Source organism: Talpa europaea (assembly GCF_964194135.1).
Source record: "Talpa europaea genome assembly, chromosome: 7".
Taxonomy (NCBI): domain Eukaryota; kingdom Metazoa; phylum Chordata; class Mammalia; order Eulipotyphla; family Talpidae; genus Talpa; species Talpa europaea.
The window spans coordinates 91,284,266-91,427,992 of NC_140074.1; the positions used below are offsets into that span (position 1 = coordinate 91,284,266).

The following is a 143,727-nucleotide window of genomic DNA, read 5'->3' on the forward strand; positions in this document are numbered from 1 at the left end:
AGTCTTCGCTGAGTACTCTGGGAATTGCTTGGTAAGTGTAGAATTGGAGGTATTGACAGCATGGAGGCTACTTCTAACACTGGCCCTTTTACCATTTCCATTAACCTTTTGCTTCTTTCCCTCATGCCTATATTTCAGTGGCATGTTCTGACCAAAATCTCAAACTCTGTTGTTAAGTCCCAGTCTTGAACTCCGTAAGTATGTCTTTAGTTTTACGTAACAGGTAGCCTTAGCTAGAGGTTCCAATGCATACTCATGCGGTAGAGTCAGCTTCTGGGAATCCTGTTTCAGCACAAGGAATGATTTCTGGTTTTTCACTTATTCTTCCAGAGAGACGCTACTGTCTTAAGGAATGGGGTGCTATTGAGGCTGATAAACACCAATGTTGAAGTCTTCTGCTACCCATTATTTCACCAGAGAATTTTTTTATGCTTAGTGGTTCTAAGTTCATATGATAATGTATACATAGAGTACTGTTGAAACATTCTATTTGAGAGTATATATCCACTCCCTGAAAGCTATAAGGTTGATTTCAATGTAGCTGCATAAATTCCCTTTATCTTTTTTTTAAAGATGTATTTATTTATGCATACAAGAACTGGGGTATAGGTCTGTGGTATGTGTGGGGGCAGGTGAGAGAATTCACCAGAGACAGAGTGGGGAACAGAACAGGCAGACTGACTAAAGTACACTGCTAAGGGGAATAGTGGGCGAGTCAGGAGAGGTCTGATGCTCCATGTGGGTTGCTCCCTGGCCTGGGATCTAACTCGTGCTGCAGTGGCTGTGGATAGCTTCATAGGTTGCATCTTAACCCCTTGCGCTACCAAGGAGGCCCCAGATTCACCAGTTTTCTAATAGCACTTCCATGGACTTGGTGACGTTTATCTTTTTCAAAACTTAAAAGTTTCAGTCTGCAGTCAACTAGATGGCAAGGTTGGTAGCTGGTATTAATAAGGGAGAAATACTTCAGTGTGGAATAATTTTCTAAGCTGTCAGTTCACCATGAATATGTTTTTTTAAGATTTATTTTATTTATGCATACAAGAGCTGGGGTGTTGCCAGAGGTGTGGGGGGGGGTGTGAGAGAGAGGATTCACCAGAGACAGAGTGGGAGCAGAGCCAGTGGATTAACTGAAGTACACTGCTGAGGGAAGCAGTGGACGAGACAGGAGAGGTCTGCTGCGCCATGTGGGTTAACTCCCTGGCCAGGGACAGGCAATGGCTGCTGATAGCTTCATAGTGCTGAGACTTGCACCTTGCGCCACCAGGGAGGCCCACATCAATATTTTTTTGACTTTACACAAGCTAATAAGTTTGGGGAGTCAGAAAATAAATATGCAGACCATTTGAATTATTTATTGCTGCATTAAAATTATCTCAAAAGTCAGTGGCTTAGCACATCAAATATTTGTAGTCTCACACAGTTTCTGAGAGTCAGGTGGTTCTAGCTTAGGTCTCTCAGGAGTTTCAGTCTTGATGTTGATTGGGACTGGAGTTACCTGAAGGCATGACTGGATCTGGAGGAAATGCCTTCAAGGTGGCTTCCTCACATGGCTCAGTTCCACACTGACTTGTGACAGGAGGGCTCGGTTCTTTGTCCTTGTCTTGAGGACATCTCCATAGCGTTCTCAATTGTCTTTATGACACAGGAGCTGATTTCTCCCAGAAAAGCAATTGGAGAGAAGGGTGGGAGAGAGAAGAGAGGAGAGGAGATGATGACTTCTAGTTTTGAGCTTCAGGAGTCATATACCATCACTTCTGCCATATTCTATTCTGCCATATTCAGCCCTGATAAAATTTGGGAGAATATCCAAGGCCCTGAATATTATGTCGCATGGATCTCTGGGGGCAGTTCTGAGGACTAGCTACCCAATTTTCATATTCTTACCATATGCAAAATTCGCTCACCCCTTCTCAAGGCACCCCAAAAATCTAATCCTATTACAGCAAAGCTTGAAATTTAGAATTACATAACCTAAATCAGGCCCAAGTCTGGATGAATTTCTCAAGTGGATTTCCTTAAGGACAGCATCTCCAGCGAGATTCCTTTTTTTCCGAAGATTTTTTTTTTTAACTAAAGAGGTCACCTATCTCCCTCCTTCCAATATACAGTGGTGGAACAGGCGTAGGACAACCATTGTAGATATTCCTAGTCAAAAAAAAGGCGGGGAGGGCCTCCCCGGGTGGCGCAGCGGTTGATCGCTGGGCTGCGAAGCTGCCCACAGCCTCTGCAGCGCCGGTTCGATCCCCGGGTATCTCTGGCTCTGGTGAATTCTCTCACCCTCCCGCGCTTCTGACTGTACCCGGTGCTTGTATAAATAAATAATAAATAAATCTTTAAAAAAAAAAAAGAGGCGGGGAGGCTTGGGGTTTTACCTCTCAGGTCATAACTATATCATAATCTAAGCTCACTGAAATTCCTCATAAGTTACTTTGAATGGCTTTGGGGTGTCTTCCCAACTCCTCAACCACACTTTTAATCTATGAGAAAATGATTGGGTGTGTGCCATCTCTACAGATGATGCGTTTTATCCACTATGTTTTGACTTTCCTGAATTTCTCCTATAAAAGAAAACTTGAACTTCAGTTTTGAGACTTCCCTTTAGAGCCACACCTGATTATAGCTAACGTTTTTATGATAGCATTCATAGACTTGAATTTTGTTCAATATTAAATTTTTGAGATTACAAAAATAACTCATGCTTCTGTAAAAATGTTTTTAAATTACAAAATATGCCAAAAAAGAACATTCCTTCCACACTTTCTCCCACTCCCTAGAAATAATCATTGCTAGTACTTTGGTGTACACTCTTGCAGATGTTTTCCTGACTTATTGTTGGTAGAGTTTTGCCTATGGTCGAACTAGCTTTTAAATTTTGAGGATATTTTTGTCCATGGAGAGAAAGAATATGCCACAAATATTTTTCTTTTCTTTAATGTTCAATTTATGAAACATGTATCTGTAAACAAAATTTAGAAAAATAAATCTTTAATATTTAAACACCGATTGCCAACTTCGTTACATTTCCTTAAACAATTTAAACTGCAATAAGAAATTTAATATGATGGTTCTTTTGAATACACAACAAATAAACACAAACGCAAGACTTATTGTCATTATACTTAAATCTATTTTAAAACACTAACAACATGGATTTAATTCATCGTGTCACTGATTTTCACTTGTTCTTGTTTTTTCTTAGGAATAAGATACTTTCTTAAGGTTGCTAAAATACTTCTTTTGATTTTTTTTTCTTGGTGTTTTTGGAATTTTGACAACTTTCCCTTCCTTCTTTCCCTTCCCCAAAAGAAATTGTCTCTGACTGCAATTGCATTGAAATTATGGAACTGGCTTTCTCAGCCGATTGCTTCACGCTTGGAAGACTGAGGTTAGTTCTTCATCCCACTTAACTGTTACCACAGTAAGTCTTATAGTGTATCTTCCACGTAAGTGTTTAGTTTCTGCAATCCCACTTCCCTGAAATGATGCTTTCACTTAGTTTCCCTTGACCAAAGTTATGAAACCCCTTCTGTCATTATGATATATTGACTTGCTGTGTTAGTATTATGAAGAAATGATGCACATGTTATTAATGTTCATTATAGCTAAGGGGGCATCTAACAGATTCATCTCCTGGGAGAGAAGGATTGTGTTCACACATCAATGTTTCTCATTAGGACATTTGGCTCTTTCATCATCTCATGAGTGCCTTTCTCCTGGGTCATAAAGTATGAGCCCCAGTGCTGGTTAAGGGGTGGGCTGCCTTTTTACCTAGTTATCTTGTGCGACCACCGACCACCGTGTGCTGATCACTGCTTCCTGTTTTGGGAGTGATTACTCTTCCTGGGACTATTTTCCTCAGGCCCAGTTCCTGTTTTGATCCTTTTCTGTTTACCAATGGAAATGAGCATTTATTTGTTCATTATAAATAGATGCATACTTAGAAAAAACAGGCTCGTTTGCATATAGTAATACTCCCTTTCTTCTTGCAATCTGTAAAAACTTCAAAAGTTCTAAAAGAATCACTTTCTTGTTTGGTAACAGTTTACAGTAAATTTTCTTTTTCATACTACAGTGAATTTAGATTTTTTTTTTTTTACAAGTTAATTGTTGTAGACACCCATGGGTGCTCATAGCCCATTCATTTTCCCTTCTTACTTATTGGTGGGGCCCCAAATAGGTTTGTGTGTCTCCTTCTTCTTGTAACTCAGGAGTGAATCCTGGCTAGGTTGAGATGACCGTGATGATTCCGTTTCTCTTGAAGGATTGAGGGATTTGGGTTTGGTGCCAAGTTTTGACCACAAGTAGAAAGGGAGGAAGCTGCTGGATATTTTCTGGGAAAGCTTCTCCTGCTTTTAAAAAGGGAGACACAGGAAGATGTGGTCTTACTTGATATTGTTATGTCACAAATCAAAGGAAAAGACCAAAATCCAATAGAAAGATGAACAACTTGTTCATAGAAAAGGAAATACAAATAGCTCCTACAATGTGAAAAGATGCTCAATCTTACTCCTAGTAAGACAAATGCAAATTCAAATCACACTAGGCTACTGTATTTTTTCCACCTATCAGATTGACTAAGGTAACAATGTTTATGAACACATCATGGCAAGAGTGGGGGAGAATGGGGATTCTCACATATAGTTCACTGGTCGGAGTGTAAATTGGTGGATATTTGAGGGAGGGAAACAGCAATTTCTGTGAACATTATTTGTTCAGTTAGACTGAGTTTTTTTTTTTTTTTAATTACTATTGTAGGGTAAGGAAAAAGTATCAGACTTTTCTGCCCTCTCACCATTAGGATAGATGAGGGAACCCTGTGGCCCTGAATGCATGCCTGATGGCAGGCACGCGAAGTGGGTACACCTGGGCTGAGAGACTGAGTTTATAAGGGCGGCCTCCTGGGGACGCCAGCAGAAGCCAGGAACGAACGGAAGCCGAGAGAAGAAGAGAAGCAGAGAGAACACCAAAGAGAGCCCAGATAGAGTGAGGATTTGCTGGGGGCTGGGAGGACTGCCAGCCTCCTGGCCCCCCAGCACCCCTGGCTGCCATATGCCTGCTAAATCTAAATAAAAGACCTGCAAAAGCCACTGAGGACTCTGACTCCTGCTTTACCTGGTCTGCTGGATCATAGAAAACCTGCTCCATGTCCCTTCCGGCCTCTACGACTGTTATCTCCATAAGACTATTATGATGTTAGTACTATTCGTGTTTTAAATTTTTTAAAAAAGATTATTTATGCATATAAGAGCTGGGGTGCAGGCCAGAGATGCAGGGTGTGGTGGTGGTGGTGAGAGGATTCACCAGAGATAGACGGGGAAACAGAACAGGCAGACTGATTGAAATACACTGCTGAGGGGAGCAGCGGGCTAGGCAGGAGAGGTCTGTTGCGCCATGAATGTCACCTCCCAGGGCGAGGATCCAACTGGTGCTGCAGAGGCTGTGGAGAGCTTCATAGTGCTGCGTCAACCCTTGCGAGACCACGGAGGCCCCTATTTTATAAATTATTTTTTGTTTTTGAGGTAAAGGTGGGCAGGCTAACTTGGCAAGGGCTTTGGATGCCAGAAAGTCTGGAATTTATCCTGCTGGCAACAGAGAGCAGAGGTTTTCAGAGCAGAAAGAAATGAGTCCCAGAGTCTGGCACAGGAAAGGCAAGAAGGCAAGCAAAGCGTTCCAGGTTGGTCAAATTAATTCCGGGGCCAAGAGCACTTTCCTTAAAGGTTGCAGCTGACCAGGTCTCCTAGTTCCTTTCAACCCCTCTCCATGATCCCTCGCTGGGATGAACCAAACTATGATGGGTGTGTGTTCCTCCGCGCGCGTGCAAGTGCTTGCACTTAGGAGAAAGGGGCATCACGGATACCTTCCTCCCGCAAGCTTTCTGCCCAAATCCTTATCTGCCTCCCCCTTCGATCCTCCTCCCACCAAAATAATCATTCGCACTCCCTGACCTGCACTGTGCCTCCGGCCCCACCTTCTTGGCCCCAAGCTGCGGGGAGCTGGGTGACCCAGCGCCTGGACAGGCGCGGTTGGTTGGAGATAAGCCATCCCACACCCCGACTTTCAGCAAGGCCTCCGAGGGGCGGGGCGGGGTGTGGGGCCCAGTTATTTATTGCGGCCACTCTTCTTACCCCTCAGGGGAGGCAAAACGTCCTTGGGCAAGATGGTTGTCTACCGAGTCCGCGTGTCCACAGGCTGCTCTCTCTTCGCGGGCTCCAAGAACAAGGTGCAGCTGTGGCTGGTCGGCCAGCACGGCGAGGCCAAGCTGGGGTCGTACCTGTGGCTGGCGCGGGGCAAGGTGAGCTGGCCAGTCCGGAGGGGGGGCTGCGCGCTGGGTCCCAAGGCTGTCAAATATCGGTGAAGAGACGCGCCGCTTGCGCAGAGAGCTCGGAGGCCGCCTGGTAAAGCTCTTCTGGGCGATGCGTGGTCCAGGCTGAGGCTCAGCGAGCGTTCCCGCCGCGCCGCCCCCAAGGAATGGAGAGGATCCTGTTGCGCGCCGGTGGCTCCACAGACACGGGGACTCCCTTTTTTTCTTGAAAGACAGCGGCTCCCCAAAGCGGTCGTTCGTCTCTGGTTTTCTCTATTCTTAAAAACTGTTATTTCAAACCTTTCCTGCTGTTGCTGGATCTCCGACCCTGGGTCTTATCAGCTGGGGGGGAGCGGGCTGGGGGAACCGCGGCAAGGGCGGGGCGGGGGCGGCGTGGGTGAGACGCCGAGGACAGAGAAATCTGAATTTCCCTCTCCCGTCACGTCTCCTAGGGGTTGGCTCCTGGTTCCTGTTACTTTTTCCCTCCGCCCACCCGCAAGTTCTCAGCGCCTGTCTAGCTCTCTCCAAGGACCCCAGACCCGATGTCTGTCCCCTGGGAGCGGCAAAGGAGCGTGGCAGAGTGAGGTCCGCTCCTCTCTCCAGCTCCCAGACCTCTCCTTTGGTCTCCCCCAGGCGTTGCGCAGGGCTCCGGCTCTCTAAGGCTCTGTCTAACCAAGACTCGAGCGCTGTCGATTTAATCTTCTGGACAGCTCTGGCGTCCGTGCCCTGATGTCCACCCTAGCGCCCGATCACCGGCACCTCGAACCAATTGCACCTGCGCCCTCTACCCACCTCCCCGCTTCCCCTCCCGCCTCCCTAGCACTTCTACAGCTGCAGCGATTTCCTCCAAACACACTCCCACCCTTAAGGTGACCCTGCCCTCCGCCCTCCCCGCCTTAAAACGTTGGACCGGCTTCCGCTTGTTCGAAGGACCAAATCCAAAGACGTAGCTTCGTCTTCCTTCGATACTCTCCGCATCAGGTCCTGCCCATCTGTCCACACTCGCGCTCTGGAGTCCAGGGGCACCGCGCTGTTCGCCCGCGCTCGGCCTCAGTGCCCTGTTCCCTCTATCCCGCACACCTTCCCCCTCTCCGTCTCCCTGGCGACACCCTTTCCATCCCCTACGAGGAGCTTCTCCTCATGGAGGGCGCAGTCTCCGGAAAGACTGGCCCTAGCGGGGCCCAGCCTTGGTGGTGCCTCAGTGGTAACCGCTGGTCTCCGGGCTCTGCTGCTCGCGCGCTCTCGGGTGCGCTGCCGCGAGCCCAACCCAGCGCCAGACCCCACCGGTGATCACAGGGAGGAAAAATGAAGGGAGGAGCGCACACCCCCATGTTCCCTCCCCCTCCTCACCCCGGACTGAGGAACCCCACGACCCCGAATGGGACGGTGGGGCCGCACCACCTTCCTCTTTCTGGCTGCTTTTGGCCACTTGCCCACAAGCCCAGCGGAAGGGCTCCAGAGAGAGCCGAGCTCAGTCCAAGCACCCTTTCGGCGAGCTCCACGGACAAGGAGCTTCTTCTGTTGCCTGCAGGACGCGGAATTCCAGGTGGACGTGAAGGAATACCTGGGGCGGTTGCTGTTCGTGAAAGTGCGCAAAACCTGCTTCCTTGGGGATGATGCATGGTTCTGCAACTGGATCTCCGTGCAGGGCCCGGGGGACAGTGGGGAAGTGCTCACGTTCCCGTGCTACCGATGGGTGGAGGGCGATGGCTTTTTGAACCTGCCGGAGGGCACTGGTGAGCAGAAGGGTGTGTGTGTGAAGAGGTCGGGGCTCAAGTTTTGCTGGGTGGCAGACTAGGAGGAGCGAGGTGGGGGTGAGGGTGGAAGCTGGGGGTGGGGTCTGTCAGGCTTGTCAGAAAAGCAGGTTGCAGGAGCTGTCATAGAGAGGCAAGGGTGTGGATTGGCAGCGGGGCTGAGAGGGGACTCTTGGCAGGGACAAGGGATTACCTATGTGCTCACTCCACTTCTAGGCTGCACAATGGTAGAGGACCCTGAAGGTCTGTTCAGGAAACACAGGGAGAAGGAGCTGGAGGAGAGAAGGGCGCTCTACAGGTTAGCTCTACTCCCTTGCCCCTGAGTCCTCACCCCACAGCAAGTTGCTCACCCTCCCCAGCACCAATGCCTCATTTCACTTCTACACCACAGGTGGGGTAACTGGAAGGATGGGCTAATCCTGAATATGAGTGGGGCCACAAAGGAAGACCTTCCAGTAGATGAAAGGTTTCTGGAGGACAAGAAAATTGACTTTGAGGCTTCCCTAGCCAAGGGGTGAGAACAAGAGGCTTGGGTGAGAGGGAGGTGTCCTGGTTTAATGGAAGCCAATGGTTATGACCTGAGCTCAAGGTGGCTCAGTGGCTGGTTTTAACATTTCTTTCTGAGAATAACTTGAGTTGATCTCCTTTCCTATAGGCTGGCAGAACTAGCTATCAAAGACTCTTTAAATGTTCTGGCTCATTGGAATGATCTGGATGACTTCAAGAGGATTTTCTGGTGTGGCCAGAGCAAGTTGGCTGGTCAGTACACCCAATACCTCTTCCAAGACTCTTACCCGCAAGATCCCACCCAATTAAAGGACCATAAGCCTGGGTTCCTCTGATAGGCTAGAGTCAAGTGGAGATGGTTTGGTGGGGACAGGAAAGACCAGGAACTCAGATCTCATAACACGCTCTAAACTGCCATCCCCAGTGCGGGTTCGTGACTCCTGGAAGGATGATGCCTTTTTTGGGTACCAGTTTCTCAACGGTGCCAACCCCATGTTGGTAAGACGTTCCAGTCAACTTCCTGCCCGCCTAGTGTTCCCTCCAGGCATGGAGGAGCTGCAGGCCCAGCTGCAGAAGGAGCTCCAGGTATGGACACAAGAGCCCTACGCTGGTCATTCAGTGAAATGGAGGTGGGGTGGATGTTTGTGTTTCTGTGGTGACCACTCTGACCCAGCTTGCTGCAGACAGCAACAAGGGGTTCCACTGGAGAAATCTTGAGTGATCACCGAGAAGTTCCCTGACATCCTTCCCTACATGTTTATACTGCATTATGGAGGAAGCGTGTGAGGTGGTTCATAGAAGCAGAGTCAAAATGAAGGAATATCACTGGGCTTTGGTGCTAGGACTCTCAGGTGGGTGTGGAGTAAGAAAATCAGCCCCAGGGGTGGGGTTATTCATTGGGACATCGACATGGATCAGTTGGGAGAGAAAACTCATGAGATTAGAGGGTGAAGCAAACTTGGGTCTGGATCCTGACTTTGCTGTTTATAAACTGTGTGGCGTCAGGCAAGATACCTAACCTGTCTAATCACATAAAACATCAAACCTGGGGCTAATTCAAGGACATATAGGAATGATAGCAGGCGATAAGCACATGATCCACTATTTGCTACAAGTAGGTGAGTTTCCTTCTCTTTGTCCTTTCTGTGGGGCGTCAGGGTGGGAGAAGCACCTTATGCTGATAGTGGCCCCACCCTCTACCCTCATGCAGGCAGGCACACTGTTTGAAGCCGATTTTGCCCTGCTGGATGGGATCAAGGCCAATGTCATCCTGTGTTCTCAGCAGTACCTGGCTGCCCCTCTGGTCATGCTGAAGCTCCAGCCCGATGGGAAACTCTTGCCCATGGTCATCCAGGTGAGAGGACCTGGGACTTCTCCTCCCCGGTGGGTGGCCCCCTCAGTTCAGTCAGCTTTGTTTGTTTGTATTTATTTACCTAGAAACTGACATCAGACAGGAGGGCATATGCCTGGTCCCGAGACCCGCCCCCTAGACCCCTGTACCCTCCCTCCCTGTACCCTTGTGATTCTACCTAGGCCCTCCTCTGCCTGCAGGCCCCCTCTCTGTAGATTCCACCCCCCCCCCCATTTTGCCTGGGTCCTCCCTTTCTCATTGGTGATTCAGGTCCTGGGGACAGACCTTTCTCCTCTGCTGGGACCTCCCCACCACCTCTAGGACTAAGGGCCTGCCTTTCTTCTACTAATGAACATCCCATGAGAATTGTGAAAAATCTAGAAGCCCTACACATGTTTTAGTTGATATCTAAGATTTTTATTTTAAATCCAAAGATAGTGTTGCTAAGGCTGCAGTTTCTAGTGTGTTGTAAATATTGACATATTTTTCTCATTGTTTAAGTTTGTTTGATAAGTGGCTGCTGTGATTTGCCGCCAAAGTGCTGTAACTCAATGAAAAGGAAAACTTCCCTAATTTGAACAGATGGAAGGTAGAAACTAGAGATAATACAAGACTGTTTGGCAGATAGGAGTCAACTTGGCTGGTTTAACAACCAGCTCGCTGAGCACCCGTTGTGTGCAAAGGCCCTGGGGGAGGCATCACAGAAGGAAAGGGACCAAGGAAGAAGGTTGTAGTCTAGCTGGAGAGACTGACAGGGCAGGTGTGAAAAAGCTCCAGGACTAAGAAGTCCCTGAGGGTAGAGATGGTCAGGGAGGGGTCATTGGAGATGGGGTGGGCACTAGCCCTAGAGGAGGGTAAAGACTTAGATTTAGATCTTCAAGCTGGAAGGAGGGGCAGACCTTCCCCACAGGGGCAAGACAGGCCAAGGAATGACTGAGCATGCTGGAGTCAGAAGATTCCAGATAGTTAGATGGCGTGTTGGGGAATGAGGTGAGCTGAGAGGGGAGGGCCAGGCTGGTGGGTCATGGACGTCAAGCTAAGTCCTATGAACTTGGAGGCTGGTGGAGGCTGTTGTGCAAGATGCTGTAATCGTGTTACTGGGCACCTGTGTTTAAGATGGTTGGAGGTAGTTGTAGACATCAAGATTAGGGTGACCTGTTAGGGCAGCTGACCAAGGTAGAGGTGATAGGAGGGAGGGGGTGGACAGGAAAGGTAGATGGGGCTGCAGAGGAAAATGAATCTGGTCTGGATTTAAGGAGAGAGGCAGGGAGCAGTCACACAGGCACTTACAGAAATAGGACAAATAAAGAGGAAAAAAGTTCAGCCAAGGTTTGGTCTGACCAATTTTGAGGGAATGGGGAGATGGTCCACTTGTAGGGCTGGCTGGTGGTGTCACAGGCAGGGAGAACTGCAGACTTCACTGTGTGTGTGCCTGAAAGAATGGAGAGGCTGAGATTTCTGAAGAGGAGTGTGGGCTCTGAATCTTGCGCACACTGAGCAGACTCTCAGGGGAAGTGGAGGAGCCGTTTCTGCAGAAGGCAGAGGGCAGAGCCACTTGCAGGCTGTCAAGGGACTGAGTAGGAAGGAGAGGGAGGGGAGGAAGGCGGATGTAGAGAAGTCGCCTCAACAAGGCGGGGTGAATCTGGAGGGAGAAGCGAGAGGTCAAACATGCCAGCCGGACCTTGGTGCCCAGGGTGCCTGGCGTTTATCCGTCTCTTCCCTGAACTCTTCCTGCTACAGCTCCAACTGCCACACATAGGGTCCGCCCCACCACCGCTTTTCCTGCCCACCGATCCCCCGATGGTCTGGCTCCTGGCCAAATGCTGGGTCCGTAGCTCCGACTTCCAGCTTCATGAGCTGCAGTCTCATCTGCTGAGGGGACACCTGATGGCTGAGGTCTTCGCTGTAGCCACGATGAGGTGCCTTCCATCCTTACACCCTGTCTTCAAGGTAACTCCTTATTCCCTTCTCTCCTGCCTGCCCCTCTATCTGCCCCAGGGCACAGTCCCACAACTGGAAGCACCCTCTCTGTGGAGTCTCAGGATGTGGGGAGAGCCACCCAATGAGCAAGGGAGTGGGGATATGGCTTGCTGTGCATTTTCAGTGGGGTGATATTACTTCCCAAGGAAGTGAAAATGACTCAGTGGTATGAGTGTGAGGGAGCCTTATTTTTTTTAATGTATAAAGCTCAGATATACATATATATGTGTGTATATATATATATATATATACAGTATGTACACCATCCACAAAAATGACCAAGGATTCCATCCAACATGGGGGAGGGGACATAACATAAAAGACGTCCTCTCCATTTTTGAAGAGTTCTAACATAGTAACCCATGGGTCAAGAACCACTCTAGATGCCAGTGCTCACTCAGCAAGACAGGCAAGGTCCTGCTCTATGGGAAATTCCATTTCTATTAAGGGATATCAGACCATGGAGATAGTATGGTCACATCAGCTCTGACAATGCAATGCAGCAAATCAACACAAGGGATGTGATGAGAAACTTAGACTGGTGGTCAGGAAAGACTCCCTTGAAGAGATGACAGAGGGAATGAGATGCCAAGAACCAACCTAGAGCTGATCATAGGCCATGTTGTCCTAAGAGGGAACAGCTAGTGTGAAGGTCCTGGGGCAGGAATAAGCTTGGCTTGTTTGAAGAACACGAAGAAGGTGAGTGTAATGGACAAAGGGGTGCAGGTTGGAGAGAAGGTTCCAAGGCGGGCAGGTTAGCCTGTTCTCGTTGGGAAGATTATGCCCCAAGGGGGTGAAAGTGGTGGGGGGAGGGCAAAAAACCATGTTTATTATAAATCACATAGATACAGCTTGTATATAACAGATATAAAGTATAACTGTAGCATTAAAATTTCTGGGAGGGAGGTGAGAATAGGAAAAAATATCTGAAAAGGCTCCTTAGGGGAGTGATAATGAAAAAAATCCGAGAATTATTGAGTTAGACCTTTAACAAGTCTTATATGAAAAGGAGAATGATTTCTTTCAGTTATCCTGGAACAATAAGGCAGTGGTTTGTTGAAGGAATTACAAACCCACTGAGCACCCCCGGTGTTGAAGGGGTCACTGAACTGTATGTCTATTCGTGTCCTGAAGACCTGGTGTCACTTTTGCTTTCCACCCCTCATCTCCTGCGGGAACCTGCCACAGGCCTCTGCTGACTCTGCCCTGCTCTGCTCTCTTCCTTCCAGCTTATAATTCCCCACCTGCGATACACCATGGAAATTAATGCCCGGGCCAGGAATGGGCTGGTCTCTGACATGGGAGTTTTCGACCAGGTATGAGGAGAGAAAATTCTGGAGACTGCTCTTCCTCCAGCTCTAGCCCTGGGGCAGGTCCATAAGCCTGACCCTCCTCTCCTGGCCCCTTAGGTGGTGAGCACAGGTGGGGGAGGCCACGTGGAGCTGCTGCTGCGAGCTGGAGCCTTTCTAACCTACAAATCATTGTGCCCCCCTGACGATCTGGCTGACAGGGGGCTTCTGGATGTCAAGTCTTGCTACTATGCCCAAGATGCCTTGCGACTCTGGAAAATCATCTTCAGGTGAGGCAAGGGGGAAGGCAGGGCTGGGCAGGCTGGCTGTAGAGGAGGGGGCTAGGTGAGCAGGAGGTCTGTGTGTGTGTTGGGAGGCTGGGGCAAAGAGAAGAGGGCCTGGGGGCTCCCTGTCAGTTTCAGCTCTCTTCTCTGACCCTTTGGCGGATAGCTATGTGGAGGGAATCCTGACTCTCTACTACAAGACAGATAAAGCGGTGAAAGAGGATGTTGAGCTGCAGAACTGGTGTCAAGAGATCACTGAAGTTGGACTGCGAGGGGCCCAGGACCGAGGTAAGTTGAGCCCCTGCCCTTAGACCACCAGTGTAAGTTTCCTCCTTGGAAAATGCCCGGAATCCCCTTTATCACTATGGAAACTTCTAGAAGCATTCCAACCCCTGTGAAAATGCCCAAAGTTTATCCTAGATTGCTTTTCTTCTAGCTGGAGACAGATCCCTATCCTACGTACAGAAAATCCATCCTGGTCCCAGATGTAGTGAGGCCAGTGTTTGCTCATAAATGCTCAACAACCAACTCTGAAAACAAAAACATAAAGCTCTGATGATTTATAGCACTTGCCTTTCTCCATGTTATAGTCCTACCACGGGAACAAGTTTGCTGAATATCTGAAAAGTTAACATAATTGACCTTGTGAGTTTGTTATGAGCCATGCCGGTGTCCCCCTGAGTCACCCTCCCAGCAGATCTCCCCTTTCCTCACCTAAGCCACTCTCAGATCTCACAGTAGTTACTGAGAGTTCTTGGCCAGCCTTCTCCAACCCTTTGACCCTTGCTTCTCATCTCTCTGAGCGCTGCTTCTATTCCGGGACTCACAGCTTTGAACTCTCCCTGCCCATTGCAGGCTTCCCCGTCTCCTTACAGTCCCAGGAACAGCTTTGCCACTTTGTCACCATGTGCATCTTTACCTGCACCGGCCAGCACTCCTCCATCCACCTGGGCCAGGTACTTCCCATTGTGGGCACAGCTGGGCATTTGCACTTAGAATTGGGGGGAGTGCAGGTGAGCTAAGGCACACTTAGCAGATGCTAACTCTAGCTGTCTGCCCTCCTTAGCTGGACTGGTTCACTTGGGTGCCTAACGCACCCTGCACCATGCGTTTGCCTCCACCGACCACCAAGGATGCGACACTGGAGACAGTGATGGCGACGCTGCCCAACTTTCATCAGGCTTCTCTCCAGATGTCCATCACTTGGCAACTGGGCAGACGCCAGCCCGTTATGGTGAGAACCGGGTGCCTGAGTTCCTGAGGAAGGCGGCAAACGTGGGGAGGTGTGGCACTCCATACTGAGGATTATAAGGCTCTCAGCTGTCATTTTTCTCTCCATCCAGGTGGCTCTGGGCCAGCATGAGGAGGAGTACTTTTCAGGTCCTGAGCCCAAGGCTATACTGATGAAGTTCAGGGAGGAGCTGGCTGCCATGGAGAAAGAAATTGAGACCAGGAACGCAAAGCTGGACATACCATATGAGTACCTGCGACCTAGCCTGGTAGAAAACAGCGTGGCCATATGAATGCCCTGAGCCTCTGATTGTCTCAGCTGGCTCCCATCCAAGCTGTAACCCCACCATGCAGTGCTTTCAGCTTCCCCCCCACCTCCACAAAAGCCTACTCTCTTCTATTCCCTGCCCTAAATGAGTTATCTTTTCATTATACCCAAAGTGAACAAATTTTATTCTGAGCATACTTCCTAGGGGACTTGCTCCCCTTCTGCCTTCCTCTTTTCCTTTCCTATGCTCCTCCCTCATCATTTACCTCTGCCTTTTATATAAACTGTCTCTAGAGTAAAATAAGGGGGGCCTCCCTGGTAGCGCAATGGGTTAAGTCATAGCACTATGAGCTGTCACTAGCCACTGCGGCATGAGTTCGATTCCCTAGCCAGGGAGCTACCCACATGGCGCAGCAGACCTCTCCTGTCTTGCCCGCTGCTCCCCTCAGCAGTGTATTTCAGTCGATCTGCCTGTTCTGTTCCCCACTCTGTCTCTGGTGAATCCTCTCACTCTCCCGCACCTCTGGCCTGTACCCCAGTTCTTGAATGCATAAATAAAATAAATCTTTAAAAAAAAAGATTTTCATTTCATGGCTCACTGAAAAATGATAAATGGGATTAAACTGATGAAACTGAAGAAGCTGCTCCCATCTAGAGGTGTTTTGTCTCAGTTTTATGTGAGGAATCCACAACTATAACCCATTTGTAATAGTGAAGCTCCAAATTACAATAATGAACTGAAAAATAACACACACACACCCCCTCCTTATTTTAGCTAGTGACAACAAAAGAACTAGAAAGAATTCAGTTTCTGTATTTGGTTAAAATTTTGGAAAGAAAACTTGGAAGATTTGTTTTTCAGTATGCTTATCTGTGGATGTTTTAAAACAGAAATGAACAGTACAATAAGGCAAAATTGTTTTCTTTGAACTATGAACAAAGTCGGACCTCCCCGGTGGCATAAAGGGTTAAGTACAGCACTGTGAAGCTATCACCAGCCTCTAAAGCACTGAGTTTTATCCCCAGCTGGCCAGGTTGCTAACCCATATGGCACAGCAGACCTCTCCTGTCTCACCTGCTGCTCCCCTGAGCAGTGTATTTCATTCAGTCTGCCTGTTCTGCTCCCTACTCTCTCTGGTGAGTCCTCTCACTTCCCACAACTTCGGCTTACCCTCCAGTTCTTATATGCATAAATAAATAAAAAATAAATCTTAAAAAAAAGCAGCTTTATTGCAAATCAATTGGTAAGGAGGCAGTTTTAGTTAGGGTGCTAAAATCTTTACTTTTTAAAGGATACATCTTTCAGGGCCTCCCTAGTGGCGCAGGGGTTAAAGACACAGCGCTATGAAGCTATAGCGAGCCACTGCCAATACCAGTTTGATCCCCAGCCAGGGAGGTGACCCACATGGCGCAGCAGACCTCTCCTGGCTCGCCCGCTGCTCCCCTCAGCAGTGTATTTCAGTCAGTCTGCCTGTTCTGTTCCCCACTCTGTCTCTGGTGAATTCTCTTACCCCCTGCACCTCTGGCCTACAACCCAGATCTTGTACACATAAATAAATAAATCTTAAAAAAAATAACAGTTATGTCTTTCATTAAAGTTTTAGTTCATCACTATTGTTCTCTGATAGCCTTGTAAGATCCACTTGAAAATGTTTGTCCACAGTATTTCTAAATTAGTGTGAAAATCTACATTCAGTATGGCTTCTCAAAAATTTCCAGCCTTGGGGACCTCCCTGGTGGTACGAGGGGATAGGAAACAACCTATGAAGCTATCCACAGCCACTGCAGCGCGAGTTCAATCCCTGGCCGGCCAAGGAGCAACCCACATGGCGCAGCAGACCTCTCCTGACTCAGCCGCTGCTTCCGTCAGCAGTGTACTTGGGTCAATCTGCCTGTTCTTCTTCCCACTCTGTCTCTGGCGAATCTTTTCATTCCCCCCCACCCCACACCTCTGGCCTGTACCCCAGCTCTTGTATGCACAAATAAATAAATAAATAAATAAATCTTTGAAAAACAATTTCCAGTCTCCAGAATTGATAAGAATTCTTGATGGAGTGGAAATTTTGTGTATTAATTATAGACACTGATAGCCTATTTGAGCAAATATTGAGCGTGGTTGGAAGGGGGTTTGGTTTACTCTGCTTTGATATGTGCAGACTGTTCCCTAAAAAAATAATGTTACAATTTGAAACTAGTACTTTTTTATTAAAGATTATTTATGCATACAAGAGCTGGGGTACAGGCCAGAGGTGTGGGGGGTGAGAGGATTCACCAGAAACAGAGCGGGGAGCAGAACAGGCAGACTGACTGAAATACACTGCTGAGGGGAGCAGCGGGCCAAGCAGGAGAGGTCTGCTGTGCCATGTGGGTAGCTCCCTGGCTGCCGGGGATCGAACTTGAGCTGCAGTGGCTGGCGATAGCTTGATAGCGCTATCTCTAACCCGGGCGCCACCAGGGAAGCCCAAAACAGAAGTATTTTAATTACTGTAGTAGAGAATGCTGGATGGAATAACCAAACTGATGAATGTTCTGCAGGTTGATATTCCTATAATCTTTGGGGTTGTCTTTTCTCCTGGTTGGAAACCATTTGTGTCTTTAATGGACAAACTTAATTGCATCATTATTGAAGAAGAATCACAGGTAATACTTTGTTTTCTATACAAATTACAAGATTTTGATAAAATGGTTTTGATGGAAATGGGGTTTTACAACTACAAAGAGCATTAGGTTTCAATATTAAGAGGAAACTTCAAGAGAGTCAATAAAATAAATTAATCCTTATTCAGTTTCTTCATTTGAAAGTTTCAATTTGTCACAAAATTTGTATTTGCATGCTACAGCAGCCCCTGCTGGAGAAAAAAAAAATTCCCAAGAATGTTTTTAACAAACATTACCTTAAACTCATTTTGATAATATGAAGATCCCAGAGTCAGATTCCCTTCATTTCCTAATTGATTAAAAAGCTATTAAAATAATATTCTTGGGCCTCCCCGGTGGCGCAGCGGTTGAGCGCTGGATTGCGAAGCTGCCTGCAGCTTCTGCAGCGCCGGTTCGATCCCCGCCTGCTCCCCAGCCACCTGAGGAGGGTCCCACATGGTGCGAAGACCTCTCCTGCCGCCCGCTTCTCCCCTCAGCAGTGTGCTTCTCTCACTCTCCCGCTCTTCTGACTATCTAGTGCTTGTATAAATAAATAAAAATAAATCTTAAAAAAAAGTCTTAAAAAAAAAAAAATCCCTAGAAGCACTCACTGAAAAAAAAAAAAAATAAAAAAAATAAAATAATATTCTTTTAGATTAATGAACTTTATTATATTCTTTCTGATTCTTAGATAATTAGATTTGTTGAAGGGTTTATCTAGTCTTTCTTTTGTGCCTCATTTCTTCCTGTATTTCCCCTCTCCCCATTTTATTGGGATATAATTGACATGTGACATTTTATAGCTTTAAGATGTACAGCATGTTGATTTGATACACACTCATTGCAATACGATTACCAGCAATAGTGTTAACCTACACCTCCACTGTGTTACACAATTATCAGTTCTGCCAGCTGTGAACAGTCTACCTCTTCTCTATGGGCACCTTTTGAGTGTGGAGGGGACAGTAGAGAGTTCTCCGGAGCCAGATTAGAGATAACCAAGTCCAATAATACTGATTTGACATGTTATAACTTATTTATTGAAAAGGCTCTGTTTAAAGCTGGGGGGTGGGGAGGGAGAGAGACAAAGAGGAGATGGTGGCAGGGCAAGCCAGTGCCTCTTCTCTTCTGCTAGCTCCTTCCCCCTTCATTTTGAGAAACTCCCCTTTTGCTCATCCTCCATTTGAATGACCTTGTCTACCCAAAATGTAATCTACCCATGTAACTTATGTTAAAATAACTGAGCATAGGAAAGGAAAAGAGGAAGGTAGAAGGGGAGCAAGTCCCCTAGGAAGTATGCTCAGAATAAAATTTGTTCACTATGGGCATAATGAAAAGATAACTCATTTTAGGGCAGGGAATAGAAGAGAATAGGCTTTTGTGTTTATCTTTTTTGATTGCCAAGTAATGTTCCATTGTGTATATGTACCACATCTTCTTGATCCAGTCATCTATTTTTGGGCATTTGGGTTGCTTCCATAGCTTGGCTATTGTAAATAGTGCTGCTATAAACATAGGGGTGCAGGTGCCCTTTGGAATTACTGTTTCTGTGTCATTTGGGTAAATACCTAGGAGTGAAATTGTGGATCATATGGAAGCTCTATGTTTAGTAGGTCAAGAAATCTCCACAAAAACCAACTCAAAATGGATTGAAGAACTAGACATAAGACCTGAAACCATAAAATACATAGAAGGAAATATAGGCAAAACGCTACATGACATGCACCTCAAAGACATCTTTACAGACACATCACCCAAAGCAGTGATAGTGAAGGCAAAGATAAACAGCTGGGACTACATCAAATTAAAGAGCTTCTGCACAGCAAAAGAGACAATAACAAAAACAAAGAGAAACCCCTCTGACTGGGAGAACATTTTTGCACACAACACTAACGATAAAGGACTGATCACAAGAATCTACAAAGAGCTAATGAGACTCAACAAAAACAAAGAAAATAATCCAGTCAAAAAATGGGCAGAAGAGCTAAAAAGAAACTTCTCTGAAGAGGAAATGCAAATGGCCAACAGGCATATGAAAAAAATGTTCAACATCACTTTTAATCAGAGAAATGTACATAAAAAGCACAATGAGATACCATCTTACACCAGTGAGAATGGCACATATTAAAAAAACTAGCAACAACAAATGTTGGCGAGGTTGTGGAGAAAAAGAAACTCTCCTGCACTGCTGGTGGGAGTGCAAACTGGTCCAACCACTAAGGCTCCTTTTTCAGGCTGGGATTAGAGCTCCGGGGCAGCGCTCTCTGCTTCCTTGGCATTGGGCAGGCTTTGCTTATCTTTGGCTGCAAGGACTGCTCAAAGGCAACATGTTGGGAGTTATAGCAATGGCGATAGCACCTGGATTAGCACACCTGGCTGTATCACGTGAAGACCATTAATCCACTTCCCTTAGCAGTTCAGATAAGGAGATAAAGGATTGTCCAAAATACACAGCATTCACCGATGGAAGCAGGGTGCCCAGAGGAAAAGCTGGGCCTCTTGGGAGCACCAGTGGCTCCCTAGGGTGGGAAACAGTCAAGGCAGTGGCAGAGTATTCAAATATTTTTTCCTCCAACCAGGATTCGCCCTCTTGACGGACACTGCTGCAGCCTACATTAAAGACCCAGGCACAGGCTGTCACCCACTGGCCAGGGTAGTCCAGCTCCAAGGGTAGCTCCAGAGGGGATGCTGAGAGTCAAATTAAGAAACAGAAAGTGTTGGAGTGGGGAGTATATGGGGAGGTGCTAGTCAAAGACACAAATATCCAGTTAGGGGATGACTAAGTGTTGGGGATCTAATGGACTGTGATTATAGTTAATACCGTTATATACTTAAAAGTGCTAAGATAATAGATCTTAAATGTGCTCACTCCAAAAAAGAAATAGTGAGAAAAGGGGGCAGGGGACTTGATTTGTGTTGTTGCCACAGAATCAGTCAGTCTTGCTGTGGTCACACCTCTTCTAGCCACCTGATTATTATCAGACAGACTGAGGGGCACCCCAAAGACCACAAACTTCATATCCTCTAATTAGGTTCTACCAACTGCCGCATAAAAACAAAACATAGCATGAAAGACCTTCAATAGAAAAGAATTTTAATACAACTAGTGTGCAATAGAAAGAAAAGAAAGAATATAGTAGTTTCCCAATGAAACATCTAAAGTTACCCATCCCCTTGTGGGTAAATGTCCAGCCAAGCAGATTTGGCCCAAAGCAGAACCATGAGGCCCCAAAGTTTGTCACAGTCTAAGGCACCCTCTGGTGGGGACCCATAGGAAAAGGGCAGAAGTGGCCAGGCAAGTCTGGAAGGAAAGGAGCAAAATCAAATTACAAGTCGATATAAGGGCTGCCGGGCCTCCCTGGTAGTGCAGGGGGTTAAGACAGAATACTATGAAGCTATCCACAGCCACTGAAGCAAGAGTTTGATCCCAGGCCAGGAAGCTGACCCACGTGGCACAGCAGACCTCTCCTGACTCGCCCGCTGCTCCCCTCAGCAGTGCATTTCAGTCAATCTGCCTGTTCTGCTCCCCGCTCCTGTCTTGCAGGGGAAGAACAAGCAGAATCTTCTCACTCTGACATCTCTGGCCTGTACCCCAGCTCTTGTATGCATAAAAAAATAAATCCCTAAAAAAAAAAAAGAACTGGGTACAGGTCAGAGGTGGGGTGTGTGTGAGAGGATTCACCAGAGACAGAGTGGGGAGAAGAACAGGAAGATTGATTGAAATACACTGCTGAGGGGAGCAGGGGGCAAGCCAGGGGAGGTCTGCTGTGCCATGTGGGTAGCTCCCTGGCTGAGGATAGAACTCATGCTGCAGTGACTGCGGATAGCTTCCTAGTGCTGCGTCTTAATTCCTTGCACCATCAGGGAGGCCCCTAGACGTGTCTTTCACCAACTTCTCTTCCTTCCCTGTCCCCCAAGTCCCTGATGCAAGTCCAAGGTTGGTCATCACATCACTGAAGTTGGCAGCACAACAAGACAGACACAGGTTCCACTTTGTCCTCACAAGTTCCAGCCTGCCCTTTTTCTCCTCCATTTCAAGTCTAGATTTCCCTTCCTGGATGAACTTTAGAGACTTTAAGTCCAACCCTAGCCATGGAGGCAACAAATATGCACAGACTCCTCCACCAGGCTATAGTTATGGAAGGTCTAATCTCTGACCTGAAAACTTTCCACTCCGGCGCCCCAAACATGAGGTGAAGTGGAGCCATAAAGTAAGAGGCTGTTTTCTTCACAGAATTTCTTAAGTTTCATTCCATATATCTTCCTTTCTCTTGTCTGTGGGGCTGCCTATCTGTTTTGGAAAAGGACTGAACACCTGTCAGCATCTGCTGAGGGAAAGAGAAGACCTCGGAAATGCGTGTGACCTGCCAAGTGACTAATGCCACAGTTTACTGAGCTTGAGAAGCTGGAAGCACAGGCCACCCATTTTCAAATAGTTCCAGTAAATCTCAAATCCAGGATTACTCAAACTCTGTTGAGGCATTTTACTAACCTCATTTCCTTTTTGGCCTGTAAGATGCTTCAGAATGAGATCAGGTTAGTCAGTAATATCAAAGCTTTCTCTCTTTTTTTTTAAGATTTATTTTTATTTATTTATGCATACAAGAACTGGGGTGTAGGCTAGATGCTCGGGGTGAGAGGATTCACCAGAGACAGAGTGGGGAGCAGAACAGGTAGATCTATAGAAACACATTGTTGAGGGGAGCAACAGTCAAGACAGGAAAGGTCTGCTGTGCCATGTGGTTCAGCTCCCTGGCCTGGGATCAAATTTGTGCTGCAGTGGCTGTGGATGGCTTCATGGTGCTATGCTTAACCTCTTGCACTGCCAGGGAGGCCCTAGTTTTTTTGTTTCAAAACTAAAATTTTAGGACCAAATTACTAGAATGCATCACGATTACCAATTATTTCTAACAGATTTTATTGGATTTCTGAACACATAGCATGATCCCAAAGGACACTGTTATATGTTCTCTATATAAATAATCACTGTTAATGATATTGTTGCAGAAATAAATTCTAGCCTTTTACCCAGGCAGGGGAAGAACAAGCAGTACTTCAGGAATGGCAAGGTCAGGAGAAGCTTTATTACTTATGCTTTATATACTTTATTACTTATGGGGTCTCAGACCTGGGTAGCCCCGTAAGGTCTGAGCACCTGTCTAGAGCCAAAAGGTTTCCTTTATACACAACCGTCTTACATTGATAACATGGGTTAGCAAGCACAACTATTTGCTGTAAAACTCCTAAACAAAGGGGGAAAGATGCAGACATTCGGGGATGGCGTTTGAGAGATAAATTAGCTTGGCTGTATGTCTGACCTTGTTAAAATGTAACCTTGTTTAGATAAGCTAAAACTTAGATAGAAAACTCTCTAAGAAAGATTTATTAAGTGAGGAAACTTATTATTTACAAATGCATTGGATTATTTACTGCACCAGCCCTATGACCCTTTAGGAAGGAGATGGAAAAATTTATTTGCTTAGCAGTTCCCTTTCAATATGGACATTACTGTTGAATATTTAGAGACTCCTTGTCAATTTTAAAACTAGTGATTTATTAATTAAATAAAAGTGCATCAGGGCCTCCCTGGTGGCACAAGGGGTTAAGAGCAGCGCTATGAAGCTGTCCACAGTCTCTGCAGCACGAGTTCCATCCCTGGACAGAGAGGTGACCCACATGGCGCAGCAGACCTCTCCTGTCTCACCCACTGCTCCCCTCAGCAGTGTATTTCAGTGGATCCACCTGTTCTGCTTCCCACTCTGTCTCTGGTGAATCCTCTCAGACCCTGCACTTCTGGCCTGTACCCCAGCTCTTGTATGCATAAATAAATAAATAAATCTTAAAAAAAAAAAAAAAAACTACCACCACCAAGACACCTGTGGACCTGTTGCAGAAATAAATTCTAGGCTTTTACCCAGGCAGGGGAAGAACAGCGGTACTTCAGGAATGGTGAGGTCAGGAGACGCTTTATTACTCACGCATGAGGTCCCAGACCTGGGTAGCCCCGTAAGGTCTGAGCACCAGTCTAGGGACAAAGGGTTTCTTTTATACATAACCATCTCACATTGATAACATCTAACATCTGTCACTAAGCACAAAAGTTTGTGACAAAAGACAGGTATTCAAGGATGCCCAGGGATATCAATCAGCCTGACGGCTGTCTGGCTTTGGTAAAATGTAACCTCCGTTAGGTAATCTCATCTAGATAGGCTTTAGAGAAGCAAAATTTGTTGTCTACATTTACTTTGCACTATTTACTGCACCAGACTTGTGACTCTTTTAGCAGGAAACAGAAAGATTTCATTTGCTTAGTATTTCCCTTTCAGACGGTCACCATAGACTCTTGTGCTCTTTCCTCCTGGTTTTTTTTTAAAGATTTATTTATGAATACAGGAGCTGGGTTTTTTGTTTTGTTTTGTTTTTAGTGAGAAACCCAGGCTTAGACAGATTAATCTGCACATGAAACTGGAATGGGTTTTTATGAGCTTGTGGAGATGGCAGGGAGCCAATGCTGGCTTCCAAGAAATGGGAGTGTCATGATCAGATCAAAAAGTTTAACTTGGCAGACATTTAGTGATTGAAGGATAGTGGAGTGGGAAGACCCATTATGACAGTGGTTGGGCCTTCCAAATGAGGTGATAATGAATGAGAGGGAGTAGGAGAGAAGGCGGGCTGAGAAATGTGAAAAACACAAAGGAGGCTGAATGAAGTGACCTGGTGGTGAGGGCAGCCCCCTTTTGCAAAGAGAAGAGAAAAATTCCCAGGATGAATGTCCAGGGCACTGGCATCACCCCAAACAGCAGCTTAGACGGAGATGATAGTGACATCTCAGTGACAGGGAAAGGGAGGGAGTTGAGGAAGAAGAGTGATTTTTTGGAAAATTTGTGTTTGATGACTTAGGGGTCATCAAGGTAGAGATGTTGTGTGTGGATGTATGGTGCTTGGCAAGGACCCACGCTGGACATGTGGATTTGGGGATCATCTGCAGAGTGCACCGAGGAAAAGACATAACAAATGGCACTAAAAAATATTCACAGCAGTCCTCCCTGGTGGCACAGCAGGTTGAGCGCAGTGCTGTAAGCTGTCCGCAGCCTCTGCAGCACGGGATTGAGTCTGGCCGGCCAGGGAGATTCCCACATGGTGCAGCAGACCTCTCCTGTCTCACTCGCTGTTAACCCTCAGCAGTGTATTTCAGTCAGTCTGCCTGTTCTGTTCCCCACTCTGTCTCTGATGAATCCTCTCACCCCCTGTATCTCTGGCCTGTGCCCCAGCTCTTGTATGCATAAATAAATAATCTTAAAAAAATAAATTGTATGCATAAATAAAAATAAATCTTTAAAAAATATTCACAAAAAACTCAAAAAAAACTATTCCTGAAATGAAGGAAGATTGCCTTTGCTCACTGGAAACGTTTGTGGTATTTCAATGTAACAATTATTAAAGGATCAAAGCCAAGAATGAATCTTAAGAAAATATTAGCTATAAAAAGAAAGAGCAAAAGCTTTACGTGAATAGGAAGCTTTCTCTTTGAGTAGTCTTGATGTAGGTTAACAGTAGAAAAATTGGAAAGGAGGCACCACAAGACCAGAAACCTGGCTCCAGCAATGCCGGGAGCTGGAGGTGGGGGAAGAATTGATTAACATAGTGGTTAAACCAGCTGTAGAAATCAAAAATCCCTGGGTGCTGACTCCTGTATCTATCAAGTGTCAGACTGCTGTAGAGAGCCCGGTGAGGCGCAGACCAGAGGTGGGGATATGGAGATGGAGGGGCCCTTGTCTCGAACACCAGGCCTTACAAATCAACCTAGCCACACCCTAAAAGTAATTAGGTTAACAAAAGTTAACTCCACAAAGGCGCAAGCCCCTCTCAAAGAGAAGACAACGTCAGTGCAATTTCTGCACCTGCAAGGGGCAGCAGCCCTTCCGCCCACCTCCTCCTGTGACTGACATCCCCACTGACGTCCCTTTGCAAAGCAGCAGAGGCAGCTCCTCCCAAGGCTGCCCGCCTGTGACCACGCAGGCCTCTCTTTTAGCAAACCTGTCCCTTTTGGGGTAGCTCTTTCTGCAAGTGTCATTTATTCTTCTCTTCCTTTTTTAGTAATAAACCTCCCCTTTTGGATATAACTAACGCCTCTGTCTCATGGAGAAAAGCACCAGTGCCGCTGAAAGGGGAGTTCTGGTGTAACTTTCCCCAGAGTTACCAGGACCCTGCTCTCCAAACCCAGCACATGTCCCAAACTGACTTCAGTCTGATGGTGATGCATCCCCACATGGCAAGATTTGGAGATATTTTCTCTGGAGTCCTCTAGTTTCTCCATAAGAGAATCTTCCAAATTCAGGGCACACACCAGGTTCCTGGTATTCAGGAGCAGGGTGAGGGGAAAGGATGGGGCTCCACCATCGGTTGTGTGTTCACATTAACCCCCCCCCCCCCCCCCCCGCACGTTCTAAGCCTTGTGCCCTAACTTAACTAGTCTCTGTCCTAGTGTCCCATATTCAGATCCTCTTGTCAGGGGGAAAAGGATGTCCTAAAGCTAATTCCATACAGGCTTTGTGGACTCCACCCCCACCCCAGGCCAAAGCCAAAGACACTGGGAACTCCAAATCCCATCACCACCAAAGGGAAGGTGGCTGGGACCTGAGGGTGGGGTTAAGCAGCCAGGTTGGCATAAAGCCAGACACGTGGGCTTTGGAGGGGTCCCCCATTTTTGACTCTCCACCAGCTCGCAGCGTCCGGCCAGCTCGGAGAGTGCTTTTTGGGTTTCCAGGTCGGCGGATGGGGTAGGACGCATTCAAGACTTTATTTCCCTATTTTCTCCCTGAGTTGTACATTTTCCTTATTTCCTTTTCCCTTGTAAATAAACCTTTTATTAACCTTTTGTGTGTGCCTGTAGTGGAGTATTAATAAGTCCCTTGTAAGCGTGCGGGTGAGGACCCACAGCCAGGCAACCCGTTCAATATCAGGGCTGCCCTGTAACACTCTTAATTTCAATTTTCCCATGGAATGAAACCTTAACAGAGATGATACTGAACGCCAGCTTCAGTTTCCCTCAGCCAATAAGGAAACAGAGTTGGAGAAAAATGAAAGTGATTTAATTTGCCGACAAATGAAGAGGGCAGCTCACTCGTGTCTGAAAGAACACCATCCTGCTCTCTGGCAGAGTGCAGGGGTATTTATACAAAGGGGGAAAAAGAGGAGGGAAGTGGGCAAGGATCTGCAAAAGGCAAAGGGGAGGGGTCGGCATGGAGACAGGTGGGTGCCAGCTTGGTTTTTTCAACAACTGCTGTTTCACTCCCTTTTCCTTGGAAGGCAAGAAGACAAACCTGTCAAACAAGGGGAAATTGCAAGAAATACAGGAAAGACAAACTTGTTGATGCTTATCTGAGAGCTCCATCATTTGTAACTGCATCAGGGGTGCATGCTGCCTGCAAGGTGAGGTGTGTTGTCTAGGGATTGTTGCAGCCAAGACTTTGTATTTCTCATTTATATGTATTCAAGGTATACCTGGTCCCCACACCCCAGTCATGGACCTCTGAGAGGTTCTCTGCAAGGCTATTTACCTTTGTACTTAGTGTTCCCTTCTTAATGTGCTTTAATCCGTAGTGTTTACATTGTAAAATTGGCATCCATTTCTTCATCTGCTTTCAAAGATGTGTTAAAATCTCTTTGAAGTCTCTCTCACCACCGCCCCTTTTGTCCTTGTATTTTAGATCTCTCAGTCTGGAAAAAGGGGACAGTTGTCATGACGACTCAATGTAGGGGGTGGTAACAGGTCTAGCAGACGGCTCAGCCAGAACTTCAGGAGTGATCTCTTCTATAAGGAAGTTGGGGTTTTCGAACCCAGTTCTGGCTACAAGTGTTCTGTTATGAGCCTCAGATTCAAGCCAGTAGTCCTCACTCTGTAGCTCTCTAGCAATGCACCCTCTATATTAGGTGTCTGCTCATGCACCCCCTTATCCAGTACAGCACTGGACCTCAGGAGCCCTGATGTGGGTAAGTGCCCAGGTCCATAGCCTTAGGGGGCGCTGCCCGGAAATGCCTCCTTCATCCAGTGGGTTGTAGCTCTGCCCCACAGTGCCTCCTCCCATTAGTGGGTTGTACTGATTATTGCTTAGTTTTTCCTGACCCTTTCAGTCAGGCTGCTGTTTTCTATTTGTATGCTGATGCTCAGATTTTCCCTCAGGAGATCATGTTTGCTTTTTTTTTTTTTTAGATTTATTTATTTATTTAGACACGCACTGGGTACAGTCAGAAGCGCTGGAGGGTAAGAGAATTCACCAGAGTCAGGAACAGAACAGGCAGACCGATGAAATACGCTGCTGAGGGGAGCAGCGGGCTCAGCAGGAGAGGTCTGCCCGCCATGTGGGACCCTCGTTGGTGACTGGGTATCCAACCGGTGCTGCAGAGGCTGCGGGCAGCTTCACAGCCCAGCGCTCAACTTATGCTCCACCAGGGGAGGCCCAGATCATGTTTGCTTTGTCTCAGCTTTGTTGTGTGTGACCTGAGGAAAGCTTGCTGCCATCTTGCCAGACTCCATTAATTTTCCATAAACAACCAGTTTTCTTTTGTAAAGATATAAAAGATCATTTATCATTTTAGAAATCTTCATTCCTTCAGGTGATTACAATTTTTCATCCTATATTATTTCATTTTGCCAGAAGAGCTTCCTTTAATATTTTGCAGTGCAAGTTCTTTTTTTTTTTCTGTGATGAATTTTCCTGGTTTGTGTCTGTCAGAAAATGTCTTTATTGATTTTACTTTTGAATAATGTCTTACAAGTGTTAGAATTCTAGGTTTATAGATTTCTTTCTTTGGGTACTTTAAGGATGTCACCCCATTGTTCTTTAGCTGACCCACTGTTCTCCAGAGTCTAACAAGAAAACAAATGCAGCTCATCTCTGCACATCTGTACTCAAGGTCTACTTTTTTGCTGTCTGTAGATTTATATATTTTTAAATCTATTTAACTTTGTTTCCAAGCCATACAATATCCAGCTTTATTAAAGATAATCATAGTACTTCCAGCAGGAAATGGGCAGTCATTAACAGTATACAGCAACTTTCAAACTCCCTTCTCCAATGGACTGTCCAAATCAGAAAACTACCAAGAAATCCAGTGAAGTCTTTATCTGATGGTCTGAACAGAGAAAGTTCACAGTGAAGGTTGAATTTTACATTTAGCAAGTTGTTTAACAACTGTTCATAAGTGAAATCTGACTTTCAGGGAATGCGATGAAAATAGGAAAATTGGGCCTGAAGCTATCCACAGCCTTTGCAGCACGAGTTCGATCCCTGGCTGACCAGGGAACTACCACATGGCGCAGTAGACATTTCCTGCCTCACCTGCTGCAGCAGTGTATTTCAGTCAATCTGCCTGTTCTATTCCCCACTCTGTCTCTTGTGAATCCTCTCACCCCTACACCTCTGGCCTACACCCCAGTTCTTTTTTTCTTTTCTTTTTTAAAGATATTTGTGGGTTTTTTTTTACATTTTATTATTTATTTATTTTTTAAGATTTATTTATTTTTATGTAAGAGCTGGGGTACAGGCCAGAGGCATGGGAGGGTGAGAGGATTAAACAGAGACAGAGCAGGAGCAGAACAGGCAGATGACCGAAATACACTGCTGAGGGGAGCAGCGGGCACGACAGGAGAGGTCTGCCGCGCCATGTAGGAATCTGCCTGGCCGGCCAGGAATCAAACCCGCACCGCAGAGGCTGCGGACAGCTTCACAGTGCTGCGATCAACCCATTGCGCCACAGGGGAGGCCCCTACACCCCAGTTCTTGTATACATAAATAAATAAATCTTTAAAAAAAGGAAAATGGGGAAATTGTCAGTCTGAAGATTTACATTCTACGAAAGGAATTGCTGCCTTTTTGAGGAATGCCAACTCTTTCATTTTAATTGAGGTAACATTGGTTTACAACGATGTATGTGACTCAAGTATAGGATTGTGCCTCTCCAGATGTATATCTGGAGACATACACCACCCCAAAGCACCCACAGCCCTCCACCATAGTCTACAGCCCTCCCCCCTTGGCTCTCCCCCATACCCCACACACACATTACCTTAAATCTACAGGACTTAAAAACAAATTTTCGTTTTTTTACACTATGGGGTTTCTGTGCCAAGGTGCCTAATATGTGTCAACATCAAAGAATCTCTCCTCCTGGGAACCAAGAGGAAGTCTCTCAAAACTGAAAGGGGAGGGTGTCTTTTTTCCATGTCCATCCAGTTTTGGAGACATTATATTAGTGACATATGCCCTCCCCCCGAAAAAACAACAAATGTTCTGTAGCGTTCAAAAAAGTAAAACAAAATTCTGCATTTTTATGGAAGTTGATAAAAACAATATTCCAAACTGCACAGTCACGGAAAGTACACGTTTCACTCTCCATCACAGACCGTTGCTTTCTGAGTGTTTCCTGGGGCTGGTCTGCTTGGTATTCCCGTGTTCTGCAGGGCTAGCTCCGTCCTGGCCTGCAGCAGTTTGACCCTTTCCCTTTGGGGTACCTTTGCTCCCTTCTTTGCAGAGTTCTTTTAGGGTTGGCTTTGGAGGAGCAAGTTAGCAGATAACCTGGCGGATCTTCTTTGTGATGAGACATTTACCTTGGCTTTATCGCCTCAGCATCCCCTTTGGCCTTTCTCTGCGCCTGGCAGCCACAATGCTAGGTGCAGGCTCTGGATGCTGCGATTCAGCAGTGCAGGGTTCTCATCCATCTGGGGGGTTCACCCATCAGGGGGGGTCTTTCTGGCCTCTCTTCACAAAACTCTAAATGGCTGTTTTATTTATTTATTTAAAAAAGATTTATTTATTTATGCATAAAAGAACTGGGGTGTAGGCCAGAGGTTGGGGGGGTGTGCGAGGATTCACCAGAGACAGAGTGGGGAACAGAACAAGCAGATCCACTGAAACACACTGCTGAGGGGAGCAGTGGGTGAGTCAGGAGAGTCAGCTGCGCCATGTGGGTCAGTTCCCTGGCTGGGATAGAACTTGCGCTGCAGTGGCTGCAGACAGCTTCATAACGCTATGTCTTTAACCCCTGCGCCACCAGGGAGGCTCTCTACTCCTTATTCTGTGTCCAACAAATGCATTTATGTATGTTTCCTAAAAGACATGCACTAGAATATTGACAGCAGTACTGTTTACAATATCCCCAAACTGGAAGCTACCCAAAACAGCTATCGACAATGGAATGGATATGTTAGTTGTGGAATATTTGCACAAAAGAACTTTATGCAGTCATGAGAATGAAGGAACAACCAGTAAGCAACCACAAGCACAATGTTGAACAAAAGATGACAAACCCAAAAGAATATGTGTACTGAGATTTCATTTATATACAAAACTGGGCAAAAGAATTGATGGAGGCCTCCCCTGGTGGCGCAGCGGTTGAGAACTGGGCTGCAAAGTTACCCTCGGAGCCTTTGCAGCACCTGTTTGATCCCTGGCCACTGGCACGCAGACCTCTCCTGCCACGCCCGCTGCTCCCCTCAGCAGTGTATTTCGACAGTCTGCCTGTTCTGTTCCGTTCTGGCTCTGGTGAATCCACTCACCCTCCCGCGCTTCTGACTGTACCCAGTGCTTGTATAAATAAATAAATAAATAAATCTTTAAAAAAAAAAAAAAGAATTGATGGTGCTAGAGATCAGAATTGTGTGGAGGAGGGTAATGACTGGAAGGAGTCATGAAAGAGGCTTCTGGGTGTTACTGTTTTTTTTTTAATCTGGGTGTTGATTACAAGGGTGTGTTCAGTTTGAGAAAGTCAAGTTGTATATTTATTACATTTCAGGAAATAAAAAGAATTTGCCATATTGGAACAATATAGATCTTTAAAGGATTGCCTAGTGCCCAATACAATACAATTAAAAAAAAAAAGACCCATTTGCCAATATCCCATTCAATAAAAATAGATCCAGGCTTAAGCAAGTCTATTGCAGATTACTGCAATAGGGAGAACACTTTGACCACAAGATTTCCAAGTGTCTTCAAAATCAGGCAGATAGAAATTTTCTTTAATAGGGGATGTAAACAAACTAGAAAGAAGCCAGTGTGGCAGTGTGATTGAACCTTGGAGCAGGCAATATCTTTCCTTGAGGTTGGTTGGGAGGGGTTGTACCGAATTCTAGTGTGTATTTGCCCTGCTGGGTGAGTATAAGTTCAGGGTCTTGTGGGGAGGTGAAAAACTTAATTGAAGTTTGGTCAAGTTGACAATTATTTTGTTCCAGTTGACCAGGGAGAATGAACAGTTCAGATGCCCATTTATGAGGCAAAGAATGGGAACTTGGAGGTTTTGTGTCTGGCTTTAAATTCTGTGTTTGGAGGTGGACAAAGGGCTTATCCACTTAGCATTAACTAAGTTACATGCGGAAGGGAAATGGGTTTCATTCTATAGAACATAAAAGATGGGGCCTCCCTGGTGGTGCAAGGGTTAAGTCTCAGCATTATGAAGCTATCCCCAGCCATTGCAGCACTAGTTTGATGCCCAGCCAGGGAGGTGACTCACTTGGCACAGCAGACCTCTCCTGACTCACCCGCTGCTCCCCTCAGCAGTGTATTTCAGTACATCTGCCTGTTCTGCACCCTACTCTGTCTCTGGTGAATCCTCTCACTCCCCACACCTCTGGCCTGTACCCCAGTTCTTGTATGCATAAATAAATAAATCTTTAAAAAAACCACAAAAGGTGAGGGGGAATTTCTTTAGCCATCCCTACCTTCCAGCATCATAGGGTTTAGGTCAAGTTCAACATCATCAGTCCCCTATTTTGTTAAAGATAAAACTAATAGCATTTATTGTTGAACGACTTAGAGGCAATAAGCCTCATGAGTGAGACTAGGTAGGTATAAGCAATAATTTCCTGAGGCTCTTGTTGATGTTCCTCAAAATGTTGAGGAATGTTTGATGTTCAGCAAAATTAGCTGAACCATCTGGTGCACATGTCATCAGACTGACAGCTGTTGGAAGGGCTTAGAAATCAGGCACTTAATAAGAGGAATGCAAGAAAAATAACGGAGAATTTTTTTTACTAATTTTTTAATATATACTTTACATCATTCTTCATTTTTGTACCATGTATGCTTTCTCCTCTCAGGTGTAGTCCCTATGAAATTCCCACCACCAATTCACCCGTGCGCCATCACCAGAGTCCCTTGGGCTCTTCCCTCCCCTGTATGATCCTTCACCCTCCTCCTCCCCTGCAGAATGTCTCTGATTTATAGTTTCCTGTTGATTTTGATTTTTAATTTATTATGATTACTTTTTTCCCCCTGATCCCTTATTTGTTTCCTCTACATTCCTCCTGTAAGTGAAACCATCTGATGTTTTTCTTTTTCTTTCTGGCTTATTGCAGAGAGAATTTCTGAAAGTTGGATAATGGGTAAACCCAACTGCAGTTGTAAAGGGAACCAATCAAGGAGGCCCCAGGACCTTGGTGCTGAAATGTCCCTAGTGATGACCTGATGAATTTCCTGGTTTGTGACCTCAATATTTTTAGTAGTTGCACAGCCGTCAGAGAGGTTCAGGGAAACCTGTGCATAGCAGCTGTTACCTACCACTGCCACTACCTCCTTGAGAAGCCAGAATCATGTCCAGTGCCAGGGGGTGGTGAAAGACCAAGTGTTGGGGTTCTTTCACTTCTCGGTGATGATGTTAATTTTGATGAGACTGCCCTGGCCTGAGCAGGGCCAGAAGGGAGAGCGTGTGTGTAGTGCTGTTGGGAATGGGAATGGGGTTTTTTAGAACACTGGATGATGCTGATGGAAAGAGGTGTACAAGCAAGCCCTGGAAGCAAGGTTATGAGTTTGAGTTATGAATTAAGTTGAAAGAATGCCACATAATTTGGAGTCCTGAGAAGGATGGAGGAATTATCAGAGGGGGGAATAGCTTGGGTGAGGGAGAGAGTGAGAGAATAACACAAGTAGACTATCATGGAAAGCAGTGGTGTAGTGGAGGGACTTCAGTGGAAAGCAAGGATGATATTGGAGGGGTGGAGAAGGACAAGAATGCAGCAGAGGAGGGTAAAGAAAAGGGTGAGGATGGAAATAGGCTATGAAATCCTTGACAAGGGTGGCAGTGATTGTGAATGGAGAACTTATTTCAACATCCTTTATGGAAGCTGATAGCCAGTACCTGGTGATTTCATCTATGTGATGGAAAGTTTTGGGGAAGGTTGTCTGCTTCATGATGCCATCTGCTTCTGGGGAGTCTTTTTTAAAATTTATTATTATTATTTTTTAAATTTATACAAGAACCAGGGTACAGGCCAGATGCGCAGGAGGGTGAGAGGATTCACCAGAGACAGAGTGGGGAACAGAACAGGCAGACTGACGAAATACACTGCTGAGGGGAGCAGTGGGTGAGACAGGAGAGGTCTGCTCGCCACGTGGGTTGCTTCAAGGCCGACGGGGATGGAACCGGCACTGCAGAGGCTGTGGACAGCTTCACAGCGCTGCGTTTAACTGCCTGACCCACCAGGGAGGCCTGGGAGTCTTTTTTTTTTTTTTTAAGATTTATTTATTCATGCATATAAGAACTGGGGTGTAGGTGAGAGGATTTATCAGAGACAGAATGGGGAGCAGAACAGGCAGTTCTACTGAAATACACTGCAGAGGGGAGCAGCGGAGGAGACAGGAGAGGTCTGCTGTGCCATGTGGGTCACCTCCCTGGCTGGGTATCGAACTCATGCTGCATTAGCCATGGATAGCTTCACAGTGCTGATGCTCAACCCCTTGCAGTACCAGGGAGGCCCCTGCTTCTGGGGAGTCTTGAGAGCCTCTGTTTAAGATCTGCACCTGAGGAGATTTTCATTAAAAGACTCACTTGCACTTCTGTGATTGTGAGATGTGTCTCCAGGTCTGGGTCCCCTCAAGTTTATCTACAGTGTTGGCTACAGAGGACCGTAGTTCTTTGGTGGCCTCTTATATGAGATTGCTTCTAGCCAATGAGAGAACACGCTAATAACAGTAAGGGCGTATCCCAAACCATGAGATTTAAGGAGTCAAATAAAATGTAATTGCTTGTGGTGGCTTTTTTGCCCCACACTTACCATTTTGTCAGGATTATGTTTTGTGTCCATGAAGATGATGACTTTAGGTCCTTTGTATAAATGGGATCTGTTAAAAATAGAAAAGTGGGGGCCTTCCTGGTGGTGCAAGGGGTTAAGCTCAGCACTATGAAGCTATCCGTAGCCTCTGCAGCATGAGTTCGATCCCTGACCAGGGAGCTGACCCACATGGCACAGCACACCTCTCCTCCATTTTGTGTAAACTGTTGCAGTATCTAAACTCGATGCTGCCCCATTCATGAATGCTCTGAGTTAATTCTATCTCTTAACAGTTAATTTTAACAGATCTTACAGTTTGCCAATTTTTGCCCATTTTTAAGTTGAGTTGTTTGCTTTCTTATTGTCAAGTTGTAAGTGTTCTTTGTATATTTTGGATGCAAGCCTCTTAAGTGTTGCAAATGTTTTCTCCCCATCTGTGGCCTTTTTATCCTCTTCAAAGTGTCTTTAGCAGAGCATAAAGTTTAGGCTTTACCATAGAAAACAAGGGTGTGTCAAGAGATGCAGATTGGGATGAGGAACCCTCTCCAAAGTGTCCTTGAGGGGCTTCCCTGGTGGCACAAAGAGTTAAGGCGCAGCACTATGAAGCTATCTGCAGCCACCGTAGCATGAGTTCTATCCCCAGCCAAGGAGGTGACCCACATGGGGCAGCAGACCTCTCCTGACACCTGCTGCTCCCCTCAGCAGTGTGTTTCAGTCAGTCTGCCTGTTCTGCTCCCCACTCTGTCTCTGGTGAATCCTCTCACTGCCCTGCATCTCTGGCCTGCACCCAGGCTCTTGTGTGCATAAATTAATCTTTAAAACAAACAAAAAGCACAAAGGGTCCTTGAATAAAACTCTGAGATGTTCAGTAGCTTCAGGTTTTAAAGCATATTGGGGTCCTCCCCTGTGGCGCAGTGGGTGAGCGCTGGGTTGCAAAGCTGCCCACGGCCTCTGCGGCCACCACGCCAGTTTGATCCCCAGCTGCTCCCCCCGCCACCAGAGGAGGGTCCCACATGGACCTCTCCTGCCGCCCGCTGCTCCCCTCAGCAGTGTACTTCTCACCCTCCCGCGCTTCTGACTGTACCCAGTGCATGTATAAACAAGACAAACAAATAAATAAATAAAACATGCCTCTATAAAAAATAAATAAATAAATAAAGCATATTGGGGTAGTTCACGGAGGGGCATGGTAGAGATTTCCACTGTCAAGGCCTTTGCTTCCCAAATAAATCCTATGTATTGTTGGTCCTGTAGCCAAAAAGACCCCAGGAATGGGAGTGCAGGGTGTTCTAAATGAGAGCCCCCCACCCCTGCAAAGGCTTGGAAAAGTGGGAGGGGACAGGGAAACAGGGTGCCTATCAAATCTGTCAGGGGACAAAGGTGAGCGCAGGACCACAGTTTCAAGGGCTAATCCTCAGGATCACGTAAACTATTTACTTGCTGGTTAGAAAATAAGTCTTGGGCTCATAGATTAATAGGACTGCAGAACTTAACAAAAGGCTGTGTTGGGCATCATGGGGTCCAGGATATATGGGGAGGGGCTAAAGAGGGCCAAGTCATGTGATAAATTACCTAACTCCACTACTGAGGGATTATGGGGGGAACAGTGTTAGGGTGAGAAGGGGATTCTAGTGTCTATCAGAAAGGTTACCACCCATAGTTATGTGCTACAAGGCAGAATAAAGGGCACCCTAGAGCTCCCAAACCTGCCTGCTCTAAATAGGTTCTACCACCTGCTGCATCAAGGCAAAACATACGCTAGTGCACAAGGTTTTGAATAGAAAAGAACTTTAATACAATTAGTGTGTGACAGAAAAAAAAGGGAAAGGATATGGGTTCCAAATCAAGCACCCCAAGTTACCCATCTCATGGGTAAATGCCCAGTTAAACAGGGCTCACCCAAAGCAGGGCCACTGAGGCCCCAAAGTTTACCACAAGTCTAAGGCACCTCCCAGTGGGGACTCACAGGAAAGGGGCAGAAGGGACCAGGCAAGTCTGGAAGGAAAAGAATAAATCAAAACCCAAGTCAAGGCAAAGGCTGTCATTATCAGCCTCCCCACTGGTCTCTCATCCACATCTCTGCCTCTTTCCAATGTCTCCTTCCATGTCCCCCATGTTCTTGGTACAAGTCCAAGGCCAAGAAGCAAGTGCAGCTTCTTCTTATGTCTCTGCTCCATGGACCTCATCCAGATCTTCCTGGTCTCCAAGGAGCAGAAGCTTCTCCTCCTGCTACTCCCTTCAAGTCCTTTTCCCCAGTCCCTACTTCTTCACACTGTCACACTTCCTGGCTTCACCTTCCTGCCCAGCTCCATCCTTCCTTAGGGTGGGTCAGGGAACTTACACTGTTACATATGGGTGCCCATACATGGGGGTTTCATTTCATCCATTGTATTTAAGGGGCAGACAGAAGCACATGTCTCAGAGGGAAGTCATGTAATGCTGATATTTTTCTTTTGAACCACATTTAGCCCAGTGTCCCTTTTCCTTGTAGTATTTCTAAGTGTCTCAGTCTACTCAAGGCTGCCAGCAAGTGGTTCCAAGGCCTCAGGGTATGTTTCTTGGAGTTGTTTCATTAGAGAGCCCTGAACTTGCATCCTTCAGATTCTTTATTTTTTTTAAGATTTATTTATTTTTGCGTACAAGAACTGGGGTACAGGCCAGAGGTGTGGGGGTGGGGGTGGTGGTGGTGAGAGGATTCATTAGAGACAGAGTGGGGAACAGAACAGGCAGACTGACTGAAATACACTGCTGAGGGGGGCAGCAGTTGAGACCGGGGAGGTCTGCATCACGTGGGTAGCTCTCTGGCCTGCCAGGGATCAAACTCACACTGCAGAAGCTAGGATGCTTCTCAGTGCTGTGCTCGACCAGCTGCGCCACCAGGGAGGCCATGCATCCTTCAGATTCTTTAGTTGCCTCAGCCTGTGCATCTTCATGGTGTTGTGCTAACAAGTATCTCAGAGTCAGGGGCATTTGCTAAAGAATGTGTTTTGAATAGCCCCCTTCAGTTCATGGAATCTAACAAAACTGGTAACTTAAACAGATGCCATGCAATTATTTAGAGTTAAACCTGAATAATCCTCCCAGATGTTTTCTTTTTTCTTTTTTTTCCAGATGTTTTCTAAGTGGTATTTTTAGTTAGAGACAGATTCATCTCCACCCTTGAATCTTTGATGAGTCAAGTTTAGATGGGGTCTCTGAAATAGTGAGGGTTCCCTACCCTAGGGTAGAAAGTAGGCAGTGGCCAAGCAGCTGGTTAAACAACCATCAGTTATCTTCTGATAGGATTCATATCCTATTGGTTTCAAGAGATGAAAGGCCAACTCTAAGAACATCAATCTTGTGATTCTAAAATGAATCTAAAATAAGACAGATTCTAGTTCAAGCCTGCTCATCTGGAAGCAGATGGAAAAGCAGAAAATTATCTAACTGTTGTTGCAAACTCTTTTTGAATACAATCAGAGACTTGAGAACATTGGTGCAAAATCAAGAAATTAACCGTGAGTTGTGATTAATGTGGTAGTCAAGTTTAGATGGGAAGAGATCCTCAGGGCTAATCTCTGATCTCCCAGCAATGTGATAGGTCCAGTCTATTTTTGCTTACCAGTACATCTTCATTAACTTTGATCTTTTCAAACCCTAGGCAGATATCTCTGAGTCCTACAAGAAATTGGGTTTGATCAAGATCTGGAAGCCCTGGAGAAGATGACCCTAAAACTCACTTAAATTATGTAGAAAATTCCTGCCTACAATTGAGTCCACTCTCTGATTTACTCATCAAAAAAGCCACGACACAGTCACCTCACAGTCGATGACCTCAAGGTGATTCATTTTGTGTCTGCTATTGGCCTCCTTTTATGTTTAGTCACAAGCTTGCGTCCCCACTAAGCCTTGAGGCTTCTTTGTACCTAGTGATGATATTGACCGTTTGATAAATGCTTATTAAATATTTGCTACTGCATTAAAAGCAGCAGTACAGCAAGGCCTTTAATGCTCAGATAGTTCTATGATGTTGGTGTTATTATTTTCATTTTATAGATGAGGACATCGAGACTCCAAGAAGTTCAGTAATGTGTCGCGGACACAAAGCAAGGTAGAGCAAGAGCCAGGATTCCACTTTTGTGTGTGACTCAGAAACCTACGTCCTTAACCACTAACTATTTTCTCTATGATCCTTGTCTCTGATAAGGAAATTCACATAGAAATCCATATAAACATTTAGTGTATATTTGGCATATGAATCATCATCAGAGACTTAATAACTAGAACTGAGCTGTTTGGAGCTTACATTTCTTAGCAGTAATCTTGAAAGCTCCACACAGCTCTGCTAAACTGTTTTGTTGCCCTGACTTAAGATTATGAATGGGAAATGAAGAGCAGTACAGAGGTCATTCTTAAATGTTGCTATGCCCTGCTCATCTGCTGGCATCCCACAATAATGGTAGAAACATCTTTCGAATGGAATATTGTAGTGTCTTTGATCACAACCTGGGGGTCATATGGAGATAGAATTTGGTGGAGTGGTAAAGTCTGGAGAGTGGGTGAATTTCCTAACTTCTTTTGTTCCTCTCAGATGTCCCCTTTATTTGCCAGGATTCTCCATTTTCCTAGTTATTGTGTTTTGTTTTTTTGTTTGTTTTGTTTTTGTGGGACCCTCGCGGGCTCCCGGGGAATGAACCAGCGCTGCAGAGGCTGTGGGCAGCCTCGCAGCCCAGCGCAGCCCAGCGCTCAACCGCTGGGCCACCAGGGGAGGCCCTTTCTAGTTATTGTGACAGCTTTACTGCTAGATGATGTGCTACCACATTAATCACAACTCATGGGTAATTTCTTGATTTTGCACCAGTGTTCTCAAATCTCTGATTGTATTCAAAAAGAGTTTGCCACAACAGTTACATAATCTTCTGCTTTTCCATCTGCTTCCAGATGAGCAGGCTTGAACTAGAATCTGTGTCTCATTTTAGATTCATTTTAGAGCCACAAGACTGATATTCTTAGGGTTGGCCTTTCATCTCTTGATATGAGTCCCAGAAGAAACCAATGATTGTTTAACCAGCTGCTTGGCCACTGCCTACTTTCTACCCTAGGGTGGGGAACCCTCACTAGTTCCCAGCTAGTGTGGATTTTTCCAACCCCATGCAGAGCTTAATCATCCTTCTAATTAATGTAAAACAAGGACAGACAGAACAAGTTCCTAGTACTCTGTGGAATGTTTCAAGGGAACTATTTCCTTTCCACTTATGAAGAGGAGGGAGGGACAGGGTTCTTTTCTCTCCAAAGCCAAGGTGAGGGGATCCAAGAGAAGTTCTAGTAAAGACTGAAGGTGTCTGCTAAAAGTTTTCTGTTTGCATAAACTCTTTTCGTCTCTCCATTTCCAGCCCTTTGCACTCTTCTCTCTTTCCTGGGAGGGTGATCTTATGGAAAATATTAATGTGCTCTGATGGGTTTTTCCAATGGGGAACCCCAGCAGGATGTCATAGGGAAGGAGGAGAGTGATAACAAGGTGTTTATGTTACTAGATCCCTCTCTAAAAGGTCATTTTAGGCTGTATGGCTTGCCCCAAACACTCTGCTCTCTCAAGGAAGCCTGCGCTACCTAGTTTTCTCTTTCTAGATTCTAGTTATCTCTCCTTCCCCTTTTTTCTTGAGTTTAGGGGTGGTGTAGCCATAAGGCTGCTACCCCTCTGTAGGTTTTCCCACTACCCCTGTGTAGTTCTCTCACATCCTAACCACCCCTTTATCAGTTGTCCCTTTGTAAATAAACTTCTCTCCAATTATCCTAATTTAAATGTGCCAAATGTCCCATCTGTCTTCTATTGGGTTCTTGGCTATTGTAGGAAAACTGGCAGAATATGAATCTCCTGGTGCTTTCACTGGAGTGTAGAGTAGTGAAAAAGTTATAATAAAAGAATTCTGAGGCCTTAGGAGGATGGAGCATTGTCCCTTTTAGTCCTCACCCCCTTTATTGGGAAGAGGAGAGAGCCATGTGTCTTCTGAATTTGGGGGACACACTTTAATATAGAAACTTAGGTTTGTTGTTGGTCTGGAGGGTTTTTTTATTTTTTATTTTTTGCATAGAAGAACTAGGGTATAGGCCAGAGGTGCAGGGGATGAGAGGATTCACCAGAGACAGAGTGGGGAGCAGAACAGGCAGACTGACTGAAATACACTGCCGAGGGGAGCAGCGGGTGAGGCAGGAGAGGTCTGCTGTGCCATGTGGTTAAGTCCCTGGCTGGGGATTGAACTCAGGTTGTAGTGGTGATAGTGCTGAGACTTAACCTCTAGGCCACTAGGGAGGACCCTGTTTTAAAATTTTTTAATGTGTTATTTTGTATTCAGGTAATATTGGCATACTGTATATGATTTAGGAGTGTAATTTCACACCTCTTTAAATGTATGTTACCACACCATGCTCACCACCAAGGCACCTAGAACCTTCCAGTTCCTAGGAGTCTCTCCCCACTGTGCTCCCCATTCCACTCTCGCCTCCTGGTAACCTCAATTTTGCAGTCAGATTTTAGGGTTTGTTTTGGTTTAGCTTTGTTCCTTTGTTTTGTTTCTTTATATGTTTCATGTACGAGTAAATCATTCCATATTTATCTTTCTCCTTCTGACTTACTTCGCTTAGCATAATCCTCTCCAGTTTCACCTATGTTGTTGCAAATAGTAAGATTTCATCTTTTTTCTTTAATTGGCTGTGAATGAAGGAAACTCACTGGATATTTTTAAAGGCGACATCTGTTAAGAAGACCTGAAGGACCATAATGTATTTTGCCTTGGAGATGGCAGCCATTGTCACCTCACCCTACTTCTCATCTACTAGCCCTTAACAGGTACAGAGGAAGCTATCAGTGAATTCAGTAGCTCTGTGTGAAGAGGTGTGGAGGCTAACCAAGCAGCAGAAGCCACAGGACTGCAGCTTTCCAAATGATGGGTTAAGTGTCAGCACTGTGAAGCTGTCTGCAGCCATTGCAGCACAAGTTCCATCCCCAGCCAGGGAGGTGACCCACATGGCGCAGCAGACCTCTCCTGTCTCGCCCACTGCTCCCCTCAGCAGTGTATTTCAGTTGATCTGCCTGTTCTGCTCCCCACTCTATCTTTGGTGAATCCTCTCACCTCCCCACACCTCTGGCCTGTACCCCAGTTCTTGTATGCATAAATAAATAAATCTCAAAAAAAAAAAAAAAAAAGGTAAACCAACTACTCAGCAGAAGGAAGGGACCATCCACACCGCATCCCTAGCGGTGAGGTTCATCACTACCTGGTGTCATTTCTTTTCTGTGCCTACAGGAGGACTTACTCCTAATAGAATTTTTTTTTTTAAATCCACTAGAGACCCATTTAAAACTAACTGAAGCAAACCAGGAAGATTTCTTGGATGGACACTTGGTATCTCACAACTGAAGAACTGAATCTAGGTGTTGGCACCGAAGACCTAGTTTCAAGGATGCTGGGTGGAAGCTTTATGACTCAGGGGAATTCCAAGCAAATTCCCACTCTCCACTCCAGAGTCTGGACAAAAAATCCACCTACTTTCACCTGCCTGGCATTATCTCATACTTGCCTTCAATTAAAAAGTCCCGATCTTGCCCTGATCACTTTCCACTGGAAACACACCCACGCTTCAAACATTTCACCTCCCTCATCTCTGTGGCCTGTTGTTCTTTTACTCATTTATTCACCAAAATTGGGTGGAGGTGATGGCCACTGTTCATCTGGAAGCCTGTGCCTTCGGCTCCGGGCGGGGGTGTGGGACTAACACCTGGGAGTCTTGGCCAAGTGATAAGAGTGGGTGCACCTTCCGGAGCTCATTGAGGAAACACCGCCAGAGGCCCGGAGAGGAAGCGGTGGTGGAAGGTGGAGACCCTGGAATCCCACACAGCAGGGGCCCGGTCCGGGCGTGGCTTCTTTGGGTAGGCCTCCGAGCTGCTTATATACCTCAGCTTCCCGTCCAGGTTCGGGCAAGATGGCCAAGTACACGGTCCGCGTGGCCACCGGGGCCTCCCTCTTGGCGGTGCCCGGCAACCGGGTGCAGCTGTGGCTGGTGGGCGAGCACGGGGAAGCTGACGTGGGCAAGCAGCTGCGGCCAGCAAGTGGCAAGGTCAGTGCCAGGCTCTGCAGGGCGGGAGCCGGGCCTGGAGCCTCGCGGAGGGCTCCTGGGGAGCCAGGTAGGGAAGGAGGTCGGGCGCGCTAGGGAAGGTAGGGTAAAAAGGAAAGCTAGAGGGCGGGAAGAAAAGAGCAGAATTTCCCACCGGGGTGGAGGGAGTAGACTTGCAGAGCTTTCCCCGACGCTGGTGGTGGAGGGGTGGGGGCGGGGAGTGGGGAGCAGGCGGAAGCTCCCCAGAATGGGCTATGCCTCTTCAGCCCCAGCCCGGGGCTCAGGCCTCTCCCGGGCAGTGCTCGGAGGCGAAAATGCAGCCGCCGTCCTCTGAAGTTTCGCTGACCCAGGCGCCCTCTTTGAGGACCCCAAACCAGCCTGCTGACCTTCGTCCTGACCCGCAGGAAACCAAGTTTGAGGTCCAAGTCTCCCAGTACCTGGGGCGCCTCCTGCTGGTGAAGCTGCGCAAGCACAAGGTCCTGCTGGATCTGGACTGGTTCTGCGAGCGGATCGCAGTGGAGGGTCCCGGCGCCCGGGGCGAGGCGCTCTTCCCCTGCTACCGCTGGGTGCAGGGCGACGGCGTGGTCTGCTTGCCGGAGGGCACCGGTGAGGGCGTGAGGATGGGGGGCGGCGCGGAGGGCTGCAAGCAGGAGGGGTGGGTGGCGGATACCATGGTGGAAAGGTAAAGGTGAGAGACGAAGGTGAGGGAAGTGAAAAGGGGCTAAGCAGCATGGCTGCCGGAGGGGGCCCAGCGTGCAGGGGTGTGCTCTAGTAACGCCCTCCCCCAGCCCGGACCGTGAGCGACGACCCCCAAAACCTGTTTAAGAAACTCCGGGAGGAGGAGCTCGAGGACAGAAGGAGGGTGTACCGGTGAGTCCGAGGGCCTCTGACCCCTGCCGGGCCTCGCGGGGCCACCGCCTGCCCTGACTGCGCGTCTTCCTGCAGGTGGGGCGCCTGGAAAGATGGGTTAATTCTGCCTGTCGCGGGGAGCACGCCGTGGGATCTACCCAGGAACGAGCGGTTCCGCGAGGACAAAGATTTAGACTTCTCGCTCTCTCTGGCGAAAGCGTGAGTGCCGGGCTGGGGCTGGGCACTGGCATCCCGGACCGGGCGGGCTGCTTTCTCGGTCTTCCCGCACGGCCTCTCTTGCCACAGGCTTAGGGACTTGGCGGTCAAGGGAACTCTGGATATCACAAAATGTGCAAACAGCCTGCAAGACTTCGAAAGAATATTCCCTCAGGGAAAGACTGCCCTGGCTGGTTAGTTACCACAACCTCCCAAAACCCATGTGCTTATTTCTAACCCAGGGGTTTGAAAGAAGAGAGAGGGTAGCGAGTGTGGACGTGTGTGGATGTGGAATGTGGAATGTGTGTGGATCAGGAGCTCCGCGCTCCCCAGGCGCTCCCCAGGCGCTCCCCAATTGATGTTCCTAGAGCGGGTTCGTGAATGCTGGAAGGATGACGCCCTCTTTGGGTACCAGTTTCTCAATGGTGCAAACCCCATGCTCCTGAGGCGGTCCAAGCGTCTCCCAGCCCGCCTGGTGCTGCCCCCAGGGACAGAAGACTTGAGGACAGAGCTGGAGCAGAACTCCAGGTGCTGGGCGCCCTCAGTTCACTTCTCCTGTCAGCCATTGTCCCCACCTCCTTTCTCTCCTCCTCCCTCCCCCAGTCTCTCCCATCTTCACCTCTTTCGTCTACACCCTCCTCCACCTGCACTTAGGGTTTGTCTCTTTGGAACTATTGACATGTTGGGTCAGGTGGCTGTTGTGTGTCTGCTGTGCAGGGTAGGATACAGAGTAGCATCCCACCACCTAGATGCCAAGAGCAAGCCCAATGTGATAACCACAAATGTTTCCAGATAGTCCCAAATGTGCAAAATCACCCCTGGTCAAGAACTACGGATCTACACCATCTGCTGTATCTCCTGTTGCTCTCCCATCTCCATCTTCATCTCTTCCTTCTTCACTAGATGCATGTCCATTTTTGGTAGGAGATCAAGCTTTTGGAGGAAAATAGAAAGAGAATGTGAGCATAGCCCTGCAGAGAGCTGGAGCCATTTCGGGGAACACTTTCGTGCTACATTTGGTTAAATCCTAAAAGAGTGGGGGGATAGGGCCTCCCTGATGGCGCAGGGGTTAAAGACAGTGCTATCAAGCTATCAGCAGTCACTACAGCGAGAGTTCTATCCCCGGCCAGGGAGCTACCCACATGAAACAGCAGACCTCTCCTGTCTTGCCCAGTGCTCCCCTCAGCAGTGTATTTCGTACATCTGCCTGTTCTACTCCCCACTCTCTCTGGTAAATCCTCTCACCCCTCGCACCTCTGGCCTATGCCCCTGCTCTTGTATGCATAAATAAATAAATCTTTAAAAAAAGAGTTGGGGGGTAAGGGAAGACTTTGTGGGAGATGGGGGTATGTGGTAGAAAACCAGAAAGTTCACTACAGGGACCTCCAGTTCTAATGGAAAACATTGGACATGGAAACCTTGCATTTAGGGCTTTGGTTATGATGAAAGTGATTGTTCTTTAAAGTAAAAACACTTGGGTAGCGAGGGGAAGGGTCCACCATGAACAGTGAGAGAAGGTTAGGTCCAGAGCTGATCCTAACACCTTTTATCAATCCTGGTCCTCGGTCCTCCAGGCTGGATCTCTGTTTGAGGCTGATTTTTCCCTGCTGGAAGGGGTCAAGCCTAATGTCATCATTTTTAAGCAACAATATGTGACAGCCCCGCTGGTCATGCTGAAGCTACAGCCTGATGGAAAACTTTTACCCATGGTCATCCAGGTAAGAGGATCCAGGTGTCTTATTCCCAGACATTAATCCCCTCGAGTAATGTAGACACACAGGCCCTCAGTCCCCATTCTCTCTCTGCTCTAGCTCCAGTCACCTCGTCATGGATGCCCCCCACCTATGCTGTTCCTGCCTTCGGATCCCCCCAATGCTTGGCTTCTGGCCAAGACCTGGGTCCGTAGCTCTGATTTCCAGCTGCACCAGCTACAGTCACATCTGCTGAGGGGACACCTGATGGCTGAGGTTATTGCTGTGGCCACAATGAGGAGACTGCCCAGCCTGCATCCTATCTACAAGGTTTTTCAGCTTCTCTGTTTTTTTTGTGTCTGCCTGCCCTTCATAGTTCATATTCTTAGCCTCAGGGGGCATCTACAGAGTCTAGCCTTGTGTCATGTTGCATTACACACAAACATACACACTATGGGAACACCCAGAGTTGGCGAATGAATGAAAGAGAATAGGGTGTTTTTTTTCCTAAAGATTGTATGTATTTATGCATACAAGAGCTGGGGTGCAGGCCAGAGATGCGAGGTGGGGGTGAGAGGATTCACCAGAGACAGAGTGGGGAGCAAAAGAGGTAGATCTACTGAAATACATTGCTGAGGGGAGCAGGGGGGTGAGATAGGAGAAGTCTGCTGCACTATGGGGGTCAGCTCCCTGGCTAGGGATAGAACTCTCTTTGTAGTGGTTGCTGATAGCTTCATAGTGCTCCATCTTAACCCCTTATGCCACCAGGGAGGCCCCAGTAAGAACAGGTTTTACAAAGGAGTTGAAATTTGAGCTGAGGAGGTTGCCAAGTGGGTAATAAGAGATGGGAACATTCCAATCAGGTAGAGCTATAGAAGTATATGATAATGGCTTCAATTAGGATTGAGGAGCAGGATATGAGTGCTTGAAGTGTTGAGTAGGAGAAATGGGAGGTGGGAGAAGCTGAGAGAATAAGCTATGTTACTTGGTGGGGGAAAAAAAAATCAAATTCACTTTTGAACTTGAACTTGAAAAAATTACATTTTACCCTGCTATAACTTGAGGGTACTCGGCCTTTATAACTGAGAGGACGCAAGAGGAGGACACCCATTGAGATAGGGAGGAAAACAAAAAGGTTGATATCATGGGAACCTAGAGAAGAAAATGTTTCAAGAGGGAGGCATGATTATCTGTGTCAGAAATTGCTGAGAGGTCAGCAAAGTTACAATGAAGAGATGTTTGTATTTTCCAATATAAGAAAACCTTTGGTTAATCCATTGATGAGTGCTGTCTCAGGAGAAAGACGCATGACTGACTAGGACTTAATGGAAAAATGTGAAGTAAGGAAGTAGAACCAATTCTAGATAATTCTTTTAAGACTTGTTGTGAAAGAGGAAGCAGGAAATTAGGGGTAGTGTTAATTAGATCTGTGTGTGTGTGTGTGTGTGTGTCTGTGTGTGTTAGAGAAAGAGAGAGAGAGAACACAATACTGTAGGAATAATGTCCGAAGGAAGGCAAAGGGGATGGAAGGAATTTGCCTTTGAACAGAGTAAAGATACATTATTGATAAGAATAAGAGACAAGCTTAAGACATGGCTTCACATGGGAAATTTGCTAGCTTTTGTGGTGTTAGAGAAGGGATTCCCTAGAATTCTTACAAACAACATGAGACCACAGAAGACATTTCCTCATCAATCTTCTCCCAAATCTTTTTTTTTTTAAAGATTTATTTATTTATGCATACAAGAACTGGGGTACAGGCCAGAGGTGTGGGGGGTGAGAGGATTCACCAGAGACAGAGTGGGGACCAGAATAGGCAGACAGACTAGAGACTGCTGAGGGGAGCAGCGGGTAAGGCAGGAAAGGTCTGCTGCACCATGTGGGTAGCTCCCTGGCTGGCCAGGGATCGAACTCATGCTGCAGTGGTTGGCGATAACTTGATAGCTCTGTCTTTAACACCTGCGCCACCAGGAAGGCCCTCTTCTCCCAAATTGTAACCTATCAAATTCAATTTGGAGTTTCTCATTTTCATGAGGCCCCATCCTCCCCCTTCTTTTCGATCCTTAGCCCTTTACTTTCCCCTCCCTTCATTGAACCTGGAATCCCTTTTATTTGACTATGTCCCATTTCTTTCTTCTACAATCAGCTCCTGATCCCCCACTTTCGCTACACCATGGAGATCAACACCTTGGCCCGGAGTACTCTTGTCTCTGAATGGGGAATTTTTGATCTGGTATGGAAAAGGATGGGTAAAAAGGGGAGAAGGGTTCAGTGGTGAAAGACTTCTAAGGGTGGTTTCCCTTTGGCCTTCCCCCTTCCCCCCAAATCCTCCCTGATCTGCCTCACACCTGAATGGCCTTCTACTTAAAGGGGCCTGAGTAGAATGATCAACCTGACACTGATCTCTCTCCTCCCCCCACCACTGGCATGGCTAATTCTAGTTTATCTGCATGGGCTCTCCTCAGGTGGTGAGCACTGGTAGTGGAGGCCATGTGGACATTCTCCAGAGAGCCACAGCTGGTCTGACCTATCGTTCCTTCTGCCCGCCTGATGACCTAGCTGACCGTGGGCTCTTGGATGTGAAATCTTCTTTCTATGGTCAAGATGCCCTCAAACTGTGGGGAATCATCAACCGGTGAGAGTGACAGAGAGGGGTGTCCTAGTGGGCCTATTATTAGAGAGAACAAGGGAGACTGGTGGGCCCAGAGGCCCTCCACTGGCCACCTGAGACTGGGCGCCTTCTTCCCTGGGGAGCAGGTATGTGGAGAGGATGGTTGGTCTTTTCTACAAGAGTGATGAAGCTGTGAAGGATGATCCAGAACTGCAAGCCTGGTGCAGAGAGGTCACTGAGGTTGGACTTCAGGGAGCCCAGGATCGTGGGTGAGGCGCAGATCCCTTCTCACTGATCTTGTCAACTCACCCCATTTGTTGACAACCCATATCTCTGCCAGCATAAAACAGCCTATCTTGAGGACCTGAACATTCTCTCCGCCTCTCCAGAGCTTCCTCCAGAAAACCTAATGATGGTTCCCAATTCCCCAGCCCTGCTTCTTTCTCATTCTCCATGTAGTGTTCCTGCTCTCCTGCACCAAGAGCTTCCTTTGGAACCAGATATTTTTCTTGGGTCTTGTCCCTCACCCTTTCCTACTTTCTCCCTATACTACCAAGGTTCATCCAGTTGAACCTAATGGGTCTTCCAATTACATCATTTCATTATCTTGTCAATGAGAAAAAAATCCATTCCCGGCTGGGGTCACATGTCTCCCCATGTCTGTGTGGGCCTTCTCCAGGTGCTCGTGTTGGCTTCATTGTCATGTCTACATTGTCCCAATCTGAGGGGGTGAGTGATGGAAGGGTGTCCTATGCAGATTGGGGTCCCACCTTGAACTCTGAACTCTGAACTACTGGGATAGTCTCCAGCTACCCACCTACTGATAAGCAGGTTGGAAAATGACTGAGTGAAAGAATACAAATGTTTAATGTAGAAATGCTCTGGGTCTTTATTTAGAAGTTTGGTGATGTTTTTGTAAGCAGAGATATATACTGTCAGAACTCTTGTTTATAGCAGTTAGTCTATGGTAAAATTGATTTCTTTTTTATTTTGTTTGGCTTAAAGTCACCGTTTCCAAGAACCTATCAAATAACATTACTTGAGGACTCGGTGTCCACACTGTGTGTAAGACGGAGTCTAGAGGCCACGAGTACAGATGGAAATTCTTGTCTGCCTCTCCAGACATCTTTTACTGCCTGAGGTCTCCTTGTGTCCTCGCCCCAAATTCTCTGATTCGCCTCAATTCCCCAGGTTCCCCGTCTCCTTAGTGTCTCAGGCCCAGCTCTGCCGCTTTGTCTCCATGTGCATCTTCACGTGCACTGCCCAGCACGCTTCTGCCCACCTGGGCCAGGTAATCAGTTGTGACACTTCTTAGGGACTCCAGGGATGTAAAAGATGGGGTGGGGAGGTGTCAGTGCCTGGGTTTCTTTCCTTTTTTTTTTTTTTAAAGATTTATTTGTTTATGCATACAAGAACTGGGGTGTAAACCAGAGGTGTGGGGAGAGGGTGGTGAGAGGAGTCACCAGAGACAGAGTGGGGAACATAACAGGCAGATTGACCGAAGTACACTGCTGAGGGGAGCAGCTGGTGAGTCAGGAGAGGTCTGCTGCGCCATGTGGGTAGCTCCCTGGCAGGCTCATGCTGCAGTGGCTGGCAATAGCTTCATAGTGCTGTCTTTAGCCCCTGAGCCACCAGGGAGGCCCAGCCTGGGTTTCTGAATGACTCTCCTTCCTAGCTGGATTGGTACGCCTGGATCCCTAACGGCCCATGTACCATGCGGAAACCCCCTCCCATCACCAAGGATGTGACAGAGAAGGACATAGTGGACTCGCTGCCTAATCTCCAGCAGGCCCGTATACAGAAGACCTTCACAAAGTTCCTAGGCAGACGCCAACCTGTCATGGTTAGAGACAGATGCCTATGTCCTGGGGCAGAACAGCTTGGAAGAGGGTTGTGATTCTTGGCCAAGGGGCCCAAGGTCTGAGTCATCTTGTTCTCCTCTCAGGTAGCCTTGGGGCAGCACAAAGAGGAATATTTCTCTGGTCCTGAGCCCCAAGCTGTGCTGAAGCAATTCCAGGAGGAGCTGGCTGCCATGGACAAGGAGATTGAGGTCCGGAATGCAGGCCTGGACCTGCCCTACGAGTACCTTCGACCCAGCATGGTGGAGAACAGCGTGACTATCTAAGAGGCCCTGCCCACCTCAGCCCCAGTGTGCCATGGCCCCTAAGCACTCCATCCTCCTTGGGCCACTTTTCTGGTGAACAGCCTCCCACAGCTCTAGGGAATGCACAGGGGTGGTTCCCTTTGAATTTTGGAAGCCGGCACCCTGTAGTTGTCCTGTCTTGCTGGCCCCCCAGTCCTGCACTCCACCCTTTGATCTAGCTCTTCCCTCTCCTTTTCCCCAAAGGGTATGGTTATATATAAATATAACAATCTGATTAAATAAAAAATTTGATGGTGGGTAATAAAGGAAAGGAAGTGGGAAAAAGACCTAGTTTCCTGCCCTCTTATTTATATTCCAAAATGAGAAAAATAAAGATGCTTTCCTGGAACAGAAATGTTTTCTTGCAGTCAATGCTTCCTTCAAAGGTTTCCTTAAGCCTCTGCAAGCCAAATGGCAGTTCTTGCTGATGGAACTCAATGGAGCCTAGGAATCTGTTTTGGTTTTTTTTTTTTAAAGATTTATTTATTTATTTATACAAGCACTGGGTACAGTCAGGAGCGCAGGAGGGTGAGAGAATTCACCAGAGCCAGAGCGGGGAGCAGAGCAGACAGACTGACGAAACACACTGCTGAGGGGAGCAGCGGGTGCGGCAGGAGAGGTCTGCGCGCCATGTGGGACCCTCGCAGGCACCGGGGGATCAAACTGGCGTTGCAGAGGCTGCGGGCAGCTTCGCAGCCCAGCGCTCAACCACTGCGCCACCAGGGGAGGCCCCTAGGAATCTGGTTCTTAACATTGTTTTTTTTTTTTAAGAGGCATGTATTTTTATTTATTTATTTGTTTGTTTGTTTATACATGCACTGGGTACAGTCAGAAGCACGGGAGGGAGAGAGAATTCACCAGAGCCAGAGCGGGGAGCAGAGCAGGCAGAAGGACCGAAGTACACTGCTGAGGGGAGCAGTGGGCGGCAGGAGAGGTCTGTGCACCATGTGGGACCCTCCTCCAGTGGCCGGGGAGCAGCTGGGGATCGAACAGGTGCTGCAGAGGCCGCGTGGAGCTTCGCAACCCAGCGCTCAACCACTGCGCCACTGGGGAGGCCCTTAACATTGGTTTTTGACTTGAGACTTGTTGGAGTCATCAAGCAACATAACCCTTAGCCCACTTTTGATAAGGTATTCTGTGCTGCTCCCCAGCCCTGCCACCCTCTGCCCAGTTCCTTTCTCTGGGTGTATCCCCGCCCTTTCCCAGGACCCTAGATCATCTTCCTCTTTTTTTCTGTTTTCTCCTCCCCCCATTAAATCATATACAGCCCACAGTCCTAGACACTGAAAATGGATGGAAAATAAGGATCGAGTAGATCAGGCACCACACTAGGAATTTTAACGACATGACCTCAAGTTCTCTAAATTTTCATCTAAATTATTTTTTTAAATTATTTGTTTATTTAGGGGCCTCCCCAGTGGCGCAGCAGTTGAGCGCTGGGTTGCGAAGCTGCCCGCAGCCTCTGCAGCGCTGGTTCCATCCCCAGCCACCGATAAGGGTCCCACATGGCACTCAGACCTCTCCTGCCGCCCACTGCTCCCCTCAGCAGTGTATTTCGTCAGTCTGCCTGTTCTGCTCCCTGCTCTGGCTCTGGTGATTTCTCTCACCCTCCCATGCTTCTCACCCTCCCATGCTTCTCACCCTCCCAGTGCTTGTATAAATAAACAAACAAATAAATAAATAAATCTTAAAAAAAAGATTTGTTTATTTATGCATACAAGAACTGGGGTGTAAGCAGGATGTGTGGGGTGGGGGAGGGGGGTGAGAGGATTCACCAGAGAGATTGAGGAGCAGAACAGGCAGATCTACTGAAATACAGTGCTGAGGGGAGCAGCGGGCGAGACAGGCGAGGTCTAACACCATGTGGGTCAGCTCCCTGGCCTGCCAGGATCGAACTTGTGCTGCAGTGCCTGGCGATAGCTTGATAGTGCTGTGTCTTTAAGCCCTGTGCCACCAGGGAGGCCCCCTCATCTAAAATCTTTTGTCTGAATTTTATCTATGATCTACAGTTTTACTAATTTTCGTTCAGGCATGTCTGCATAGGACAGGCTTGCTGCTATCTGTAAATCACTCTTTTTGGTGATTCCTGCATGGAATGCTCATGACAAAGTCATGAAAGTCACAATATTACATAGTCCTAGGAATGGCTCTTTCTGTCCTAGTCTATCTGCATTGCATGTAAAATGCTTATGCAAAACTCCAGTTGCTGCCATTTGTGTTGTATTTTATGTGAATGTGTTCCCTGGAGTTTGCAGCATAGCAACCATCTGTAAAAAAAATAGTGTGAAAGCATCCCTAATTCTGGAGATGCACTCATTCTTTTAGACTGGGATCCCAGTTTCAAGCTCATCACTTCATCTTTTGCCCCATCTCATTCCAAGGAAGTCTAACAACAGAGCCTTGGTATTTGTTTTTGGCACCTAGAAGCACATTTCTTCAAAATCACAAAACTGTCTCCAAGCTTCTCCCAGTGATCATCTAATGTTTTTTCTCCAGCACATAGTCATTCATCTTTCTCTTTTTGGATTATCTAAAAGCAACATAAATACAACCAATAAGCCATCACTTAAAAAGTGATAGGTTTGTCACCATGTGTAATGGTGACAATTATAAACAAAAGGATAAATGTTATTGATTTTAGGCCATGGTGAATTAAATAATTTGGACCAATGAATTCTGTTAAGTCTAGCTTAGGTCAGTTAGTCTAGTTTTCTAGCTAGATTCATCTTCCTTCAGAAAACAGTCCTCAATATAACTGGGGACTAAGCTCATCTGATGGTGGCCTCCAGTCCCTGTAAGAACTGAATTTCCACTTGACCTTTTAGGTCCCAACCAAAAGATGGAGGTGAGAAGAAGAAAGAGAAAAAAAACAGATTTGGCTGAGAATTAACCAAAACCCTTCATCACCAACAGCTTAACCATTACAAACTCCAAACAGAATGAAAAGAAAAAAAATACCCTCTTATAATAATAAAACTGCTCAAACCAATAACAAGGAGAAAAATCTTAACAGTAGCAAGGAAAAAAATCCTCCTTACCTTCAAAGGGACATCAGTAATAAAATAGTGTTTTTCCTAATGAAATGCTGGCTGTCAGAAGACAATGAAATGCTATCTTAGAAGGCATCTTTAATAAAATAATTCTCAGGCTAAAATAAATGATGAATTTCTACAAATAGATAAAAAAAAAGCAGGCTACCCTATATAAAAATGGACAAAAGACTTTTAAAAAGAGAAAAGGACTTAAACAGACATCTCACAAGGGGAGAGCCAAGTTTCAATAACTATGGAAAGGATTGTATTTGCTGATCAGGTTTTTAACTTCTGCATCTCTTTACTACTCCTGAGGTATCTGGTAGTGTGGCTGAGATCCCAGTGGCCACCTGGAGAGGTCTTGAGAACCATGGTGCTCTTGGCTGCTACCAATTTAACTCCCAAGGGTCTCCACTGAGAACAGAGGGAATGGCCCAAGGTCATGAGCCACAATGGGCACCTCTCCCAGCAGCCCAGGTAAAAGTTACAAAAAGCCAACATATCACCGATTTTGACAACTATAATCATTGAGAAAATACCTTGGGATTTAAGAATCGACAGGTCATAAAGTAGCTTTAAAAGAGGTTTCAGGAGAGAAGTGAGGTCAGAAGGCAACACCCATGGGTCAGGAAGAGCATTCAGGATATGAATCCAGTGAGTGTTCATTAGGCCCCACCTGTGTGTGTGCTGACTTTGGGGACATGGCTTCATTTATTTGAACTTTCATGTCTTTGTTTCTAAAACTGGGACAATTAGATCTACCTCAGTGCATTTTTTTTTTTGGTAAGAATTAAACAGAGAAAGAGAGAGAGAAAACAGAAAAAAGAGATAGCAGAAAAAGAGATAGAGCCACCTTTCCTTCGAGAGTGTTAGTGGGTTTGACCCATATCTTTTGAAGAACAAATCTCTACTTCCTGCCATATCCCTAGAACTTCTGGGGAAGAGGTTATTGCAAAGAATTAATCATATTCATGGACATGCAAGTCATTGCCTTTACTCTGTGCTAGTGAAACGATAGCTGGAACTCCCTGGTGGCCTAGGGGTTAAGTCTCAGCACTATCACCACCATCACCTGAGTTTGATCCCTAGCAGGGAAGCTGCCCACATGGCACAGAAGACCTCTCCTCTCTCACCCTGCTGCTCCCCTCAGCAGGGTATCTCAGTCAATCTGCTGGTTTTGCTCCCCACTCTGTCTCTGGTGAATCCTCCCACTCCCCCACACCGCTGGCCTGCACCCAGTTATTCTACGCATTAAATAAATAAATAAAACAATAGCTGATCAAAAATAACTGAATTTCTCTAACATGAGATGAGTTTTGAGTTTCCATTAACAACTGAAGTAGGACTGGGGAGTGCGCAGCATTGAGAGTGAGCAAGAATAAAGAGAGAAGGAAGGTGAGAGACCTGAGCAAAATGATGCTTGGGGGTTACTGTGAGTCCAGTGTGGGATGTTGGGAATAATAAAAAGAACAGAGCAACAGAGAAAAAACATTTAAGAAGAGACTGTCTTATAGTAAGTGATACGGCCCCTGCTGGTTAGAGGATGATGCAATTTCTCATCCCAGCCACTCCCAACCTTCAAAAAAACTCTGCTGTGTAACGGTCTGAGCAATAGCATTCTGGGATAACTTTTAGGTTTGGATCATCAGGGAAGAGAAAGATCAGCACCAGTTGTCAGGTAATGAATAAGGTTGAGAAGCTGGTTTGATATAGTTTGTTTGCGGAAACTTGTCACCCCATCTATTATAGACTTTCTTTATTGTTTGGGAGGGGGGTCAAGGTAACCTTAGCTACTACTAAGGGCAAACAGCATGCCCCAGGAAGCCGCAGAATCTAAGTGACAGACTCCAAGCAGCAGACCTAGCAACTTCCTGCTTCAGTGTAACCAGAGGCCACAGAGACTGGGCAGTCTTTATCAGATGAGCCACACATCCAGATGAGCTTTGGTTGTGCAAGATGGGCTGGGACAGCATGGCCCTGCCCTTTGGTCTAGCAGTGAAAAATAGATCCAGGAATGTGATACCTGGGACACAGAGAAGGAGAGATAAGCTGATGTCAGTGGCTGGGGAGAGGGGTGGGGTGAACACAGAAACTGTCAGATGGCATATTAGTCAGCTCAGGCTGGCATAGCTAAGGACCACACACTGGGTGGCTCACTAACAGAAGCTTGTCTCCCCACAGTTCTGGAGGCTAGAAATGCAAGATCATGATGTTGATAGACTTGGTTTCTAGTGAGGAGCACTCTTCTTGGCTTGGAGATGACCACCTTTTCCCAAATTCTTTACATGATCTTTTATTGTGCATGAGTGTGACCTATGAGGAGTCCAGTCAAAATGGATTAGGGCCTGCCAGGATGACCTCATTTTACCTTCATATGTATATTTTCTTCTTTTTTCTTTTCTTTTTTTTTTTTTAAGATTTATTTATTTATTTTATACAAGCACTGGGTACAGTCAGAAGCGCAGGAGGGTGAGAGAATCCACCAGAGCCAGAGTGGGGAGCAGAACAGGCAGACTGACAAAATACACTGCTGAGGGGAGCAGCGGGTGGCAGGAGAGGTCTGAGCGCCATATGGGACCCTCGCTGGGCAGTCGGGGATCGAACTGGCGCTGCAGAAGCTGCAGACAGCTTCACAGCCCAGCGCTCAACCGCTGTGCCACCAGCAGGCCCTTACCTTAATTATATATTTCAAGGCCCCATCTCCAAATACAATCACATTCTAAGATACTGGGGGGTTGGGATTTTAGCGTATGAATTTGGGAGGGCACAATTCATCCCACCATAGATGGGACCTCCTCAATATCCCTAAACAGAATTTTCTATTTTCCTCTCATCTGCCTTCATCCCCACTCTCTGCCTCCTGTCCACTCTCCTCATCCAAGACCAGCACAAGACATACGCTTTGAATTCATCCCACCCTGTCATATTGTCCCTTCTTTTTTCTTTTTAAAAAGATGTATTTATGCATGCATATAAGAACTGGGGGACAGGCCAGATGTGTGGGAACGTGAGAGGATTCACCAGAGACAGAGTGGGGAACAGAACAGGCAGAATGACTGAAATACATTGCTGAGGGGAGCAGCAGGCGAGACAGAAGGCTGAGGTGCCATGTGGGTAGCTCCCTGGCCTGCCTGGATGGAATTCATGCTGCAAAGGCTGCGGACAGCCTCACAGCACTGCGCTCAACTGCCTATGCCCCCAGGGAGGCCCCATATTGTCCCTTCTTCAGGTATGTCTTCTGTATCCTAGATCTTCAATGTTTCTCTCTCTAGTTCTTTGTCATCCAAATACACTCAAATCTATTGTATTTTAAAGAAAAGTCCTCCATTGGTGTAGCTTTATATTGCTGCATTAGAACCCCTAGGGCTGTTTTGTTTGTTTGTTTTTTTCTGAGCATGTTCTCCTTAAAGTCAAAATGACTTCCATGTCTCTGTCTTACCTGGCATTCATTCATTCACTCATTGTTTATAACTGAAGGGATTTTTCTGTATTTTTTTTTCTCATGGCAAAAAATTCAAATAGTGCAAAAGATTTATAGTGAAAAGCAAGTCTCCTGCCAATCCTTACCCCAAGACCTAAGTAATTATGGCCCCTAATGAGCAAATGATTCTGCCCCTGCCCACTTTATTGAGGGGCAAATAACAAATACAATTGTATATATTGAAAGTGTACAACATAATCTAATATGCAAATATGTTCTGGAATGATTAGCAAGAGAATGAACACAGACCATCACCTCACAACCTTCTCCCACCCCAGTCCACCCAATCCCCCTATTCATAATTCAATTCATAATCCATTTTGACTTTATAGGGCCAGTCACGGGTTGGGATTTGTCTAAGGTGGGGCCCCAGGAGCACCTCAAATCTTATATAGTGGGTGGGCACGCAGAAACCTTCATTTTTAAGCTTTTGTCTAGTCCTAGAGACAACGCCAAGAGCTGGCCGCCCAGCGTCTGTCCGGTATGTTGAAGAAACACCGACGCCTGGGCCGGCAAGTTTCTGAGCACCGTGGGCCGCTACCGCATCCGCGTGGCCACCGGGGCCTCGCTCTACTCGGGGTCCCACAACCGCGTGCAGCTGTGGCTCGTCGGGGCGCGCGGGGAGGCGGAGCTGGAGCTGCAGCTGCGGCCGGCGCGGGGCCAGGTCAGCGGGCGGGAGCCGGGAGCCCCAGCCCGGTCGGGAGGGGCTCGCGACGGGGGGCTTCCGCCCTGGGGGCCGGCGAGGGCTGGGGGCCAGGCAAGAAACGGCGCCGCCTGGCCGCCCCGGCGGTCCCCGCCGGCGACTTGGGCTCCCGGGGCAGAGGCCGGGCGGGACCCAACCCTCCCCCGCCGCCCCTGCCCCGACCCTGGTCCTCTCAGCCTCCCCCTCCCAAGGGCGCCCGAGGCCGTGACAGCGCAGGGTCCGGGGTAAACGGGACGCGCCTCGGGGAGCGCGGACGCGGCGACAGCTGTCGGCGGAGGATGGACGGTCGTGGCGATGCGCGCCCGGCCCTTCGGCACCTGCGGTCCGCGCCCCGCTCGCTCGGCCTCGCCGCGCGGGGTCCCGAGGAGCGGACGCGGGGAGCCGTCTCGGGGCACCTGGCCAAGCGAGACGCCCCAGAGCGGCCCGCCGCGCCCCGGCGCCACGCCACCCCTCAGCCCAGCCCCCAGCCCCGGCCGGACGCCCCTCCTGCCCCGGAGGCTCACCGCCGGCTTCCGCGCCCCCAGGTGGAGGAGTTCGAGCGCCACGTCGCCGAGGACCTGGGGCCGCTGCAGTTCGTGAAGCTGCGCAAACACCACTCCCTGGTGGACGACGCGTGGTTCTGCGACCGCATCACCGTGCGGGGCCCGGGAGACAGCGCCGAGGCCGCCTTCCCGTGCTACCGCTGGGTGCAGGGCGAGGACGTGCTGAGCCTGCCCGAGGGCACCGGTGAGGGGCGGGGCGGGGCGGGGCGAGGAGGCCGGCGCCAGGCCTCGGGATCTGCTGGGGCTCAGCGGGTAGCGGAATAGGGGTGAGCAAAGTCAGGGGGAACTAAAACATGGTGATCTCTAGACAATACGTTTTGAGATCGCAGGACGCGTGAAGGGCACGAAAAAGGTATGGTCCCTGATTTCCACAGGACAAGATGGGCGGTAAGAAGAACACAGAGTAAGTGATCCGAGGGTGCCTCTTCCAAGAAGGTGAGGACAGAGAGGGGCACACTGATGGAAAACTGACGAACCAGAGTAAAAGTAGAAAGGTGTCTCCATGAAGGGGAACAAGGGAAGGCAGGGAAAGGGGAGGGGAGCACGGGGATAGGAGGCGGTGGGCGCCCCGTTTAGGAGACAGTGAGGGAAACATGATTGTGAGGGCTGAAAAGTTGGAAAAGCATGGGAGACAGCTGTGAGTCCTCACAGGGAGCACAGGGCTGGCGGTGGAAGGAACGAAATGTAGACTCTGTTACCTTAGAATTAAGTAGAGGAGACACTTGAGGGCAAGGACAGGTAAGAATGGAAACAGGTAGTTTTGGAGGGGCGAGCAAGTATAATTACCGAGGAGGGCAGCAACCCTGTCAGGTTAAGAAACAGTGTATGTGGGCCTCCCCGGTGGCACAGTGGGTTGAAGGCAGTGCTGTGAAGCTGTCTGCAGCCTCTGCAGTGCGGGATCGATTCCTGGCCGCCCAGGGAGATACCCACATGGCGCGGCAGACCTCTCCTGACTCACCTGCTGCTCCCCTCAGCAGTGCTTTGGGTCCGTCTGCCTGTTCTGCTCCCCGCTCTGTCTCTGGTGAATCCTCTCTCCCTCCTGTGCCTCTGGCCTGTACCCCAGTTCTTGTATAAATAAATAAATCTTAAAAAAAAGAAACAATGTATGTGATGTTGAGACTAGGTGAGAGGGAGCCACTTAAAGGGAGCACTAAGAACCCTTTTCCTGCGGTTTCGGTGAGAGGATGCATCAGAGAAAGGCACCATAGCACATCTCCCAAAGAAGGATGAGGGTGGCAGTGGGGAGAAGAGGGGTGTGGTGCATTGAACTTGAAATATGTTCTTTTGGAAGACAGGTGAAGGTGTGGGCGGGAGAAGATTGGGGCAGATGAGATTAACAGGTGATACGTGATGATGTAGGATAGGTGTGTTCATTTCAGGTGATTAAGAATAAAATTCATAAATAATGAAGAATAGGGACATAGAGATTTGGGTTCAGGCTTAAGCAAAGGTGTCAAACATGGTTATTTTTGTCTTGGGACAAATATAAGATCTGAGATTGGAAGATCAAGAAAAGAGGGTGGACACAGATGAAATAAATGACCAGGGGATTAATCGGGAGAGGCAGAGAAAAGTCAAAAGAGTATGATGCAGTGAAATTAGGAAATAGGAGAGTGGACGAAGCCAGGGGGTGGCGTGAGATTGGGTAAAGCAGTAGCATCAATCCCTTTTATGTCTCTCAAGCCCGCCTGGCAGGAAACACCTGGGATGTGTTCCAGAAGCACTGAGAGAAGGAACTGGAGGAAAGACAACAGACCTACCGGTGACCCAGCCCCCATAAACCTCCCTCCCAATTGTTACCCCCTTCTCTGACAACTTCTTTCATCACTGGCTTCTACTCTCTATTAACTGTCCCTCTCTCCTAGCTGGGCCACCTGGAAGGAAGGGTTACCCCTGGCAATAGCTGCAGGCTCTCTAGATGAGGTACCTCCAAATATGAGGTTCCACGAGGAGAAAAGGCTGGACTTTGAACATTTCAGGAATGCTGGGTAAGGAAATGGTCAGAGGACGACCAGAGTGAATTCAGAAATGGGTAGGATTTGGTAAATTGATGGTTTTATCCTTGATATCTATTTTAGGATTATGGAGATTGTCATCAAACATCTTTACACCCTCCTGAGCTCCTGGAACTGGCTGGTGGATTTTGATCAGATCTTCCCTAGTGGAAAAGTGCCCTGGCTGGTCAGTGGTTGCTCCCATTTTCCTTAACACCATGGATGGTCCCTTTTAAAGACCCCTCTTTCACTTTCCATGGTCCTCAACACTCCCTGTCAACAAAGAACTTATTCTGTCTGATGAGTCACAGAGGTCTTAAAAATGAAGAGATGGGCTGGGTGTGGGATGACCATGTTACTAAATCCAGGGGATTTAGTCTGGAGGAGAGGATATCAGTGTTAATCTCCTGTATCATACCCCAACCCAACCCCACAGAGAAGGTGCGTCAGCGCTGGCAGGATGATGAGCTTTTTAGCTACCAGTTGCTCAATGGTGCCAACCATATGATGTTGAGATGCTCCACCTCTCTGCCCTCCAGGCTGGTGCTGCCCCCTGGGATGGAGGAACTTTGGACTCAGTTAGAGAAAGAACTCCAGGTACCCCCCCCCTTGCCTTGCTCTCTCCTTGTATGTGGGGAGGAGACCCTATGCAGGGAGGCTGATAAGTCAGGGAAGGGAGGCTGCTGTAGCTGGAAAGCTCTAGACATGATAAAGTATAGAGGGGAAACTAGGAGATTGGTGGTGGGAGGCCAGACAGGCAACAAGAAATTTGGGTCTGATGGAGAAAGAGGCCTGGACTCTCCACGAGGGGGTTGCTTAGCATGTCTGTGATGCAGAGTGGATTGGGCAGTATGATCTTAAAGCTGCCACTGTCAGAGTGAATTACAATCTCTGGGGCAGATTGCACCCATTTTGCCTCTTTCCTCAAATAAAATGAGAGGACTTGGGCTAAATGCTCAGGGTGCTTTCCTGGTTCATGTCAAGGATATGACATGATCTGAGACTGGGGATATGGTGAGAAACTAGACTCAGTGTCTTTGCCCTGACCCTCTGGAGGTCGACTCTGACTGTAACAGGGTGGTCCCCAGGAAAGGGGGAGGTTCCCTACCCCACCCAAGGGAGGGTGGAGCTGAGCAGGAAGAGAAGAAGCTGCAGAAGAGACTGAGGAAGGAAGCAGGATGGAGCCAGAAGGAGACCTGGAGGAGGCGCATGGAGCCTAGAGACACATGAAGAAACCGCGCTTGTCTTTTGGTCGTGGACTGGGTGACACAGATGTGGGTGAGACCCGTGGGGAGGTGACAATGGCAGCTTTTATCTTGATGTTGATTTTGCTCTTTTCCTTCCGGGCTTGTCCGGTTGTTTGTGACCCTTTTCTGTGGGTCCCCACTGGAAGATGCTTTAGACTTGTGGCAGGCTTTGGGGCCTTGCTCTGGGCCAATCCCATTTGGATGGACTTTTACCCACGAGGGGACGGGTAACTTTGGGTGCTTCACTTAGAAACCAGACTCTTTGCCTTTCCTGTATTGTTTCCTAGTTTTATTAAAGTTCCTTCCCATTAAAGTCTCCTATGTTTTGTGTTGACGCGGCGGATGGCAAAACCCATTTAGAACAGGCAGGTTTGCGGGGTTTGGGCTGCCCCTCTCCCTGTCCTATAACATGACCTCAAACTGTACATACACTTCTCCTTCCCCAGCAAGGCTCCCTGTTTGAGGCTGACTTCATCCTGCTTGATGGAATTCCAACCAACGTGATCCGAGAAGAGAAGCAGTACCTGGCTGCCCTCCTCGTCCTGCTGAAGATGGAACGTGATGGGAAGCTGCTACCCATGGCCACCCAGGTGGGGTGCCCTGGGCGTGCCCCTGCCACCACTGTCCTCTGTCCACCCCAACCTTTTCCCAGAAACTAAGAGAGTTAACTCATGTTCTATGTCGCTCAGTGTCACTCCCAGGTCACTCAATGAGATCTGACCTTGTCTCCAAGCACCCTTCACTTCTGCTCAGCTGGAATAACCTGTGGAGAAGAGAGGCTGGCCTCTGCCAGCTCTCATCTTAATGCTACTCGACCTTTGTTTGTTTTTTTTTAAAGATTTATTTATGCATACAAGAACTGGGGTACAGGCCAGAGGTGTGAGGGGTGAGAGGATTCACCAGAGACAGAGTGGGGAGCAGAACAGGCAGATCTACCGAAATACACTGCTGAGGGGAGCAGCGGGTGATGTTATAGAGCAACCCCGATATTAAACGGGTTCCTGGCTGTGGGTCCTCACCCGCGCGCTTTAAAGGGACTTATGAATACTCTACTACAGACACACGCAAAAGGGTTAATAAAAGGTTTATTTACAAGAGAAAAAGAAATAAGGAAAATATACAACTCAGGGAGAAAATAGGGAAATAAAGTCTTTAATGAGTCCTACCCGATCCAACGACTTGGAAACCCAAAGTCACTCTCAGAGCTGGCCGGATGCTGCGAGCTGGCGGAGAGCCAAAATGGGGATTCCCCCAAAGCCCACGTGTCTGCCTTTTGTATCCACCTGGCTGCTTAACCCCACCCTCAGGTCCCAGCCACCTTCCCTTTGGTGGTGATGGGATTTGGAGTTCCCAGTGTCTTTGGCTTTGATCTGGGGTGGGGGTGGAGTCCACAAAGCCTATATGGAATTTGCTTTGGGACATCCTTTTCCCCCTAACAGTGAGACAGGAGAAGTCTGCTGTACCATATGGGTAGCTCCCTGGTCAGGGATTGCACTCATGCTGCAGTGCCTGCAGATGGCTTCATAGTGCTGCTCTTAACCCCTTGCACCACCAGGGAGGCCCCCAATGCTACTAGCCTTTTTGTGACCTTTAGATTTGTTGAGCCTTCCTTCTTTCTTAAACATCTTTTCTCCCATAGATTTACCAATTTTTCTCGCCTACTGTTCTCAGTTGACCCATATTATCAATTTTTCACTCTCATCTCTTTTTTTCACACCTTCCCCCACCATAGCTCAGATTCTGTCATGTTTTTTTCCAAAGCATTGTTAAGGCTTCCTTTTTAAACCCCTGCTTCTGACTCCTGCATTGAGGGCAACCACCAGAGCACTGGCAGGTGCCACAGCTACTGAGGTCCTTGATCTTCCAACTAAGTTATAGCCCCCTGGAAGGCAGTACATTTACTTGGCCATCTCTGTCCCCCCCAGAATGCTGAGCACAGTATCTTACATATGATGAGAGATCAAGGAGTGTTTAATTACTCTTTCTTACAGATCCAGCCTCCCAGCCCTAGTCTCCCCACCCCAGCACTGTTCCTGCCCTCACATCCCCCACTTGCTTGGCTCCTGGCAAAGTGCTGGGTCTGAAATTCAGATTTTCATCCGCATGAACTCCAGTATCATCTGCTGGACACTCATCTGCTGGCTGAGGTCATTGCTGTCGCCACCACGAGATGCCTCCTGGGGCTGCAACCCGTCTTCAAGGTACATCTTCTACCCTCCCGGTCCAGCGTTCTCAGACCTCAGAGAGAAGAAACAATTCAGTAGCTGTCTAGGATTTTAAAAGCCAAAGCCATATGACTGGGAACATGTAAACGCAGTTTCTGCTAATTCAGTAGGCATCCATGTTCTTGCAGCAAAGAATATTTGTAACAGTTTGTGAGTAGAAAAGAACAGGTGAGATGGATGATTGTTTCAGGACCTTGAACTTTGTGCTTTTATTTCCATGTGTCTTTACCTTTGTGTTGAGCTAATTATAGATTCAGTTTTCAGAAATAACACAGAGAGTTCCCATCTCTCCTGTTAAGTCAAGTAACTTAGCACTTAATGAGCACATACCCTGAGGCTGCTCTGAAATTCTCTAGCAATGACTCTGGGGTATAAAGGAATATAATTTGATATTGATTCTAATTTAAGAGATTTACTGAATAGCTGGAATAGAAATAGTACAAATAGTGCCTCCCCGGTGGCGCAGCGGTTAAGCTCTGGGTTGCAAAGCTGCCCACAGCCTCTGCAGCGCCGGTTCGATCCCTGGCTGCTCCCCGGCCACCGGAGGAGGGTCCCACACCCTGGCTGCTCCCTGGCCACCGGAGGAGGGTCCCACATGGTGCGCAGACCTCTCCTGCCGCCCGTCGTTGTTTTTAGTAGTGTGCTTCGGTCCTTCTGTTATAGGACAGGGAGAGGGGCAGCCCAAAACCCCGCAAACCTGCCTATTCTAAATGGGTTCTGCCATCCGCCGCATCAACACAAAACATAGGAGACTTTAATGAAAAGGAACTTTAATAAAACTAGGAAACAATACAGGTAAGGCAAAGAGTCTAGTTTCTAAATGAAGCACCCAAAGTTACCCGTCCCCTCGTGGGTAAAAGTCCATCCATATGGGATCGGCCCAGAACAAGGCCCCAAAGCCTGCTACAAGTCTAAAGCATCTTCCAGTGGGGACCCACAGAAAAGGGTCACAAACAACCGGACAAGCCCGGAAGGAAAAGAGCAAAATCAACATTAAGATAAAAGCTGCCATGGTCACCTCCCCACGGGTCTCACCCACATCTGTGTCACCCAGTCCACGACCAAAAGACAAGCACAGTTTCTTTACGTGTCTCTAGGCTCCAAGCGCCTCCTCCAGGTCTCCTTCTGGCCCCATCCTGCTCCTTCCTCAGTCTCCTCTGCAGCTTCTCCTCTTCCTGCTCAGCTCCACCCTCCCTTGGGTGGGGCAGGAACCTCCCCCTTTCCTGGGGACCACCCTGCTGCTGACTAATTGTTGCTTCTCTTACACACATTGTAATCCTAAAAAAGACTGTCTCCTAAGACTACACCCTGAGATTGTGCCACCATAGATATGGTGGAATAAAAATTAAAAGGGGGGATTGTAACAGGGTGGTCCCCAGGAAAGGGGGAGGTTCCTGCCCCACCCAAGGGAGGGTGGAGCTGAGCAGGAAGAGGAGAAGCTGCAGAGGAGACTGAGGAAGGAGCAGGATGGGGCCAGAAGGAGACCTGGAGGAGGCGTTTGGAGCCTAGAGACACGTAAAGAAACTGTGCTTGTCTTGGTCGTGGACTGGGTGACACAGATGTGGGTGAGACCCGTGGGGAGGTGACCATGGCAGCTTTTATCTTAATGTTGATTTTGCTCTTTTCCTTCCGGGCTTGTCCGGTTGTTTGTGACCCTTTTCTGTGGGTCCCCACTGGAAGATGCTTTAGACTTGTAGCAGGCTTTGGGGCCTTGTTCTGGGCCGATCCCATATGGATGGACTTTTACCCACGAGGGGACGGGTAACTTTGGGTGCTTCATTTAGAAACTAGACTCTTTGCCTTACCTGTATTGTTTCCTAGTTTTATTAAAGTTCCTTTTCATTAAAGTCTCCTATGTTTTGTGTTGATGCGGCGGATGGCAGAACCCATTTAGAATAGGCAGGTTTGCGGGGTTTTGGGCTGCCCCTCTCCCTGTCCTATAACAGATTTGGCATCCAACGTGATTTAGGATAGAGCCATCCGTGGTTAGTCAGCCCCATGGGGAAACTGGGCTTCCCTATGGCACTGGCTACCATAAGCGCAAATGTGATTTTTGGTTTCTCCGGTGTGTTTGTTTCATATGTCGATTTGCTGTTGAAAAACTGGCTTGGGCTTTGTGAAGATCTGTGTGTCTGTATGTAATTTGTTTGTAGTGACTTGCTAAGAGATTTTAATTTGTGGAAATTGTTCTGTGCCAGTTTTACTCAAAAGATTAGGCAGTACATTGGACCATGTGGCCAGATCAAAGATGGCGTCTGAGGCCACTTGGTGTGCTCTTCTTGTTGCTAGGACTTTGGAACTTTTTTTTTCTTTCTTTTTGCAATCTCTGCTGTCTCATTAGCATTTCTAAAGGCAATAATGTTTCTTCAGTGGTATGTTGCTTTGTCTTTGGCTACTTCCTGCTCTCTGCCTGATGGATTTTGCAAGCCAATTGTGGAGTAGTGGTGTTTAAATTAGCAAATGTATGCCTGGGTGTTAAGTAAAGAGTAGCCTTAAGCAGTAACTGGTAATTACTGGTAGCCTTGATGGATTCTTGGAGATAACTTGAATTTTTGCAAAGTCTGGATCAGAAAAATTAACAAGATTTTGTCTGAGTCTGAAAGGATTTGCTGCTGTGAGTTTTGTCTACACAATTTGTTTTGGGCATGTTTGCCATTTTGAATCGTGGATTTGTTCAATTGCTGGCGTAAGACAAGATTCTAAGTTTCTGCTTCCTACTGAGGAAGGTCTGTTATGGAAAGCACTCTTTAGGGTGCATCATATAACTGTACCAGGTTTTCATACCTGTGTTGTTGCTGTCCCTCCCTAGTGTGGGGGAGGTGTAATCTGTGCTTAGATGTTTAATCTGCTCTTTCAGCTTCTGTCCCAGAGTGGCTAACAGAAGTAAGGAGATGACTCCTTTTAATTGAAAGTTAATTACTGATATTTTGATTTTGCTTTTTCAGGTTCTATTCCAGGAAACCCAAGGAGTGCCTGCTTGGTGGCTAACAAGAGATGACTCCTTTTGCTTAAAAGTTAACTTTTATTCTTTCAGTTGCTGTACAGAATACCCCAGGATTGATTTCTAATAAAAAGTCTTCAACACTGAAAACCCTAAGGTGATAAACAAGGTCATGTAACTCTTGTGATTAACAAAACTTTTCCTTCCTATTTCCAAAGTCTTAGGTTTGTAGGATGACAACTGGAAATTTTTCTGCCAGCAACACTCCACATTTTTTTGGACTTTGACATTTTTTTTTCTGAGCCTATGGAGTAAAACTGCAGTTACCTAACATATTCCACGTGGCATAACTAAAAAAAAAAAAAAAACTGTCTTTGTCTATATGTTGTATGTCTGTATGTCCTTGTGTCTGTCTTGGCCTAGAGAGGTTGAAAAATTGGTATATGTGGTGCCCATAGACGTAGAAAAAAAAAAAGAGTCTCCAGTTATGAGAAAAACTAAAGGTTATGGTTTGATTGTCAACATTGTGCTACTGAACTAAGCCGGTGCCTTCATAGACATTGAATATTGTTGTTTCTGTTAATTTTCTGATATTTATGGCAAAGCTTCCCAGAAATCAAAATTCAAGTACAAATTTGGTAGCCTGTCATTTGGCTGATGCAAGGAAATTTTGTGGAACCTCAGTAGAGCTCCTGAGACACTCCACAAAGTTTCTGCCTTTCCTCCTGGAAAGGCATTAGATGAATTTGTTCTATTTGGCTTTTACCTAATGAAGTAACACTGGAAGGGAAGCATTGTCACTTGAGGAAATGGTAAAACTTTGGTATGTACAAAATGTTAACAGTAGTATCTGGTATGTATGTAAATTGTCAATGGTGATTGTCACCTTGTAATATTGTCTAATTCAATTGTTTCACACCTACAGAAATTGTATCTGGTAATATAGGGAGAAAAGGTCTCAACAGATTCCTATTGATGGAACTGTTGAGAGTGAAAAACTTTCCTACAAAGGACTGAATAGACCTGGAAATACACCTGACATTTACTAAGGTTTCTTTGACATAATACTGGAAATTTTTTATGCATTGTGTCCTGAATCCACAAAGTTTTTGTTTTGTTTTGTTTTGTTTTGTTTTGAGTAACCAGGATCTGCAGAAAGGTTGCAATTTTTTTTTCCAACAAAGCTAACTTGTGTTTGCATTTTCTCTCCCCTTGATACCAACACAGCGTAAAAATAGTGGTAGTAATCTTTTACTACTTATCTCAGAGTCTGTTTTTGTATAACTTCCATAGGGATTTTGTTTAAACTGAAAAAAATTGGTCATAAGTTTCATTGTGTGGCTTTGTGTGGAGTTCTTCCAGAAAGTTGAAACAGAGCTGAACCAAGAGGAGAACCTGTTTGCCTTGTTTGTAGGGTTCCAGAGACCTCCAAAGAAGGTGAGGAAGCTTGCCTCCATTGGCAGGACTGGACAACCCGGCCAACGAAAATGCCCTGGTACCCTCGAGAAGAGGAAAGCCCAGGTGGAGTCTGATAAGACTAACTTTGTACCTGAAGCCTACATCGACCGGATGCCAATGGTTCGCTCTGATCCTATATGGAGTATTTCAACAAAGCCAGCTAAAATTGCTGCTTAGTTATTCTGCCCTGGGATTTTATGCAAAAATAGGCAAAATGGTTTAAAAGTAGACTTAATTGCAAACTTTTGCTATGCTGTTAAAGTTTGGGATCAAGGTTGAGAGAATTCATTTTTGCATAAGTTGAACCATTTTAACATTTTTTTTCCTGTGATTTTGACATATCTGCTGTCTTGTTCTGGCTAATGCCTCCAGATGTTTTCTTTCGGCTGGGACTGAGGAACTGTTTTTCCAGGAATGGAGGACTTTTGCTTTCCACAATGGACAATACCTGGAGGGATTCGTTTTCTTTCAGACTGGAACCCTGGAAAACTTTCATCTGAGACTGTATCCCAGCATCCATATGTTTGATCTTCATCACCATGGAAATGGTGGCAAAAAGTGAAAGGGGAGAATTGTTAGGGGGAAGTGATGTCCTGAGTTAATCCCATACAGGCTTTGTGGACTCCACCCCCACTCCAGACTAAAACCATCAGGACATTGGGGAAGACAAATCCCATCACCACCAAGGGGAGGGTGGCCGGGACCTGAGGGTGGAGTTGGGCAGCCAGGTTGGATATAAAAAACCAAACACGTGGGCCTTGGGCTCTCTCTGGCTCGCGATCGCTCGCCTCCCGGCTTCACCGCTCCTGGCTGGCGGCAGCTCTCAGAGCGCCATTTTGGGATTCCTGATCGGCGGATCGGGTAGGACTCATTTAAAACTTTGTCTCCCGCTTTTCTCCCAGAGCTGTACATTTCCTCATTTCTCCTTCCCTTGTAAATAAACCTTTTATTAACCTTTCACGTGTGCCTGCAGTAGAGCATTGATAAGTCCTTTTAAGCGCGCGGGTGAGGACCCACAGTCAGGCACCCCGTTTTGTATCGGGGCTGCTCTACAACACTTCTGCCTGCTCTGCTCCCTGCTCTGGCTCTGGTGAATTCTCTCACCCTCCTGCGCTTCTGACTGTACCCACTGCTTGCATAAATAAATAAATAAATCTTAAAAAAAAAAGAAAAGAAAAGAAATAGTACAAATAAGATACAGCCAGAGAATGATATGTGGAGATGGAGCTTGAAATCAAGAGAGAAAGCAGTAAGCTCTGTATTATTGATGGAGACTGTTCCACCACAAGTTGGGAGTCATAAAGTAGAAGATAAAGGATACAGAGAACAGTCCAGCAAGTTATTTAAGCTCTTCCAAGACTGTGCATTACATGGTGGCTAGAGGACTATAAAGGAAAATGCAAACATTTTGCCATGGGGGGAAGTAGTAGCTGCCACATGCCAGATGCAAGAGTAGAGAGAACTGTCAGGGGTCTAAGCTGCTGTCACAACCATGGGCCACAGAGCCACTAACAAGCTGGCGTAGTGATCCAGAAATTCTGGGATTTTATGAACAGGGATCTGCTGCACCTCCCCCTGCAGTGACCTTTAGGGCTAATGGCTTTCGCCAAGGTCCCTAGGTCCTGCGTGCAGGGGGAGAACAGCAAAACTCCCTGAAGCAGGGGAAGTACAGCAAAGTTCCCTGAAGACATAGATAAGACAGAAGCTTATCAAAGGATTAGACCACCAGGAGCTAAAAAACCTTATCTCGTCTTTCTAGAATTACAAACTTTATCCCTTTATTGTCTTTCTAAACTTCCTTCTTTCTTCTATAAAGGTCATTTGTTGTTAATTAAAAAATCATATGAAATCCTTAACACAAGGCTGACTCAAATGAAACGTTACTAAACCCTGTAATAATTAAAATATAGTTTAGGTGAAAAAAGTAGTTAGTAAAACAAAAAATGCGATCATATAGTTTAAAAACAAAACTAATGGTCTATCTACTTAGGAATGAGGTAAATCACTCAGTGATAAGCTAAATCCATTCACTGTTCTGTGCTTTTGGAAACATATATATACTGGCAACTAACTTAAATAAAATCGCACTCAGATTTACACTCTCTCTTGAAGTGTGTCTGTTTGTCATTTCTTTAGCCGAATCCCTGACCACCCTGCGCAGTCTCTCAACCCTGAGACGGCCTCATCGTTCACTGCTGTGCTGGTCCGCGGCAGGGATCCAGTATGGCTTGGTAGACTAGTGGTCAGTGCTTGCTTTAAAAATATCTTCAAAATTCTGAAGACATTTTACATACAGCAAAAGAAGCAAAAATGCTGAAATCTTGTGAACCAGAATAATTGTTTGAAATAGTGTAGCTGGGAGAGGCCACTCTGGAGTTCCAGTTGAGATGTTCAGTTTAAAGTAGATGAAATTTGAAGAGTTAGCAAGATAGGTAAGTGAGTACTTAAATAGAAAATCTGAGTTGTATTTCTTTTGGGGGACCCCCCCCACCACTCCTCTCCAAGACCTGTCATTAATCATCATGGTCCCTCTTTGGATCTGGTTAACTTTCACCTTCTGTCTACCTGAATGGTTAAGCCTACTTTTATCTTCAAAATCCCTTTACTAATTCAGCCCCCACCACCTCTCTGCATTCATCCTACAACTTTATCTCATGGCAAACAGCTGGGTTGTTATTACAACAACTGAGAGGGCAAAGCCCATGCATTTCATAATTATAGTCAACTGTGTAGGCTTTGGATTGAGACTTCTAGGTTTGAATCCTAAATCCCGGCTTCAGGACTTCCCAGACATGTTCAGAGTCCTCATCTCTAAATGGGAACGGCAGGCTCCCCATAGCAGAGTTGACAACGGATAACAGCTCTGTGACACAGGCTGACAGCGTTAAGAAGATTAGATCTTGGGCCTCCCCTAGTGGTGCAGCAGTTGAGCACTGGGCTGAGAGGCTGCAGTGCTGGTTCGTTCCCCGGCGAGGGTCCCTGTAATGGGCCGGAATGGACACAGTGCAGGTTTTCTGATCCCATGCAGACCGGGTGAAGGAGGAGTCAGAGTCCTCAGTGGTTTTTTGCAGGTTTTTTACTGGTGTTCACCAGGCATATGGCAGGCAGGGGTGCTGGGGGGCCAGGAGGCTAGCAGGCCTCCCAGCCCCCAGCAGGTCTTCACTCTGGGCTTTCTGGCCTTCTCTCAGCTTCTGCTTTTCTTGCTTCTCTCTCGGCTTCTCTTTTGGCTTCTGTTGGCGTCCCCATGATGCCGCCCTTAAAAGCCCAGTCTCAGCCCAGGTGAATCCCATCTACCTATGCCCACACCCTATTCCAGGTGCCCGCCATCAGGCATGCATTCAGGACCGCAGGGATCCATCATCTATCCTGATTGCAGGAGAGCAGAAAAGCCTGACATCTTTCCTTACCCTACAGTCCCACAAAAAAAAAAAAAAAAAGAAAGAAAGAAAATTAGATCTTATTCCTGCTTCTTTGTCCTCTGGTATGGTCTCTCCTCATGTGGATTTGGGGCTTTCTATGCCACTCAGCATCTTTCATGAACTTGCTGACATTTCAGACATGATATCTTGGTATCAGTGGTATCATTTGGGCCCTTTCCTTCTGTCCCGCATCAGTGATTCATATAAATACCAAAACTGCATAAACCCTGCAACTCATCATGGAATCAAAACAATATGGTCACAGACAAAAGGAAATGCGTGCGAGGATCAGATGACCTTTTATAACCCTAAGGGAAGCAGGAGAGAGGGTGTCTAACAGGGTGGTAGGATCTGACACAGCCCCTCTGCTACTAAAGAGGACAGATCAATATGACTCCTTTAATTCTGATAGCAGGTACCTATCCTCGACCACCTCCAGCCCCAAAATAAAAAAAGAAAGAAAGAAAATGCAAGAGTAAAATGACTAGAGGTAGCAGGACCAGCATCAAAAATGAATAAGAAGGCTAATTTAAACTATTAGAATGTATATGTGTAGTGGCAGGACAGGACACAGTGCAGGTTTTCTGACCCAGCAGACCGGGTAAAGCAGGAGTCAGAGTCCTCAGTGGCTTTTGCAGGTCTTTTATTTAGATTTACCAGGCACATGGCAGGCAGGGGTGCTGGGGGGCCAGGAGGTTGGCAGTCCTCCCAGCCCCCAGCAAATCTTCACTCTATCTGGGCTCTCTCTGGCGTTCTTTCTGCTTCTCTTCTCTCAGCTTCTGTTCATTCTTGGCTTCTGCTGCAGTCCCCATGATGCCGCCCTTATAAACTCAGTCTCTCAGCCCAGGTGTACCCACTTCAGGTGCCCACCATCAGGCATGCATTCAGGACCAAAGGGTTCCCTCATCGATCCTAATGGTGGGAGGGCAGAAAAGCCTGATACCTTTTCCTTACCCTACAATATGATAGAAAAGTTATTTTAAAAAATCAAATGTTAAACAGTTCTTTTTTAAAAAAAGATTTATTTATTTATGTATAAGAGAACTGGGGTGTAGACCAGAGATGAGGGGAGGGAGGGTGAGAGGATTCACCAGAGACAGTGAGGAGCAGAACAGGTGGATCTACTGAAATACGCTGCTGTGCCATGTGGGTTGCTCCCTGGCCTGATGGGGATCAACTAGGCTACAGTGGCTGGCAATAGCTTGATAGAGCTGTCTTTGACCCCTGTGCCACCAGGGAGGCCCTAAACAGCTGATTCTTTTTTTTTTTTAATTTTTAAGATTTATTTATTTATGCACACAAGAGCTGGGGTACAGGCCAAAGATGCGGGGGTGAGAGGATACAACAGAGACAGAGCAGGGAACAGAACAGCCAGACTGACTGAAATACACTGCTAAGGGGAGCAGCGGCCAAGACAGGAGAGTTCTGCCTCACCATGTGGGTTTCTCCCAGGCCAGCTGGGATTGAACTCATGCTGCAGAGGCTGTGGATTGCTTCATAGTGCAGTGCTTAACCCCTTGCACCACCAGGGAGGCCCTAAATAGCTGATTCTTAAAGGAATAGTCAAGGTGGAAATAACAAAGGAAGTGATAACAACTATTTGAGGACTTCTGTGTGCCAGGCACTGTACTAAACACTCTTCATACATCACATATATAAGTATGACCATAACCTCATCTCAGTGTCTAAGTTTATTACATCAAGTGTCAAAGTGTCAAGTCAAGTTTCAAAGTGAGTGTTGAGTGAAATCCTGGTGGGTCTGGCTCCAGCACTTGAGTGAGAGGGGAGCCTCGGAGAGCATGAGAGTGAGTGGGCAGAGAAGCAGGAGAGCAGCCTGGCAGGAAGGGAAGCACTTAGGGGAGAGAAGACACCCCCCCCAAACACACACATCGAAGGGCCCAAGCATGGCCTCCATAACCCTCACCCCCACCATCTCTTCCATCCAGCTCCTGATCCCGCACATCTGCTACACCATGGAAATCAACACCGGGGCACAGACAACACTCGTTTCAGATGGAGGTGTATTTGATAAGGTAAGGAGGGAATGGGGTGTGGGGCTGCTTAATCACCCAGTTATGTATGACCTCCTGCTACTTTCAAGATCCCAGACCAGCCTGTGTGATTGTCCTTAAAACCCATGAGTCCCCCCACCTTATACCCATGTCTTTAAATGTGAAAAGCCCACACCTGAACCCTTATATACTATGCCCGTGTTCTCCCCTCAAGACCGCTCGTCTCTCTTGACACAGACAGTGAGCACAGGTGGAGGAGGCCATGTGCAGCTGCTCCGTCGGGCCTTGGCTCAGCTAACCTACTGCTCCCTCTGTCCTCCTGATAACCTGGCTGACCGGGGCCTGCTGGGAGTCCCAAGTGCTCTCTATGCCCACGATGCTTTACACCTCTGGGAGATCATTGCCCGGTGGGTGAGAGTGGGGCTGAGCAATGGAGAGGCCTGGGGGGAGGGCGAGCGGGGCTCTGGGCTGAGGTCAGTACAGGGCAAAATGAACATGAAAACTGCAGGGTCCAGACAGAAGAGCTGAGATTCGGTCCTGGGGATGGGGACAAGCGAGGAGTCAGTGGGTAGGGCCAGAAAGCAGGAGGACTGGGGTGGAAGTGCAGGCCGGTTAGCTGTGGGTGAATAAGCCACGGCAGCTGTGGAATTAGGATTTCTTTGGGAAGGATGATGATAAGCCAAGTGTACAGAATTCTTAAAATAGGTGGCATACACTTCCCTCCCCTCTGTACTAGTGTTCAGAAAGAGCTAGAATTTTGTAAGATCTGGGTTCTAATAGTGAGAATCAGTTGGGCAGAGGCCCAGGAAAGGAGCAGAGGTGGGAGGCTGCGGTCTCCGGCTCTCCGAGGCTCACGCCCTCCTCTGGACAGATACGTCGAGGGGATCAGCCGTCTCTTCTACCCTGGGGACGATATCGTGAGAGGGGACCCTGAGCTGCAGCTCTGGTGTCAGGAGATCACTGAGGTGGAGCTGTGCCAGACCCAGGACTGGGGTAGGACCCCTTCCCAGAGTTGGGAGCGCCTCAAAGACTGCTCAGAGCCCGTTTCAGCTCTGCCCTTCTGGGGACATGACCCCAACCTTTCCCCACACCCTCCTCTCCATATATGAAAAATGTGGATCCCATTCCAACCTCCTAGGACAATTCTTGATATCCAAAGGTTGTCCTCCTCCCAGACCCTGGCTGGCAACCTTTCCTTCCATCCCCCACCCCCTGCCACTGCTTGCCTAACCTGCCTCTGCATGGGGCCCGATAAGGCCAGAGCCACGGCCAGGCAGGTTTTCTTTCCAGTTCTTGCTTCCAGCCAGACTACAGCCCCAATTCCATCCAACCACCAGTCACAGATACCCCTGGTCAACCATTGCATGGAACACAAGCCCCAACTGCAGCCCACAAGGAATCTGCTCAGTCCTTGCTAGGCCTCATAGACTCTCCTCGTTGCTGTCTACTTTGTTATTGAAGGTTAAAAATGGGGGGATTATTCCCAACAAAGCCATGATGACCCACCCTGGTTCTCCCCCTCCGCCCCCCCCCCCGGCTGCTACTGTCTAGCACACACAGAAAGTCCAGGCACACTGCACACGCGCCACAGTGCAAGTCGTTTCCAGATGCAATCTGAGTGCTCTATGTGTTTCGACTCAAACACAAACTCAGTGCCCTGGTCCTTGGGACTCAGTTTCTTTGGCCAAAGTGCCTTCCTTTCTAGGATCTCACCACTGTCTCTGGTTCCCCCACTCATGTGTTCATCTGTCAGGATGAACTAGCCCTCCCTGAGCAAATCTGAGCTTCCTGCCCCTCCCTGAAGCACACACGGCCAGTCTGGCCTGTTGTGATGGTCCTTCAGCTAATGTCCCTTTACTCTTCACACCAGTGCTCTGAATCCCATCCTCTTCTGTGCAAACTATAAGCATTAGCTTGGAGTTACTGTTGCCAGCCCTGAGGATTCCTGGCTCCTCCATAAGCCTGGCCCCTGTCACAGAGTGGAGCCTTCCTTTGAGGGATCCATCCAACACCCCCTCACCAGCCCTGCTAGGACCAAAATTCCTGTACTGCTCCCCAGTTCTGGCTCTCAGTCTCCCATGCTCCAAAAGATGCTCCTTCTGCTCACTTACTTGCTTCTTGTGAAATATCCACATTAGAGCACTGATAATACACGGTTGTTCATGAGCTTTAGCCTCTCATTACTCAGGGTTCAGAATTCATGGATCTTTCTCATGGTTTTCTGTTATCATTTTCTTAGCACCCTCAACAAAGGAGCTAAGAATTCCTTTTCCCAACTTGGGACCTCGTGAAAGCCATTTCATCTCTTTGATTTTTAATAGCCTTATCCCTAAAGTAGATTTAATAGTCACCCAAGTGATAGAAGGACAGTGATAGTGTTGAAGCATGTGTAAGCCGATCAACATAAGATTGTTGTGATTACAGACCCCTTGCTGCAAAAACTACCTCCCCTCTGTGATCAGCTTGTGCAACAGGCGAGTCACAGAGAGGGCCCCGCGGGCCATTAAACTCGCTGAGTCCCAACCCACCTGCAAATTGAGTGGAACGTGCTAGCTGATCCTACTTTCTTCTGACTCCAACCAGAGTCTATGACTTCTCTTTTCCTGCCTTATAACCCAGACCTGAAACCACTGTCTGGGAATGGGAAGGCATACCTCAGCATTCTAAGCCACATTTGGGGAGGGTGAAAATTTTGTTGCGATTAAACAAACCTGGAGAAAAGTTAATGTTGCAAATCACAGATATACAACTTGAATTTTTCCTAAGGCATCAGAGTGTATACTTAGCTCTCAGTTCAAGAAACAGATGTTCCAAAGCAGTAACTTAAAATGAGAAGACTCATTATCTGTTTGGGTTGCTACATGGTCCCTGAAGTCCTTTCAGTTTTAGGATTTGGGATTGTGTGGTTTGAGGGCAAGAATGTGGTGTGAAGTCATTCTTGTGAAAGAACGACTCTTAATATTGCGGTTGGCAAGCTGGAAACTGGCTTCTGAATGCAACTGCTATGAGACCTGAATGAATTCTCCTGCAGGAGACACTGTCAGAAAGTTGGATTAATTTGAAAGCTCAAGTTGTCAGAAGGAATTATCTTAAAGATAAATTGTCAAAGACAGAAATTTACCAAGTCAGAACCCTCCAGGCATTAAATAGATCAGGATTCAGTGGTGCATCCCTGTATGGGTGCTGATTACTGTCAGCTGATTCAAGGTGTTTTGAAGCACATATGATTTAATTTGAAGTCCAAGTGCTGTGCAATATTTCCCCCCTACCTAATCTTCACTTTATTGAAGTATGATGCAGAATGATCTACATTTTGCAGTTCTTGATTCTGGAACTTGAAGAGCACTCTAAGACAGCTTGTCTGGAGCAGGAATATTCTTTTTCAAGGATCCAGGTCCACATCATCTTTTCATCATGGATTAATGCACTATCAGGTATATAGATGCACATAATAAAAAAGAAACAGAACATTATCAGCTCTCCAGAGTGCCCCTTATATTCTACTCCAATCTTCCCCATCCAGAGTAACCATCATCCTGACTTCATTCTGTGTAGGTTAGTTTTAGCTACTTTGAACATTCACTGATGTCTCTACTTTAGCTACTTTGAACATTCAGTTTCAGTCTCTCAACAATGTTTCAAATTTACCGGTGCCATTGTTCTATGTAACATGCAGCTTTTTATTCTCATTGTATATGATTCCATTTTGTGATGATAAACACTGAATTTTTTCCTTTTTGCTATTGCTAGGCATTTGTGTTATTTGTAGTTGGAGGCTATTAATATCCTGGCTGCTGGAAACCTCACTGTGTGTGCATCAGAGGAGGAATTGATGGGTTGTAGGATATCTGCATGTGCGGGCTTAGTAGTTACTAATCGTTTTTCAAAACGCTCTCCTTCCCGTAGAGGATCCTAAGAGTTGCTCCACATCTTCTCAAATAGATGAACAAGATGGTTCTTCATTTTCACTTTAGCCCATTGGTGAATATGTTATCACACTGTGAGTTCAAGTTGTGGTCTCCCGAGGACTAGTGCTCTGAGTACATTTTCATAGATTTAGTGGCGGTGGCTATCCTCTTTGGTGGGGCACCTGTTAAAGTCTTTTGTCCATTTCTCTTCCCGGTTGTTTGCGTTTGTGTCTTGTCTGCTTTTCTTTTGTTTTCTTTTTTTTTTTAAAGATTTATTTATTTATTCATTTATACAAGTACTGGGTACAGTCAGAAGCGCGGGAGGGTGAGAGAATTCACCAGAGCCAGAGCGGGGAGCAGAACAGGCAGAAGGACCGAAGTACACTGCTGAGGGGAGCAGCGGGCACAGCAGGAGAGGTCTCTCGTGCCATGTGGGGCCCTTGCCTGCTGCCGGGGATCGAACTGGTGCTGCAGAGGCTGCGGGCAGTTTCGCAGCCCAGCGCTCAACCAAGAGCCACCAGGGGAGGCCCTTGTCTGCTTTTCTTTCTGATTGTGATTTTTCTATCACTTTTGAAAACCAGTTATTGACCAACTGTCTCTCAGATACCCCCGCTCGCCATCTACCATAATAATCATGCTATAGTGTGCTGAAGGGTTTTTAATAGAGCATCCCCTTGATGCTCTATTATTATCTTGATTTTCAGAGGAATATATAGAGACTCAGAGAGACTTAGTAACTGGCCCTAGGTAACACAGCGGGGTAGCAGCTGAGCCAGGATGGGTCCCAAGGCTGATGCCATAGCCTGTGCTCTCACTCACTCACCACCTGCCTCCTAGACCAGTGTCCCTGCAGCTTCCCTGACCCTTGACTGAATTATCAGCCCTCTGTCCCTGACTTCTATCCCCACTCCCTGCTTTATTTCTATTCTTATCACTATCTCATATACCATGTGATTTTACTTAGTTGTCCTATTTATTTTCTTTCTTGCCTTTTAGAATCAAAACGAAAAGAAACTAGAAGTCTTTGTGTATTTTGTTCACCAATATTGCCCCAGTGCCTAGATAGCACCTGCCTACAGTCGTTCAATACTTTTTAAACAAACCCTCAGTACTTATAACACACGGACATCTCAGGCAGCAGCATTTATTTCCATATATGCTTTGGAGTTGTTGTTAAACTTGATCATTTCTTCTAGGGTTCCCCGTCTCCTGCCAGTCTTGGGGTCAGCTCTGCCATTTCTTTACCATGTGTATCTTCATGCACACCGCCCAGCACTCGGCCATCAGCCAGGGCCAGGTATGGGCAACTGGAAGCCTGGGCTCGGAGGGCAAGTATCTGGGCTGGGGATACTAAGGAGAGGGAGGTGGGGGCTAGAGTCCTGCATCAGTTTCTGAGGAATCCATCTTCTTTCTCACCCGGTTTGACTGGCGTGCCTGTATCCCTAATACTCTGTGCTCAATGCGGATGCTCCCACCTACCTCCAAGGAAGATGTGACGATGGCCACAGTGATGGGCTCACTACCTGATGTCTGGCAGGGCTGTGTTCAGTACACCTTGGCCCAGCTCCTGAACCAGCCACAGCCAGGCACGGTAAGAGGAGACCCCAGAACGCTAGGGGCACTGGTAATTGGCTGATTGGTGGGGAGCCATTAGGGTGATGGGCTGGACTTTGGGTCCCTATGTTTGGGGACTAGAAGTTAATTTATCTTTTCTGCTTCAGGTCCCTCTGGAGCATCACAAAGAGGAATATTTCTCAGACCCTGAGTCCAGGCTTGTTTTAAAACAACTTCAGAGAGATCTGGACAACCTGGAAAGAGAGATCATGGCCCGGAATGAGCAACTGGACATTCCCCATGAATATCTGAAACCCATAGAGAGCAGTGTCACTATCTAAGCCCACATCTCACTCTCCAAATACTTCAGGCCACCAGTGAGTGTCACTGTTTCTCTCCAGTTCTGATTTCCTGGATCTGAGTTGCTATAGTTCTATTTTCTTCCCCCTGAGTTACCTACCTGAATAGCTCACATTATCCTTTCTTCCAGGTTTTCTAATAGAATGATCTTTAACTTGAACCTTACTTCTATAGAGAAATTAGTTATCTACTCAAGCAGTATTCTCTTCCTCCTGGAAATTTTGCCTTTGCGTTTATCACAAAATCATTATATAGCATAGTGATGTTATGTTATTATTAATACAACTAAATGAATGGCAGAAATAACTTTTTAATATGATGGGATATAGAGGTCAGTCCCATTTTTTCCATCAGGGCAGTCAGTTATCACAGCAGTGTTTCCTCCTAATTTATAATGCAGGCATAAATCAAATTTTCTTCATTTCTCTCTCCCTGTGCCACCCTGACATCATTGCTACATAGCCTTCCATGCTTCAAAGGTGCTTGTGTTTAAAAACAATATGGCATTGGTACCAAAATAGATACATGGACCAATGGAGCAGAATCAAAATTCCAGAAAAAACCCCACACATATACTAGCACCTAATCTATGGTAAAACATCTATGACCATAAAATGGGGGCAAGACAGGCTCTTTCATAAATAATGCTGGGAAAATAGGGAAGCCATCAATAAAAGAATGAAGTTGGATTTCTCACTAATACTTGTATTCTACAATATTCACAGCAGTGTTATTTACATCTGCTCAGACATGGAAGCAACCTAAATCTCCTTCAACAGACGAGTCAATCAAGATGAGTGGTATATACACACCATGCAATACAGCCACAAGAAAGGATTAAATGCAACCATTTTCAACAAAATGGAGGGAATTTGAAAAAAAATATTTGCAGCAAAGCAAGTCAGAACAATAAAAAATTTGCAGCAAAGCAAGTCCAAATATTAGACATTGATATAATAGACAATGAAGTGATATAAAACACTTTCAAACTACTAGACTTCACAAACTTCCTGAGGGCTCTGAGATTAAGAGGGAGGGGAAAGGAAGGAAGAAGGAAATACAATAGGTGGTGGTAGAGGAAAATAAATTAAAAGAAAAATAGTCAATACAAATACATTACAGCCAAAAATACCACACAGTCATTGCCTTAGCTTGCTTGGAGTTCTGGCCTTCCATATAAATATTAAGATCAGCCTGTCAAATTCCACCAGATGAACTTTACGATTATATTGGAATTACTTTGCATCTGTATAAATTTTAAAATCTCAAACCAATTTTGCATTTTTGAAAAGAATGCAATTGAGTTATCTTATACATTGTGAATTCAACTTGCTTACCTTTAAAATATACTTTACATCTATGTTCATGAATAAAATTGATCTATAATTATCTTCTTAAACTATCCTTGTCTGTTTTTGTTAAGAAGGTTATAACTGCCCAAAAGAATAAGTTGTGTAGTGTTCTTTTTTTTTTTAATTTTTGATTTATATTAGCGTAGAACTCAGGTATAGGCCAGAGTTTCAGGGGGTGAGAGGATCCACCAGAGACAGAGCGGGGAACAGAACAGGCAGACTGACTGAAATACACTGCTGAGGGGAGCAAGGGGTGAGAGAGGAGAGGTCTGCTGCGCCATGTGGGTTACCTCCCTGGCTGGGGATCGAACTCATGCCACAGTGTTGACAGTGCTGAGACTTAAGCCCTAGGCCACCAGGGAGGCCCCTCTCTTCCTCTCCCACCACCTGTTGAATAACAGTCCTGACAATTCCACTTCTTTAGCATCTTTTACCCTCCCCCAGCTCTGTTCTGGCTAATCCTGCCTGTTGTAGGCCCTTATCCTCTTCCACATGCACCAGAGAAGTATCCTCCTATTTTCTTTAAAACCACATCACTTTCTCTTCCTGGTCTGACCCTCATGAATTTCCCTGAAATTTCACTAGTTCGTAGTTATCTTGCTGCCTGTTTGTCCAGAACACCTGCCTTCTCCCCAGCCTTCCTCTGTTCTCACCAAACCAGCAGATGCCTGCTTACATGTCAACACTCGGTTCAAGTTGCTTCCCCTGAGAAGTCTTTTATGTCTCCCCAAGGTGACTAACCCCTCTCTGCTTTGTGCCTCACAGCACCCCATACAGAATTCCTTCTTCACAGTAATAACCATTCAATTTATTTTTTTATGTCTTTGCTTTCCCCACTAGACTAGGAAATGCTCAAGGGGAAAGATTTATATTCTCAGTGCCTGTGTATAACAGATGCTCAATAAACACTTTTTGAATTCATCTGGTGAAAAAACAAAATACATTCCTATCTTTAGCCTTCTTCTGTGAAACAAGCAAGCAGAACTTCCAGCTAATGCTTCTTTGAGTCCTTGTAAGAGTTAAAGAATTCATTGGCTGCCTGTGATAGCAGAGCTAAGGAAGTCAGCCCCATTGATATTCCCTAGTCTAAAGCCCACCTGGGCTTCAACCAACCGTGTCACGACCACATCTAGTTGGGTCCTGTAACCTGGGCCCTACCAATGACAGGTGAAAGAATGAGCTTCACCCAATCTCATATTCTTATCCTTCACTCCCAAATGCCTCTTTCTATATCTCCTTCAACCTGTTCCCTTTATCCACTGTCACAATTTTATCCATCATAACATGCTTCCTTTTATCCTTCCCATAACATCCCCCTTCTTCTAACCCCTAAATTTTATCTTATTTTTTCCCCAAACTATTAACCTAGCCATCCTATCCTTCAGCATAACCACTGTGCATAAAAGCTATTGAACAAGTATGATGCCCAGGCCCTATGCCAGGTACTGAGGGTAAACAGAGTAATAGGCATAGTCTCTGCACACAGGGAACTCAGGAGGCCTGAGTTTATCTAAAGAGATAATACGTAAAGGCCAGTAATCTGTGCCCTTGACAGGTATAATTGCCGACTCAAGGAATTGGCAGATAAGCAAGAAGTTGAGGAATTCTATGCTAAGGAGAAAGAGAGGATTAAGAAGTAAATTGTTTTATAAAGGCTGATAAGCACTATAAGGAACTGGATTAGAGCAGGGAGAGGCTGGTAACATGATGACTGCTACAATCCAAGTGCTGAAAATAGAGAATGGAAAGATTGGGTGGAGAATAAAGATGTTCTGGGAGGAGACCTGGAGGTTAGCGAAAGGGAGAAGTCAAAAATAAAGCCACATTTTTGAACACATGACTGAGGGGTATGTTAATGATAAAAAAGAAGGAGCCCTTTGGAGACAAATGGTTGACCTTGGTTGTTGATAACGTCTAATTCAGAGGTGGTGGGTAAGAGAGAGACCGTGGAAGAGATGTCCAGCAGATAATAGGAAATGGACACTTGGAACTCTTGAGAGAGGAGATTCGGGAGTCATCTACATGGAGAAGATTTTCAAGAGCAAAGAATGTAAAAAGGGGGAACAGGAATCCAAGGGCTGAGTCTCAAGATACACCTCCTCTTACAGTAAGGAAGGAAAAGGAAGAAAACCAAGCTGGGTGTTAGGAGGAGAACCAGCACAAGAACAAGAAGCCAATGGCTGAGAAAATCTCCAGGGCTTATGTGTAAAATGAAGTTTGTATTATAAATATTTCATATGCATTAGAAAAAGTGTGAAGAAATATACACCAAATTATTAGGACTGGTCACCTTTCCAAAGTGAAAAAGAGTTCAGGGCTTTCCCTTTGTTGTACATGAATTTTCACAATTAGTAGACATTACTTTTATAATAACTCAAGCACACACACCCCACTCCAACCAAAGAATAGTGGTGATAGACCACTATTCTCTCCCACATCTTTCTCTCTTTCCAGCCATTCTTTTTAGCGCCCTCTCAGCCAGCATCCTCACCTCACTCCCAACACATTTCTAATCTCCCCATTAAACGTTCTGCTCTAATTTCCTCAGTGTGTCAGTCAGCTACTCTTTGTGGGGAGAGGGTAAACTCCCCAAGAACCAACATTAAAAGCAAGTTAACTTCTGCCTCCAGGGCTTTGTTTGTGGTGGTTCTCATACCAGTTAATTCGATTCCATCTTATTATTTTGATTTTTAGTGGCCTCCTACGGGAAGACCGCAAAGATTATAACTATTTGGTTTGATCAAAATTTTACTTTGTCCTTCTGTTGTAGAGCAACCCCAATACAAAAAGGGGTGCCTGACTGTGGGTCCTCACCCGCGCGCTTAAAAGGACTTATCAATGCTCTACTGCAGGCACACGCGAAAGGTTCATAAAAGGTTTATTTACAAGGGAAGGGGAAATGAGGAAATGTACAGTTCAGGGAGAAAAGTGGGAGACAAAGTTTTAAATGAGTCCTACCTGATCCGCTGATCAGGAATCCCAAATGGCGCTCTGAGAGTTGGCCGCGAGCCAGGAGCCGTGAAGCCAGGAGGCGAGGGACAGCGAGCCCCCCAAGGTCCACGTGTTTGGTTTTTATACCCAACCTGGCTGCCCAACTCCACCCTCAGGTCCCAGCCACCCTCCCTTTGGTGGTGATGGGATTTGTCTTTCCCAATGTCTTGATGGCTTTAGTCTGGAGTGGGAGTGGAGTCCACAAAGCCTGTATGGGATTAGCTCAGGACATCCTTTCCCCCTAACACTTCTGCATCTTGACACTTACTAAGCAAAACAATAACAATCACATAGTGATAGTTTACCTCTGGAAGAGGTAAGATGGATTACAGTGTTATCTTATGTCTGGATGGGGCAAGGAGGGTTGCAAAGAAGTCTTATTTGCATTATTTCATTTGAGCCTTTCCTGGGAGGTAGGCATGACAGATATTTCTCTCCCAAAACAAACTAAGGCTCAGATTGGTTACAGGTGAATTAGCTTGAAAATTGAAGAATAGGAACTAAAATGCAGAATTTCTGATTCCCATTCCGTGCTTTTTATGTACCATCTCACTGTTTGCATTAATTCTTTTGATACTGTCATGCCTTCTTTGAATATGTACCTTCATCTTACTCTATTTGTAAAAATAAAAATAATAAATTATAGTACCTCAAGATGAGGACATCTTATTTGAAAATTTTCTTTTTAGTGTCACTATCATTTAAAAATTTTTTTTTAATTCTATTTGTTAAAAATCAATTCTTCTTTAGTCATTTGAGAGCTATATAGTTTCTTTTTTATTTTATTGGGGTAATACTGATTTATAACATAGTATAAGTTTCAAGTGTATGGTTTGATACTTTGGCACCTGCATATACTACATTATAATAACCATTAAAAGCCTAGTTTCCACTCACCGACACGCACACTGACTCCCTTTACCCACACCCCACCCTACCACCATTCTGTTGTTAGAATTTAAAGGTTTATTTTTTGTTTTGTTTGCTCCCTTGTTTTATTTCTTTGTCTTCCACATAGGAGTGAAATCATACAGCTTTTGTCTTTCTCTGTCTGACTATCACAATCTTGTGGTCCATCATGTTGTCACAAATGGCAAGATTTCATCTTTTTTTGTAGCTGAGCAGCATGTATCCAAAGAAAATGAAAACACTGAACCAAAAAGAACATAATAAATGTAAAAAAGACAAGAATAGACTTTGTAATCCAAGCTGCATACTTGCAGCTAGGCAAGAAAATTACTGAGAGACCAAAGGTTAATGTAAGGAAAAGTAGGTAAAGACCTTGAGATGAAATACAAATAGAAAACAAATGCAGAGAAGAATGTGCCACCTCTTCGACAATCAAACACTGTGAAAAATATTGCCAAAATAGCTCTTTGGTTAACAAAAATTTTAAATATCCCAAACCTAACACCATCTGCCAGGATATATTCCAAAAGAATAAAATAATAAATTGTAAAAATGGAAACCATGAAAGTCTTTATAACTATGACTCAAATCCAGAACCCACAGGCAAAGATTGATAAGACAGATGACAAACTGGGAATAAATATTTCCCATCAATATTACAAAGAGCTAATTTCCCTAATATTTAAAGCACTCTAAATGAAATGAGAAGAAAACAGAGATCATCAATCCAATAGACAAATGGTAAAAGACCTGCAAAGAAAGATCACAGAAAAGAAACTGATACAGGTGGCTTTTAAGCATGAAAAGAGATTCAACTTCATTTCCAATAACACAAAAGCAAATTAAAAAACACCAAGGTACCACTTCTTGCCAAAGAAAATGGGGATTAACAAAACATTAATAATAACAGTGGTAATATAATAAAAAGTAATTAGTTCCCTCTTGCTACATTTCATTCACTGTTCTAAGGGCTTTATATACCTTAACTCACCTGTTTAATAACATACTCATTTGTATGTAACAAAATAATAACTGCCTTGATCATTGCTAAGGGGTGTGTATATTGTCTAGAACCCCTATGGGGGCCAATTTGGCAATAATGCTTCTGAGAATTCAATATCCAAATATACTTGCACAGAAGGCAAAATGTGAGTTCATGGTTCACTTTAGTGAAAGACAGGCACTCCCTCCCTGGTGGCGCAGCGGTTGAGCGCTGGGTTGCGAAGCTGCCCGCAGCCTCTGCAGCGCAGGTTCGATCCCTGGCCACCGGAGGAGGGTCCCACATGGCGTGCAGACCTCTCCTGCCGCCCGCTGCTCCCCTCAGCAGTGTACTTCGGTCCTTCTGCCTGCTCTGCTCCCCGCTCTGGCTCTGGTGAATTCTCTCACCCTCCCGTGCTTCTGACTGTACCCAGTGCTTGTATAAATAAATAAATAAATCTTAAAAAAAAAAAAAAAGGAATGTAAAGACCCCCTGCTTAGTAGCAGATTAAGTGAGACAGCCGAGAACTAACCAATCACAAAGAGACTGGTGGAGCTTTAGAATAATGAGGGAAAGAAGGTCTATATTCCCTGAGACAGGACTCCACTTTGGCTTCCTTGCCCCACCCTGGCCTGGTGTCATGGCCTGGGAGTCCCAGTTTATTTCTGTTCCTTTTCTCCTCAATAAACTTGTTCTTTCTTTATAGAAACCTGCCTCTTCTCGCTTGCTTGCCTGAACGTCTGTGAAGTTCCTGTTGCGACTTCGTGAGACACCAACCCGTGGTGGACTAGTGGCTGGGACTCAGCGCTGCCCCTGTAGCCTGGGATCTGTTTCTGGCTGGTAGACTAGGCCTGACAATTCCGGTATCAGAAGGACATACAAGAAGCTGAGGCCATGGTCTCGAGGACAGAGGTGCATGGGGATTGGGAAGACAGTACAGAAAGCAGAATTTTTATTCTATGCCTTTCCATTTGTTCTAAAAACCAAAGTGAAACTACTTCATTTACAAGTTCTTGAAGACAGTATATATTAGTGTATTTTACAGGAAACAATTTGCCTGTAAGAATAAAGAAACGAAAAATAATCGATAAGCTTTTCCCCATTAACTCGTCTCCTGCAAATTTATTCTCCAGAAAGAATTCAGTAGAAGGGGAAATTTGCAAAATGACTTTTAACAGTAAAAATCATTACTACTAAATGTCAAATTCTGAGTGGCTGAATTTATAATGTAATTTGCCAAACAGGATAAACAGATGAAAACCACAGTTATAAAATCCATGCAGTACGCCCACTACTCAGAAACTGCTCGCTAAACACCATCCTCCAATCAAAGAAAGCAGGGCTCTTTGAGGAAATGGCTCACTAGGGCTGGGGCAAAGCAAATACAAGATGAGCCTGCAGCATTTTTTACTGCTAGAAATAAGAAAACGCTCAACAAAACAAAGAAAAGGATGGAGTATATCACTGGAGACACAGGAACCAACCTAAAAGAGCCACCAATGATGAAAGCTGGAACAATTTGGACAAGAAAATCAGTAATATAGTATTGGATTATAACCCAAAATATAAGATAAGTAAATATACTAATATAAACAAATTGTTCTGTGAATAAATAAATGGGGAGAAGAAATAAATGTTCCTTACAGGATTCCAAACAACTTAAGAAGGTATTTACCCCTTCTAGGAAGGGGTAATTTTTGTTGTGCTGACACACAGCAACGAAGTCCTTGTGTGAATTTCCTCTTTTGAGTCTGGCTGGATTTAATGAGTAACTACCAAAGAACCGAGAAAGAAGAAACAGTTAATTTTCTTTGGAGAAATTTGGCTGACAGAGCTTGAACCAAGTGAACCAGGTTCATAATCCAGTAAAGGCATGTGGTTTTCACACACTTCCTGGTGTGATATAATGAAAAGGGCACTTCATCTCTGCAGTATGAGCACTCGCTCTACTATTTTTGCAAAAATTCTGTAAAGCTAACATTATTCCATGATAAAGAAAAGTTTATTAAGAAAACATATTAGTAACATGGAAAATGCTTGGAAGATGGAAGATTAGTAACATGGAAGATGCTATATTAAATGAAAAAAAGATGATAAAGGTATATTGCCCAGGAGAAAAGGGAAGATGAATAGTGTTGTAGAGTAACCCCGATACAAAAAAATTTACAAGGGAAGGGGAAATGAGGAAATGTACAGCTCTGGGAGAAAAGTGGGAGACAAAGTTTTAAATGAGTCCTACACGATCTGCCGATCAGGAATCCCAAAATGGCGCTCTCAGAGTTGGCCACCAGCCAGGAGCGGTGAAGCCAGGAGGCGAGCGATCGCGAGCCAGAGAGAGCCCAAGGCCCACGTGTTTGGTTTTTATATCCAACCTGGCTGCCCAACTCCACCCTCAGGTCCCAGCCACCCTCCCCTTGGTGGTGATGGGATTTGTCTTTTCCAATGTCCTGATGGCTTTAGTCTGGAGTGGGGGTGGAGTCCACAAAGCCTGTATGAGATTATCTCAGGACATTCTTTCCCCCTAACAATAGGATGAGGAGAGGAAGTGAAAATTGATCCCTCCAGCCTGTCCCAACTGGTATCAACTCCTCTTTTCCAGTTCAGCTGCTGCAAATGCCCAAACGCCCACATCTACCACCTTCTCTACTGTCAATCCAAACGCTGCTCTATCATCTCTCATCAACAAAGCTCTGCAGTACTTGTTGGAGTGGACCCTTTCATTATTCTGAATTCTCTCAGCCTGTGGTATAGTTACATCTTAATTTCATTGTGAAAGAAGCCACCCTCCTTCCCAAGAGCTAAAATGACTTTGCTTCTTCCTCCTTCCCAACAAAAGTGCAGGCTTTCACTGGATTTGGTTTTCATTGCAAACTTTTATTGAAGGGACTACTGTTCTCCAAGACCTAGGTGAAGCAGAACAGCAGATGGGAATACCATGGCCCTGTGGTCTAGGTCCATTAAAGTTTGGAGGTCCATTTGGATCCATTTCCCAACCCATGAGCATTTGCACAGCTGGGTCCAGGCTGAACTCCTTGAGCCCTGGGAACCCAAAATTAGACCATGAGTTGGTGGGAGGGAAGCACTCTAGTTCTAGAATTAGGTCCCAGTGTAGCTCTAGAGCCTATGCCTCTAGACTGTGTATTCATAGCCCTCCTCTGTGGTTTGGATGGGATCACACTGACTTGTCACCCTGACCAGTGGATACGTGACCACGACTCCACAAACAGTGCTCCCCATACCATTAGCCACCATGATCATTTAAAAGGTGGACATGAAAACCAAACTGGAAAATCAGAGTTTACCCTGGAAGTTTTCTGAAAGGTATAAGGAAAGTCTTCTATCTACTGTGATTGTTTAACAGATAACGTGCAGGTAGAGTTACCAAAGGTCACCTTTCTACACTGAGACCACCTCTGCAGCTAGCTTGAGAGAATCACAACTGAGAGACGTGATAAGAACACAGAGCCCTCCCAATACAGCTTGAATCGCTGGATCTAGATAAACCACTCCTCGAATTTTCCAGTTTGTGAGCCAAGAATCATTTCCTGTTTAAGAATCAATTCCAAATCATTTTCTGTTTAAGCTAATGTTTGGTTTCCTGTAACTTAAAACTTAAAGTATACAACTCAGCAACAAAAAGACACACAACCCAATTTAGAAATGGACAAACAAATTGAATAGCTGTTTCACCAAAGATATACAATGGCCAACACACTTGTAAGAAAGTTCAAAGTCATTAGTCATTTGAGAAATGCAAATCAAAACCACAGTGAACCACCACTTCACACCTACTAGGAAGGCCATTGAAAAATGGAAAATAAGTGTTGGCATGGATGTAACCCTTATACATTGTTGGTGCAACCCTTACACATTGTTGGTGTAAATGTGAAATGTACAGTTGCTATGAAAAAGTTTGGCAGTTACTCAGTAAGTTACCATGTGGAATGACCTAGCAATTCCACCCCAAAAGAACAGAAAACAGGTGTCCAAATAAAAACATTTATGTACATTTGTTTACAAAATGTTTGGCACAAATGAGGAACATAGCAGCTCTATTTACAGTGGTCAAAAGTTGGAAACAATCTAAAGATCCATCAACAGATGAATGTATAAACAGAATGTGTCTTTTTACGTGCAATAAAATTAAATATTATTCAGCTATAAAGGTGAATTAATGAGACATATAAAGCAACAAGAATGAACATCAAAAACATTATGCTAAAAAGAAGAAACAACACACAAAGAGGAATATATTGGATTATTCCTTTCATATGAAATATCTAGAATAGGCAAATCCAGAGAGACAAATGGCAGATTAGTGTTTTCCAGGTTCTGAAAAAGGGGGGACTACAAAGCAACTATTTAATTAGTTCAGGGTTTCCATTTACAATGATGAAAACAAGATAGTGGGGAGAGGTGCCCAACATTGTAAATGTACTTAATGCCACTGAATTGTACCATGGTTAAAATTTCACCACATTAAAAAACTTCCAGGGCCTCCCCGGTGGCGCAGCGGTTAAGCGCTGGGTTGCGAAGCTGCCCGCGGCCTCTGCGGCGCCGGTTTGATCCCCGGCTGCTCCCCGGCCACCGGAGGAGGGTCCCACATGGCGCGCAGACCTCTCCTGCCGCCCGCTGCTCCCCTCAGCAGTGTACTTCGGTTCCTCTGCCTGCTCTGCTCCCTGCTCTGGCTCTGGTGAATTCTCTCACCCTCCCGCGCTTCTGACTGTACCCAGTGCATGTATAAAACAAACAAGCAAACAAACAAACAAACAAACAAACAAACAAATAAATAAATAAACATGCCTTAATTAAAAAAAAAAAAAAAACTTCCAGGGTCCTGATTAATTTAAGCCCATTCTTGTACCATATTGTTAAGATCGAGAACCTTCCAAAACTAGCAGAGTAACAATCTATCAAACAGAAACAGCAATAGCTGTTGCCATGATTCTGGAATTTCTTTCAATGTGTCACAAACTATCTTTATATATTTTACATATTATACAGAGTGCTTTGTGAAACAAAAGTTTTTACTGTTGTTGTTAATGATAAAACCGATACTTTAAATTTGCTAACCATTTCTTTCTCTAGGAAGAGTTTTATATTACCCCAGGGGTAACATAAATTCAGGGGAGTCCACAGTTTAATTAATTACACAAAATTCAAGCACGAACCCATCCATATTCTGGAGCAAGAAAAATAGCAGGATTGTTATAGGCTTTGTTCTGGGCAAGAGATTAAATGTTGTCGATAGAATCTCCTCCTGTCACATATTTGCATCCTAAAGACAAGAACCTATAGGAAAGAAGAGATTAATGGTCCAAATGATTTCCCTTTGAGTTTCTAAGTTATTGGCATATTTCTGATAAAAATGGAATAGCCCCAATGAAATGACAATATCTTTTAATTAGAGTTATGAAACTAAACAGCCTGTGGTACAAAGAAGAAAAATCCTAACAGAAATTCGAAAATATTTGTAACTGAATGATTGTGAATACACAGCATGTCACAGTTTATGGTAGGTGGCTTAAGTTTTGCATAGAGAGAATTTTATAACTTTAAATGCAGATATAATGGGAAAGAAAACTTTAATCTTATAACTCAAGGAGCCAGAAAATATAAACCAAATCAAGGAGACAAAAAGTAGGAGAAAAGAGAAAAATAACTTTTCGTAATAATAAAAGTCAGTGAAATAAAAAAAAGCAAACAGGAAAAAAATGCAACAAAGTCAAAACCAAGTTCTTGAAAGAATTAATAAAATTGAGAAAATCCTAATCATACTATTAAGAAAGAAAATATAGACTATATAAAGAATAAAAGAAGAAACACTACTACAACTTTTACAGACAAAAAAATAAGGTGACATTTTTAACAAGCTTTAACAAATCTAACAATTTTAGGAGAAATAGACAAATTCCTTGAAAAGCACAGCCTTCTGATATTAACATAAAGATACTGAATTTCCTTAAGAAGGTTAAGCAATAATTTGAAACCTTTCTATAATAAAAACTTCAGGTCAGATGGCTTCACTGCTGGATCCTACTAGAAATAATGATTATTTTATGTAAGTCCTCATAACAAATAGAGAAGAATAAAGTGACCTCATTTTATAAGATTGTTAGGGGGAAAGGATGTCCTGAGCTAATCCCATACAGGCTTTGTGGGCCCCACCCCCACTGCAGACCAAAGCCATCAAGACATTGGGAAAGACAAATCCCATCACCACCAAAGGGAGGGTGGCTGGGACCTGAGGGTGGAGTTGGGCAGCCAGGTTGGATATAAAAACCAAACACGTGGGCCTTGGGGGGCTTGCTGTCACTCGCCTCCTGGCTACACAGCTCCTAGCTTGCAGCCAGCTCTCAGAGCGCCATTTTGGGATTCCTGATCAGCGGATCGGGTAGGACTCATTTAAAACCTTGTCTCCCACTTTTCTCCCTGAGCTGTACATTTCCTCATTTCCCCTTCCCTTGTAAATAAACCTTTTATTAACCTTTCGTGTGTGCCTGCAGTAGAGCATGGATAAGTCCTTTTAAGCGCGCAGGTGAGGACCCACAGTCAGGCACCCCGTTTTTTATTGGGGTTGCTCTACAACAAGATCAGTATAACCCTAACACTACAAACTGACAAGAACATTACAGGAAGAAAATGAACAGAAATGCAAAAACTCTAAACAAGGAATGGAGATTAAATTTACATTTGAATGTCAATCATTAAAATTTAAGGACTAACAAAATAAAAGGAAAAAAAATCATCGCTTCAGTTTAAATGAAGAGAAAACATTTGATAAAGTTTAATAGTTCATAAAAAAGAAACCACTCACTAAACAAAGAACAGAAAGAAACTTCCTCAATTTGAAAATGAGTATCTGAAAATACAGTTAGTATCATACTTAAGATTGAGAACAAGATGGGCCTCCCTGATGGCACAGGGGGTTAAGATGCAACATACGAGGCTGTCTGCAGCCACTGCAGACAGGGAGGTGCCCACATGACGCAGCAGACCTCTCCTGTCTTGCCCGCTGCTCCCCTCAGCAGTGTATTTCAGTCCATCTGCCTGTTCTGTTCCCCACTCTGTCTCTGGTGACTCCTCTCACCACCCTCCCCAACACCTCTGGCCTGTACCCCAGTTCTGGTGCACATAAATAAATAAATCTTAAAAAAAATAATAAAAGCCTTGTTTAAAAAAAAGATTGAGAACAAGATAAGGATGTCCACTCTTATAATTTCTGCTCATTGCTCTATTGGAAAGTATATGCAGTGCTATAAATTTAAAAAAAAGCATAAAGGTAATAAATATCTTTATGAATATCATAATATCATAAATATCAATCCTTACGAATATCATAAAGATTTCAGCAGAACTTCCAGGGCAGGTGCAATGAACATTCCAATGCAGGCATAATCAACAAGTTTGCTTACTTACAGCTCTTTCCCTTTCAAGATTCATGGCAGGGCCTCGGCGCTCTTATCTACAAGGTCGGGCAGCCGGCCAAGACGGTCTCTCTCCAAGGCCATCCCCGAATGCTTACACCTTTTTGCCCTTGCCTTGCCCGCCTTGTCTGGGGACTTTGCCTGAAATGGTTGTGCGTGCTGAAAAACGATGCTATCAATGTAACAGATATGGAGACAGTTGTGTATAAAAGGAACCCTTGGTCTTTAAACAGGTGCTCAGACCTCGCACGGGGATACCCAGGTCTGGGACCTCATGCATGAGTAATAAAGCTTCTCCTGACCTCACCTTTCCTGAAGTACTGTTTGTTCTTCCTCTTCCTGGGTAAAAGGCTAGAATTTATTTCTACAAGAGTTAAAGTGGAAAAAGTAAAACTTTTTTTATTCACAGAATCACAGATTACATGATCATATATATAGATCCAAAAGAAACTTATAAATAGAAACTGGAGCCATTTAATGAACTTAACAGTTGAAGCTTACAAAGTCAGAATATAATACCAATTATATTTCTGTACATTAGCAACAAACAACTGGAAAATCAAATTAAAACAGAAATATCATTTCAATGGCATCAAAAAATTGAATATGCTAGAATTAATTTAATGAAATATGGACACAATATCTTCATTGAAAAGTTAAAAATCATTAGAAATTAAAGAGACTTAGATAGGTATATTCTGCTCACAGTTTGGAAGACTCAACTCTCCTTAACTTGATGTGATTAAATACAATTGCAATAAAAACCTTAGAAGAATTTTTAATTTTTTTAAATAGACAAGTGATTTAAAATTTATATGGAAATGCAAAATGCCCAAATTAGTTAAGACATTCTTGAAGAATAATACAGTTGAAGGACTTGCTTTACCCTAAAAATAATGCGGCATTTAGGAAAATTCAAATAAATTAATAAAACAGAATCTGAGTTCAAAAATAGACCTGTGGGCCTCCCTGGTGGCCTAGGGGTTAAGTCTCAGCACTCCGCCTGAGTTCGATCTGCCAGGGAGCTGACCCACATGGTGCAGCAGACATCTCTTGTCTCATCCACTGTTCCCCTCAGCAATGAGTTTCAGTCAATCCACCTGCTCTGCTCCCCACTCTGTCTCTCATTCCCCGCACCTCTGGCCCACACCCCAATTCTTCTATGCAAATAAATAAATAAATTTAGACCTGTAATATACAGTAAATAAAAGCTTCAGAGCAATTCAATTAAAAAAAAAAAGGAAATTCTTCCAACAAGTGATCCTGGAATAATGAGATACCAAATATAGAAAATATTAAATTTGACCCCTAATAATGGCTAAACACCATTAATTTTAAAAAAATCTAAATGTCAAAGCTAATACTATAAAGCTACTCAGAGAAAAATTAGTAGACTACCTTCATAATAATTCTTAGCAAACATGGGCCTCCCTGGTGGCGCAAGGGGTTAAGCGCCGCACTATGAAGCAATCCAGAAGCCTCTGAAGCACAAGTTTGATCCCCAGCGGGCCAGGGAGCAACCCACATGGCACAGCAGACCTCTCCTGTCTCCCCAGTTGCTCCCCTCAGCAGTGTATTTCAGTTAGTCTGCCTGTTCTGTTCCCCACTCTCTCTCTGGTGAATCCTCTCAACCCCCGCCCCCCACACCTCTGACCTGTACCCCAGCTCTTGTATGCATAATAAATAAATCTTTTTTAAAAAAAGAAAAAAAATAGTTAGCAAACAAGTTAGTAAATATAAAAGGGGATTCTGATAACTTGAAACTCATCAATATTAAACTTTCTGTTCATTCAAAGAAAAACATTATGAAGTGAATGAAAAGAACACAGACAAACAGAAAACATTGGCAACACAAATATCAGACAAAGGGCTAACATCCAGAACACTTACTAATAAATGAAAAAAGTAAATAACTCAATTTTTTTTTAATGAACAAAAAACTTGAACAGACTGTTCACAGAGTAAGATAAAAAAAATAGCACATGAAAAGGGATTCAACAACATTTGACATCAGAGAAATGCAAATTAAAACCAAAATTAGATACACTACACACCCACCTGGAAGGTTATTTTGGAAAGACTAATGAAACCAAATTCTGGCAAAGATGTAAGAAAAATGTAACTTTCCAACTTTGATTGTGGAAGCATAAAATGACAAAAGACATTTAAACACATCTGATCGATTTAAACACATCTATCCTTTTACCCAGAAATTCTACTTTTTGTTATTTATCCAGGAAAATGAAAGCATGTATCTACAAAACCATAGCTACTCAAATGTTCACAGCAACTTTTTTCCTAACAACCAAAACCTGGGAAAAACCCAAATGCCAATCAACAAGTATAAAAATTGTGGTACTATGAATTACATGCAGCAACCTAGATAAGCCTTAAAAAAAAATCCCGTGGGGGTAAAAGAAGCAAGACCAAAAGAGTATACACAGTATACTGATCTAAAGCTGATCTAAAGGGACAGAAACCAGAGCAGTGGTTGTTTCTAGAAGTGGGAATATAGGCAGGAAGGAATATTCATGGGTGATTAAAATAGTCTATATTTTTATTTGGATAGCGGCAAACAGGTGTATAATTATGCAAAACAAATCTAATCACATTTAAGATCTGTGCATTCTACTCATTCATACCACAAACAAAACAACAACCTGAAATGTGTTTTTTTAATACCATAAAATGATAAATTGACCTGAATCAGTATCAGACAGTCCTCCCCAAGATGTTCAGAAAAGACCTCCCCAAAACATGTGTCATTCTGTCATGTAGATTATTTCAAGCTGAGGATCATCGAGATCCCATAGGTTCACAAGAAACTTTTACCATTTCCCTTTACCCAGAATTGGGTTTTTACAGGAAATAGCCTTTTTATCAGAGAAGCCTTCCATATAGCAGGGTAAACATCTAATTACAGAACAGCTGGTCTTCCGATGTGAGTCCACACGGCCTGATCTGGTTCCTAAACCTGAAGAGTCAGGTAAAGAGACTGAAGCTCCTTAGAAGATGGGGAGAGGAAAGTGCTGTGTTGAAGGCAAACAGAGCTGTGCTTAGGGGTCTCCCACCACTCACTAGCAGTGTTACCATGGCAAGTTACTTAAATTCACCCAGCATCCATTTCCTTATCTGGTCAAAGGAAATAATATCATAATCTCACAGCTTTGTTCTGAAAATTAAATGAGATCATGTACAAAAAGAGTTTAGCAAAGTGCCTCTTAGGAAAAAGGAAATCTAGCCAGAAAATGATGACTGGCAAACTTGTTGATTTTCTGTCTAGGTGATCTGTCCATTGATGTAAGTGGGGTGTTGAAGTCCCCTACCACTATAGTGTTGTGGTCAATGTCTGTATTCAGGTCTATTGATAGTTGTCATGCATAATTTGGTTCTCTTCAAGTGGTGCAGGTGCACTATGGATATTATATCTTTCTGATGTATTGATCCCTTAATTATTATATAGTGTTTTTTTCCTGTCTCATGTTACCTTTCTTAACTGGAAGTTTTCTTTATCTGCTAAAATTATGGCTATCCCTGGGGTCCCATTTGCTTCTAAGATTGTTTTCTAGCCATTTACTTTGAACCTATGTTTTATTTTATTTTTTAAGGATTTATTTATTTATGCATACAAGGCCAGAGATGCAGGGGGTGAGAGGACTCACCAGAGACAGAGCAGGAAACAGAACAGGCAGACTAACTGAAATACACTGCTGAGGGGAGCAGCGGGTGAGATAGGAGAGGTCTGCTGTGCCACGTGGTTGCTCCCTGGTGGGCTGGGAATCAAACTCGTGCTGCAGAGGCTTTGGATTGCTTCATAGTGCTGTGCTTAACCCCTTGTGCCACCAGGGAGGACCCAAACCTATGTTTTATCTTTGGAGCTCAGATGAGCCAACTAGAGGCAACAGAATGTTGGATTTTGTTTTTGGATCCAACCACCTTCTCTGCTCTTTGACTGGCAAGTTCAATCTATTTAAATTTAGAGCAATTATTGATATATGGGTATTTGCTATTGCCATTTTGTCTTTAGTTTGCTGATTCTATTTCCTTATTTTATTTTTTGTGGATTTTCTTTGCTTTGGTTTAGATAAGAGTGTTCTTTTCAACATTTCTTATAGGCAAGGTCTAGTGTTTGCAAACTCCAGCTTTTGTTTATCTGGAAAGGCCTTTATTTATCCCTTGTATGTGAAAGACAATCTTGTTGGATATAGTGTTCTCAACTGGCAATTTTTATATTTCAGTATTTTGAATACTTCATTCCTAAAATTATAAATTTTGAATTATATTTATCTTATCATGCACATATACATATTCAGTAAATATCTCTCACCCTATTAAATGCAGAAACAAAAATTAAAGGCAAACAGCATTTCTGGAGATAAGCTGCTTCATTTAATATTGATAAAATGTTCAATTCACCAGGAAGAAATAATAATTTTAAATTTGTTTGAACTTTATAACATGATTCAGAATACATGAAATTACAATTGACAGAACTACATGGAGAAGAAGACAAGTTAACAATCATACTCACCCTCAAGCACTAGATGCCTCTGAAGACCAGTGGTCTTTGAGGGGCCCAAGTTACACTCCCCTAACTTCAGGGGCTTCTGCCTGAACCTCCTCCTGCAGGCACTAAGCAGTATCTTTACCACTCTGGAGTCTTCTCCCAAACCTAGACAAAATGAAAACAGTAGCTTTTTGAAGAAAAAAACAAAAATAGTATCCCCTAAACTGGTAGTACAACCAGAGGAAATTGTGTAATCAAAAAGAACAAGAGCAAGTGAGAGAGACAGAAAGGACTTGGTAAACTAGGACTTGATAAACCAATTCACATTCTGATGGTTAGAAATACAAAGAGGTGGAGTGAGATTAAGGTAATAGGACAGATCTGTGGCTTTTAGCCATTTTGGAACCATCTGTTCCTGAAGAATCTGATGAAAGCTGAGAACTCTTTCTCCAGAAAAATCACTTGTACAGAAAACTTATGTGCCTAAAGAATTCAAGACCCACTAACACTTAACCATGATCACCGGAGTATTTGGACCGCAAGTTAGGAACCTCTACTATAGAATCTATGATTTAAGGTTCTTGTCCTTAAAGGAAAATTTCATAAGAACAAGACATGGAAACTGAGTCAGGTGTACAATCACCTCCCAGGGAAGTCATTTGCCTCGGTGAGCAACACGATCACCCAAGACCCAAGTTCTGAGCCAGAAATAGCATGGAAAAGACTGGAAACACCCACACTTAACTAAGAATCCTTGAAAGTGATGAACTGAGAGATGCTCAGTAACCATTTTAGGAAAACTTAATAGTAAAAGAAAATCTGCTTGTGAATTTGGAAAGGATAAAAGCCGCTGTGAGACCCTGGGGGTGATTGCCAAGTCATTTGTGGCCCATCGATGAAATTGATTTTGAAGGGCACCAACCAGGTAACTTTGGTTTGCACAATCCACTGTATTTTACAGAAGAAATGGTGGTGAGCTTGGTGTGAGGCAGTTTCTAGATCATGCTTTAATGTTTTCAAAAGTAGGCCTGCAGCAGTGGTAGAAGTGGGAATGGAGCCATAAAGCCAAGGGTTGCGCAGCTACTGCATTGACAGTTTGGGGAGAACAGAGCCTCTGTAAGCCAGACTTAGACTTCTGAGCCCCCATCCTCCTTTGCATCTTCTCATTAAAAGGAAGACCCCCACATAGTAACCGCATTTGAAGGATGACCACTACAAAGAAAGGGTAGCTGAAGGTGATCTCCCTGGGATTCTGGAGTTGGAGAGACATCACTTATCTTCTAGCATGTGAACAAGAAGTTCAGGAATCAGTCAAAGCCGCAAAGGAGCAGACCTCTGACGGGCGGCTATGATGGGTGACAGGCTATTTACAATGCAGACTGGGGACACGGCAGGACAGGAGCGATTCCATCTCTTGGTGTGGCCTTCTGCTATTTGATGTGGTGGTCCCCAACAAGTTCAAAACCCCGTGAAGATGAGTTTTCTCACCCAGGCCAGTCCCTGGGATGCTGAAACCTCCCCTTGGTTGTGTTGGGAAATAAGCTTGACCTGGAAAACAGACAAGTGGCCACAAAGCAGGCACAGGCCTGGTGCTACAGCAACACAACATTCCATACTTGGAGACCAGTGCAGGGAGGCCACCAGCTTGGAGCAGATGTTTCAGATGATTGCATGGAGCACGCTGAAACAGGAAGTGGAGGTGGAGCCGTGCAGTGAATTCCCTGAACCCACCAAACTGGACAAGAAAGGCTCAGCTAAGACCTCAGAAGAGGCCTGCAGTTGCTGAAGGGGCAGTCAGAGCAGAGGATAGGGTCATTCACAAACCAAGAACATGCTTAAGGCTTCCAACTCAGGACCCCTCACCGTGCATTGTTCCCACCGCCAAAATTATAAGACTTAGAAGCAGCATCCTGTGACAGTCACCAGAATGGATGAGACAATCAGTGTGAATGAGGATGCACGGAACCCAGAGACCACACCAGTCTGGAGAAAACAGGACAGTCTCCTATACCAGAGGAAGCTCCAAAATCAAGGAGTCCAGAGAACCACTCCCCACACCTGCCCTACAAGAGGTTCCTGAATGGTGCGGCCCAGCTACCTGCCTCCCAGCTGGGGAGGCTGGGCAGCCTGGTCTGCTGCGGTCCATGAACCCAGATCTTCAAGATTCCAGGCAAAAGGACAAGGCCTATGGGCTGATCATCGATCCACGTCTTGCAACAAGGGAGGAGTGAGAGTGGTTAAAACAGGGGAGACAGACACCGGGGAGCTGGGGGGTGGCGTGTGGGTGGATTATTGGCGAGAGGCCTCACCTAAGGGGAACAATAGCTATAGAAAGATGACCCACGATGTAAGAAAATAAATAACTTAAAAAAACTTATGAAAAAAAGACCCTTCACCGTATTGAAACAAAACATAAAGTGATCTATCCGGTTGCCAAAAGAAACCCCACCAAATACATTCACCCCTCCACATACAACACATGTACATGCATACATAGACATTTACACAGACAGGTGTACATACACACAGGGAGACACACATACACCAGAAACACACACACATATACAACACACAACTCGACACAAGCAGAGTCCAGCCCACGCGTGTATGGAGGTTTGTCCATCCACGACAGAAGTCACTTGGGTGTGGAGCTGACATAAGTTTATTCTTTTTGTCCACTGGAGAGAGAGAGAGAACCATTTGCAGTTAATCGTGTCTAGCTGTCTGATTTTTTAAAAATGGTCTTGTGATCTTTTTACTCTACTCCCTGCCACTTCTCCTGTGACGGTTACCACTTGGGAAGCCAGGTGCCCTGTGCTTCATGACAGCCTCACACTTAGTCTGATCAGGCTGAATTTTGTCTGTATCTGTTAATGCTTGTTGCTTTTAACTAATCAAATCTTTCTTCAGTACCCATTTATGATGTAATATTTCTTAGAAAAGAATCTTACAGTAATAAGATTAATATAGTATATAGTTAATATATGCAACCAATTAAAATGCATAAATTAGTATAAGAAAAAAATACAAAAGTAATGTAGATTTTTTAGAGTTATTGTATTGAGAATAACAGCAGAGTAAAAGATGAGTATATAAAGCTTGTGCTTTACTGCCATGTGATTTAAAGCAAATGTATCCTTCATGGACCTTTGATTAGAAAAATTTGTACTTGGTTATAATTATTGCAAGTCAAATCATTATGCTATACACTTTAAATATATTATAGTTTTATCTGTCAATTATACCTCAATCAAACTAAAATACTTGGGGCGTCAAAATGCTTTGATGGGGGTTTGCCATTTCTCAAGTGACATATGCTAAAGTATCTGCAGATAAAATGTCTTCCATAGTCTCGAATATATCTCACTGAGCACGACATGTTTACCCACCACACTAAATATGGCACACTGGCCATTTTCCTTCACGGAGAGACAACTGATGTTGTAGAAAATGGAGGTCATTTGGATAAACAAAAAAGAGAAGAAATAGTTATATAAAAATCACCACACAGAGATAAATTGCCTTCCTGTACACTTCCTTTTTTAGTAACCAGGGAAGAGGCAGAAGCGCTGCCGTAGTGTGTGCCCTGTCACCCCATTCCACGAGTCACTAGGGATGAACACCCTACCTGTGTTAGTCAGGATTTAGTTAGGAAAACAGACACCACTCTGGGTTTTTCAGACCAAATAAAGAGGAAATTTAATAAGGAAATGGTTAGACAGGAAATGGAAAAGCTGAGAGGTCAAACACAGGATGCTGAAGCAACTGAGAGGTTAACAACAGCCCGAGGCAACTGCTATACTAGGACAGAAGGAGATTTTACCAGAGCACATAATTTGGGGGCAAGGCGAAGGAGTCTCGGTGGTATATTTTGAACTTTGGTCTTTCCTCCTCTCCCTGCCCTTTGGGCCCTGAGCACCTTTTGCTGTGTTCCTCCTGGAGCTTGCCTTGGGTTGTTCTGCTGGCAGTTCTCCTCTTGGCCTCTGCTGCTCTGCTTTGGGCCCTGCCTGTTTGGCTGGACAGTTGCCAAGGAGGGAATGGTTAATTTCAGAGTTTGATTCTGTGCTTTGAAACACTTCTCTCCCCTGCTCCTCTTCTCCCTCTCTTTAGTCCCTTTGACTCTCTCACCGGTAAAACTCTTTGGGCACACTACAGTGTGGTTATTTTGCTTGTATACATACAGGTGGGCACAAACCCTTAGTATGGGCAACATGGATTTTTCCCCTTAACAGTATAGGGTACGTGGTACCCTTAAGTTTTTCTTGGGTGCAAATCTCCCATCACCCTGACCCTGAAGATTCCTTTCACCTTTCTCAGTGTCAGATTCCTATCTGTTGGATCCCATGCTTTCTGCTTCTTGGTTTATTCTCTTGTTCAGGAAGCACAGCCTCCAGTAGCCTCTTGAGAAAAGAGACATGGGTGTTTACGGCTTTGAAATCTTACATGTCTGAAAATGTCTTTACTTACCTTCACACTTCATTGATAATTTAGCTGGGTGCAGAATTTTAGGTCAGAAATAATTTTTCTTCCAAAATGTGAAGGCATTGTTCTGCTGTCTTCTTGTTTCCAGTGTTGTTTGTTGAAGCTTGAAAAGCTAAATCTGATTCCCCATCTCTTATATATGATCTTATACTCTTTCTCTTTGTGTAAAGTTTTTTTTTAAGGATTTATTTATTTATGCAGACAAGAATTGGGGTACAAGCCAGAGGTGCAGGGGATAACAGGATTCACCAGAGACAGAGCAGGAAACAGAACAGGTAGATTAATATACTGCTGAGGGGAGCAGCGGATGAGACAGGAGAAATCTGATGTGCCATGTGGGTTAGCTCCCTGGCCAGGATCAAACCCGTGCTACTGGGATCAAACTCGTGCTACTGTGGCTGCCAATAGCTTAATAGTGCTGTGCTTAACCCCTTGTGCCGCCAGGGAGGCCCTCTGTGTAAAGTTTTTTTTTTTTAAAGATTTATTTTTTTTATTTTTATTTATACAGTAGATGGGGTACAGGCCAGAGGTGTGGAATGGTGAGAGGATTCACCAGAGACAGAGCAGGGAACAGAACAGGCAGATTGACTGAAATACATTGCTGAGGGGAGCAGCGGGTGAGACAGGAGAGGTCTGCCTCGCCATGTGGAACCCTCACCAGCCGGCGGGGATCGAACTGGCGCTGCAGAGACTGCGGACAGCTTCATAGCACTGCGCTCAACCGCCTGCGCCACCAGGGGAGGCCCCCTCTGTGTAAAGTTTTAAGATCTCATTTTTTGTTGCTAAATTTCCAAGTTTCAACCACTCACCACCCAATGCGCCAAAAAAATTGAGAGCAAGAGTTGGTGGGAAGAAAAAGGTTAATTCAGGGGCTAGTAACCTGATATGGTTTGTGTTTCTTTATTGAGTTGTCTATTGTATATAGATTTCTCAATGTGCTGGATTCAATTTGTTAACATTTAATTTTTTATTTATGTTCTGAAATTGGTTCTTCTGGTATTCTATTTTCTTGGGTTTATCAGGCCTTATAAAATAAATGAAGAAACATAGACATTTAAAGATGGACAGACCTGAGATTGAATCTGAGTTCTATGATTGGATCTGTAACCTTCAGTAATTTAATCTTCCTAATCCTGAAGAGGAGTAACATTTGGGGGTATTCCCAAATGGAAGTGTACAAATGAAACCCCATAGGATCTGGAAAGGCACAACCTTAGGTGAACCAAAGTACCACAAAAGTTGTGGGTGAAAAATGAAGTTAAAGGGCCTCCTTGGTGGCCTGGAGCTTAGGTCTCAGTGTTATCTCCGCTACAGCCTGAGTTCAATCCCTGGCCAGGGAGGCGACCCACATGGCACAGCAGACCTCTTCTGTCTCACCCGTTGCTCCCCTCAGCAGTGTATTTCAGTACATCTGCCTGTTCTGCTCCCCACTCTGTCCCTGGTAAATCTTCTCACCTCCTGTACCTCTGGTCTGCGCCCCAATTCTTGTAGGGATAAATAAATAAATATTCTAAAAAATAAGACTAAGAATTTAAAGCTTCAAAATATCAGTGCAGCATTATGTTTAAAATCTATCTACAGCAAGAATGTATTCATGGGGTCATTTTCAAGAGGTACTATATTAGAATCATTGTTATAGAAAATATTTCCTCTGCACTTTCCAATGTGAATCTAGTATTCTATTAACATTTTAATGATATTTGGAGTTTAGTTATCCCTTTTTATTTTTTTTATTTTTTATTTTATTTTATTTTTTTAATTTTCTAGAGGCATGTCTTATTTATTTTATTTATTTGTTTGTTTTGTTTTTTGGTTTATACATGCACTGGGTACAGTCAGAAGCGCGGGAGGGTGAGAGAATTCACCAGAGCCAGAGCGGGGAGCAGAGCAGGCAGAAGGACCGAAGTACACTGCTGAGGGGAGCAGCGGGCGGCAGGAGAGGTCTGCGCGCCATGTGGGACCCTCCTCCGGTGGCCGGGGAGCAGCCGGGGATCGAACCGGCGCCGCAGAGGCCGCGGGCAGCTTCGCAACCCAGCGCTCAACCGCTGCGCCACCTGGGAGGCCCTAGTTATCCCTTTTTAAAGGCAAGGTTATTTTAGACACAGGGGAAGTAAAAACATAAGAGAAGCCACAAATCTAGTGTGGCTTCAATTTGTCTCCCCTTACTCCCCAAATGATTTGAATTCTCAATGGATCATTTGCCTTATCTATTCATCTGTCTCCTGATTCTTTATTTTTTAAGTTTGTATATGTCTGTGCTGTTTTACTTTGGATACATTTTCTAATTAAAAACCACATGAGAAATATAACCAGTATAATAATACCTTATATGTACATATTCTATAAACAGCTGCAATGATTAAAAAAAGATGCGGTGTAGATACACAATGGAATACCACCCAGCCACTATAAAAGGACGAGAATTGTGACCATGTGGGTGGAGCTTGAGGGGATTGTTCTATGTAAAATAAGTCAAATTGGGAAAGGCAAATGCCATGTGACTTCACTCATATGTGAAGAAACAAACCAAATGAATAGTAAAATAAAATAAAATAAACCCATAGATTTTCACAACAGAATGCTGGTCACCAGCCAGAAAAGGAGAATGGGAGAATGGGGGTTCAAACTGATAAAGGGGGTCAACTATATGGTGTTGGGTGGAAACTAAATCTTGGTGGTGACCATAAAGTACTATATACAGGTGTTAAAATATAAAACTGTACAACTAAACCTTTAAGAAAGAGAAAAGAAACAAAACGAAACAAAGCAAACTTTGCTTATTTATGGGAATAAATGGTGGTCACGAGGGGGAAGGAGACCAGGGTGGAGGAGGAGACAAATCAAAGAAAGGGGGGCCTCCCGGGTGGCGCAGCGGTTGAGCACTGGGCTGCGAAGCTGCCCGCAGCCTCTGCAGCGCCGGTTCGATTCCCGGCCACCAGCGAGGGTCCCACATGGCACGCAGACCTCTCCTGCCGCCCGCTGCTCCCCTCAGCAGTGTATTTCATCAGTCTGCCTGTTCTGTTCCCTGCTCTGGCTCTGGTGAATCCTCTCACCCTCCCACGCTTCTGACTGTACCCAGTGCTTGTATAAATAAATAAATCTTAAAAAAAAAAATCAAAGAACGGGGTCAATTGTACAGGGTTCAATGGGAGCAAAACGGAGTGGGGATCATGATCCTATGTGAGGGTATAAAGTTACATTAAAGATAATCAAGAGGGCCTCCCCTGGTGGCGCAGTGGTTGGGCGCTGTGTTGCGAGGCTGCCCGCAGCCTCTAAAGCACCAGTTCGATCCCCGGCCACCGGGAGGGTCCCACCAAAAAAAAAAAAAAACGAAAATCAAGAGGAAGAAAAACTAAAGGATTCAGGAGACACTTAAATGAGCTGCTCGATGGGCTTGGCAAAGAGGAGGAGATAAGGGTGACTTCTAGATTCTGACTTGCACAACTACAAATAAATGATGTGGTTCATAGAAACTGGGAACACTGAAGGAGGATCAGGTTTGGGGAGGAAAAACATGCGTTCAGGTTGAATAAGTTGAGATTGAGGTGACTTTCATTCCTGAGAGTTGATACGCTGTAGGCGACTGTGTGCATGGGCTGATCCTGGAGAAGTCTAGGGTGGAGGTGCAAATGTACTCTTGCTTTAGGGCACCATGCAGTGCCATGATCCAACCTGAACTTCCATAATAACCTTTACCCCCCTCTAATTATGTTTATTGAGGTAAAATTAATTTACGCGCTTGTATTTGTTTTCAGGGTTACAGGGTAGAGGATTAAATAGTCAGATAATAACCAGCCTGTTAGTGGTAATATACAGGCAGACTCAATAGGGCACAAACATAAAATCGAAACTCTCCACTGTCCTCACATCTGCCTCTGGGTTATATTATAACCCGTAGCTTTCTGTTAATTTTTATTTTCAAACCTCTGCAAATGTATGTTCTCACACCACGCCCACCATAGAAGTCCCAATAATCCTCCACCCTGTTCCCCTGGGGTCCCTCCCTCTCCTGCTCTCACTCTGCCACCCTCCCCATGCCCCATTGGCCTACACATTGCTCTGGCTCCCTCAGAGTCAGGCTGGGAGAAAGGATGAGAGGTGAAAGAGCAAGGATCAGGGTTCCGCTGTGTCCTCTGCAATCTCCAGAGGACATAACTGAAGTGTCCAGGAAGTTTTTCACACACTGTCCTCATACTAAGTAGCATCAGAGTGGCTCATTTCTGCTGCTCAACTGGCATCCAGCTGGGAAGAAGAGGTTGCAAACCATTCCAAGTCTTTACAAATGGTTCTCTTGGATGGCAGCTGACCTGGCCACACTGTCCCACCCACTCTTCAAAGAAATGACCCTTTCTTTTGTTGAATATAGATCAGAATACGAAAATTCAATTAATGAATGCAAATGAAATCACAAAATTGAGAAATCCTATTTTGCAATCCCTGTTGAAATAACAGATCCAGATAATGGCCCTAATAAAATCTTTAGATGAACTATATAATGGGTGGCTAGACGAAGCTGATAACAACTGAACTTGATGATCAATCTCAGCATCATTAAAAGTGATTCAACCAGACATTATAGTCCTCCCAATATGATGCAATAGGAAAATCAAAGCATCACCTATCCTTGCCCCCCCCAAAAAAAATTGGATCTGAATTATATCAAACCTCTATATCCATTTACCAGTTTATGGGAAATAGGAGAGAAACACACTAACCACACTGTTAGCATGTTATTGGTCAAATCCAGGTCATGGGAAACACTGCAGAATAAATAACTCAATTTTCCAACAAACAAAATAGCACAAAAGACAGACCTAAAAGGAATAATGCCAGGAACTATCTTGGGGGTGAAGGAACTGTTCTGTATCCTGGTTGTGGTGGCAGTTATGAGAACCTATACATATGTTAAAATAGAAGCGTTCACCAAAAATGTCTATTTTACCATCTGATAATTTTTATTTTTTTATTTTATTATTTTTTAAATTTTATATATTTTATATCATTTTGTTTTTTTAAAAAGATTTATTTATTTATTTATACAAGCACTGGGTACAGTCAGAAGCACGGGAGGGTAAAAGAATTCACCAGAGCCAAAGCGGGGCGAAGAGCAGGCAGAAGGACCGAAGTACACTGCTGAGGGGAGCAGCGGGCGGCAGGAGAGGTCTGCGCGCCATGTGGGACCCTTACCTGGTGGCCGGGGATCACCCGGTGGCAGAGGCTGCAGGCAGCTTCGCAACCCAGCACTCAACTGCCCGCGCCACCAGGGAGGCCCCATTTTTCATTTTTGCACAATGTATGCATTTTCATCTTGGTTGAATTATTTTTTTAAGATTTATTTATTTATTTATGCAAGCACTGGGTACAGTCAGAAGCGCAGGAGGGTGAGAGAACTCACCAGAGCCAGAGGGGGGAACAGAACAGGCAGACCGAGGAAATACACTGCTGAAGGGAGCAGCAGGCATGGCAGGAGAGGTCTGCGAGCCATGTGGGACCCTCCCCGGTGGCCAGGGACCGAACCAGCGCTGCAGAGGCTGCGGGCAGCCTCGCACACAGCCCGGCACTCAAATGCTGCACGATCCGGGAGACCTTTGGTTGAATTTTTAAATAAAAAATTGAAATGGCATGAAAGGATACAAAAGGAAATATAGAGGACTCTTAGAAATTAACAGAGAGAAGAGACCTGACCAAATATAAGGTGTGATCTATTAGAATCTGGATTCAAAGAAAGCTGTGTTTTATCACACTGAGGGAAATATGAATATGCACTGACTATATTTTTTAAAGCAATGTGCAATCTTCTTTTTAAGATTTATTTATTCATGCAAGAACTAGGGTGCAGGCCAGAGGTGTGGAGGGTAAGAGGATTCACCAGAGACAGAGTGGGGAACAGAACAGGCAGACTGACCGAAGTACACTGTTGAGGGGAGCAGCAGGCAAGACAGGAGAGGTCTGCTGCACCAGGTGGGTAGCTCCCTGGCCAGCGATCGAACTCGTGCTGTAGCAGCTGCAGACAGATTCATAGGTTGCATCTTAACCCCTTGTGCCACCAGGGGGACCCCAGTATGTACCGACTATTAAATAATTTTATGCAGCTATCTGGTATGGTTTGATAAGTGATATGGTTATGTTTTTTAAAGTCTTTATCAGTTAGAGATACATGCTAAAGTGTTTAAAGGTAAAATGATATGGTATCTGAGATTTTTAAAAAAATACTCCAGAAAAAAAATACATCTACTAAAATAGATACATAGTAGATGATAGAATAAGAGTGGTATTTTGTATCTTTGTTCACTGCCCTGCACTCATTATCTACAAGGGTTAAGGTGTATGGCAAATAGTAGGTGTGGCATGTATTAGTTGAATGCATGAAGGAAAAGTCCACTCAACATTTTGTCACTTCTGTTACTGCCTATCTCACAAACTGCCTAGGCATGTGCTCTCACACATGCCTTTAATGATAACTCTACATCTAAGCTCTTCTATCGCTCCAGCGATAGAAGTATGTAGTTCTGCCCCTTGATAAAACCCTGTCTAAAGTCTTGCTCAGACAGAAAACAACACCACCTTACTGGCTTCATTGGCTTCAAAGTTCAATGATTTCAGGTTCAACACAAATTTGCATTTTCTTTTATGGCTTTCACTAACCACAAGAGTCCGTGTTAATCCAGCCACTGACCAGCTTTCCAACTGCATCATCCTTCTGTCTTCTTCCATGAATTCTACACGCCAGTGCCACAAACTACTTACTATTCACCACAAACATGGATAAATGAAACTGCTCTGCCTTTGTCCCTGGGCTTCCCTCTGCCTAAGATGCTCCTTTCTCCTGATACATCTAGTGAGTTACGTTCACTTTTCAAGAGTCAGTCCAAATATTAACTCCCATTAAAGACTTTCCTGACCCATCCAATCTTTGTGTTTCTGAGCTTTGATTAGAATTCTTATGCATTTATTTGTGTTGTCACCACAGGGCTGCTTCTCCCAGTAAACAATGGGTCACAACAACAGCAGTATCATCACATACTAATCCAGTGCTTACTGTACACTATTCTAATCACTTGGCATATATTGACTTTTCACCTTCAAGAAAAATTTATAGGTACATTTACAACTTTACATATGGGGAAACTGAAGCCCAAAGAAGATGAAATAGCTTTCCCAAGGTATACATCTAGTTATGGTAAAGCCAGGATTGCAAACACAGGTGGTCTGGATCCACAGTCTGTGCTCTTAATAATTATTCTACATTGTCTGCCCACACAAGAGTGCTTTGTGCTTGACTGCAACCTCTGCCTAACTGTATTTTAAGGCTTCTCAAGCGTATTTATCTAGAGATAAACAGTATTTTAAGTTTCATATATTCATGATATGAACACAGGACTCAAGATATGTACTTTCTAGATGAATTTAAAAGAAAAAAGAAAGAAAGACAAAAAGGAGGGAAGGGGTAGATGAACAGAGAGAGGACAGAATGGAGGAAGGAAGGGAGGGAGAGGTAAAATGGAATAGGAGGGCAGGAAGGAAAGAGGAAAAACTCGTCTCAAAATTACAAGAAATGACCACACTAAACATTGAAATCTACAAAATGTTATAAGAAACATCAAAGAATACATAAATAAATGAAGAGGTATACCATGCTCATGAATCAGAAGACTCAGGAGAGTTAAGATGTCAGTTCTCCCTAAATTGATCTACATATCAACACAATGCCAATAAAAATCCTGGGCAACTGTTTTATAGAAATGGACAAGCTCAATTCTAAATTTAAATAGAAAAGCAAAGGGTCTTGAATATCCAAAACAATCAGGAAAAAATAGGAACAAAGTTGGAGGACTTATACTAGCTGACTTTTAGTACAAAAGGAAAATTTCACTCAGTTTTTACTCAGCTAAAAACTATGGACACTACATGTAAGACTTACTAGAGAGCTAGCTAACTATAAAGCTAACCTACTCCATTATTGCATAAAAATAACTATTAATATATGAAATGGTAAACAATTAGTAGTAGTAGTGTGATATTTGTATAGACAATGAAATAGAGTCCAGAAATAGACCCACACATATATATATATATATATATATATATGGTCAATTGATTTTTAATAGTTTCGAAGCTGAAATAGGATAATCTCTTTTTAAAAAGATTTATGTTCTCAACAAAAGGTGCTGGAATAATTGAACATCCATATGCAAAAAAAAAAAGGTCTTAATCTTTGCCTTATACCATATATTAAAAATAAATTAAAATAAATAATAAACTTTATTGTAAGAATTCAAAACTATAATACTTTTAGACAAAAGTATAGGAAAATGTCTTTTTACTTTTGTTTGGGTGGTTTTCTTTGCTAGGGCAAAAAAAATCAACTACAAAAGAAAAAATTGATAAACAAGACTTGATCAAAATTAAATACATGTGCTATTCCAAAGAGACTGTTAAGATAATATAAAGACAAGTCACAGATTGGGAAAAGATATTTGCAAAACCTATACCTAATAAAGAACTGTATACAAAATATATGGAGAACTTTTACAACTCCCTAGTAAAAAGATGAACAACTCAATTAAAAAAAATAGGTCAAATATTTTAACAGACACATCACCAAGGAAGATATATGAATGGCAAATAAGCACACGAAAAGAAGTTAAACTTCATCAGTCACTAGGTAACTGCAAATTAAAACTACAATGACTGAAACTTAAAAGACTGTCAACACCAACTGCTGGAGAGGATTTAGAGCAATTGGACATCGCTGGTGAGAAAGTAAAATGATACAACTACTTTGGAAAACAGTTTGACGGTTTCTTATAAAGTTAAACATACAATTACCATATGACTCAGCAAGTCCATCAGTAGGTGTTTATCCAAGAGAAAAGAAAACATATGTCCACACAGACTTGATGTATGTTCATAGTAGCAATAAATCATGTTCAAAGCAGCATTATTCATAAGACCAAAAACTGGAAACAATCCAAATGTACATCAACAGATAAATGGGTAAACAAATTGTGGTATAGTCATGAAACACATAACGATGTTTCAGTCAGCAACAAACCACATATATGTCAGTGTTCCCCAAATGTAGCCTAGATATGTTACAGCCTATCCCACCTCGTTTATGTCAGTATACGCTATAATGTGCACATAACAATTGCCTACAGTGCAATTCTCAAAATATATCACTGTCATCAAGCAACACATGACTATACTCCTATACAATGGAATATTAGTCAGCAATCAAAACTTGAACTGAAGATGAAATAGATTCATTTCTCCCCGTACTTCCCACTAAGTGTAGCTAAAAATGATGGCCATGACATACATGACAATTACAAGAAGCTGCTTTAACGTAGAGGTAAGAACACATTCGCTAGGCACTTAGGGACCTTAGGAATGATATGACGTGGCAGTGAGTTCCCTGAGTTTTCTTATTGCCTCAGATATCTGAGACTGAATGCTGGAGAAGCTGCCTACCTGCGAATACTATAAGACATAAACAAACAAATCCCTAAGGAGTCCTCCTCTCTCTGGAAAGGGAAAAAGTAAAGGGCAACCTAGAAAGACAGAAAACTTTAGGATCTCTGTATCCCAATCAAACACCATGGCAAGAACCACAGACCCGATGGGCAGCCGCACTAACGAATGCTGGATGGGGAAGTAGCAATGCTGGATGGGGAAGTAGCCAGACGCCCCTCTTGCTGGGCTGCCACAGGCACCACTAACATGCCCCTGCAGAGAACATGGAATGGAGAGCTGGGACTTCCCATCCTACTTGGTGTTGATGAGACTTCCCTTCCAAAAGGTTAGGGGAAACCACATGGGAATTCTGGCCTTCCACTCCCTCTGAGTAGTAATGAGACCCTCCTACCTCTCCCCTACAGAATCAAAGCAGGCCAAGAGGATTGGCAAAGTGGATTAAAAAAACACACGCAACTATATGCAAGAGCACTGTGCTGAGTGGCAAAAAAGCCCATCTCAGAAGGCCATATACGGTACGATTCCATTTATATAACATTCTAGAAATGACTTAATTATAGAGGTGGAGAACACATCAGTGGTTTTTGGGGGTTAGAAATGGTGAGAGGAGGAGAGGGTGTGAAGCCAGGGAGAGCCTTGTGGTAATGGGATAGTCGTGTGTCTCACTGGCAATGGTTACACAAGTCTACACATGTGATAAGTAGACTGATACACACCCATTGTACCAGTGTCCTTTCCCCAATTTTGATATTGTGCTATAATGTTAAGACATTCATGGACCCTCTTTTTTTTTTTTTTTTTAAGATTTATTTATTTATTTATTTATTTATTTATTTATTTATACAAGACCAGGGTAAAGGCCAGATGCGTGGGAGGGTGAGAGGATTCACCAGAGACAGAGCGGGGAACAGAACAGGCAGACTGATGAAATACACTGCTGAGGGGAGCAGCAGGCACGACAGGAGAGGTCTGCTGTGCCATGTGAGACCCTCATCGGCAGGCCGGGACCAAACTGGCGCTGCAGCGGCTGCAGACAGCTTCACAGCGCTGCGCTCAACTGCCTGCACCACCAGGGGAGGCCCATTCATGGGCCCTCTTTATCCTATCTTTGCAATTTCCTGTGACTGCATATTTCAAAATTTAAAAAAATTGTAAACTACTAAAAATGAACCACTGATAATCATAATAAACCTATAGATGACAAAGACTTTATGCTAAGTGGATAAAGCCAGATACAAAAGTATAGGATACATGACTCAATTTATTTATGAATCTAGAAAAGACAAATATAATCTATAGTGACCGAAAGTAGATCACTAGTTTGCTGGGTGCATGAATATGAAGCGTAAAGGAATATTTAATATTTTGAGAGAATGAAATGTTCCAAGTATTTATGTGATCATCGATATAAGGATGTGTGAATCTGTCAAGACCCATGGAAATGTACATTTAAAATGAATGCATTTTATTGTATATAAGCTATCATTTTACAATAAAACAAAAAAGATCATCGAATCATTTAGTTTTATAAGTAAGAAAAAGAACAAAATATTTTAATGTATATACTTTAATACATACATTATACTTTAATATATATTAAAATATTTAATTGTAAGTTTTTTATAAATATGGCACACAGGCCCATTTAGATATAACTGTGAAAGCCAAATCCAATTGTAATGCCCAATACATCAGTACCCCCACAGAAGCCTTGCTAACACCAACACTTTGTATACATGCTCCAGAGTAATACTCATCAATTGTATGCGCCCATATTATCCTCAATGACTGAAAGCTGCTACTTTGAAGGCCTATTTGTGTTGATCAATTACTTCACTGATTGTGCAAAAGCACATTCCCCAGAAAACAGAGAGTGACCAGACTAGCATAAATATAATATGGAGAAGATTCTTTAATATAAGAATATAAGGGTTTCTGGTTACAATCCACTCAGATTACAGCAGAGACTGAGATCCAACTATTGCTGACATACTCCACGTTGCCAGCATATAAAAGTACAAGATCATCATCAAATGACCCCGGAGAGAACTCCCAAACTAAAAAGTTTCACACAGATATCAAAATATTAGTGACAAATCCTCTGTACTATCTTGACAATTTTCCCGTAAATCTAAAACTCTTCTAAAATTAAAAGATTTTTAAACTATTCCTTTCTAAGATAAATCACTGGATTTTTTTTTAAATGTCAGGGACACAGACCTGAGCAGGAGCTGTGACATATTTGGAGCATGCCTCAGTGAAACAGCCCTGATGTCCCTGGCTTTTCTGCCACTTTCTGATGCCAGGTAGAGGTCAACTGCTCACACACTAATGCTTCTGAATGGATTTGTAGAAGAGAGAGAGAAATCCACACCCAAAATCCACCCCCAGAAAAGCACTGGTTCACTCTTGCTGCTCCTCACAGAAATACATCCAGACAGCAGGAACCATGGAAAAGATAACAAGATTTACAGGCATATCTTGTTTTTTACACCTCTACTGTATTGCACAGATAATTGCATTTTTTACAAGTTGAAGACTGGGGCTGCCCTGAGCCAAGCAAGGTGAGCAGAGCCATTTTCCAACAGCCTGAGTTCATTTCTTGTCTCTGAGTCACATTTAATTAAAGTATGTACTTTTTTTTAAGACATAAAACTATTATTGCACATGTAACAAATTACAGGATAGTGTAAACATAACTTTTAGATGCACCAGGAAACCCCAAAATTTATGTGACCTGCTTTATTGCGATATTCAATTTATTGTGGTTGTCTGAAGCCTACCTGAAATATCTCCAAGGTGTGCCTGTTCCATAAATTCATCAAAACTGGCTGGCCAGTGGGCAGGTGCTATCTGTCTAGTGACGGAAATTTGGAATATTTTCTTTGAACAAATGCAAATTGAATCTGAGAGGCCAAAACAAAGTGATTTTCTTTTAAGAAGTGGTGGGCAGAATGCCTTGCCATCCTTCCTGTTTGGCAGGCAGGTACCAGCACAAAATTTGATCCGTAACCCCCAAAAATCCTTTTTTCTACATCTTAAAGAAATATTAAATAGTGAGTCGAAGTGAAAATACCAGGCCAGTCACTGAGCAGTCTTCCCACTTCCAAAGGCAGTGCCTTTTAAACTGGCTGACTCACCCAGAGTGGTTCTAGAAACATGAAAAAGATCAGGAGATGCCACTCTCCTGCCCTCAAGAAGGCCCCAGGAATTAAGAGTAATGTATGAGAAAAGGCTGTAGGGAGGGCTTAGGAAATTAATTCCACATCCATATTCACTTGCATTGATCTGGGGTTGCCTGGGGGAAAATCACCCACAGGTTGGCACACTGTTTTTAAAGTCACTGTGTCTTAGACCTAGACCACAGGGACCCGGGGACTCTAGCCTAGAGGTCTGTGCTTCTGCCTTACACTGCACATTATTTGGGATTCTTTGTTCACATGTAATAGAAAGTCAATTCAAAGTGACTTTTAAAAAAGAAATGACATTTATTGGTTCCTATAATTTAAAAGTCAGGAATAGTCTGACCTCAGATGTGGTTGGAATAAGTGGCTGCTTCAAGGGGTTCAAACCAGATCATCCAGACTCTCCCTCCATGACCCACTTTGCTTTCCTCTATGCTTGGCTTTATTATTCTCTGACAGCTTTCTCCAAGTGAGGCCACTAGAGTCAACAAGTCTATAGTCTAGGAGGTTGGCAGCCTCAGTGGAAACACACTCTTCACCCTCTCTATTTTCATCAAAGTCCTAGAAGTAAAAGCTTCTTTGACTCAGATTAGCCCATCCTGGGCTATGTGTCCACCTCTTAAATGATCACCATCCTATGGGTTGTGATGCTCTCAGGGATCATGTACAAACGGACAAGGAGCAAAATCATTAGGTCGCCTGAGATTCGCCAGTAATGCCAAGTGCAAGTAAAAGCACTAACAGCCAAACACCAAAACAAAACAGGAATCTCTGGCAGGCTGAGCAAGTTTTCAGATTTTGTTCTCAAGATAATGATAATAACCCACCCATTAAACTTCAGAAGCTTCCCTGACGGTCTGGAGTTGTTATTAGCTGATTTATATTTATGTCATAAATTTAAATTATATACATGGCACTTAGAAGAATGTTTGACCCAAAGTACGTACCTAGACTGTTAGCTGTCAGTGTGGCAGAAGGACCCTGGAGAAGGAAAAAAAAAATCATAATAGTCAGGTGGAAGCACAAGACAATTTAATCTACATATTGAAAGGAGTGTAACCTAATTTTGTAACAAACCAGTAAAGCAGGATATATTGGTTAAGCTACTCTTTGCTTCTTTGATTCATAGTTTGAAAATTAAGACTATTTTAAAATATCTTTTCAGAGACCAGTACAATAGAATTCGGCATAGAATAAATATCCAGTATTTTACAATATCACAGACCCATAGTCTGTGCTCCTACGCCAAGCTCTAACTGCAGAAACGATAGGAAATATATTACCAATAAATTAAAAACTATGCTTCAAAACTGGAAAGGGAATGGCATTGGTGGAATAGAGAGAGATAATTGCTTAAAGACAGAAATCATACCAGATTACTGAAATGGAAAACTGTAGCCTAGAACATCAGCAGGAATTTGGAGCGAGGATTATGTTCCTCTCCCTCAGAGAAAGCAAGACCAATGCCCTGAGGTGTTGTAGTCAAAAGGAGGCCATCCACACGGAATATGGAGCCTCCACACCCTGTACTCAGCTTTCACATACCTCACCAGCCACATGCCCCATTCACTTCCAACTTCAGCGAAAACAAGGACAAGATTCAACCCTGACGGCAACACCGGTGCCCTCCCCAATTGGGCTGTGAAAGCCAACGCAGCAGTCTAGAAAATAACATCAGCGTGAAGAGAAGTGCACAGAAACAGGATCACCAAACAGCTGCCACACTTCTAACATCCTAATGGAGACCCAAAATCAAAAAGTTGGGGGAACTTATACACAATGAAAGAATAGGTATCAGAACAGGATTTATAAAGTAAATGTACATTTGTGGAATAAAAATAACCAAAGAAAACAAACTTGCATACCTCTGAGACTCTGTGAAAAATGTGGTGGCTGGTGGGGGAAGAGGGGAGAGGAGGGGATTGAGGGAGTATGTGAGTTGTGTGGCGTGGGAGTGAATCGTGCACATGCTGAGGTGTGAGCAGTACTCCCAGAATTGTATACTTATGTAAATGAATGGTAAATCAATAACATTTGGGAAAAAATAAGTATGATTAATATCTCCAGAGATAAGAATGGGCAGTGCATTCATGAAATAGAAATTGGAAATTATCAAATGAGCAATTAGAGAACTAGCAAATAGAAAATTATAAGTGTTGCAATTAAAACTCACTGGCAGAAGGAAAATAACTAAGGATGAATTTGAGAGTTGGAAGACTCAGTCAAGGAATACTCTTATACTACCACAAATAGAAATAAGGCTTTGGGGTCTCCCTGGTGGCGCAAGACATTAAGATGCAACCTATGAAGCTATCTGCAGCCCGGCCAGGGAGCTACCCACACAGCACAGCAGACCTCTCCTGACTTGCCCGCTGCTCCCCTCAGCAGTGTATTTCAGTCAGTCTGCCTGTTCTGTTCCCCACTCTGTCTCTGGTGAATCCTCTCACCCCCCACACCTCTGGCCTGTACCCCAGTTCTTGTATGGAAGGAAGGAAGGAAGGAAGGAAGGAAGGAAGGAAGGAAGGAAGGAAGGAAGGAAGGAAGGAAGGAAGGAAGGAAGGAAGGAAGGGCTTTGTACCAGACTGAGAACTAATACTGTTAGGGGGAAAGGATGTCCTGAGTTAATCCCATACAGGCTTTGTGGACTCCACCCCCACTCCAGACTAAAGCCATCAAGACATTGGGAAAGACAAATCCCATCACCACCAAAGGGAAGGTGGCTGGGACCTGAGGGTGGAGTTGGGCAGCCAGGTTGGGTATAAAAACCAAACATGTGGACCTTGGACTCTGGCTTGCTGACGCTCGCCTCCTGGCTTCACAGCTCCTGGCTCACGGCCAGCTCTCAGAGCGCCATTTGGGATTCCAGATCGGCAGATTGGTACTCACTTAAAACTTTATCTCCCACTTTTCTCCCTGAGCAGTACATTTCCTCATTTCCCCTTCCCTTGTCAATAAACCTTTTATGAACCTTTCGCGTGTGCCTGCAGTAGAGCATTGATAAGTCCTTTTAAGCGCGGGTGAGGACCCACAGTCAGGCACCCCGTTTTGTATCGGGCTGCTCTACAACAATACCAGAGAGCTGACTACAGAACCAAAGCTACTGAAGGGGCAAGGAGAGGGGGAGGGGCAAAAAGCAAGGTGAAGAGGGAGCACAGTGGATTATGGTGGTGAACTGTGGGGGTCTTGGTGGTGGATATGATGTGGTAACAACACTGTGGATGGGGGTATGGGGTCTTGTACTTCAAATACACAATGATATAAACCAATGTTACAGCAAAAAATAAATAAAATTGTAGAAAATTATATTTAACATGATAAAAAAAAACCTTGGAAATTTTTTTCACTAAAATGTGATTTCAAGTAAGTAAGAAAAAGAGTTTGTAAAAATGAAGAAGAGACACTGAAGAGCATGGAGCTCTAACATTCACCTAAAAGTTCAAGGAGAAACTAGGAAAAATGGAGGAGTAGCACTATAGTAACACAAAGGTTTGACCCTGTCTTCCCTTCTTCGCTCAACCTCCCTCTCTCCACTAAAATGCCAGATAAGGAATTATTTAAAAGCATAATTACAAAGGGAATTAGAGGTGATACAAGAGTAGATATGAGATGATATCTGTATTTTGGAAGCTGAAAGCAGATGGACAAATGGTAAGTAACTTAGCAGACCGGAGAGCTGAAAGAAAGCCAAAAGCCAAGTGCCTGCAGGGTGTGTGGGCCAGTAAGCACAGCTCCTCAGGAACCGAAGTCAATGATCCTGGGGGACAGGGGTGCAGATGAGCCTGAACACAGTACAATGAACTGCAAGTCTGTGTGAGAAGCAAATGGTCCCCATATCATTGATCACCCCATTCAGTCTGGCAGTTCTCCCACCTTCCCAACATAGGACTAAAAGTTTATCTTCTAGTAGAGCAGGGGGACTCTGGACTTGGGGCAGAAGCCTAATAATGCCTTTTATTGAAAACACACAATCTAAGTGAAAGCTGACGCATTTAATGGTGAGTCCCCAGTCCTCTTCAAAAGCTGCCAAGAATCCTGATGGTCAGGCTTGTACACCCCAAACAGGTCATTGGAATGTTGATCTTTGGAGAAATCAAGCATCCCAATAGAAAAGGCCCACAGACACTGTCACTTGGAGTCCCATACCAAACAGTCAGCGCTCTGCCATTACTTTGAAAAGCCCTATTGAGGAAACCATCACCCTCTGAAGTACATCAATCTTAAATATGAAGACAAAACCAAGGATCCCCAGGCAATTAAAAAGATAAAAGGTCTTGAAAAGATTTTTTTTTTTAATCCATACAAGCACTGGGTACAGTCAGAAGTGCGGGAGGGTGAGAATTCACCAGAGCCAGAGTGGGGAACAGAACAGCCAGAGTGGGGAACAGAACAGGCAGACTGAGGAAGTACACTGCTGAGGGGAGCAGCGGGCGGCAGGAGAGGTCTGCGCACCATGTGGGACCCTGGCGCGGAGGCTGGGGATCGAACTGGCACTGCGGAGGCTGCGGGCAGCTTCGCAGCCCAGCGCTCAACCACTGCGCCACCAGGGGAGGCCCTGAAAAGATTTTTTTTTAACTATAGTTACCAGTTCAGAAATATTAGGGAAGATTTAGCATCCTTGAAATAGAGCAAGATCTTTCTAAAAATTATAATCAGAGAACAAGACAGAAGATTCAATAGCAAGAAAGAAAACGTAATTCAGTAGAAGTGGAGCTGAGTCGAGGGTATATCTAATAAAGTAGTGAAAAAGACAGAACTGGAAATTAGAAAAAGCATAGAAACTGTTAATTAAATGTTTAAGTCACTGGATTTCAGAGTTCTCTTGTTATGAAACATAGCCTTTACTTTCAGTAAAAAAAAAAAAAAAAAAAAAAAAGGGCCTCCCTGGTGGCTCAAGAGGTTAAGCACTGCACTATGAAGCAATCCCACAGCCTCTGCAGTTCAATCCCCGGCCGGCCAGGGAGCAACCCACATGGTAAGGCAGACCTCTCCTGTCTCACCTGCTGCTCCCCTCAGCAGTGTACTTCAGTATATCTGCCTGTTCTGTTCTCCATCCTGTTTCTGGTGAATCCTCTCACCCCCTGCACCTCTGGCCTGTACCCCAGCTCTTGTATGCATAAATAAATCTTTCAAAAAAAAAAACCCTCTAAAATTCTAAAGGAAGTTTATTTTCCATCCATCCATGATTCTTGTCCTAGGCAAATCTAAACCAAGTGTGAGTTGAATAAAGACATTTTCAAATAAGCATGATCTCCAAAAGTATACTCTTAAGTACTGCTCTAAAAACAATGGGAGCAAAGGCTCATGCCAGCCCCCTCAGATGGAAATACCACCCCACTCGCCATTATTCTATACATTCATTGGTAAATCGCCACATCTACACAGGCCAGTGAGTTGTGGGGCCTGCAAATAACTATTTGCTTGAGGCCCTCCACACCCTAGTAGGTAGCCTAACTCAAAGCAAGACTTTTACAAAGCTTATGTAGGGGGTTAAGAATGAAGATGTTATAAATAAGGATTGGGTGTGGACTCACTACAGTGATGAGGGTGGAAGGTTACACTGAAGTGTCAAAGAGAGAAAGGGTAATGAGAATATGAATCAAGCCCATGAGACTTTCTGGGCTCTTCCACCAATTTCTTTTGTAACATGGAGGGACTTCCTTCCTCTCTTTGAGTGTTAGTGTCCTTGTTTATGAGACAGAGATGAGAATGCCTACTTCTCAGAGCCTTGTAGGATTAAATTAGACACATTCATTTTCTTACTTTCAGTACGAGCGCGCGCACGCGCGCACACACACACACACCCCTGATTGCAGCCAATTATTTTGGGGGGATGGTGGTTGTAGTATGTGAATCTTAAGAGAGTCAATCTGTGCTTTCTTCAATTTATAGACACTCATGGAGAAGACAGTGATGCTTGAGAATTTGATCTATAAAAATCATTTATTTATATTGCTAAAATAGCAGATAGTTCATTATTTACAGAACACCTTGAAGAACCATTTTGGCTTTGGAAAGGAGATGAGACTAATAAAGACAAGTGGTTTTACATGGTAAAATAAGAAAATTGACTTTCCTCAAGTAAGCCATTGCTGGGCAGAGGTTGGAGGTAGGGAGAAGAGGTGAGTGGGTCTGGGAATAAACAGAAAAAAGATGAAGTAAGACATTTCTACCACAAGTCACCTGTTGGTTGGATGTGAAGGTGCTGGGGTTTAAGACAGTCAGAGAAATTTCTGGTGGCAGGAATGATAACAAAAAATATTGAGACTATAGAGGACTATAGTAAGTCTTACAATGATCCTGCCTCCATGAAAAATTCTGATATTTGGTTCATGGGGGATTACATTAATTTTTTAAATATTGCATGAAAATATTCTTTTTTTTTTTTTAAGATTTATTTACCATACAAGAACCATGGTACAGGCCAGATGTGCAGGAGGGTGAGAGGATTCACCAGAGATAGAGCAGGAACAGAACAGACAGACTGACAAAATACACTGCTGAGGGGAGCAGGGGGAGAGACAGGAGAGGTCTGCTGCGCTATGTGGGTATCTCCACATAGAGATACATAGGGATGGCTGGGATCGAACCCGCACTGCAGAGGCCGCGGACAGCTTCACAGCGCTGCGCTCAACCGCCTACACCACCAGGGAGGCCCTTATTCATGTTTCTTACTGAGTCTGGGGGAATACACTTAAATGTTGTATCTGAGGTGGAGGCCTCACTCACCTCACCCTATTCCCTGCCCTGAATTTACCTTTCAAACCTTCAGTAAAAGTCTGTCAGTGGAACAGCTTTGTGTCAGTGACAGCTTTAAATATGGTTGCACACAGAGTAGAACAAAGAGATCACAGTTGGCGAGACATGAAAATTATCTATAAATCAATGAGTAAGAAAGTTGAATAATGTAAGATTACAAGGTAAATATCTTCACAAAGAGAAAGATAAACAGAGTTTGGGATGGTTACAAGATGTTGGCAGAGATTCCAGGGGAGGAGTGGAATTTGTGTCCCTGTTGCCTACAGTTCATTTGTCCTCTAACCTGGGTTTCTCAAGGCATTCCCCATTATTTCCAGCAAGTTCCACTGTTGGACTGAGAAGCCCCAGCTATGTTGGGTCTGGTCTTGCTGTTCAGTCCTGGAAAGAAAGATCAGGCATTAGATGTTGGGTCCTTGAGGACCAAAGAGCAGCAGCAGGGGCCAAAGGGAGACACCAGGATCAACCCCTCAACCTCTTCATGGAAAGTTCAAGTATCTGGCTTCAGGAAAGTCAATCCAAGAAGTTTAGAGATGCCAGTCTCGAGGGAAGGTGGTCTGGGTTGCCAGTCCTAACACCATGTTTGCTTACAATGCAAATTGACAACACAGAAGAATGAGGCTTGATGGCCACACGTGCTCTGCCACTGATGCTGGGGAGATGACAGCAAGGGAAGGGCTCATGTCAGCCTCTGCCAGACAGAGTCTTGGGGTCCCTGTTTCACCCCTTCATCTTCTGGGTGAATCCAACCTCATATCACCAGCCAAGCAGTGAGTGCTATTAAGGAAATCACTTCCTGAACCATGTTTCTTTACCAATTTTTCCCATTATTTTCAGCAATTTCTACCATTTCCCCCCATTATTTCCAACAAGTTCCATTATTGCTCCCTTACAAGGCTTAAGGCATTTTTTCCTTAATTGCTTTCTGAAAGCCTTATTTCTGCATTCTCCCTCCATCTCCCCACAACCTCCATCCCTTCACTGGACTTATTTCTGCATTCTGCCTCCATCTCCCCACAACCTCCATCCCTTCACTGGACAATATCACAGATGAACTCCATGAACCCACATATACATCCTCTTTCACCCAGAAGCCCATGGAAAAGAACATTTAGCAGTACTGGCCTAGCAGATAACAAAACCCAATGCTATTTTTCACTACAACTGTTTCTAGCCTGCTGAAAATTTTAACTGTCCATGAATTTGGAGCAACACTAGTATGCCAGACCCTCCGTGGGCTACAACTAAAGAACATCAGTTGTTTCCACCAACTGTGTACAGACCTGTGGACTCACTCCAACCTCTCCAAGGGGATAAGCTTTCAATTTTTAATTAGTATATACACACCGAACCCCTATCTAGCAGTTAAAATCACTGACTTACCTTCCTCTGTGCATAACTCAAAGGCTTGTCTGGTATTATATTCCTCTACCTGATGAGTAAGGACACTCAATTTGCTGTTTGTTTTCATTTCTTAAGTTTGTTTCTGGTTGTCCCTTATCGTTTTTGCCTTTTACCTGGACTGGAACCCACAGAAATAAAACCACCAAGTGCATAAGGATATAAGTGCAAACATGCCCTTGGTTGATGCATCCTAAGTTCAAAACCTGAGAATAACTGAATGAATGTTGAATGGAGGATCTGTGCTGTGCAGCACCTGGCAGATGTTTAAAAGAATAAATCAGGGCCTCCCTGGTGGCGCAGCGGTTGAGCGCTGGGTTGCGAAGCTACCCGCAGCCTCTGCGGCGCCGGTTCGATCCCCGGCTGCTCCCCGGCCACCGGAGGAGGGTCCCACATGGCGCGCAGACCTCTCCTGCCGCCCGCTGCTCCCCTCAGCAGTGTACTTCGGTCCTTCTGCCTGCTCTGCTCCCCGCTCTGGCTCTGGTGAATTCTCTCACCCTCCCGTGCTTCTGACTATACCCAGTGCATGTACAAACTAAAACAAACAAACAAACAAACAAATAAATAAATAAAACATGCCTCCATAAAAAGAAAATAAATAAATAAAAGAATAAATCAGGGGCCTCCCTGGTGCCACAGCGGGTTGAACGCAGCACTGTGAAGCTGTCCGCAACCTCTGCAGTGCTGGTGCGATTCCCAGCCAGCCAGGGAGATTCCCACATGGCGCGGCAGACCTCTCCTGTCGCGCTCACTGCTCCCCTCAGCAGTGTATTTCAGTCTTTCTTCCTGTTCTGCTTCCTGCTCTGTCTCTGGTGAATTCTCTCACCCCGTGTCTCTGGCTTGTACCCCAGTGCTTGTATAAATAAACAAAATTTTAAAGTGTTTAAAAAAAAAGAATAAATCAGGGCCTCCCTGGTGGCGCAAGGGGTTAAGCGTCAGCACTATGAAGCAATCTGCGACCACTGCGGCACAAGTTCGATCCCCCACTGATCCGGGAGCTATCCACATGACATAGCAGACCTCTCCTATCTTGCCCGCTGCTCCCCTCAGCAGCATATTTCAGTACGTCTGCCTGTTCTGCTCCCCACTCTGACTCTGGTGAATCCTCTCACCCCCTGTACCTCTGGCCTGTACCCTAGCACCTGGTATGCATAAATAAATAAATCTTTAAAAATAAATAAATAAGGCCTCTCTGGTGGCGCAAGGGATTAAGCACCACACTATGAAGCAATCTGCAGCCTCTGCAACATGAGTTTGATCCCCAGCCAGCCAGGGATCAACCCACATGGTGCAGCACACCTCTCCTGTCTCACCCGCTGCTCCCCTCAGCAGTGTATTTCAGTCAGTCTGCCTGTTCTGTTCTCCTGTCTGTCTCTGGTGAATCCCCTCACCCCCCACATCTCTGGCCGGTACCCCAGCTCTTGTATGCATAAATAAATAAATCTTTAAAATAAATAAATAAATAAATTGGGAAAAAATGAAAGAATGAACCAGGTGTATAGCCACTGAGCTGCTGTGTCCCATGAACTCTCCGAGTATGTGAGCAGAGCAAGCTGCAGGGAAATGGGTAGAGTGTGGCACTTGTGTTTTTCAGCCAAAACGAACAGCTCCTACAAACGTATTCATGATTGAAGATGAATCTATGCACCCACAGAAGCTCGAGCAGACTCTTTGGGCTTGGTTTGGGCATACCTGGTAGGATGGGGGCAGGAGGTGGGGGGTAGGGAGAGGTAACAAAGAGGTAAGAATCTGTAGCTATTTTCCTGTCTCAGTGGACATAGTTACCTGGAAACAAACCTCTGAACCTTGAGTGTCCCCTCTCTGCCACCTTTTGGAGGCTCCACAAAGGCTCTCGTGTCCCTGTCACATCCTCCTCATGCCTCAGTCTCACCCCAGTACTCCCTGGGTACACAGATGGTGGATAAGGAGGGAGTAAATTTGCCTAAAGTGCCCAAGACACTGAAGGAAAAAGAGAGTGAGACTCTAATTCTTTTTGACATTGTTCAATGTTAATTAAATTCTCTCTGGGGCCTCCCCTGGTGGCGCAGGTGGTTGAGCGCAGCGCTGTGAAGTTGTACGAAGCCTCTGCAGTGTGGGTTCGATCCCGGCCGGCCAGTGAGGGTCCCACATGGTGCGGCAGACCTCTCCTGTCACGCCCACTGCTTCCCTCAGCAGTGTATTTCGTCAGTCTGCCTGTTCTGTTCCCCGCTCTGTCTCTGGTGAATCCTCTCACCCTCCCACACATCTGGCCTGTACCCCGGTTCTTATATAAACAAACAAACAAACAAACAAACAAATAAATAAACAAATCCTCTCTGAAAAACTGAAGCTTAAAAGCCTGAGGCTGGGCCTGGCCCTGGCACCACGTCACACCTGAGCCTCTGTGAATGAGGAGTTTGCAAGCCCAAGAGCTGGTCACTGTCGTGACTCAGGAAGGGGTGCCTGCACCACATGGATCATGTCCCCCAATTACATCACAGAACAAGGACAGAAGGAAGTGGCAGGTTCGGAGGCAAGTGCTGGACTTCCTACAGACAGGCGTGGGTGGGCACTCAGCCTCTGGAAAAAACAGATAATACAGTTTCCACCGTGGAGTCAGATCCTCTGTGTACAGAGTTTAAAGTTACAGTCTATCATGCCATGTCTACTTGTCCCGTTTGTCCAAGGCACAAATATAAATGGATGAAGCCCATGCCAAACATGAGTCACTAACACTTGTGTAGCAGGGACTGGAGTTATCCTCTACCCTGACTGCAGTTTGAGCCACAGTGGAAGAGGTGAAAGGAAGGGAATGGAATCATTCTTGTGTTTCAGGAAATACTTGCACAAGCCTGTGGCAGGTTAAACCCACCCCCACACTGCCTTGTGGGGTGTGAGGGGCATTACCCAGGGAGAGTGGCTGTGAAGGGAAAGTAAAGTTGTTCTGCAAAAAGAAGAAATGGGAATGTGGGAGACTGCGACTGGTGCAGGAAACAGCGTGCTGGGAACCTGCGAGGAGAGTCTAGCTTTGAAGCATGTGCGTGGGCTTCCCCGGTGCCCTTCCTGGAGCAAACATAAGAACAAAATGGTGGTTGTAATAACAAATAAAAATGTTAAAATAGGAGGCTTCATTCTCCCCATTGAAGATAAGGGACTACTCCTTCCCTCCCTTTTAGTAGAAAGGGGAGCTGTCTTCAGAAAACGTGTTCTTTTTTCTGTGTCTCTAAAAAAACATGTACATCTTTTTAGTCGCTAACCAAGCCTCTGACCAGCTTTATGACCCAGGAATGTCTTTCCCAGGGACCTGGGAGTCTTTGAAATACAAACATCAAGGGAGATAGCACTCCCACTTGCCAGTTTCTGTGGGAGGGCGGGAGCCTAACTAAGGTGGGCACCTTGCTCTAAGTTGCAAAACTACCTCTTGCCATAAAGATCAGGAGCTTTGTTTCCCCCCTGTTTAACTCTGTTAGTAACACAGAGGGCCACCCATGAGCTCAGCAGCTGGGATGAAGCAGGTGAGGCAGATGGAGCTGCCAGTCTCTCTCTTGAGGACTAGCTATTGGCTGTGTTCAGAACGTGTGTTAGGGCTTGTATCTGTGTTTGACTACAGAAAAGGGCAAAATTTCTTGGGCTTCGAAATCTCTTCATGATTGCTTGTGACATGCATCACATTCTAGTTTAATGCTTATTGGACAATCAAACTGTTTCTTCCTCTACTATTTTTTGTGGAGAGGTTTTCTAGGTTGTGAAAATTTCTTTTTAATTATATATCCCCAATATAGTGCATGTGCTTTAAAAGGAAAAAGAAAAAAAAATGTGGGAAGGAGGATCATAAGGAATAAGACCCCTCGTGGGAGGCTGGTGCCTTTGGAAGGATGTACAAAAACAATGTGTGGAGGAGAAAGGCAGAAAATTTTCCAGGAGTGAGGCTGACATTTCAGTTGGAAATTGTTTTCAGTCTGTAAAGAATAGAATAATAGCAACTAATATACAGAGGGATCAGGAACCTGGCATTTTCTAGCTGTTTTAAATGTATTAGCTTATTTAGCATATGTAATAGCTTGGATTATTGTTCTTAATTATTCATCCCACACACCTCAACCTTCCATGCACCCCACTCCTACACTGCCCAGTGACCGCTACACTACAGGGGGCAGAAAAAGTATCACAACACAACAGAGAAGGAGGCTGAAGTATGGGCTGATTTTGGAAACAGGTACAAAACAAATTCTCTTTTCTAGGCAAAAAATAACAGCATTGAAAGGCCACATCCAGCTACCACACAAAATGGAATGTGAGTCACTTTATTCGGATATTACTAAACAGAATCATACCCAAACTGAGGAACTTTGGACAGGCAAATGGGAGACACCCAGTCCTGAGCAAGAACATAGTGGGGTGGGGGTGGGGGGTTCTCAAAGACAAGAAAGGGGAATGGCACCTAATAGGGATCAGACACTTAGTGAGGTTTGGAGGCTGGAAGGCAGGACTAGAATCCCTCTTATTCCCAACCTTATTCCCTCTTATAACCAATATACCAAGTCATTTGTGAGGGTCTGGCTCAAGAAAGCAGATTTACCTTGCCCTGACCCACCCCCTACCCAGGACAACAGACACATTCACTGTGAGCCAAATGCTTATAACCCACACCAAGATCTAGCTAGAGACCTGTAAGAGGCTTCATCTGATTCCTGGGTCAGTGACAAAGACTGAACCCTGAATCACCCTTTTAATGTTTACAAAGCCCCCAACCAGCACTGGTCCCACAGCTGTTCCTGGGTTTCCTGCCCAGGAAATAGCTGGGGGTGAGGATGGGAATGGGCCAGAGGATGTTTAAGGACAAGGGGGAAGAAGTGGCACTTCATGCCTAATAACTGTTTCCACATAATTTTTGGGAGAAAATTGAATCCTGCCAGAAAGAGCTGGCATCAGGGACGGTAGGATGAGGCCAAATAAAAACGACCCTGGAATATACTGGTGGGGAAGTGGCTGCTTTCACCTGGAAAAAACAAAGTTCATGGGACAAGCCCATGTACACTGGTGACTCTATACTGCCCCCTAACGCCGGGGTCCCAAACAATTTCTGCTTCACTGTGAAGGTTGGACAAAAGTAGGCTTTCACTACCCTGCCGCGGTGAGGTCTCTCTGCGTATCTGGTGCACCCGGGTCTTAAGGCCAGGATGTCTGAATCAGGCCGAGGCAGAGGTGGGGGCGAGTCTTTGAACTGCTGCTTTTCCAGGTTCAAGGCAGCCTGGGCGCTTTGTCTGTGTTTCTAAGAACTGGGCTCAAATGCGGTCGCAATCAGCAGCTGAGTTACCGAGGCTAGAAATCCCGCGGAGCCCTGCGCAGCCTCCCAGTCGGCCTTCCAGAAGTCGCCCTACTGCCTTTCCCCGTTTCCACCCAGAAAACTGGGAACTTTCTCCTCCATTTGGAAAAGACCCTCCCATTCTTCCTCCCAGCTCTCCAAAATGCCAGGAGTGTCCACATCTTTGGTCCCTCCAACCCCAAGTTGTGTGACCCCTAGGCCTCCCCCGGGAGGTCCAGAGAAGACCAGGAACGTCATCCTCTGGGTCTCCCCCAGACCAGGGTCCCTTTACCTCCCGGCAGCCCAACTCCGACATAGAGACGCGCTCCTTCCCCACAGCCGGCTCTACTGCCGGCAGGTTCAGGCTAGTCCGGGGCGGGGACTTGGGAGCGCCTAAAAGTGGAGAGGAGGGCGGGGCCGCAGACCCATCTTTAAAGGTCCAGAACTGGCCCTCGGGCGCCTAGACACTCGCCGGCGGCCCTGGGCGGTTCGGAGGATCGCACAGAACCCGGCTCCCCCTAGCCTGAGCAGCCTGGGGCCACTATGGGCCGCTACCGCATCCGCGTGGCCACCGGGGCCTCGCTCTACTCGGGGTCCCACAACCGCGTGCAGCTGTGGCTCGTCGGGGCGCGCGGGGAGGCGGAGCTGGAGCTGCAGCTGCGGCCGGCGCGGGGCCAGGTCAGCGGGCGGGAGCCGGGAGCCCCAGCCCGGTCGGGAGGGGCTCGCGACGGGGGGCTTCCGCCCTGGGGGCCGGCGAGGGCTGGGGGCCAGGCAAGAAACGGCGCCGCCTGGCCGCCCCGGCGGTCCCCGCCGGCGACTTGGGCTCCCGGGGCAGAGGCCGGGCGGGACCCAACCCTCCCCCGCCGCCCCTGCCCCGACCCTGGTCCTCTCAGCCTCCCCCTCCCAAGGGCGCCCGAGGCCGTGACAGCGCAGGGTCCGGGGTAAACGGGACGCGCCTCGGGGAGCGCGGACGCGGCGACAGCTGTCGGCGGAGGATGGACGGTCGTGGCGATGCGCGCCCGGCCCTTCGGCACCTGCGGTCCGCGCCCCGCTCGCTCGGCCTCGCCGCGCGGGGTCCCGAGGAGCGGACGCGGGGAGCCGTCTCGGGGCACCTGGCCAAGCGAGACGCCCCAGAGCGGCCCGCCGCGCCCCGGCGCCACGCCACCCCTCAGCCCAGCCCCCAGCCCCGGCCGGACGCCCCTCCTGCCCCGGAGGCTCACCGCCGGCTTCCGCGCCCCCAGGTGGAGGAGTTCGAGCGCCACGTCGCCGAGGACCTGGGGCCGCTGCAGTTCGTGAAGCTGCGCAAACACCACTCCCTGGTGGACGACGCGTGGTTCTGCGACCGCATCACCGTGCGGGGCCCGGGAGACAGCGCCGAGGCCGCCTTCCCGTGCTACCGCTGGGTGCAGGGCGAGGACGTGCTGAGCCTGCCCGAGGGCACCGGTGAGGGGCGGGGCGGGAACGGGGGTGCCAGGCCTCGCGGGAATAGGACTGAGGAAGGTCGGGAGGGACAAGACGAAAGTGGGGGTCAGCAGGTTTAGTGTGGGGATAGGATGGGGTGAGGGGGATAGTGATAAAATCCAAAGTTATATGTAAAATTTAAAAGGCTGCGAGCCAGGGAAGTAGAGACTGTCTTTGAAGGTGAGAAGTGGGAGGGGGCGTTGCTCCAATGAGGGAAAACTGAAAATCAGGGTAAAAGCAGAAAGATGTCTACACGACAGGATACAAATTAGGGCGAAAACAGGTGAACAGGCGGTGCTGGGCGTCCCTGAGAGGAGATAGCCACATTAGCAATAAATGACAACTCTGGAGAGGTCTGGGTGGAAGAACATGGAAGAAAACTTTGAGGAGGGGGTGAGGGAGGACAGCAAATACTGCATTTGCTCCCATGGGAAACAAGAAAAAAACCTGAGAGCAAGGACAGCTAAAGATGGAAACATGAAATGTGACCCCTAGACAATTGACAAAAAGGACCAGTGCAGGAACAAGTAATAAACACCAACTCTGGTGGTAGGTCATAAGGAAAAAGGGAAGCCCATAAGGAAAAAGGGAAGCCAAGTGGAGAAAGCAAACACAGCTGTTTTTCAACAGCTGGGAGAAGGTTAAAGGTGTGGCATCTGAGGTTCAAGGCATGTGAAATGAACCAAAGCAATATACAGTAGACAAGGTGTGGGCATAATGGTGATTAAGCTTTTATCATCTTAATTAAGGTGATTGATGCACCCATAACTCTTGATATAGGATCAGGTAGGGGAAGATGAGTTAAGGGACAGGAAAGGGTAGCAAATAACAGATTTTTGTGTCAAGGCAGTAAATGAGGGCTGAGATAAATGAAACCAAAAGGGTAAAGTTGGCAAAAGTGGGGTAAATGTGTCTGGGGAATCCATCAATGCAGTCTGTGACAAAAGTCACAGATCATGACTGATCACATGGACTATGACTATGAAAGGAAGATGAGGACAAGCAGGGAGGGCACAGGACCACACAAAACTGCGTGGCAAATCTTCTTGTCTCCCCAGCACGTCTGGCAGGGGACAATGCATTGGATATATTCCAGAAGCATCGAGAAAAGGAACTGAAGGAAAGACAACAAACATATTGGTGACCACCCATTCAGAGGCTCTCCCCTGTAGCCCTCCCCTTCCCTGCCCGTCCCCACCACTGACCCAGACAGCCCACTGAAGCCCTGTCCCCATCTCCTAGCTGGGCCACCTGGAAGGAAGGGTTACCCCTGACAATAGCTGCTGGCTCTACGGAGGATCTACCTCCAAATATGAGATTCCATGAGGAGAAGAGGCTGGACTTTGAATGGACACAGAAGGCAGGGTAAGAAAAATCCTGGAGCTCAGGGTGAAATAAGGGCTTGGAGATCCAAGAATGATAGTACACGGTGAGGGGCTGAGGAATTGACCCAGGTGTTCATGCCTCAACACCTATCCTAGGACTCTGGAGACTATCCTCAAGCGTCTTTGTACCCTTCTGAGCCCCTGGAACCGTCTGGAGGATTTTGATCAGATCTTCTGGGGCCCGAAGAGTGCCCTAGCTGGTCAGTGGTTTCCCCAGGTCTTGATAAACCTCTTCATGCCCGTAGATGACCAAACATTACACTCCATAGAGCCCAATAATTCCTATCCAGATGAGACCTTATGGTGTCTCATCATCTCACAGAGGCCTTGAGATGAAAAGGCAAGGGCTGAATATGGGGTGGTCATGACAGAATCTCAGTGGTGGGGGAGGGACTAGAGGAGAGGGACATGCGGGCTGAGGTAAATATTCTCCTTCTACACTCCACCCTCAACCCCACAGAGACGGTCCATCAGCGCTGGCAGGATGATGAGATTTTCGGCTACCAGTTCCTCAACGGTGCCAACCCCATGATATTGAGACGCTCCACCTCTCTGCCCTCCAGGCTGGTGCTGCCCCCTGGGATGGAGGAACTTCGGACTCAGTTAGAGAAAGAACTCCAGGTACCCCCTCCCTCCCTGCCTTGCTCTCTCCTGGTATGTGGGGAGAAGAAACAATAAGGGGAGGGACCAAAGATGAATAAGTAAAGTGAGAGTGTGGTAGCCACTGTGCCCGGGGGCAGTGTCCTGTCCTGGAACACCCAAAGATAAGGCATGTAGGAACATCTATAAGGAGCTCTCATATAGAAGGAGAAAAAGGATGGATTCCTAGAGCACAGAACGGGTCAGGGATGTTAGCAGGGATAATGACATTTCCTGGCTAATATCAGTGCTGTGGACACCAGTGTGCTGGGCCCGGAAAATGAAGAAAGCTCCATCCAGCTGGGGGATTGGAAGGTTCCCTGAAGGAGCCTGGGTTTAGAAGAGAGGAGCTGTGAGAAGGATGAGGCAGGAAAGGTGTGAGTATGTTCATGCCTTTGCTGGATTCAGTGATAGTGGTGGCTAAGGGAACAAACATATTGTTTGTTTCAGTGGAATATTTGGTAGAGGAGGTGATAGGATCAGGAAGTGAAAGCATTTGCTGAGTTGGTGGAAGCCAAACACAGAGAGTAGAGATCAGGGGAATCATGAGAATCATAGGAAAGGAGACTCGCTGTCTTGACAAAGCAATAGTTTCCAATGCTGGTAATGCAAACTGGAGCAGATCTGGTTCTAAACTAAGAATGGCTACCACATATCCCTGAGGAAGAGGTCCACCTCCCCAGGCTATCTCTTTATTTAGAGTGAGATAAAATGCACCAGATGCTCTAGTTCTGCCAAGACTCTGGTATTGATACAGATAAACATCTTTAAACACCCCCACCCCTGCCCTGACCCTCTGGTGGTCGACTCTGATCTCGAGCTATACGTGAACTCCTTCCCCAGCAAGGCTCCCTGTTTGAGGCTGACTTCATCCTGCTCGATGGAATTCCAGCCAACGTGATCCGAGGAGAGAAGCAGTACCTGGCAGCTCCTCTCGTGATGCTGAAGATGGAATCTGATGGGAAACTGCTACCCATGGTCATCCAGGTGTGGTGCCGTGGGCGTCCTCCTGCCAATACTGTCCTCTGTCCACTCCAGCTTCCCCTGCCAAGGACCCAGCCCCCTGACTCGTGGCTCCCAAACTCCTTCCTCACACAATGGGACCTGTCCTTATGCCACAGTTTGCTCACAGCCTCGTTTCCCCTGACTCATCCAACTGGAAGGACTTGTTCAAGAGTCATAGGGCCTTTAGGAGTCTCATCCTATACCCAGTGGAACTAACTTCAGCCTGCATTAGAATCACCAGAAGGGCTTGTTAAAACAAAGGTTGCCTGGTCCCACCACCAGATTTTCTGATTCAGTAGGCCTGGGGCAGGGGCCAAGAATTTGCTAACAAGTTCCAAAGTGATGCTGATGCTGCTGTTTGGGAACACACCTTAAGAATCACTGCTTAGGGCCTCCCTGGTGGTACAGGGGTTAAGTCTCAGCGCTATCATCTCAATGGTCTGAGTTCAATCCCCAGCCAGGGAGGTGACCCACATGGAGCAGCAGAACTCTTCTGTCTCACCTGCAGCTCCCTGTAGTAGTGTATTTCAGTAGATCTGCCAGTTCTGCTCCCCACTGTCTCTGGTGAATCCTCTCATCCCCTGAACTTCTGGCCAACACCCCAGTTCTTCTATGCAAAAGTAAATAAATCTTTAAAAAAAAAATCACTACTTAATTTCTCAATGGCCTCTAACTATCCATCTTTTCTAGAATATCTTTTTCCCTATAGTTCTCAACAGTCAGTTCATGTGAACAGTCAATTAGCACACATATCCAGTTTCCCTTTTCCATTCTCCCATCCTTACACAGACACCATCATGTTTCTTCCAAAGCACTGTTAGGGCTTCCTTTCTGGACCCCTGCTTCTGACTCCTGCATTGAGGGCAACCATCAGGGCACTGGCAGGTGCCAAGTCTACCGAGGTCCTCGATCCTCCAACTAAGTTACAGCCTCCTGGAAGGAAAGTGTCTAATTTGGTTGGCTTCCTCCAGAATGGGAAGCATAATGTCATCTGTAAAGTAGGAGCTCAATACATGCTTAATTTTTTTTCCCCCAGATCCAGCCTCCCAGCCCTAGTCTCCCCATCCCAGCACTGTTCCTGCCCTCAGACCCCCCACTTGCTTGGCTCCTGGCAAAGTGCTGGGTCCGAAATTCAGATTTTCAACTGCACCAGCTGCATCATCATCTGCTGAACACTCATCTGCTGGCTGAGGTCATTGCTGTTGCCACCATGAGGTGCCTCCCAGAGCTGCACCCCATCTTCAAGGTACATCCTCTACCCTCCAGGTCCCACATCTCAGGGACAGGAAACCACCTGATATCATATGATATTGCAGTAGCAAAAAAATCTCTATAGCAATTTGTAAAAGGGGAGAAGAAAGGTTGATCCAATACCTCAAGACATGAATTTTAATTAAGTCACTTAACATTTCTTCAGGACATATTATAAAGGGACCCTCTAAAATTGTCAGATACCTGACAGCAATGGACCTGAATTACAGGCTATTGTTAGAAAAACAACTCTTGTTCTTGCCTTGGAAGATTTATTCTTTAGCCAGAAAGACCAAGTGATGCCTAAAAGAACCAACCAGAGAACATCTGGAACTGGAATTTGAAATCCCAAGAGACCACCTAAAGCATTATAGGACTGATAGAGAACCTTCCACCGCACGGGGGAGTCTAAGCAGGAACAGATCAAAAGACAAGAATAGCCAAGCAGGCTACTATACCCGCCCAGAAAAGAGGAAGGTAACCACACGCCTTAGCAAGGTGGCTGACAGAAATGAAAAAGGAAAAAATCAGAGTCTCAGTGAAGGGAAACAACAGTAGCCATGGCATGCTTGGGTGTGAAACTGGAGAGGGAACAGGCAGAGGTCCATGCTTTCCCAGCACCTGGGACCAGCACGGTGGGAGTGCCACACTAGAAACACTTTCATTTTACAATTAGTTCAGTATCTATTGCTAGGCAGAAGGCAACAAAGTAAGACTTGTCCTTGCTTTAAAAAGTTCTCAAAATCTTAACACTTTAGATACAGGGAAGATGGCAGAGAAAGAACAAGTTTATGAACCCAAGCAACTGTCAGAAACATTTAGGACGGGAGAAGTCAGTTTAGAGACAAAGATGAGCTGTTTGGTTTTAAGCATGAAGTATTGGCAAGATATACGAGCGAACCCTGGTTGGGAGGACAAATGAATTGTTTACTTTGGGGGCCTCCTCTGGGGACTCCCCAAGGCAATATATTGTAACTTTGGCCTCTCTGAGTCTGGGGCAACAAACAAGATGGAGATCAGTGTGGTTAAAAAAATCTTGGGTTTTATTGATTTCACAGTGTCCGACATCACCATATTGAATAGGATAAGCAGAGATTTACTTTACTGTCCCTGATAGCTCAGCCCTCTTCCTACCTGTCCTCACTCAGCACAACAGCTTCATCCCTTGGTCAATACCGGAGTTGTCATCAGGATAGCCAGGAGAGCTGTGCCTGTAAATGTCTCAAAGGTCAGCTGTGCAGGCTCTGGATTCAGACTGTGGGGGTCTGAATCCTGACCTCAGCACTTACCAGGTGCGCGCTCCATTATGGAGCTGTTAGTGGACAGAGTGACACAGCACAGCGGCATGATACAGGCTAAAAGGTACCAGTTAAAAAGTGACTAGTTCTTGCAAAGATCATTACTGTTATTAGGAGTCCTTGGGCCTCAGGTATCGTTTCTCTTCATGTGGACGTTCTAGTCACTCAGCATCTTTCATGAACTTTTGGAAAAGTTTCAGACCAATGTGAGCTGCTCTGATACCTTGAACATCAGCGTAGTTAGTTGGGTGCTGCCCTGCGTCCAGCATCAGCTCAGATCAATACCAACACCACAGGACACCTGAATATAAACTGGGTGGAAATGAAGACAAAATAGACTGAGATACAAAACCCAGCAATGAAAGGAACAGAGAATGGAGGGGTGGCTTTAGCAATGTGTGGAGAGGTTTATTTAGGAGACTGAATAGAAGTATCAAAGAAATGAAAAGGGGCTGATTCCTAAAGGATATCCACACTCAGCAAAAATAACTGAGAACAGCTGCTGTTCCTGTGTACTCTAAACACTCGACACACTCATGTAAGCACCAGCACAGTGCCCTGAGATAAGAAACCCTGTTATCACCCTTGTTGACAAATGAGGTTAACACTTACAGGGGTTATTACTTTGGTCAGGTTTCAAAGCTCATGTCAAAGGGTGAACTAAAATCCTGGTCAGTCTGGCCACAGAGTGTGAATCAGAGGGGCAGTGAGGAAAGCATGGTAGTGAATGATCAGAGGCAGGGAAAGTAACAAAGGGAGAGAAGGCACACCCCCAAACACACACAAGGAAGGGCCCAAGCATGGCCTCCATAAACCCCTCTCCATTCCCTCCATCCAGCTCCTGATCCCGCACATCCGCTACACCATGGAAATCAACACCAGGGCTCGGACACAACTCATTTCAGATGGAGGTATATTTGATAAGGTAAGGAGGGAATGGGGTGTGGGGCTGCTTAATCACCCAGTTATGTATGACCTCCTGCTACTTTCAAGATCCCAGACCAGCCTGTGTGATTGTTCTTAAAACCCATGACCCCCAACCTCCGCCTTTATACCCATGTCTTTAAATGTGAAAAGCCTACACCTGAACTCCTTATATACTATGCCCATGTTCTCCCCTCAAGACTGCTCATTTATCTTGACCCAGGCAATAAGCACAGGTGGAGGAGGCCATGTGCAGCTGCTCCGTCGGGCCTTGGCTCAGCAAACCTACCGCTCCCTCTGTCCTCCTGATAACCTGGCTGACCGGGGCCTGCTGGGAGTCCCAAGTGCTCACTATGCCCACGATGCTTTACACCTCTGGGAGATCATTGCCCGGTGGGTGAGAGTGGGGCTGAGCAATGGAGAAGCCTGGGGGGAGGGCGAGCGGAGCTCTGGGCTGAGGTCAGTACAGGGCAAAATGAACATGAAAACTGCAGGGTCCAGACAGAAGAGCTGAGATTCGGTCCTGGGGATGGGAACGAGCAAGGAGTCAGTGAGTAGGGCATTAAAAGGAGAAGACTGGGGTAGGGGCAGAGAGCCTAGGTCTAGTCTTTGCGGTGAGGAGCGTGAGGGATCTCGTCTACCAATCAAGAAATATGACCCATTCTTTGTTAGAAAAATTGACTATCAACCTTGTATAGGGAATTCCTAGAACCAATGACCTACATTCCCTTCCATTCTACACTAGCGTTTAAAAAGAGATGAGGAATGTCCCAAAAGACAAGTCTTAAAGGATCTGTATTCAGACAGTGAGAGCAAGCTGGGCAAAGGCCACAGGAAAGAGAAGTCTAGTCTCCGAGGCTCACGCCCTCCTCTGGACAGGTACGTCGAGGGGATCTGCCGTCTCTTCTACCCCGGGGATGATGTCGTGAGAGGGGACCCTGAGCTGCAGGCCTGGTGTCGGGAGATCACTGAAGTGGGGCTATGCCAGGCCCAGGACCGAGGTAGGACCCCTCCCCAGAGCTGGGAGTGCCTCAAAGACTCTGCCCAGAGCCCCATTTCAGCCCTGCTCTTCTGGGGACATGACCCCAACTCTTCACAAAACCCTCCTCTCCACAGATGAAGCATCTGAATGCCAGTCCTGCCTCCTTAGACAATTCTTGATATCCAAAGATTGTCCTCCTCCCAGACCTTGGCACTCAACCTTTCCTTCTGTCCCCCATCCCCATTGCATGGGGCCCAATAAGGCCAGAGCCATGGCCAGTGAGGGATCTGCCCAGTCCTTGCATGATATCAAGTTCTCTCCTCATGGTTGCCTAATTTCCTACCTAAATGGGAAAAAATTTCCACCAAAGCCTATAGTGTCCCACCCTGGCTTTCCCTCTCTTCTCCTCTTGCTTGGTACACAGAGTCCTGGGCACACTGCACACTTGCCACAATGCAAGGGCATGGCTAAGTGCAAACTCAATACTGTATATGCTTTGCTTCAAACCCAGGCTCAGAGTCCTGCCCTTGGGGCTCACATTTCTTTGGCCAATCCAGTCTTCCCCACCCCTACCCCTGTCCATTAGGATCTAGCCACCACCTTTAATGCCCTGTCTACCCACCACCTATATCCTTTTTTCCTCCAGCAACATTTTATACTTGATCTTGGCCAAGAGGCCAAGAAGCAACCCCCACCAACATTTAAACTCTGGGAAAGAAATATCCTTTCCTGAGCTTTTCTAGGTTGTTCCTTTTCTTGCTGACACATGTGGGCCAGCCTAGACTGCTTCAAATCATCTTTCAGTCCGTTCCTTCCACTTTTCACCAACATCTCTGCCTGTGTGGGGTAACATTTACTGGGAAACCATTATGGCCAGGCCCTAGGGATAGGGGAGCAATAAACCCACACGCAGGAGGAAGCCTACCCCTGGGGACTGTGGCTGCACTACCCTGCCCTTCCAGGACCAAATAGTAGCTCTCAATACTGCACAGGCTGCACTTGTCTCAGGCTGCACATGCTACCCCCCCTCACCAAAAGACATTTCTTCCTCCCCCTGCTCATCTTTCCCCCAAATAGTATTTACATTCAGAAAAAAATTTTTTTTTAAATTCACAGTAGCTTTCGCCTCTGCTATTACTCTCCCTTCCTAAGATCTCACAGCTCACCTTTGCCTAATTTTCCCAACAGATTTTGTGTTACAGTCAAAAAAAAAAAAAACAAAAAACAAAATGGGATGAACCTCCCTAGTCGCCTAGGGGTTGAGTCTCAGCGCTATCACCTCAAGGGTCTGAATTTGATCCCCAGCCAAGGAGATGACACAGCAGCCCTCTCCTGTCTCGCCTACTGCTCCCCTCAGCAGTGTATTTCAGTAGATCTGCCTGTTCTGTTCCCCACTCTGTCTCTGGTGAATCCTCTCATTCCCCTGCACCTCTGGCCTATACCCCAGCTCTTCTACACATAAAAAGATAGATAGAGGGCCTCCCTGGTGGCGCAGCGGTTGAGCGCTGGGTTTCGAAGCTGCCTGCAGCCTCTGCAGCCGGTTCGATCCCCGGCTGCTCCCAGGCCACCAGAGGAGGGTCCCACATGGCGCGCAGACCTCTCCTGCCGCCCACTGCTCCCCTCAGCAGTGTACTTCGGTCCTTCTGCCTGCTCTGCTCCCTGCTCTGGCTCTGGTGAATTCTCTCACCCTCCCGCGCTTCTGACTGTACCCAGTGCATGTATAAACCAAACAAACAAACAAATAATAAATAAATAAATAAGACATGCCTCTAGAAAATTAAAAAAAAAAAAAAGAAAAGAAAAGATAGATAGCTAGGGCCTCCCCGGTGGCGCAGCGGTTGAGTGCTGGGTTGCGAAGCTGCCCGCGGCCTCTGCGGCGCCGGTTCGATCCCCGGCTGCTCCCCGGCCACTGGAGGAGGGTCCCACATGGCGCGCAGACCTCTCCTGCCGCCCGCTGCTCCCCTCAGCAGTGTACTTCAGTCCTTCTGCCTGCTCTGCTCCCCGCTCTGGCTCTGGTGAACTCTCTCGCCCTCCCGCGCTTCTGACTGTACCCAGTGCATGTATAAACCAAACAAACAAATATAATAAATAAATAAATAAATAAATAAATAAATAAATAAAAACATGCCTCTATAAAAAAAAAATTTATAAAAAAAAAAAGATAGATAGACAGATAGATAGATAGATAGATCTTTAAAACAACTATATCAGAGTTGGGATTAACGGCCAGAAACCCAAGTTTAAGGTCAACCTCTGCCTTTTCCCAACTCTGAGATCCTGACAAGCAATTTAATCTCTGGTCTTACCTTTTTTTAAATCTATAAAATAAGAGTAATTATATTTGTTCTACTTAATTAGTAACATTAATGGGGTCTGAGCCCCCACCTCCACTGTAAAATGAGTGGCCTGAGGTAACCCTTGTGGGAAGCCTCACTTGGTTGTGACACTAGAAATCTATGACTTTCTGTCATTCCTCACCTTACAACTCAGACACTTGTCATTTCCAGTCCTGGAATAAAAGGAAGCATCCCTAAATTCTTAACCACTTTTTGAGGTAGAGAATCTTTGATGATGCAATCTTTTTAGCTCCTGGCCCCTCCATAACAATAACATTTATCGAATTTTTGTCACATACCAGATGACTTCTATACATTATCTTATTGAAAAGATAGGTTAATTCACATTCACAGAAACTGAGATTCAGAGAGGTTAAATGCTTGGTCTAATGTAAACAAACTATATTGTTTGAGCTTTTATTGAAACTCATGTCTGATGCATACTTGAATAAAAGAACAAATGAACAAATACTCATCAACTTTAAAATATAGACACCACTGTTAGTCTTTATTTCTCTCCTCTTATGTCATAACTTCTAAATCCTATTTCTTTTCTGCATAGGTTTTCCCATCTCCTTCCAGTCCCAGAAGCAACTCTGCCATTTCCTTACCATGTGTGTCTTCACGTGCACTGGCCAGCACTCGGCCATCAACCAGGGTCAGGTATGGACAACTGAAAGCTTAAGTCCTTGAAGGCAAGGGTCTGGACCATGGACTGCCCCAGGGAAAAGGGGATCCAAACCCCGTGTATCAGGATCCTAGGGTCGCAGTTTCTTCCCACAGCTGGACTGGTATCCCTGGGTTCCTAATGCCCCGTGCACAATGCGGATGCCCCCACCTACCACCAAAGATGTGACCATGGCCACAGTGATGGGGTCACTACCTGATGTCCATGAGTCCTGTCTTCAAATGACCATCACGTGGCATCTGGGTCGACGCCAGCCAGACATGGTGAGAGGCCTCTGGAAAAAAGGGAAATGACAGCTAGGAAAAAAATGACAGAATGGCTGGGTTCCAGGTGTTTCTGCCTGTAGAAAAGAAACTAAGTGATGCTTTTGTTCTTTCTCAGGTGCCTCTGGGGCATCACAAAGAAAAGTATTTCTCAGGCCCCAAGGTCAAGGCTATACTAAAGCAATTGCAAATGGATTTGGAAAACCTCGAAAGGGAGATCACAGCCCGGAATGAGCAACTTGACATACCCTATGAATACATGAAGCCCAGCCGCATAGAGAACAGTATCACTATCTGAACCCTAAAGTGCTCCGACCTGGAAGACCTCAGATCAGCTCTAGAATTGACACTTTCATCTTGAATTTTTTGGTTTCCTAATCTCTGCTGCTGTCGCTCTCTTTCCTCCCCCCCCCCCCCCCCCCACTAAACCACCTTTATCAGCATCCCGCTAGCCCAGGAGGCAGAAATCCCTTTTGGCAAAGAGCCAGATAATAAATACTTTAGGCTCTGTAGGCCACACAGTCTCTCATAACTGCTCAACTCTCCTGCTATAACGCAAAAGCAGCTACAGAAAATATGTAAATTAATATAACTGTTTCAATAAAAATTTATTTATGATTGTGAACTATGAACCTGTCGCAAAATATTCTTTCAATTTAGTCAGTCATATAAAAATGCCAAAAAAAAAAAACCTTTGCTTTAAGGACATGAGCAGCGTGTGGGCTGGATTTGGCCCTCAGTGGCAGTACCTGCAAGAGGGTATCCTGTATTGGCCTGAGGGACTGACTCTATTCCCAAAACCTCCAGAGAATGCTGAGCAGGGGGCCCTCCCCTGTGGCGCAGCTGCTAAAATACTGTGCTGGTTCGATTCCCGGCCGGCCAGGGAGAGTCCCACATGGCGCAGCAGACCTCTCCTGTCTTGACTGCTGGTCCCCTCAGCAGTGCCTTTGGCCCATCTGCCTGTTCTGCTCTGGGGTCTGTCTCTGGTGAATCCTCTCACCCTCCCACGCCTCTGGCCTGTACCCCAGCTCCTGTATAAATAAATAAACCTTAAAAAAAAAATGCTGAGCAGGGGAAGAGATTAGATTACGTGGAGATTATAATTACTGCAACTGATTTTCCTTGCCCAGGAGCTAGACCTCATGCTTGATGGCCAACTTAAAAATTCACAATTCTGTTCTTTGGCAACTTTCCCTACCACATACCTATTTTTCCTGTTCACACACATACCCCAAAAGTCCCTGAGTAAGAATGGTGTTTTTAAAACAATAAAAGCCTTCAAAATAGCTTCCTTTCCTAGTCTCAAACTATGTAAAGTTCATGTTTCAAGGTCACTTTTCCAGCCCCTTTACTACTTTGGGGTGTCTCCATGTTTTCCAAGTTCTTATACACAACCCTTCTAGGAAAAATACACACAAAATGAATAGAAAATTACGCAGTTATTCTAGCCACTGACAGTGTTTCTCTCTGGCTGGGGTGTTGGAATTAAATGACCCCTCTCAATTGCGATATGATCAATGTCCTTACTAGAATGGGCACAACAAGCTCACTGCAAAATTGTATTCTTCAAACAACCCCAGTTCCCAGAATAACTATTACACATCAGTCTCTCACCAATGAAGTACCCAATTTTTTTTTTTGAGAAGATAAGCTTTCATATTTTTTGAAGCATATACCCTACTTTATTCAAAGGACTATAATCTGTTTCCTTAATTTACAGTAGGGAAGCAGTGGCTTTTTTTTTATACTGATTCCTTTCTCCAGTACATTTATAAGGACCACTCACCTTCACACCTTGTTCAGTGAGTCTGCTTCTCCAGGACTTTAACTGTGCATATTTTTCCTAGATTTGACAGCCAAACTTATTCAGTATTGTAAGTTTAATAGCAAAATGTTCCTCAAGTATTTCCAAAGCCAAAAACCCATAGCAATTTTAAAATATTCTGGCTACAACAGCATACTGGGCCTTGGGAAGAGAATCCTGTCTCCTTTTACCGTGTCAGAGTATTTTCTTTAAAGAAATGAGTGGAGAGGAGACAGAGATATTCTCTCCTGGGGTAATTCTCTAAGTTTCACTTACCATTTCCCCATCGCTGGACACTACCCGAAAGTAAGGTATTTGCGAGAGGGGGAGTGAGATGGTTCCTATCCTCTGCTCCCAAAAAGCACAGCGCCAAAAAACACCAGCAGATCCTCCAGGTCGGGCTAGTGCCTGTTCCCCGTCACGTGACTTGCCGGTTGGTCACGTGACACGATGGCTTCCTCCATTCCAACCTGGAAAGGCGGAGACAAGGAAATGGAGGCCCTCGCTACCGCAGTACTCACGCCCAAATACAAAGATCAGTGAGAGAGTTCCAGAGGAACTGCTTCGGTTTCAGATACCTCCTTCTCCCACCCAAGTCCCAACAGGACCCGGAGGCGTCCAGCGTTCTCTACCTGGGGCCTCCCCTCTACCCCCGACACAATGGTTGGGTCCAGAGGCCACGCCCCCTCCGCAGCCCTTGGCGCTCTCAGTCCTCAGCCCTGCGAGCCCGTAAATCCAATTCGCTCATCCCGGGAGGACCCGGGCCTTCCTGTCGCCGTTTTTCCATTCTACCCACATCTGGGCGATCCCCGACTTTCTTCTCCATGGCGTCGCTTCTGTGCTGTGGGCCCAAACTGGCCGCCTGCGGTATCGTCCTCAGCGCCTGGGGAGTGATCATGTTGGTGAGGGGACTGCCCGGCGAGAACCGGAGAGGGCCGGAGGGGCTTGGGCGTTGGAGGGCTGGAAGGCTAGCAGACTCCAGGCCTTAGAAAGCAGTAGGCAGGTTGGAGGGGCTGGTGATTGCCGCTGGAGAACGAGACAGATCTGATATTAAGAAATGGGGAACTAGAACGGGGCGGAAGGGACGAAGGTGGTGCTGGGGCCTGAAACTGGATTCTGGGCTTGTAAATATGAAGGTCCCACCTCCATGCCCAACGTACGAGGAAGAGGAGCTGGGTTCTTGAGAGATGCTTGAGCTGCATGGAAGGCAGGGGGGAAGTGAGGGACGTGTTCCCGAAATGGGTAGCTGGGGCCTCGTTTCCCCGGGACTCTACCGGCTCCCACTCCAGCAAGAATTAATATTAAGTGCCGACCTCTCTGACTCCTTCCGCCATGTCCCGTGATAACCACGCTTCTGGAGCGGAGGCTTATCTGGATTCCTCAATTTCTCAGTATTCCTGTCCTTGCCCTGTCGTTTCTTTGTCATCACCTCACGCCTTATTCCAGGTGACTGAGTCCGAATCCAGCAACAACCACCCCAATCCCAGTTCATTCTGGTACTTCTTAAGTCCAGTTGTTGTGGCAACAGTATAAGAGGGAGTTGTTTAGTGACCTAAATTCACCTAGGTGACTAAGTTCAACAACCTACCAATCCCCCTTTTCAGATAATGCTTGGGATCTTTTTCAATGTCCATTCCGCTGTACTAATTGAGGACGTCCCCTTCACGGAGAAAGATTTTGAGTGAGTATGCAGGTGGGGAGGCATATGCTGAGGACAAGTGGCAAGTCACCGCATCTTGGTGGGAATTTTGAGCACGAAGTTACAGAAGGCTGAAAGCCTGGGGCCCGCCGTGGCTAAGGAACTGGGTACAGAGAGCTG

General features: G+C 45.5%; 5 protein-coding genes across 6 annotated transcripts in view; all 5 read left to right on the forward strand.

Moving 5' to 3' along the window:
* Positions 1-6,160: 6,160 nt before the first annotated feature.
* LOC311173420 (polyunsaturated fatty acid lipoxygenase ALOX15-like) lies at positions 6,161-14,992 on the forward strand (the record flags this gene model as incomplete). Its single annotated transcript, XM_084237364.1, has 14 exons — positions 6,161-6,295; positions 7,836-8,040; positions 8,275-8,356; positions 8,450-8,572; positions 8,714-8,817; positions 8,990-9,150; positions 9,776-9,919; positions 11,657-11,866; positions 13,126-13,212; positions 13,306-13,475; positions 13,636-13,757; positions 14,325-14,425; positions 14,536-14,703; positions 14,813-14,992. The coding sequence occupies 14 exons, from the start codon at positions 6,161-6,163 to the stop codon at positions 14,990-14,992; spliced, it is 1,992 nt and encodes a 663-aa protein (XP_084093490.1).
* Positions 14,993-42,607: 27,615 nt separating this feature from the next.
* LOC311173518 (polyunsaturated fatty acid (12S)/(13S)-lipoxygenase, epidermal-type-like) lies at positions 42,608-50,231 on the forward strand (the record flags this gene model as incomplete). Its single annotated transcript, XM_084237530.1, is given in 15 exon segments — positions 42,608-42,742; positions 43,144-43,345; positions 43,528-43,609; positions 43,685-43,807; positions 43,895-43,998; positions 44,173-44,319; positions 44,322-44,332; positions 45,379-45,522; positions 45,616-45,825; positions 47,642-47,728; positions 47,961-48,130; positions 48,253-48,375; positions 49,298-49,397; positions 49,782-49,949; positions 50,052-50,231. Coding segments are annotated over 15 exon segments (1,986 nt in total).
* A 3,492-nt stretch (positions 50,232-53,723) lies between these two features.
* LOC311173810 (polyunsaturated fatty acid lipoxygenase ALOX12-like) lies at positions 53,724-79,106 on the forward strand (the record flags this gene model as incomplete). The annotated part of the gene is given in 17 exon segments (XM_084237906.1): positions 53,724-53,758; positions 57,255-57,426; positions 57,990-58,191; positions 59,691-59,731; positions 59,735-59,769; positions 59,873-59,995; positions 60,086-60,192; positions 60,438-60,598; positions 61,695-61,838; positions 63,240-63,329; positions 63,333-63,449; positions 73,238-73,324; positions 73,541-73,710; positions 74,175-74,296; positions 78,408-78,508; positions 78,608-78,802; positions 78,933-79,106. Coding segments are annotated over 17 exon segments (2,076 nt in total).
* Positions 79,107-128,415: 49,309 nt separating this feature from the next.
* Positions 128,416-140,402, forward strand: ALOX12 (arachidonate 12-lipoxygenase, 12S type; the record flags this gene model as incomplete). 2 transcript variants are annotated; one of them, XM_084239265.1, is made up of 14 exons in its annotated part: positions 128,416-128,550; positions 129,114-129,315; positions 130,392-130,473; positions 130,576-130,698; positions 130,815-130,918; positions 131,179-131,339; positions 132,201-132,344; positions 133,399-133,608; positions 135,750-135,836; positions 136,059-136,228; positions 136,715-136,836; positions 139,716-139,816; positions 139,937-140,104; positions 140,223-140,402. In XM_084239265.1, the coding sequence occupies 14 exons, from the start codon at positions 128,416-128,418 to the stop codon at positions 140,400-140,402; spliced, it is 1,989 nt and encodes a 662-aa protein (XP_084095391.1). The 2 variants fall into 2 exon arrangements, with proteins under 2 accessions (XP_084095391.1, XP_084095392.1); XM_084239266.1 differs by having other exon boundaries at positions 129,117-129,315.
* Positions 140,403-142,732: 2,330 nt separating this feature from the next.
* The window catches only part of RNASEK (ribonuclease K), a gene marked incomplete at its 5' end in the record, with an annotated part of 1,672 nt that continues 677 nt past the window's right edge, over positions 142,733-143,727 (forward strand). The window contains 2 exons of the mRNA XM_084236160.1: positions 142,733-142,810; positions 143,513-143,589. Of these exons, the coding sequence (XP_084092286.1) occupies positions 142,733-142,810; positions 143,513-143,589 (155 nt within the window). The remainder of the gene's footprint in view (positions 142,811-143,512; positions 143,590-143,727) is intronic.